Source organism: Stenella coeruleoalba (assembly GCF_951394435.1).
Source record: "Stenella coeruleoalba genome assembly, chromosome: 2".
Taxonomy (NCBI): domain Eukaryota; kingdom Metazoa; phylum Chordata; class Mammalia; order Artiodactyla; family Delphinidae; genus Stenella; species Stenella coeruleoalba.
This window is the reverse complement of record NC_137147.1, coordinates 7,621,730-7,765,908: the sequence shown is the minus strand read 5'-3', so window position 1 is coordinate 7,765,908 and position 144,179 is coordinate 7,621,730. Positions and strand designations below refer to the sequence as shown.

General features: G+C 40.8%; 1 protein-coding gene across 9 annotated transcripts; it reads left to right on the top strand.

The window, feature by feature from the left end:
* The first annotated feature begins 31,208 nt into the window (after positions 1 to 31,208).
* On the top strand, positions 31,209 to 115,627 carry VRK1 (VRK serine/threonine kinase 1). 9 transcript variants are annotated; one of them, XM_079912127.1, is made up of 15 exons: positions 31,259 to 31,297; positions 56,891 to 57,007; positions 58,256 to 58,426; positions 63,885 to 64,049; positions 68,824 to 68,879; positions 76,862 to 76,931; positions 77,860 to 77,947; positions 82,415 to 82,523; positions 82,643 to 82,735; positions 85,147 to 85,279; positions 86,073 to 86,193; positions 86,489 to 86,547; positions 90,318 to 90,496; positions 103,439 to 103,526; positions 108,785 to 109,509. In XM_079912127.1, the coding sequence occupies exons 4-15, from the start codon at positions 63,890 to 63,892 to the stop codon at positions 108,814 to 108,816; spliced, it is 1,188 nt and encodes a 395-aa protein (XP_079768253.1). In that variant the 5' UTR covers positions 31,259 to 31,297; positions 56,891 to 57,007; positions 58,256 to 58,426; positions 63,885 to 63,889; the 3' UTR covers positions 108,817 to 109,509. The 9 variants fall into 9 exon arrangements, with proteins under 9 accessions (XP_079768250.1, XP_079768249.1, XP_079768253.1 ...); XM_079912122.1 differs by having other exon boundaries at positions 103,436 to 103,526; positions 108,785 to 109,508; XM_079912123.1 differs by lacking the exon at positions 56,891 to 57,007 and having other exon boundaries at positions 31,230 to 31,297; positions 103,436 to 103,526; positions 108,785 to 109,508.
* Positions 115,628 to 144,179: the final 28,552 nt, after the last annotated feature.

Genomic DNA, 144,179 nt, shown 5'->3' with positions numbered 1-144,179 from the left:
CACAAGGTGACCTGGGAAATGACTCCGTCTCTTTGCAACTCAGTTTCTTTATCTGTAAAATGGGTTAATTGTAGTACCTGCCTCGGAAGCTTAGAACAGTGCCTGGGACTCAGGAAACCTTTGACTAGTGGTAGCTTTCACTTCAGAGTGATCACCTCCCTTTGGGAAAAGCTCTCCTGCCCCTGACAATAGGAGGAAGTCATGTGACAGATCGCTCGGTACAGGAAGCGTGATGTTTAGCAGCGGATTGTGCATTTTGCCTTCCTACTGCCAATCTGTGTGTTTTCTGTTTGAAAATTGCCTGTCTTTGTTATGCATTTTATCTCACGATTTTAACATTTATTGGTGCAATTATTCAATGTTTACTTTATATTAAGCATATGGATCAAATTTTGATCATTTCTTTTCACAATTAATTCAACTGTGAGACCATTTTTTTGCTGTCGACTTTAATTTAAACAATATCTCTTGAGCCTCCTCTGGGCACCCTGACAAAATGGTACAATTTAAATAATATTCCATGGTCAAACAAGTTTGGGAAATACTGCCTGAGGTTATATTTTAGTTGAGTATGCCCCCTTTGGGCAAGATTATTATGTTGAAACTCAGATGAAGCACTAGCCAACTTGGTCCTTCGAAACAGCACCACTCTTTAGAATGAAAATTTGATTTATATAAGCCATGGCTGTTCTTAACATGTGTAATAGTTCTGCCTACTAACACCAGCTTGAAAACAATGTCTGTGTGTTTATCATGAGTTCATTCATTCAATAGTAATTTATTGAGTCCTTCCTACGTGCCAGGTACCATGCTAAACATTGGCAGCATTGGGTTCTAGGTTCCATGGTCTAGATCTGCGGTATCCAATATAGTAGCCACAAGCCACATGTGGCTGTTGAGTACTTGAATGGTGACTAATCCGAGGCAAGATGTGGGGCACATGTTAAATTCACACCAAATTTCGAAGACAGTATGGAAAGGAAAGCAAAATATCTTTTAAATAATATATATTTATTATGCATTAGAAATATATAAAAGTAGAGTTAAAAGTTAATGTTGGTAATGTGTTGAAATAATCGTGTTTTGGATATATTATTTTAAATAAAATTTATGATTAGAGTGAATTTCACCTGCTTTTTTTCACGTTTTGTTTCAGTGGGGCTATTGGAAACTTTTAGATTACATATGAGGCTCACGTTCTATTTTTGTTGGGCAGCAGGGGTCTAGATGGTTCACAGGTATGTAATTGTTTAATTATGACACAACAGAAGGAGAGTTATAATTTTCCAGATCCCCCTACTCCTGGAGCCTGATTTGGAGAGGACTTCCCAAAGGCAGGATGGAGGGGTCAGCAAAGGCTCTGAAGTTGGGATCAGGAGTCTGGAGTTAGATCCAGGGAACTGAGAGTGAGCACAAACATACTGGGATCAAATGGTGGTTTCAGGGTGTATCTGTCAGCTTTTGCTATGTAACAAACAATCACAAAACCACAGAGACATACAACAATATACATTTTTGACTCACACCTCTGCAGACTGGCTGGGGTGCAGCTGACCTAGGCTGGGCTTGGCTTCTCCCTGAGGATTGGGCTCAGGTCTGCTCCAAGGGCATTCATGCCAGAGCCCAGGCTGAAGGGGCAGCAGCTACCTGGGAAAAACTCTCACATGACAGTATAGGTGCAAGAGGCAAACCCCACTTGTGCAAATGATTCATAACCCTCAACTCAGTCACGTCTGATAACATCCCCTGAGGCAAAACAAGTCACATGGCTAGGACCAAAATTCAGCAGCAGGGAAGTACAGCCTACCTGTTTGTACCATGAGGTTAAGGAGAGTCATAATGACCAAGCCCTACACCTACTGGACAGAGAAAAATACTCCCATGGAGGTGGGGGTGAGGAGGCAGTGAATTTTGTTGAACAGTAATCTAAACTATCAATGGGGTGGGAGACATGATTAGAAGTAGGGTAAGGTTCTGAATGGTTATTATGAAGGGAACAGAAAACTCACGGTCCATGGGCAGGGTGACCATATAATTTGCCATTGAATACTTCTGCCACACTGAATACTTCTGAGAGTGAAGGGGTCCTATTCATCATTACACTGGGACGATAGGGATAAACTAGGATTGTCTCAGGGAAACCAGGACATATGGTCACCCTAGCTACAAACCAAATCCCTAATGCTGATGTGTTTTGTTTTACTGTCATAGCATTTCATTTCAGCTTTCTTTTCTTTTTAAAATTAATTTGAATGTTCTTCAGAGAGACGTATGTTCTCATGCACAACACAAGCCCAGGCACTCTCTTTGGTCTCACATGTAATCAGGCTCCTGGAAATACACATGCAGCTTGCTTTTAGCCGTCAGATCCTTCACAGGTGGGACATTAGATTCCTAGGGCTGCTGTAGCAATTGTAGCCCATTTGGTAGCTTAAAACAACAGAAATTCACTGTCTCCCAGTTCTGGAGGCCAGAAGTTCGAAATCAAAGTGTCAGCACGTTTGGTTGTCGTTGAAGGCCCTGAGTGAGGATCTGTCCCAGGCCTGTCTCCTGGCTTCCAGCGGCTGCCCCCAGTCCTCAGTGTTCCTTGACCTGCAGCTGCATCACTGCAGTCTCTGCCTCCACCTTCACATGGATTTCTCCCTGCGTCTTCCTGTGTCTGGGTGTCAAATCTCCCTCTCCTTTCTCTTGTAAGGACATTAGTCCTAAATCCAGGATGATCTCATCTCGAGATCGACTTATGACCTCTGCAAAGACCCTGTTTCTAAGTACAGTCACATTTGCAGGTCCTGGGGTTAGGACTTGGGCATATCTTTTCTGGGGGCACAGTTCAACCCAGTACAAGTGATTTCCAGGTGGGCAATGGAGAGCAGAGTGAGTGTGGGTGGGTGCAAGGCGTGTGATGGCAGAGGTAGCGGGTTGGTTTCTCTCCTGGGAGTGGGGGCTGGAGAGAGCTCTGCTGGGGAGGAGCCTCTGAGGTGACTCTAAAGGCTGAATGGAGTTTGGGGGAGGGGAGAGAAGGCAGGACAGCAGGTGCGGGCCTGGCCAGGCAGGGGCTCAAGTGGTCCAGAGGAGGTGGTCTTCAGCACCCCTAATCCTGCCTCTCTGGGGTCAGGTGAGATGGCCTGATAAGGTTGAGTCCCCAGCGACTGGCCAGGGCAGGCACCCTTCCTAAGGAGGTATAAAGTAGAAAGAGGAGGGTGGGAATCCCAGCCAGAAGCCCTTAGATGGTGTCCAGTGTCCTCGGGGGTGAGAGCAAAGATTAGGAGCTTAGCGTGGGTCGGGGGCAGGATGGGGTCATGAGAAGGTCGAGCCAGGGCTGAGTATGGAAAGCAGGGCCACGGGAGGTCTCTACTTACTGTCCCCGAGGGTGGGTGTGAGGCAAGAGGGTGTGAGGTGTCCTAACAGCACAGGATTGAAAGCATGTGAAGCACTTCGGGGGCAACAGGTGTCATTCATTCATTCGCCCATTCATTTATTCATCCTGCACGCCTTTCCTCAACACCCTGTGTGCCTGACCCCGACCCAGGGAGAGAGCCTGACACACACGGGCTCTGCCTTTGAGATGGTCCCAACCCAGCCTGGAGGCTCCCAGGCCGGTGTATCTATGTCAAAGCAGAGTGTGCCCACTGCTCCGACAGGGAGGAGATGGGGTAGAGGAGGGTCCCGATGGCATCTTTCCAGAAACCCGAGGCAGGGTGGTTCTGATCAGACCCTGCCGCACCCCAGGATGACTCCCAGGGTGCTCACCAGCTGTAGGACTCTGCTTTTCTCATTTACCAGTGAAAGCCTCTTTTGTCCCCCCTCCTTGGGGAAGGACCATGCCCTGGTCTGGTCCTTTGTGTTCAGGGACCAGCAGACTCTTGGCGGTTGTTAAATGAAATAATACCCACTTACTTTAGCAACCTCTGCTTTGGTGCCCACTGGTAACTCAAGGAGACACGTGCGAGCACACACGCACGCACACACACACACACACACACAGCCCATGGGGTCTGGCAGATGCAATTAGCCTCTGGGTCCCTCAGAATGAGATGCAGGTGGCTAATTGTCCATGCCAGGAGGCAACTGTGGGCACAATTAGTCATGTCTCCTTCCCCACTCGGGGCTAATAATGGGTGGGGGAGTCTGAGGGCGGGGGAGGAAACCGGATGAGGCTTGGCCTCTCCCTGCGCCCTGGGCTGTGACTGGCAGCTTTGGGGACAGTGCTCATCCTTTGGGCCTGGGGAGGGGTGCAGGGTAGGCGAGGAGGAGGTTGGCAGCTCTTGCGAGGATCAGGGCCCTCTTGGGTTCTCGCCCTCCCCTCCCTGCCCCACCAGCACACTAGAGTCTGCGCATCCCAGTCTATTAACGGTGCCAGCCCTTTGCTTTTGTGTAGCTTGTTAGGGTTTTCAAAGCCCTTTTGTACACACGATTGCATCCAACAGCCACAGGACTGGGAGTGTATCTCCCATAGAGATAAGGAAATGGAGGTTTGCCGGGCAATTGGCAGAACCTCTGTTAGAAGCCAGCCCTGGGATGCCAAGCCCAGGGGCTGCCTTTTACGTCCTCAAGTTGCCTTTTGTCCCTCCTTGCCTTCCTTCCTTGGAGGGCGGCAGGAGCAGAGGGGTGGCTCCTCAGGGACCAGACGGCAGATTAAAGCAGAGTCGGCCAGGGACATTCCCGGTGTAAGAGTTGCCTCAGTAAATTTTCAACAATGCTTGTTTAAGCATTGAAGCTCTTCCCTGTCCAAGACCTGTTCAAGGAGCCATGGGACGATGGAGATGGAAGGTGTGGTCTCTGCTTCTAAGGTGTTTGCCATCCAGGAGAGCGAATAAGATGCCTACACAGTATCCATTCTACCAGCACGGGCTCTAAACAGTTCCCTAATCAGCCCCCTAACTTGCGGTGTGACTTTGGTAGCTACTCATGACCTCTCTGGGCCTGTTTCCAGAGCTGCTGAAGCAGGGAGCTGAGACCTAGTGGTGTCTCAGGCTCTGTCCAGTTCCTCCAACTGATTTCCAACCATGCAGTATAACCAAGAGAAGGTAATTACTTCTGATTGGGGAGGAGAAATTGGAGGGGGGGCGGGGGGGTAGAAGTTGGGGGAGGGGCACACCAAGAAGCATGTTGGGTTTGGGCTTATCTGGTAGGATTGCAACAGGCAGAGGAGAGAAGGCCTACATCCTAATCCAGGCTCTGCTTAAACTTGCTTTTGGGGTTGTGGGTGAAGGAAACATCATCTCAGTGCATCTAACTCTAACCTGTCCTGGAGCTCGTCTCTAAGACGGCCTCCTGGTGAATCCTGCCTCCTGGTATCCATGCCTTATTGAGGTGCGTCCCCTTGAGTCTGGGTTGACCCTGAAACTCACCTGTAACCAATAGAAGTGGCAGAAACGATGCTGCCCGACGTCGGAGGCTGAAGCGTTGCAGCTCCACCTTCTCTTGGGACGTTCACCGTAAAGAAAAGCCATATATTATGTAAGAAGTCCAGCTGTCATGAGACCAAGCGAGTCATATGGAGAAGCTGCATGGAAAGAGATGCCCAGCCAGCTCCCAGGTGGTCCAGCTACGCTAACCCAGTCAACAGACACGTTATTGAAGATGCCACCTTACACATCCAGCTTGGTTGACATCTGAATAAAAGTGAGGCCCACCCAACTGAGCCCATCAACCCAGAGGACCAAGAAGATAATAAGAAATGACTGCTTTAGGCCACGGAATTTTGAGATGGTTTTTTGTGCAGCAATAGATAACCAGAACACATACATAATGCAAAAGTCCAGGGAGGACTGTGCTGCTTCTTTTCTAAACCACCTCTTTCCAGTGATATTCCTCAGAACTTCCAGACTTGTATCACCCCTGCTTCCAGCAATACCAGTGGACAGACCCGCTTTTTCTCAGCCCTTACAAAATTCCTGGAAATACATCCCATTGGCCAAGTAACATGATCTTCCTTAAACCTTTCCTGATGCGGCTGGAGGGAAGTGATGCAGAAGGGACATTCTTTACCTCTAGAAGCAGGACTAGGCATCAGCCCTGCCCAAACCATGGCTTGAGCATGGGGAATGTCACTTCCCAAGAGGGTATTTAAGGGACAATTGCCAAAGAAGGGAAAATGGACCCCTAATAGACACAAATAGATGTTCATTCCTGTGATCTTGTGTAAGACACTTAACTTCCCTAAAGCTTTGCTTCCTCTTATTTTAGAAAAACTCAAGATACAATTCTTGTCCTGTCTAATCTACTGTGAGGTTTAGGATGAGGAACGTTGTGGCAGGAAGCCTGGGAGAGCTGTCCCCAGGGTCCGTCTTGAAGAGCTGGCCATCAGCACTGGTAGCAACCTACAGGCAACTTCAAAGCTGAACAAAGCAGGACAAGCTGTGGCTCCCCAAACCCAAATCCTGTCCACGGCGAGGAAAGGAACCGAACACAAGTCTTCCAGATCCGGAAGCAGGAGGTTAGGTCCCCAGACACTCCGCCCACAGAGACCTTTGCCCTGCATTTCCCAGGTCATGTATTTCTGTGCATTTGCAGAGTTTGGGTCAGCTAAGGAGTCCCTGAAATCGAGGTCTCTGCTTGAAGTAAGTGGGAAGAGACTTTCTCAAAGACAGAAACGCACCCTGCTGCTGCAAGGCTGAGGTGCCTTTGCTGGAAGGAGGGTTTTTTCTCCCGAACCCTCTGAGAGATCAGAGACACCGCACAGGGAACCCTAATCCAGGATGATCCCTTTTACTTGGGGGCAGATAGATTGTTTTCTCTCTAGCCATTGCTCTCAAAAGGCCCTGAACACACCTAAAGAAAAGGTATTTTACATTTTAATTATATTGTATTTTACAATATATATTTTTTAAAAGGCAAAATCCTGGAGGTGAGAATGCCAGCACTCTTACCATGATGGGAGCAGCTCAGCTCTGGAGGTTCTACTCCTCAGAAGTCTGGTGTGCAGTCAGAATGGCCATCATTAAAAAGCCTACAAATAACAAACGCTGGAGAGTGTGTGGAGAAAAGGGAGCCCTCCTGCACTGTTGGTGGGAACGTAAGTTGGTACAGCCGCTATGGAAAACAGTATAGAGGTTCCTCAAAACACTAAAAATAGAGCTGCCATATGACCCAGCACTCCCACTCCTGGGCATATATCCAGACAAAACTATAATTCGAAATGATACATGTACCCCTATGCTCATAGTAGCACTATCCACAGTAGCCAAGACATGGAAATAACCTGTGTCCATCGACAGATGAATGGATAAAGAAGATGTGGTACATATATACACAGTGGAATACTACTCAGCCATAAAAAAGAATGAAATAAGCCATTTACAGCAACACGGATGGACGTAGAGATGATCACACTAAGTGAAGTAAGTCAGACAGAGCAAGACAAATACCATGTGATATCACTTATTTGTGGAATGTAAAATATGACACAAATGAACTTATCTACGAAAAAGAAACAGATTCACAGACATAGAGAACAGACTTGTGGTTGTCAAGGGGGAGGAGGGTTGGGGGAGGGATGGAATGGGAATTTGGGATTAGCAGATGCACACTATTACATATAGAATGGATAAACAACAGGGTCTTACTGTATAGCACAGGGAACTAGATTCAATATCCTGTGAGTAGTCATAATGGAAAAGAATATGAAAAAGAATGTAAATATATGTATAACTGAATCACTTTGCTGTACAGCAGAAATTAACACAACATTTCATACTTCAATAATATATATATAATATTTTTAAAAGACTGGTGTGCATTAAAGAGGTATGCATTCATTGATCCACACGATGATGCGTTCTTTGATTCATTCATTCATTCACCTACCTATCTACACATTGCTCTGTTTACTCAGTCAACTATCCATCTAGTTATACCCATATCAGCCTCAGTCAGAGAAAAGCTCCAATGCGTGGCAGAGGCCTAGAGAGAAATCCTCAGATCAGGGAAATGGTTAAAATAAATCAAAAGAAAATCGGAGCTGGCTGTGGTGCTTATTCTCAATGACTCACAGGAAACTATAAACCAGCCATGCTACATAATTGACCACTGAGGATTTTTCCCTCTCAGTCAGTTTGAGATGTACCGAATCCAATATGTATCAGTGATTTGATTTGTTAATAATCAAATTGCAAATACCTTTTCATTTGGCTTCAAAAAGCAAACAGCCATTCGGAATAATTTTTATGGGTCTTGGAATGCAATATAAACTTAAAATATTGTGTTTGCGAGTCCTATTGGCATGACCATATTATAATTTATATTGGTCTATTTTGATGTACAGTAGCATAATGAAACTTTAAAAAATATATTCTGCAGAGCTGCATCTAAAGCCAAGCCGGCAGCACAGATTAATGTAAGAACGTCATGGGGATTCTCTGCATATTTTCTTAAGGAGAATTCTAGAGAGTAACTATCCTACTCATCAGAACTTTAACTTCAGCGGGGATTGCAGAGCTTTGCAGAGTTTCGCCTCCTGTCCCCTTTCTGGGCCCACTGTCTGACGCTCTTCCCCCGGCCCACTCTCCTCCCTACCATGCACCCTTCCCACACCCCACTATTTGCAATCTTCTGAGCATATCGTGTATGTACCTTTCTGTAATCAGTTTTCTGTTCCCTCTGTCTGTAATGTCTTTTCTCTCTTCTTTGCTTAGGAAATATCTCTTAGACATTCTTCAGCTTCTGAATAAAATGCCATCCCTGCTGGGAACTTTCTCTGATACCCCCAGAAGTTATTATTTCCATTCTCCCACAGCAATTTAAAGAGGAGTCTAGGGACTTCCCTGGTGGCACAGCGGTTAAAAATCCGTCTGCCAGTGCAGGGGACACAGGTTCGAGCCCTGTTCCGGGAAGATTCCACATGCCGCGGAGCAACTAAGCCCATGTGCTACAACTACTGAGCCTGCGCTCTACAGCCCGCGAGCCACAACTACTGAGCCCACGTGCTGCAACTACCAAAGCCCGTGCACCTAGAGCCTGTGCTCCACAACAAGAGAAGCCACCACAGTGAGAAGCCCGTGCACCGCAATGAAGAGTAGCCCCCCGCTTGCTGCAACTAGAGAAAGCCCGTGCACAGCATTGAAGACCCAACGCAGCCAAAAATAAATAAATAAATAAAATTGATTCTTTAAAAAAATAATAATAAATAAATAAAGAGGAGTCTATGATAGCACTTGTCACAGTGTGTTAATTGTCATCTGTTTACACACACTAGACTCTTGAGTTCCTTGACAGCCCAACTGTGGTATGTTCAGTTCAAAAGCTCCAGTGTCTACCACCATGCCTGGTCCATAATACTTGCTCAATAAGTGTTTGTGGAATGTACTGTGGATGGATGGACGGATGGATGGATGAGGTGGATGGATGGATGGATAGATGGATGGGTTGGTGGATGGAAGAGCAGATCCTCCTAGAGGATGATGCTTTCTCTGGCATTCGAAGCATTCAAGAGAGACTTCAGGACCTAGATAGGTTGTTGAACAAACTAATCTGTTAGGTTTCTTCCAATCAGAAGGCCCCTATTCCATTATTTTCCTGTAAAGCTTTGCCTCAGCACAGAAATGCAATGTGCCTTATGAAAGAAATCTTTCCTTCTCTTGTAATAGATAGATGCATGAAACTCCCAATTATAGCTGAATGAAGCAGAAGGGAAGAAATGTATTTACTGAATGACAACTATATGCCACGCACGGTGCTATGCATTTTCCAATTATTTTCTTGTTTTATCTTCATGATAATCCCCATTTTGTAAACAAGGAGTTGAAGCTCAGAAAGCCTTAATAAATGGTGGAACAGACACTTAAACTGATGTCTTTGTGGCTCAGATGTCCAAATCCTGTCCACTGAAACATGGTCTCCAGTGAAAGAAGTAACTGCCGATAAAGGGGCCTGTGTTTCAAATGTCAGGTTCAGGAATGTTGCATGGACAGCCTTGAAGATACCCAATAGTTATTTCAAAGAATTCATTTGGTGTACAGAAAATATAACTGGTTGTATTTAGCATCTGATGCTTCTTACCTATCCTATTACAGGTTTTGCAGGAAGGGTGTGGCATCTCACTTAGCTTTTTCATCAACACTGCTGTTCAAGTTGATATTCTGGGGAGGCATTGTGGAACAGGGAAAACTCCTTGGACTAAGAATCCAGGGACCTGGAGTTTTGTCCCAGATCCCACGTGGATTAGCTGTGTAATCACGCGCAAGTGAAGTATTTGTCCAGGGCTGCTAAACTAGCAAGTACAATTTTTAACTCTCCATCCATGCCCTCTCACTACCACTACCCTCCCCAGATAACCATCTGTTCAATTTCCCACTTACCTCTCTGGCCCTTTTTACAATTATTTATAAACATATACAATACACGTGAAAATATTTAACATTTCTAAAAACATAAATGGGACCATATTCGTGTACGATTCTGTGACCCCGTTTTTGCATCTTTCTTGAAAATCTGCTCTGTGAGCAACTCCAGTTTATCTTATTCTTTTCACCCTCTACATACTATTCCAATAGTACAGAGCTACAGTCATTTACCCTCCCATGTTGACAGACAGGCAGGCTGTTTCCAGTGCTACTGTGGACATGCTTATGAGGTATGTTTCTGTGCACATGCGCACCTATTTCTCTAGGATGGAGTGCTAGAAGTGGAACTGCTTAGTTAAAGACTACGTACGTGAGAGTTTTGGTAGATACGTCCACAGGGGTCCTCTATTACTCTTACCACTGATGCTCCAGCTAACAGCAGACAAGAATGCCTCTTCTTGCTCCCTCATCGACACAAAATACACACAAAAAGTTTAATCTTAAAAAAAAGTGTTTAAGCTTTTAGGTGAAAAATGATGTTCCATTGTTGTTTTACTTTTTATTAGTTATATAATAGTAATGTGTATCTTTCATATATTTATGGATCATTTCTATTTCTTTGGTGAATTGCCTTTGACAATTCACATACTTTGTCTATTTTCTGTCAGGGTTTCTTCTTTCTTTTACAGTAAGTATTTTATATATTCATTTACTTGCCAAATATTACTTGAGTAGCTACTATGGTCCAAGACTGCTAGACTCGTAAACAGAAGATGCAAAGTCCTTGCCCTCAAGGAGATTACATTTTATGGGAGGAGGGGCTAGACAGGCAAGGAGCAGATAAATAAGCAAATGATACAGTGTGTCAGAGTGGTAAACGTTATCCTAGAGAAAAATAAAGCAGGAAGCAGAACAAAGCAGAAGGGAAGAGGAGGGGGGGCAGTGTGGGGGGCAGGTGTTGCTATATTTTAAAAAGCGTAGTCAGGAAAGCCCTCATCACTAAGATAACACTTAAACTGAGACCTGAAGGAAGAACATCCCAGACAGAAGGAACAGCCAGTGCTAAGCCCCTGAGGTGGACGCAGCTGGGAGAACCAAGTGGCTGGAGCCCAGGCAGGAAAGGGAGAGGTCACGTCGCATAAAGATTGTACTGGTTCCCTAGGACTGCTGTGGTAACACAGCACTACAGATGGAGAGACTTAAATGACATGCATTCTTCCACAGTTCTAGAGGCTAGAAGTCTGAGGTCAGGGTGTGGGCCCGAGGGGAGGTTTGCCGGCGCCCTGGCCTTGCTGAAAAGGGTTCAAGTCCCAGGGTGGGTGGTCAGTGCTGTGTGAAAATATTCGAGGTCTTCTTGCTTGGGAGCCATACTGCTGACACCCTGAACCTCTGTCCTAGACCCCCAGGATTTGCTTTTAAGCTATTTCACACCCTCTTTGGTTGGTCAAACACACCCAATGTATGTTCTTAAGGAAGGATGCTTCTAATAAAGAGGTCTGAGTGAGAACGCGCTCTCCTAAGACCTGAATGTCCTTCTATTCTCCCATCTTCAGTGCTTTAGCCAAGTGGATCAGGTTCCCTCTCCTGAAGGAACAGAACTCTGTATGCAAAAAAAAAAAAAAAAAAAAAAAAAAAAGTCCTTCTTTTAACAATTTGTCTGCCAATTTGTCCAGAGCTTCTAACACTCATTGTTGGGAATAAAGGCAAGGCTCTACCTTGAAAAGACAAGACCCAAAAGGTGGGTGAGGGGGAAGGTGGTCATATGAGCGAATTACCTGGAAAAGTCACAGGTTCAAAGTTTACAGTTTCCAGTGCTCATGTTTTATCTGTTGAGAGTAATGGATGCGGATAAACTGATCTACAGCAAGGAACTAATAAGTAAAATGAGGCAAATTAACATAAAACAGAGATCCGTAATAGGCCTCCATTTCACAATACCAGACTGTACTGATGCAAAAAGGCCCCTGGTTTGAGCGCTCGTTTGAATTTGTTACTCAATGAGAATCACACGTGTGAGGCTTGAATAACTGAAAATTCCCAATTACAGTTCCGACGAGTGAGGTTTTCTAGCCTCTTGTGAGTGACGAGCTAGACAGGTACGCTCAACCCAGTCCTGACGGCAGAGGGAGATGCTAGCCAGCCTACCTTTCTTCCTCTGAACAAAAGCAGTGATGGCTTTGTCAGGCCCCATTTGGAAACACAATATCAATCTTGCCTTATCCATATTATTGATGGGTTGTGGGTATTCTACTGTAATTATGTTAAAAATGAAAGATTTCAAAATGTGATTGGCAGGCTGATTAAAATAATGCATGTGATTAAACCCAGGGCCTGCTTGGGAAACTAAAGGGAGAATGTCAGTGGCAATTAACTGTATTTTCCTTAAAGTTTGCCAAGATTTCTCTTGGTTTTCGTTGTGTTATTATCAAATAACCCACCAAGGCACCTGGTGGTAGGCATTCTTCGTAGTCTTCCTTAGAGGAGCCAATGGGATTGGAGGTAGAGATAAAAGGAATCCCCATCTCCTGTCTCCTACAGGTGAACTTTGCCAGCCTCAGGGGATAGTACCAAGGACAGAGACCATTTAAATTCTCTCTCCAACTCTCTTTCTCTTTCTGTCTCACTCTCTGTCTCAGGCTCTCTTGGTGTCCACCTGTCTCTCTTTCATCATCTCTTTTCCCCATCTTTCAATTCAAAACCCTTGGAGGGAGGAATTTATTAGCTCACCTTGGGTCAGACGTCCAATCAGATGCCCAATTGGCTGCCGTTTTTTTATGATGCGACTTCCTTCCTTTCACCTCCTACCCATGGCATTGGCCACAGATGCGTGGACTTGATGAGTAGGTCCACTGCCAGATGTGAAGGAGCAGGTGGTCACAGCTGTCAGTGTGACCCCAGGCATGGGCTGGGCTGGGGTATAGTCCCGTCTCCTTTCCATTCAATGAGCACTTTCAGGGAACCTACCAGGTGCCAGGCTCTTATCTGGACCCTGCTGGGTTTGGAGTCCATGAAATTACAACCCTTCCCTGCTCCATGGAATTCATACAGAATTGTGAAGACACAGGAAGTCTTCACTGACTTTCTCCAATGGTTTTAGCTGTTCTTATGCTAACAAGAACCCCTATGTGGAAAAAGGATTCTTATCTTGGCCACATCCAGCCGTTTGGGGTTTTATCTTAAGTGGAGAGAAGGAGTCAAGTGCCCAAATCCTCCGGGTGAGACACAACCGTGGCACTTATCAAATGGGAACCTGGTCCCTCACAGCCCCGGGGATCACCCAAATCTTAGATGCCACTTCTTCTCAGAAGCCTTCCCTGATTCCCTGGACTGGGTTAGGAGCCTCTTCTCCGCACTGTTGCACTCATTGTTTTGAACTTAGCACATTGCTTTGTAACGAGTTTTTCTCTCAAGAAGGCTCTTGAGTGCAAGGAAAGACTGTGTCTTACTCACCTCTGTGCATAAGGCCCAGGATATAGAAGGATCTTGATGGATGCATGTTTGTTAAACAAATGACCTCTTGTCTTACCTTCCTACAGCTGCCGTAGCAAAGTACCACAAACTGGGTGGTTTACAACAGAAAGTTGTTGTCACGGTTCTGGAGGCCAGAAGTCTGGAGTCAAGGTGTCAGAAGGGCCGTGCTCTCTCTGAAGCCTCTAGGGAAGTATAGGTTCCAAGCTTCTCTCCCGGCTGCTGGGTGTTCCTTGGCTGTGGTCACAGAACTCCACTCTTCACATGATGTTCTCCCCATGTGCATGTTTGTGTCCAAATTTCCCCCTGTTTTTTTTTAGCGGTACGCGGGCCTCTCACTGTTATGGCCTCTCCCGTTGCGGAGCACAGGCTCCGGACACGCAGGCTCAGCGGCCATGGCTCACGGGCCCAGCCGCTCCTTGGCATGTGGGATCTTCCCGGACCAGGGCACGAACCCGTGTCCCCTGCATCGGCAGGTGGACTCTCAACCACTGCACCACCAGGGAAGCCCCAAATTTCCCCTTTTTATAAGGACACGAGTCACACTGGAGCAGAGGCCCACCCTGCTCCAGTAGGACCTCATCTTAACTTAAATTCCGTCTACAATGAGCCCATTTCTAAATACGGCCATCTTTCCAGGTACGGGGAGTTAGGACTTAAACATGAATTTTGGGGAGACCAATTCAACCCATAGCAACTGTTTAGAAAGCTGGTCTCAAGGTTCCTTCTCCCAGACCTAACAGACTAGTTTGCAAGGTCACTATGACCCCACACCCACCCTGAGACAGATAGCCACACGTTGCAGAGACTCTTAGATTCAGAACCAGGATCTGAGTGCCAGTCTCCCCTCCCCGAGCAGGGCCCGGGCCTCTCCAGGAGTGGCCTGGTGAGGGTCACACTAGGCCTCCAGGACTCTCTTTCTCCGTCTGGGGAATGGGCTCCCCTCCCCAAGGCCTCTCAGCCCCGGCACATCCAGTCAGAAAGTGAAGGGGAGGCCAAGCTTCACCTTTAGCTGTACCAGGCAGACTCTGAGCCCTGGGAGGAGATGAATGGCTTGAAATTCCCCGAATGCCTTCCTCAAAGGGAGGTTTTTGCTGCCTTTGCCGTGAGGTCTTGGATTTAACTCAGGAACATAAAGACTCGCCACAGAGATGATCTTGCCGTGGGAACGAAAGACCAACTGACATGGCGTTATTGCTTGGCTCCTGGAGTTGCGTGAAGTTCTCATTAATTAACGAAACCCACCTGTTCTTCATATTTATGCTGTGTTCTTCCTCAAATGGGCCACTGTTCCTGTGACTTCAGAATTGTGGCTAAATGAAGTGACACCTGCTGGGGCAGGAGACAGGGTGAGAATGAACTGTGAACCAGGAGACGAGCCTGAAAAGTGTGTGTGTGTGTGTACACGTGTGTGCGCACACACTGCTTCCTATCTTTTCACAGGTTATTTTTTTTACTCCATCTGACGCTCTGAGCTTGTCCAGTGTTCTGTGTATCTCTCGCTGGGCACTAACCCCCCCCAAAATTTAGTGGCATAAGACAACAGCCATTTCATTATATGCACAATTTTGTGAGTTTAGGAAGGGGGGCAGGAACGTGAGACATCTCTGCTGCACGATGCGTTGGCCTCAGCTCAGATGACTTGAACAATCAGAGGTCGCTGAGCCGCTCCACCAAGTCTGCATCTCTGGGGGCTTGGTCCTGGCTGTTGGCTGTGTTCCCTGATGCTTCTCCACCTTGTGTTTGCTAGGACTGTATTATCCAAGAGGGCATTTGCACTCACGTGTCTGATGACTGGGCTGAGATGACTAGAACAGCTGGGGCTGGCTGGCTAGGCATCTTGCTCTCAGTACATACCTCCAAGTGGCTAGCTTGGGCTTCCTTACGGCATGGTGGTCCTAGGTGAACTGAACAGCGGGCCCCCTTCCAGAGTGAATATTCCAGGGCTAGGCGGAAACTCCAAGGGTTCTTATTACCTAGACTTAGAATTCACGGTGTCCCTTCTCCCACACTGTATTGGCCGAGCAAGTCACTAAGGCCAGTCCTGATTCAAGAGGAAGGGAAACAAACTCCACCTCTCTGTCGGAAGATTGACAGAATTTGCAGCCACATTTAAGCTTTAAAACTCATCCTGCCTGTCAGCCGTTGACCAAAGCTCCAGGTGGTTTCTGCAAGCCCTTCTCCTCGGGGTCTCAGAACTACCTTTCTTAACCACAGATCTAACCACGTCATTCTCCTGCCTCTTGCACACACCCACGCACACATGCACACACACGCACACACACACTCACAAGTACGGAGCTCCTCAATCGCCTCTGAAGGATACCTAAGCTCTTGGCACTCATGGCTCTGTAAGTTCTGCATGACCTGGTTTCTACTTACCTTTCTACTCCTCTCCCTCAACCCCTGTTCTCCATCCTGATTTAATTACACTGGTCCTTCCATATCCACAGGGGGAATTGGTCCTAGGCCCCCACGCTCACTGTGAATACCAAATCCTCACGTGCTCAAGGCCCTTTTATATAATGGCCTAGTGCAGTCGGCCCTCCATATCCATGGGTTCTAGATCCACGAATTCAATCATCTTGGAACCTGCAGATACAAAGGGCCAAGTGTACTTGTAATTCCAGAAATCCCCTTGTCTTCCTTCAGGGCCTTTGCATGTGCTGCCTCCGTACCATGCCTGCTCCTCGGTCGATTTCCTCTGGCAGCAACTCATCTTTCAGACGAAGCTTCTCTGACATCCGCCCCACCCCATCCCACCCTACAAGGTGCACCTTTATCTTATGCACCTTGTCACTCTGCATGGTAACCATCTGTTCAGGCGTCCTTCCTCCCTTTTAGACGATGAGCTCCTTGCAATCAGGAGCCGTATTTCTGAGGGGGTTGTCTTTGCCTGGGAGAGGACCTGGAAGCAGTGTGCATTCTGTGAATGTGGAATGGGTGTAGGAATTAATGCTTTGAGAACAGGTGGATGGTGTGGCCTGAGGAATGGCTTCATGTTAGAAGTTCAGAGTGATAGCATATGAAGTATCAGAGCTAAGAAATAGCTGAAAAGTCTGTTTCAGCCTCTGGAATCTTGGAGCCCTGCTTTCCAGGTGTGTTCTGCCTCCCACTAGTGGCGTGGAATGAGGATAGATGCTGCTTGTGGGAAAGATGTTCAGTGGTGGAATAAGTTTGGGAAGCCCAAGATTGAATAAAATGTGCTGATGGGCATTGAAAACCTTCTAACAGAAAGTACAGGATGCCATGTTTCCCAAACTTACTTTACTCTGGAACCCTACTAGGACCATTGGTCCATGGTACACACTCTGGGAAGTTTGTTTTATTATCCCAGCTTCCCATTGATGCTCTGCCACAGCCCTTTTCAGGGGATACTCCTGCATTTAGCTCCTGACCACCCGGCAGGGGACCAAATGTCCCAGGACCCAGCTATTGGCAATTGTCAGTTACCAAGAGGTGCCCATGATATGCTCTTTTCCACGGCAGGTGACTGAGCTGCGAGGTCACATGGAATTGGGGATGGAGACAATCATATGGGTTCAAGCACAACATAAGTGACCGTGACCGTTCTTTTTTTCCCCTGTTTTAAAAAATTGAAGTATAGTGATGAACTATATTATATAAGTTATAGGTGTACAATATAGTGGTTCATAATTTTTAAAGGTTATACTTCATTTATGGTTATTATAAAATATTGGCTATAGTCCCCATGCTGTTCAATATATCCTTGTAGCTTATTTTATACACAATAGTTTGTACTTCTTAATCCCCTACCTCTGTACTCTTCCTCCCCCCTCCCCACTGGTAACCACTGGTTTGTTCTCTGTGTCTGTAAGTCTTCTTCTTTTTTTGTTATGTTCACTAGTTTGTTGTATTTTCTAGATTCCACATATAAGTGATATACAGTATTTGTCTTTCTCTTGTCTGACTTATTTCTCTTAGCATAATACTCTCTAAGTCCATTCATGTTGCTGTAAATGGCAACATTTTCTTCTTTTTATGGCTGAGTAGTATTCCATTATGTATATAGACCACTTCTTCTTTATCCATTCATCTGTTGATGGACACTTAGGTTGCTTACATATCTTGGCAATTGTAAATAATGTTGCTATGAATATTGGGGTGCAGGTATCTCTTCAAATTCGTTTTTTCAGATATATACCCAGGAGTGGGATTGCTGGATCATTTGGTAATTCTATTTTTAGTTTTTTGAGCAACCTCCATACTGTTCTCCATAGTGGCTGCACCAACTTACATTCCCACCAATGGTGTAGGAGGGTTCCTCTTTCTCCACAACCTCACCAATACTCGTTATTTGTGTTCTTTTTGAGGATAGCCATTCTGACAAGTGTGAGGTGATATCTCATTGTGGTTTTGATCTGCATTTCCCTGATGCGTAGCGATGTGGAACATCTTACCATGACAGTTCTGTGACGTATTCAAATGTCCCTTTACAACGAGGAAGTGGAGAGTTCAAGAAGTGAATGGCTTGCCCAGGGTAAAGCCGAGAGATCAGTGGTCTCTGTGCTCTAAGTGTGGGCTTCTTCCACTGCTCCACTGCTCTCAGTGGGACCCAAATCCCTCAGTTATTGAAGAATCTGGTCAACCAGGGACAGGGAACCTGTGTTCACCAAGCACCTCCATGTATCAGGCTTCTTGGTAACTGTAATAAGTCAGCCGCTCCCAAGAACACTGGGAACTAATATTATGGAACTTACGTCACAGATGAAGTACAACCAGGGTTGTACTTTGTTGAAGTACAACCAAGGACACACACTGGGAGTAACAAAGGGAGTTAGAATTAAGCTCCTTGGGCTTAATTCTAAATCTGGATGGCTTGGATGTCTTTGCTTGAGTCACATGCCTGAAGAGGCTTGTTGCAGTCCAACCAGAAATGGTTTCAATATCTGCAAATGGGTGTATGGAAAGTGCAGCCCTCTGAAACATGTCTTACTCACTAGCTGGAGGTCCAGCCCCACCGTGGGATTAGCTGTTGCCTGGGCTGCTTCCAGAGAAGCCTTCTGGGGAAAAGGATCAATGGCAAAATTGGTAGATCCAGCAAGGCTTTCGCAATAAAAGCTTTTTATGCCTCTTGTTCAAAGCATTTAAGTGCCTTTTAGATCACAGATTGAACCATCGACATTATAAAGTGGAACCTTTTAATACCAAAATACACTTCCAGAGTGAAATTCCATTATGGGAAAAAGCATTTCATGGCACCAGGCTAGATAATTATTCTCTCACGTGTAATAGGATGTATGAAATGTTTGATGATAAACAGAGTTTCTCAGCACTGCAATAAGACAACTCACACTGCTCTGTGTGTGTGTGTGTTGTATACACATAAGAAGTTGCATCTCATTTTGGACACCAGTTTCCTTACCCGTAAATAGTAAGAATTGGACTTGATGGGCTCCAAGGTGCTTCCTGCTGTCAGATTACATGGAAAAGCCATTTTCCCACTCTTGGTTTCCATTCCCTCATCATTAAAATGAGGGCTTTTGAATCAATCAGGAAACTTTTAGTTGCAAGTGAGAACTCAAAGTGGCTTAAGCAAAAAAAAAAAAAAAAAAAAGTGACTGTTTTGGCTCACGTCACTACGAATCTCAGGAGTGTTCTAGGTTCAGGCATGGGTGTTTCCAGCAATGTTACCAGGACTTGGTTCCCCTCTGTCTCTTGACATTGGGGTCAGTCATGCTCCCTCCCTTTGCCCCAGGTTCACATTCTGGCGGCTTGGCCAAGTCAGTAGGAGGAGAACTTCTTTCTCCCAGAATTTCCAACCAAAGCCCCTGGATTGAATCTCATTAGGCTAGGATTGGATCACGTGTCTATTCCTGAGCCAATCACAGTTTTCAGGTACAGCTACACTAATTGGCCAGGCCTGGGTTACATGACAACCTAGAGCAGAAGCAAGGAGTGGTGTCAGCGCCTTCCAACTGTGAAGTCAAAGTTATAGAGGATGGTTCCCTTTGGAATTGTGGGAAGCTGCTGATAGAGGAAGGGGGAGAGGATGTCGGGCAGAGGAAACAACAGATATCCATTTGGGGTTAGAACTAGTTCTAGCTGGCCCTGAGGCTTGCTCAAACTCTAGAAGCTTATGAATAATAAATGCTTCGTGCCAGAGGCACTTTTGTGATGATTAAATCCAATGTTTTTCCTTCAAGTTAAAGCGACGGAGGCTCAGAGGGGAGAAGTGACTTACTCAAGGTCTCTCGAGTCTTCAGTAGCAGGCCTACCACAAAAATTCAGGTCTCTTACCCTCAGCTCCATGCTCTTGAACTCTCCTCTTTGAACTATGCAGCTAGGGAGGCCTCCTGGGAAGGGTTGACCCAAGGGAGCCTCTTCTCAATGTCTGGTTAGGGCTTTGCTGTTTATACTTGCTTCCGCTGACAGCAACCCTTTGGCCCAGCCAATTTAGGATATTTCAGGGTGACTGATACCTTCCAAGTTTCCTTATGCAGAGTCAGGAACCTCAGGTGTGATTTCTGATTATGCTACTGATTTGCTGTGTACTCTTGGTCAGATCACTTAACCTCTCTGGGCACTGATTTCTCAATGTGTGAATTTACCCTGATATCAAGTTCCTCCTTATTGCTTCTCTCCCCATAGATACCCCTGGGATCTCTTGTGTTCTAGAAGGTCATCTAATACATTCCTCCAAAATCAGGGTCTCTGTGAAGGCTTGGCTAACCCCCCTCAGGAAGAGTTTGTATTTTAACAAAGGAGTTTAAAGAGTACAGTGGCTCTCTAATAATGGGAGTGTTTCAGGCAGTGTGGGATGGCCACATGTCTGGCTCTGGAGAAGACACACCTGGGTTCAGATCTTGACTCCTCCGTGTGTGTGACCTTGAGCAGCTGGTCTAACGTTTTCAGCCTCTGTTTCCATCTCTGGAGAGTGGGGATCGTTCAGAGTGGTTGTGCTTGGGCCAGAGCAGGCTCCAATTTGGAAGGGCACGTGACAGCAGGGGACATGCCCAGCAACACCTGGGGTCAATGGGAAATTGTCGACACAGCCCCCTCTCTGTATCGTATGAGAGGAAATTACAACAGTGACGTTGCTATCTCTGGTGTTGTGGGCTGAATCCTGTCCCCAACAAGATATGTCCAAGTCCTAACCCCCATACCTGCGAATGTAACATTATTTGGAAATAGGGTCTTTGCAGCTGTAATCAAGTTGAAGATTTTGAGATGAGATCATTTAGGGTGGGGCCTAAATCCAATGACTGGTGTCCTTAAAAGAGAAAGGAGAGGGAAACTTGATGCACACAGAGAAGAAGGCCACGTGAAGACAGAGGCAGAGATTAGAGTGATGCTGCCACAAGCCAAGGAGCACCAAGAAGTGCCTGGAGGGCTTCCCTGGTGGCGCAGTGGTTGAGAGTCCGCCTGCCGATGCAGGGGACGCGGGTTCGTGCCCCGGTCCGGGAAGATCCCACATGCCGCATAGCGGCTGGGCCCATGAGCCATGGCCGCTGAGCCTGCGTGTCCGGAGCCTGTGCTCTGCAACAGGAGAGGCCACAACAGTGAGAGGCCCACGTACCGCAAAACAAAACAAAATAAACAAAAAAAGAAATGCCTGGAGCCACCAGAAGCTGGAAGAGGCAAGGAAAGATTCTCCCCTAGTTTCTGACCCTGCTGACACTTCGATTTTGGACTTCTGGTCTTCAGACCTATGAGCGAATACATTTCTGTTCTTTTAAGTCACAATTTGTGGCAATTTGTTGTGGCAGCCACAGGAAACTAATACAGCTACCAACCAAAGTTTATGAGAAAACAGAAACTTTGTAAGTTCTGTGGTGTTGACTCAAACTGCCTTTCTTTTTTTTTTTTTTTTGCCGTACGTGGACCTCTCACTGTTGTGGCCTCTCCCGTTGCAGAGCACAGGCTCCGGACGCGGAGGCTCAGCAGCCATGGCTCACGGGCCCAGCCGCTCCGCGGCATGTGGGATCTTCCCGGACCGGGGCACGAACCCGCGTCCCCTGCATCGGCAGGTGGACTCTCAACCACTGCACCACCAGGGAAGCCCAAAACTGCCTTTCTGACTACAAGAAAATTCTCATCTCTGTCTTTCTCTCTCTCTGTCTTTCCCCTCCCCTCTATTCATTCTCAGCATGTGCCCTATCTTTATGTTCAGTCTGATTAACCATGGAAATTTCCCCTACTGAGCTGATTAATCAAAATACTGAGTCATTCATATTACACTTAGAAATTCCTGATCGTGCTTAAAAACAGTCAGTAACAGATATGTACAAATAAACCCAACTACAAACTGGAGTGATTACTGGTGATTTAATTCCATCCAGGATCATAACGGGGTGAAGTTATATGGCAGGAATGCATATTTAATGATATACGTTTACTAATAGAAAATATATTAATAAATTATACACGCCTAGGCTTTGGTGAGTCAGCCATCCCAAATGATTCATTTGTTCATTCAACAAATTTTTATTGGACTGTGTACCAGGCACTGTGCAAGCCCTCTGCTCTTAGGAATCTTTCTAGTGCAGGAGACAAACAGCTGAATGTGCAATGACGTTGGTTGTTGACTTTGGTGGTGAGTGCTTTAAACGAAGGATGCAGGGTGCTGAGAGAGGCGAATCTGAATGCGGTGGTTGAGGGCATGGGCTCTGGAGGCAGAGCCCTTGGATTTGAATCCCAGCACTGCCACTCATTACCTGTATGCCTAAAATAAGCTACTGACATTGTTGGGTCTCCCTTTCTTAGTTCCCTAATCCTTAGACATAGCCCTCTTCTTCAGGCCTGGTACATTTTGGGTTTCATTGGACAGCCTGAAATTAACTAGAAATTAACCAACCTCCTCTGACTTGGTAGGGCTCAGACTCCAAACTCCCTTGCAGCCCTTAGCAGCTGAAATCTCCGCCTGCTCTTCTAACCTTCCAATGATTGTTTCCCTTTTGGGCAGCCTTGGAGTTTTGCTCATGCAGGTGCGATCCATTGATCAGCCAAAGATTTTAGGGGTGTTTATATAGAAGCTTTAGGGCTGCCCTGTGGCGCTCTCCATTCTGAGATCCTCGGCCCCTCCCCAATTTCCAGTTTGTTCAGACTCCACCCTCTGACTCTTCAGGCTAAAAGGACTGTGGCTTTCTTTTTGAGTTCTAGCCACCCTGTGGCCTGTGGACTGGGGAGTGTCCTCAGTGGAAAAGTCAGATAAACATGGATCTCCTGCAGGGTGGCTCCCTGTTTTCAAGGGTCAAATCCCCTTCAGTTTCTGCCTGCTGCTGGCTACTGTCCTGTGGGAGGTGAGTATGAATAAGCAATTCCACCATCACCACCAGAATGCTCTGATTTCTTTTTTTAGTCCACACTTGATCCTTGGGTTAGTTCATCTGTCTCTTGGATAATCCATTCTCATTTCTAACAACAAGCTGACTATATGCTGATGATTCCCAAGCTTTTCTCTCCACCCTCTGAAATCTGTGTAGATGTGAACATAAAGGTAGAGAAAAGGGCCTTGAAGACCTAGAAGTTGGAGCCAAAGAAGAAGTGCTGGCAGGAAGCACCGCAAAGGAGCATTCAGAAAAGGAAAGAGAACCTTGGGCAGAATAGTGTTATAGAGGCCAGGAGGAGAAAGTGCATTAAGGAGAGAGAATGGGCAACGGTGGAACAGAAATTTTGTCTTGTTTATCCCTATCCTGAGAACCTAGCGCAGCGCCCAGGCCTTAGTAGGTGTTCAGTAAACCTTTGTTAAACAGTAAATGAATAAACTTCAGTTTAAACTAGCGGATGCCTCGAAGGGCTCTGCACTAGGTCCTGAATCCTCTCAAAGCTGCTTAACAGATTTTTTAAACACCTGAGGCCTTATCTCTATGCTAAGCTAAGACCAATGACAGTCAGGGGAAAGAATGATCAAGTTCACAAATTGTCCTGTGGCTTACATTTTAATTCTCAAAGATAAATGTTACCTCAGGTCATGCTTTCTGCCTCTGCTGCAGGTGTTAGCTTATGAAAATATTGGCTGAGCTCAGCTCCCTGGTGTGAAATGCAAATCCTGGGAAATTACAACCTGGGTTTCTTTTATTAATGGTCACTAATGGCTTGCAATCAAGACACACCTGTTAGAGGCAAAACAATTGACTTATTTGCTTGACGTGCGTATAATTTATCAACAGCCTGATTATTCATTCTCTCTCAAGGTATTCACCAGAGACAAATAGGCAGAAAAAGAGGGTAAAAAACGTCCACTGATCTAGTTTTAGTAGGCAGTGTGGAGTTATCATGGCTTTGGAGTCAGACAGTCCTGGGTATAAAACCGCATTCTGTCACTAACAGTCACAACCACAGTTAAAGCTCCTGTTCTCACCTGTTAGGTAACGATAATCAGACCTGCCTTTCGGGGTTGATAATGAGGATTAAATAAGTCACTGTCCTCTCAAGCCTTCCCATAATAGATTTGCTTTTTCATTCCAGTCCCCTTTTGCTATTTTCTAGGAATTCTGTTAATCTACACTTGAGCTCGACACTTATGTCATGATCAGATCCCAGATTTCTGAAGATCTGGGGCCATATGCATTCTTCATTGTGTAACATCCCACATTCCTTTTGACATCAAGGAAGACCATAATCATTGACTTCATAGAGCTGAGTTCAAATCCTGCCTCCACCACTTACTGGCTATATGATTTTGGGCAAGTTGCCTAAGTTCCCTAAGACTTAATTTCCTCACCTGTAAAATGAGCTAATGATGGTACCTACCTCATAGAGCGGCCGGGAAAACCAAAGGAGATTCTAGATGTAAAGTACTTGGGACCATGTCTGGCCCATGGTAACTGCCAAAATATGTTGGTTGCTATTATTTTAAAATATTTGCCTATAGACTAATTGATAGGCTATGGGTTTAGTTAAAGCAAGGAGTTAGTGACGGTGAGGATGTGTGGAATAAAGGGAAAATGCATCTTCCACACAGTGACTATATTTGGCAACAATTCTCTCCAATTCTCTTGTGATAAAAGGATTCTGTTTTGCTCAGAGCCCCTTTGAGTCTCATAATAATGCTTATATATAGTGTCTTTTGTCCCAGAATCTTGGAGCAGCCCTGAAATCAAAACATAACACGAGTTGGATGGTTGCAAAGATAAAAGCAACAATTTGCTTTTGTTTTTGGAGAAGCTCTCCTTCTTTTCGTAGTTCACAACCTGGCAGCTGGTTGTGAACACGTATGTGTATTTGACCTGGGTCTATGGCAAACCACTGACAATACATGATGACAGCTGCTTGTAGCTTGGCTCCTGGAGACGGAGTGACATGAGAAGTGGACCTCATGGTGTTTGGAAGGAGGAAAATAAGAAAGGGATGAACGGAAGGGGGAGGCAAAACCTTTACTGAGTGCCTACCAGGGGCCAGGAATTTCACACATGAGATACATTCAATCCCAACAACTGCTAGCCTTTACTGATGAGGGCGGAAGCTCAGTGAGGTTAATAATTTATCCAAGGTCACACAGCAATTAAATGGCAGAGGGAGGTTCCAGACTCAGGTCTGTCTCCTCCTCTCACATTACCACACTGCTTCCCTCTTTCTCTAAGGACGTTTGTCTTCACTTTCAAAAAGTGTGGAGTGGGAAAAAGGAGGAAGGCTCCACATCCTTGGGTGTTTGAGAGTGTCAGATCCAGTGTGCAATGTGGAGAGCGGAATGAAGGGGAGAGATGATCCAGAGAGAAGTTCTGAGGAAGCAAGCACCGGGTATCCTAGAATTTAATAAATTCTAAGACTCCATCAGTTGTAAGATGCCCCATTATTTTATGTGCTACTAATAAAGAAAAAATAAAATCACCACCAATTACAACTGGCATTGGTTGTAAGACATACTCTGATTTCAGAGACATTAAAATGTGAAAAAGCTTGCATGTTCGAATTGCTATGTCATTTAGCAAGGCCAGGTCCTCTCCTGTATTAGCTGAAGTTTAATGCAGGACACAATGACCGTTCTAGCTATTTTAAGTACAAAGGGATTTAATATAGGGAGTTAGGTACTTGTAAAGTCACTGAAGGGCTAGACTAGCAGGCACTAGTGAGAGCAACACAGAACTGCCTTACCTAGGAAGCCACTAGCTCTGCCACAATCAAAAGGGGGAAGAAATGAGGAGACTGCCGTTGGGACTAGAGAGGTTAGGAATTCTCGTCACTTGCACAGTTAGAGGGAACACAGACCACCACTCTCACTTCTGACACCAATTGCAGATTTAGTAGAGGGTTCCCCAAACCACCCTCAGTTTTGACAACTTGCTAGAAGAACTCACAGAACTCACTGAAAGCTGTTATACCCATGGATATATTTTATTATGGGGAAAGGATGCAGATTAAAATTGCAAGGGCAGAAGCAGAGGCCAGGAGGGCTTAGAATGTGGAGCTCCTCTGCCCATGGAGTTAGGACAGTGCTACTTTCCCAGCATCAGTCTGTGACAATACATGTGGAGTAATTGCCAACCAGTCACTTAAGCCGCAGTGTCTAGCGTTTTTACTGGGACTCCACTGCAAAAGTATGGTTCATCGCCCACATGCTGATCTCAGTCTCCAGTCCCTGTGGAGTTTGACTTATACTGTGTGGCCCAAAGCACCCATCGTAAATTGCATTGTTGGTCCTTCTAGCACGGCCAGCGTCTACCCTGTGTCATATTGTTGGAAACAAAGACACTCCTATCTGACATTCCAAGGTCTTGGAGATCACCTTGCTGAGAACGAAGACCAGAGCCCTTTTTGGGCAAGGTTAAATTCTTTACTACACAAACTCACAACTGTACGTGCCACCCAGGGATCAGGAAGCTCCTGCTGCCACCAACACAACTGCTTTCTGACACTGATGGCATTAGACAAATGGCACTGGAACACTGCTGCAGAAAAATCCCAAGACTTCATTACTGTGTTGACACCTCACTTTGCCTCCAAATCTTCCTTGAGGAATCTCACTGGTGGAACCTAATTTGCATCCAGAGTCCTAAGCATTAGGGTGCCTGGCAAATGCAGGTTTTAGCTTTGTAGCCTCTGCAGCAGGAAATGACAGTAGAAGGCAGTAGAAATGTGTGTGAGTGTCAGTAGACCGTATCTGCCACTCCTCTCGACAAGTGGGCAGAAAGCAACCCATCCGCTGGCAGCTCACATCGTCCTCAGCTCAGGGAGTTTCACCAGCACACTGTGAAACATTTCAGTCATTCTTGGAGGCTCGCACATTAAATTTTTCTGTACCATTAATCTCTCAAATCTTGGGGAAGACAAATAACCGTGGCATCCTGAAAACATGCTCAGGAGATATAAACACATGAAATGAAGGGTTGGTGCACTGCATGGAGAGTGGTTAAGTGTTTGGTCTTCTGAATTAGCCTAAACCTTGACTTAAAGCCCAAATGTATCACTTAGTAGCTATGTGACTTGGATCAGTTACTTACCTTCTCTGAGCTTCAATTTCCTTATCTCTGTAGTCAGGAGAGGGATAATATCAAATGCCAAGGGTTATTGTGAAGATTTCTTGAAATGTTGTTTGCAAATTATTAGTAAATTCCTGAAAGTGCTTAAAACTTAATAAATGAAAGCTGTCATCATCACCATCGTCATCATCATCATCAGGACAAAGAAAAGGACAAGCAGGAAACATTTGCCTAGGACTTTAAAACCTCTTTCATCCACTTCTGACCTCAGAACAATCTATAATCATTAATTATTGTATCATTAAATCCAAAAGAACCTATCTCTACTATTGTGGAAGCCACTAGATAAGTTCAGCAGAGTAACTAGGTCAGTGTTACCTTGTCTATGAGGCCTGGCAGAACAATTTGTTCTGCTTCCTGCATTCTCACTGCACGGAGTCTAAGTGCTACCGTATTATCTCATTACATTTTCCAAGTCAGCAGCTGTGATTGATATCAGGATGGATTTGCAGTCAGCCAGCTCTATCGGCCACCACTAGCAGTACGACCTTGAGCAAATCATTTCACTTCTCTGGGATTTTGTATCCTCATCTGGACACTGGGGATTATATTACCCACCTCTCAGGGTTACATGAAATGGTTTTCCCAACACATAATAAATAAATGCTCATAAAAATCATAGTTACTAGAATTTGTGAACACGTCTGGCTCTCCCACTGGATGATGAATCCGTAAGGACACTGTGACTAGCACATAATAAGTGCTCAAAAGCCCTTGCTAAAGTGGAAATAGGGGCTCTGGGCCCCTGGAATGAGATGAGACATCAAAAGGGAATGGATGAGTAGGAACCAGGATCAGCGTACTCGGAAGACTTCTGAACATATTCTGTTCCTCATTCCTCTCTCTCTCCCCTCCTCCCAAGAGGTAATAATTCCTTGGGTTGTTGTTAGGATGCGTACACTGAGCAACGACACCCTAGCAGCTTTGTTCCAGGAGGATCAAAGCCCTTCTCAGACACGACCTCATCTACCTCCCATCAGCCTTGGGAGGCGCAGAACTTGTTGGCCCAGGATGACTGCGCCCATTCTACAGATGAAAAGGACAAGGACTCATGAACTGACTCACTGGTAGATCCAGCGTCTGCTGAAGACCGCCTGGGCAGTGTCGCTTCCTAGTGACTATCGTGCTTGTTTGAATTTCCCAGACTGAGTTTCTGCCATGGTCTAGCTACTACCAACCTCCTCTCCCTTTTCCAAAGTGCCCTGTATTACGGTTCCCATTCTGTGCCTTTATACTCGGGTTGGAGAGTTCCTGGAAGTAAAAGAGGACACTCCGGGGCCTATGTGGCAGATCAATACAGATCCCACGCATAGATCCTCAGCTGGTCTGCCCTTGATGGGCAGCAGGAACAATATTTATTAATTGGGCTGAACCCAGTCATGGTCCACACTGCTTTATCCATGATAGTCCTTTGTCACAGAATCCGTTTACCTGACTATGCCAGCCTCTTGCACAAATCTCTATCACAGTATTGACATTATTACGCTCTAAGTATCCTCACGTACTGAGGCTGTGCATAGTGAGCCAGTAAAAACAACATTTGGAAGTAGATTTGAGGGCCTGGAATCATTTAAACTTTTTGAATTTTTTTCCTGTTTAAGAACTGAGATATCGTATGTGAAAAAGCACAGTGTGTAATACATAGCAAGGCCTCTTTAAACATTCGTTAAACCAGAACCCCCAGATTTCCCAGAGGTTAGCCCAATCCCTGGCTCACAGTAAGTGCTCAGTAAACATTTGTTTGGACTGTATAGATATTTTTGAATATATGGCAGGACTATACTCGTGAATATTTCCTCCCAAGTTCAATTCTTAAATTCTAAAGCCCAGCCCCAGCAAGTCCTCACGGGTCAATCTTCTGCAGAATCCTGATGTTGATACCAAGCTATCAACTCATAAACATTCATCGAGGGCCTCCTGTGTCCCAGCGCTGTATCCCCACCTACAGCACCTCAGATACACAGTCTCTGTGACAGCAGCTTGGAATAATGTCCTGCCATGCTCTGCACTGGTAGGACATCTCAGCATGTGTGCATGGTGCCAGAGAAGTTGGCAATTGCCTTGGGACATGGTTGCATTTAAGCATCGTTTAACAGTAAGTCATCTGAGTTAGGATGAGGGAGCCATGAGTTCCAGAATCAATACATTCCATTCTCACCTTGGAAAACTCCAGACACTGTTGCTGATTTAAGTGTCTTTCAAAGCCAGTCAATTGTCAACCCAGTGTGGAGTCAGGGACATTTCTTCTGCACGTGTATGGTGAAGTTAGGGGAACATGGTCACTATGCGACAGATAAGTCTTGTTCCAAGTCTTCTTAGTGTGTGTGTGTGTGTGTGTGTGAAGAATATCTTTCTCTCAATGGATTCTGGCCACAGATTCTTGCTGGGGAATCCACACCTGTGAGATGTGTGAACCTTGAGACCTCTTTGCCGACAATTAATCATCGGGTGCTCACCTTGTGCATGTGTTTCCATCAGGGTCTCAACAAGAAGCAGACGACATGTTTGAAACAGGGTTTATTTGAAGAGAGTTTATTTGTAATGAGAGTATTGCCAAAGTGTGAGGGTGGGAACCACGGGGATGGGGCAGTAACCTTGTCTCAGTAGCAGCTGTGGTGTTATCAGTTGCAGGTCTGAGGCACGAAGGGAGAGAGCTGTCATTGCAAGCTGGAGGGGAGGGCCAGGCAGCAGTGGCCTTCAGCCGAGGGCCCCAGCCAACGGGAGGTGACCTTGCCAACAAGGATCCAGGAAAATCCTTACCTTCAGCAACTACTCTCTTCCCTTCCGCTTCTCTGTGGGGTTCTCTACTGGCCAAATCCACCAGAAGCCAGGGGCACAGGAACCTGGAAGTGGTTTGTACAGCTCAGCCTCCTGGGGTTGAGGGCAGGCTGGAGGAGCATCTGGAGCACGTGGGGGTATCTGGAGGTGCAAATGTGGGTCATCAGGCACAATACTGCACTGTCCAATGGACAGAGTTCACACAATTTTGGGGTCCACTCAAAGAAAATCATACAAAAATATCTTACCTTGGCAAATAAAAAAACCCCAAAGCTATTAACAGAAGGCTTTGGAAGAGACCTGTGCTTAAACTTCATTACTGTAGTTTCATTGTAAATCTCCCTCTGCCTATGGCTTTGGTGATTCTGACCTAGAACAGCATCCCAGCCCTCAATAAGCTTACAGTCTCGTGGGTAATGGAGGCGTGGACAACTGATTAGAATTACAAAGCAAACTGTGACATAAGAGAATTACAGATGGAATACTACAGAAGGTTAGGTAGGCATTGACATAGGCTTTGACAGACAGGTAGGATTTAGACTCATGGCTGTGAATGGACAGAATAATATTAATACTCTACGATTTATTTAGCATCTACTACATACAAAGCACTGTCTCTACGTACAAGGCACTCATTTAATCACGACAGAAACAGGAAAATGAGACTCACAGAGGTTAAGTCATTTAGGTCACAAAGCTACAGAGTGGAAGAGCTAGGATCTGATCGCGAGCTGTTTGCTTCCAGAGCCAGGCCACAGCATACTGAACCAAGCTGCTGTGGGATGAGCTTCAGGGTGTGGACCAGAAGGTGGGAAAACGCAAGCGCCTGTAGGCAGAGGGGACACTCGGCCAAAGGAGAACGTAGGACTTCTTTCACATCCAACTCTTTGTCAACACACTTATTATTATAATTTAATAAATAAAGCTACTGCGAACACTGGCAACAATTATTTCAATTCCTACAGCTTTGCCGGGTACAGCATCTGACCAGAAGGACGGACTCCGAGGCTGTAGACCACATTTCCCAGAAGCCCACGGGGGCAGAGGGACCGGGATCTCGCTTTGCCAGTAAAAGACTCCATTTCCCAGCATGCAGTGGTAGCGCCGGCCCGCGGCTCCAGGCGTTTCTGGGGAGGGGGCGGGGCCATCTCGGGCTCCGCCCCGCTCCGCGCGTTCCCGCTCGCCCCGCCTCTCACGCTCGCCTGAGCCAATGGGAAGGCCGCATACTGCGGGGTGTGAAGGGGCCGGAGCAGCTGAAGAGTTGCGAGTCGGCGAAACCGGCGGGAAGTTCGTATTGAGCGGAAGGCGACGGGTCTGCAGCTCGGGGTAGGGCGGCCATGCGCCGAGCGGTCCGAGAGCGCCAGCGCCGAGAGGGCGCCGTGGAGGGGGAGGCCGGGGACTGGGCCGGCGCGGGGCGGCCGTGACCTTGGGCGGCGCAGTGGGCTGCGGACGGCGCGCCGCTGGCGTCCTCTCCCGCCGGGGCTCCCTCAGGCCCCGCTGCGGCCCTGGGCTGCCTGCACCGGCCAGGCTGGTCCCCCAGGTTCAGTTCCCGGTTCTGGACGGCATGTAGGCTGGTCATACTTGCACCGCCTCCTGGTTGCTCGGGCTGGGTCTGGGAGGTGACCTCTGTAGGCCAGCCTAGACCGCCGGGCTCCCTACGCCGTCTTGGAGCTCACCCTTTTCAGAGGAAACTGAATGGAAGCAAATATGACATTTTGCAGATGCTGAAAAGCTCCCTTAAAATGAGGACAGGCGACTGTGGGCCACAGTGGTGGGGTTGAGGGAGGGCATCTCAGGAGAGGTGACGTTGGTCTTGAGATCCGAGTTGGGGGAAGGAGCCCGCTCCCCGGAGGATAGCGTTCCAGGCCTTTCTAACCTGGCAGAATCCGACTGAGGCCGGGTGAGAGCTTGCACTTAACCGCAGGGTTCGAGGCGGTGGAGCTCCGTGGGGAGTTATACGAGGGATTTTCGCATCCTTCTGACGGTTGTCCTTTGTTGTCTCTCCGTAGCTGCAGGCTGGCTCCCTTTGCTGATGCAGCTGTATTCAAGGGCAGCAAATAGTTTTTCCTTCTGTCGAAATAATTTTTGGCTCCGGTCTTAAAACTCATAGGTGATTTATTTAAATTCGACGAACAGCACCAGCGTCGCTGGGTTGAGAGAGAGAGGAAGGGGAAGCAGCCACTGGGTTCCTACTGAGGCCACCCATTTTTCTAACTTGTTTTCTATCAAGTCACCCATTTTTCCCCCCGATGCTTTGTATTGACTCTTCCTTTACCTCCCCCGTCTCGCCTTCTTGGAACAACTTGGAAATACCAGTTTTGCTCTTGGGAGGGTGGCGGTTTCAGGGAACTGTCAAAGAGTCTCATTAATTATTATTTTTTCTTTTGTTTTTTTTAAACTGCAGTTGCCCATCTGTGGAGTCTGAAATTTGCAAGAGTTTTAAAAAAATGTAGGGCAGCATTTGTTTTTAAGAGTTAAGAATAAAGGCCCCTTATTTTCCATGACATGCTGAGTGTGTTACTTCTGGGGAGAAATTAATCTACAATTTTAAAGTAGTTTCAGAGGGGGGGCAGGGGTTCTTTATATAATCATCTTATTCAAATTATGTTTGTGCTGTTCAAAATGGCCTGTAGCAATTGGAATTAAATTTCTGGGTGGGTAAGGTGATGTTGATCAGCTACCTGTGGAAGGGAATGCAACTTAAGTTGTCACTTAACGCTAGCTTCTGCCGAAGCTGCCACAGGTGCTATTCTCTGTGCATCTCATCATTGCTGATCAGATTCTGAGTTAATATGGTAACACAACTTGAATCCAATGACAGTAAACTTGTGTTAAGCATTATTGTCCGTTTAGTACTAGTATCTAGTGCAAATATCAGGTTTAGAGTGTAATGGCTTCTTAATGTTCAGCGCTGCAAAAAACGCGAGAGGATATTTGTTAAACAAATGAGAAAATGGAGGAATGTGTCAAGCACAGAACCTGGCATATAGTAAGTTAGTTAGTGCCCAGGAAATGGTTATATGGAAAGCTTATGCTAAGTTTTATTCCAGGATGCAAGTGTATATTTTAAAAATAACAGTAGTGCATTCAAAATGTTGACAGATCCTAAAATTAAATTTCTTAAATAAGCCAGCTTTTTTTTTTAAATTTGAGAACTAATGTGAAATAATAATAAATACATAAGTGAATGTCCCAGATGTCTAGGAAAGAAAAACAAGATTTTTATTTTGACAGCTATGTTTTTTTCCCCTTAAAACCATCCCTAAGAAGATATAATGTGCTATGAATAGAATTTTGATTTAAAAAACGAAACTTTGAAAGTATTTTTGATTTGATAAATAAAACTTACTGGAAATGAGGCAAAGCTTAAAAATTTACCTTATATCAAATGAAGAAGAAGGATGACTCCTGAATTTATGCAAGTGTGCAAATGTTGATATCTCCATGTATCAGGCACTGAACCTAATGGAAAGTAAATGCTGCCTCTGTGTGTGAGTGAGGCTTTCATGGAAATTGGTCTTGATGGGTTTTAAGAATGATGGGTAACTGAATAGGCCTGGAGAATATTTTTCAGACTGGTAGGACGTTTTACATGTTTGCCAAGGTTATTTTTCAGAGTAGCAGAGGTGGACTCATTTATTCACCAGATGTCATGTGGCTACTGTATGTCAGGAATTGTGCTGGGTGCAGAGTCTCTTCTTGCTATCGTGTTTTGTCGAAGCAAGTGTTCTTTTAGATTAATAGAGGTCATTCTTTTTGACTTTGGTTGTCTAGCCACCACCACACAAGGAGTCAAATGTGTATGGCACGTTTGGAAAACTATACTCTTAGTGATAAAATGTAGAAAATATGGAATAAGGGTGTAGTATTAATTTAGAAAGGTGATAGAATCCTGACAAAGCATTTAGCTAGGTGGTGTAACCAAGATGTCTTTATACTCTAGGGCATGTTTGGCCCTTTTGACCCGAATTCCTGTGAATATGTTCGTACGTGCCATTATAAAGCTATAAAGAGGGCTGTGCCCTTTAATATCTTGTCCCCTTAGCTTCTGAATGATATTTAAGTACCTAACGTTTTGAGGTGGTTGTTTGGAAATAATTTCATGCACTTGCCCAATTATTCCTGCTCCATCTCTCCCAATGTCATCTTAAATCTTTGCACTCAAACTCAAGCACATTCTGCTCTTCTTTTCTGGATGACATATGGACACTTGATGAAAGAAAAGCTCTCTAGAGAGTCTGGAGGGGTATTAAGTCTGCCCTTCCCCCCATAATTAGAATTTGATTTTTAATATTCACCAGTATACACTAATGACAAGAAACTACTTCTAGTAACATCGGTGAGTAAATTTATTAAGAATTTTAGGGACTTCCCTGGTGGTCCAGTGGTTAAGACTCCATGTTTCCAATGCAGGGGGCACAGGTTCGATCCCTGGTCAGGGAAGTTCTGCATGCTGTGCGGTGAGGCCAAAAAAAAAAAAAAAAAAAAAAAGGGAATTTTATTAGCCACAACATTTTTGTCAGCTTGGTTTGAATTGTATTATTTATTTAGTCTTAGTGTAGGTACATGGATTTTGATGATTCTTTGCAATAATTCCTCTCTCTCCAAGGGATAGAAGCCAGTACTCTCAGATTTGAAAATTCTATAGATGCTGTCCACACTGGCCAATATTTAGGATGAATATTAAACATACTAAAATGTTTATCAATAAGCCACATATATTAAGTGGGAAGATACACTAGATGGAAGTCATGTAATTAAGTTGCAAGGTTATTAATTTGAGATTTGACAACGTTCTGTCATATTGTAAGGACACATTTGTCTTGGAGCTCAATATCCAGAATTACATAGTTGGTCGTGAAAGGGACTGATGAGAACTGGAAAGTCAGTGGGCACAAGGGCAGCACCATCCCACTCTTTTCACGGGTTTTTAGTTTCTTTCTGTGCATTTATTTTGTTTTCTCTGCAGACTGGCAGACTTATTGCTGTTTACATTTGGGATAGATATGTCTGCTTCAGATCTAGCTCCTTGTTTCAGGAATCCCAGAGAGACTCCATTATCGATCTAATTGTCAATTATATCCACAATTTTTAAAAAAGTCATGAAGTTAGGAATCTTATACCTAAGATAACTACAGCTTTATTTCAGATTAGTTGCTTTCCTCAAATTGTCTTACCAAGTAACAGCTGAACAAACTGCCGTTGTTGATACTGCGTATAAATGGATTGTGATCACACTGTGTGTTAGAAAGTGCTGTTAGGCCTTTAGTCTTCATAGACTGCGTCAGGAACACAGAGAAACAAACTTGCTGTTTCTGTTGGCAATGTTGCTTTTGTTCCACTTCTTATTGCAGCTTATTATATAATACAGCAACAGAGCTGTCAACATACAGATTATATCTGATTATACATTCTTCATTCATTAGCGGTAATAAAGAAGAAGTCTTTTTGTGGGAATCAGGAAAAAAGTTTTAAAAATCCATTTAAAAAATACTAAGGTCAGATTATAACATTTAAGAGGCTTAATCTTACTTGTTTTACAGGCTTTTAGAAAGCATTGTAGAAATTGTGACTTTCATGTGTTGCTGCCCATGTGAAATGGTACAGCCACTCTGGGAATTCGTTTGGCAGTGTCTTAAAAAGTTAAATATACGTCAAACACATGACCCAGCAGTTGCACCCCTGGGCCTTTATCCTCGGAAAATAGAACCTTATGTTCATACAAAGACCTGTATGTGAATGTTCCTAGCGGCTTTGTTTATAATAGCCAAAACTCAGAGACAACCCAACGCGTCCTTCGGTGGGTAAATGGTCAGATAAAATGTGGTATAGCCATATAATGGAGCACTACTCCTAACAAAAAGGAGCAAACTATTGACACAAGCAACAATTTGGATAGAGCTTAAGGGCATAGTACTGAGTGAAAAAAGCCAGCCTCAAAAGGTTGTGTGATTCGAATTCCATTATATAGTATTCTCAAAATGATAAAATTATAGAAATGGAGAAGAGATCAGTTTTGTAAGGTGAGGGCTTGGGGTATGGTGTGACTATAGAGGGGGAGCATGAGGCAGTTTCTTTGGGGTGATTGAACAGTTGTATGTCCTGTTTATTGTGACGGTTATAAGAATCTTTATAGGTGATGAAATGTCACAGGACCATACACGTGTGTGTACGTGCACTCACACACACACACACACACACACACACACACACAGTGTAAAAACTAAAATTTGAGTAAGTACTTTTATTACTAACACTATCGATGTCATTTTCCTAGTTTTGATCATTGTATTGTGCTCATCCTTTGTATGGCTTTGCCACATAATATTCATCCATTGAAGGTTGTGGTTTGTCTAGTTTTTGGCTATTACAGATAAAGCTGCTATGAGCACTCATGTACCGGTTTTAGTATGAATATAAGTTTTCACTTTTCTAGGATAAATACTCCAGTGCAACTGTTGGGTTGTAGGGGTAAGTGTGTGTTTAAACTGCAAACTTTCCCAGAGGTGTACCATTTTACAGTCTTATCATCACTACAGGAGAGATCAATTTCTCCACATCTTTACCAGCATTTGGTGTTAGCAGTATTTTTTATGTTAGCCATTTTAATAGGTGTGTATTGGTATTCCATAATGGCTTTAATTTGCATTTTCCTAATGGCTAATGATGTTGAACATCTTTACATGTGCTTATTTGCCATTTGAAGGGTTTCAGAAAAAGCCTCCCCCAAATGTGCCGTTATGGCATGCAGATTACCTTAAGCCAAAGACAGTGGAGACCCAAGACTCAAGAGCTTTTTACCTCCACTTCAACTGCCAAATGAATTTGGATAGGGAGCCTGGCTCAGAGAGAGCTATTACCAGAGCTAACTTTTATCTGAAAGCCCTCTCTGTTTGGCATCTAATAACAAAACATCTGATTTTATTGTCTGAATTACCTTCCTCCCCTTTGAAGTCCCAGGCCCCTGTCCCCTTCCTTAGCTCAGGATGGTATATTAGCCTCAACTGCCCAACTTACCCTTGGGTCCCATATTTTTATGGAGGTAATTAAATTTGTTTTTCTCCTGCTAATCTGTCATATGTCAATTTAATTAATATACCAGCCAAAAGAACCTAGAAGAGTAGTGGAAAAATTTTTTTTCACTCCCACACATTCATATCTCATTTGGTGATTTGTCTGTTGAAATCTTTTGCCCATTTTCTAATTTGTTTTCTTATTGTTGAGGTTAGAGTATCCTTTATATATTCTGAATACAAGTCCTTTGCCAGATATGTGATTTGCATATATAGTCTCTCAGTCTGTGGCTTGTTTTTTCATTCTCTTACAGTGTCTCCTGCAGCACAAAAGTTTTTAATTTTGATGAAGTTCAACTTACCAATGTATGGATCGTTTTTGGTGTCATGCATGTCTCAGAACGCTTTACCAAACCCTAGGTCAAGTAGATGTTCCAAGTTTTCTTCTGTTTTACAATTTTATGTCTTACATTTTGATCAATGAATTCGTTTTGGGTTAATTTTTGCAGAGGGTTTGACGTTTAGGTCTTGGTTCTTTTTTTTTTTTTTTCTTTTGTCTATGGATGTCCAACTGTGACAAACCATTTGTTGAAAAGACTACCCTTTCTCCATTGAATCATTTTTTTTAACCTTTATCAAAAATCAGCTGGCTGTACACTGTAAACTGCATACAAAATGAAGATAGGAGGAAATGAGTAAGCAAGTAAGGATGAAAATTAATACAGATTTATGAAGGTGTATGAAGGTATGGAGACTCATGCCTTAAGTCTTGAAAAAAATTTATGTATAGATTTGAGAGGAAGTGGGAACACATTTTAGAGAATAGCATGAGCAAAGTTAGGTCCTAGAGAAAATAGGTAAGAACTGGCTGTTCTGGGGAGTCATGGGAGTGAAGGGGAGGATAGTTGGTTCATGAGTCTAGAAAACTGCTGGCCAGTTTATAATCAGTTTCATTGGCCACTAGAATGTACTGTGGGTTCTTGAGCAGGAAAAATGATATGGGAGAGATGGTCTTCAAGAGAAGTTGTTTTAGGGGCACCTATAGCAGTACAGTAATATGTTGGTAGGAAGAACAGGTTATAGCCAGGACCCTGAACTTGACTTAGTACTTTGTGTTACAGACGTCTACCACAAAGCCAAAACAGTGGTGTCACTTTATAACAATGTCCTTTGTATTTCCTAGAAGAATAATAGTAGATTTCAGACTTTTGCCACTGTCCTCAGTGATGGATACTGGGAACTCTGCTGGACTTTCAAACTCCTTCATTTTAATGCTTCTTTTAGTAAATTGTACATGTTGGCTCATTGTTGATGTGGGTGACATTTCTTATCAGACCTAAAAAGGGTCCAAGGGGTGAGCAACTGAAATGATAAAAACGTAAAGAGTTGATAAATTGGTCCAGTGAGGAAAAGTTAATGGAATCACTTTTATTTATCATGGCTAAGAGGAGACTTAGGGGTTATTTAATCAGTATGTCCTGATACTTGTATATGAAGAACCACATGGAGAATGATGATGACCAGCTGTTCTTCAAAATCACCGAGGACTGAACAAGGACACACAGCTCAAACTGCAGCATTAGAGTTTTAGTCTGAGGGAAGAATTTCCAAGCAATAAGAATGTTAGATACTTCATGCCAGTGATCCAAAGGATCTTTAGAGATAGAATAGGAACCTAGATGTAGTTTAGGGACATTTTGCTTATAGTCAGGGGGATGTGATACGTGACAGCCCCCGAGTCCTAATTTATTAATTTGTGACCCAAAATACTCAGTTTCTGTTTTAACATCCACTTCCCGTTCTTGATTCTTTCCCCGAAGAAATTATATTTCTTTTTCTGTTCACCTTTGGGAAACTCATTTGGTTTCTGCCTTCTTTTGTGCATTTAAAAGATTATCTTGGATGTGGATTAAACTTCTGTCATTTAAAAAATAGCCACTTAACAAATAGAACTTATTTAATGTCAAACTGCTAAATATCCATATGCATTTCTACTTTTTAATTAGAACATGGGAAGCCATATCATTCCATTTTTATAAAACATCAATGATGACTTGTTGAGCAGAGGATTTTACTGCATAAGAGATTACCGTGACGTGTATTAATGAAAGGTTGGCAATGTGAAAAGCTTTAGTGCAATCACTTATTTGCCTTCAAAGCACTTTTTCTGTTTGATTTAATTTCCTTAGTCTGATTCTTTTCCACAAGTCTGGATCTTTTTTCCACTGAAATGTTCAGATTGACCAAGACTGTTTTACTTGTGATTGCAACCCTTCAGTATTAAAGCGGAGTTTTTTGTTTTTGGTTTTTTTTTTCCCTGCAGAAGAGCAAGCTCTTACAGTGCTATGCAAGCTGCCCATTTAAAACTATCATTGCTTGGCACCTATGCCCTAGTGACAGTTTGACCAACATGTGAGCAGGCACACTGCCATCCTGACAGATGGGCTTGCGTAGAGGCAGCCAAGAAACCATGTATCTGCATCTAGTGTATTTGTTAAGGGCAGGATTCCCAGTCGGGGATGTTCAAACGTCTGTCCATCCTGAGCTTTCACGCCTATGGATAAAGGGATGTCATCATTAATCTCAGCTTCTGACTGAGATTCCATGGGTATATAAGAGCTTCTTGGCTCTTACAAAAGTAGGCAGTTGGGGACAGTCAGTATAATTGATCTCTCCTTCATCACTGGACTACTTCAAATAATCCTTTCCTCTTTCTCCCAGCCAACTAGGTTTGCAGTGAGTACAAACCTGTTCAGACATTGTCCCGATACTTCTAGAATACGTGCTGTTTCATTTGTTTTCTAGAGTACGAAAGCTTTGAAGTCATGAGTATTTATGGTTGGGACAGTGATGTACATAGTTGGAGTCAGGTAGATCTGAATTCCAAGATTGACAGCTGTATGATATCAGGGCAACCTAATTTTACCATCACATCAAGGTGAAATAGTAGCTATTTCATAGGTGGTTTTGAGAATGACCTGTGAAATATGTACAATGAATCACTTGGTATCATGTCTGGTCCACTGTATGTGTTCAGTAAGTGTTTATCATCATCACCATATCATCATCACTGTAACATGCCTGAGGGTATTTTTCTCTGGAGAGTTATCGAAACAGAAAATCTTTATTCCACTCATTTCCCACCATTCTTGAAAGTCATGTATTGGATATCATCACATTGTCTGGTCTATAATGGAATGCCTCCGATGGCAGGGAGCTCACTACTTTTAGAACAGGGTTTTTCAACCATGTGACTGGTGACATTTAGATGGGTCGTTCTTTGTTGTAGGGGATTGTTCTCTGAATTGTTGGGTGTTTAGCATCCCTGGCCAGGGAGGCAAAATTGTCCCTGTTTTTCATAAAGTTTTGACTGTTAGTAAGTTCTTTCTTAGATTGAGTGGAAGTCTACTTTCTTCTTTCTCCCACCCAATTCTGTCTTTTGGAGACATGTAGGACAAGCTGAATTCCTGTTCCACGTAATGGTTTTTCAAATGCTCAAAGACCGTCATCTAGTCTCCTCAGTCTTTTTGAGTTGAAACACCTCCATCTAGTTCATTAACTGTTCCTTGCAAGGCATGATTTCATGTCACTTCACCACATTGGTGACTTTCCTTTGATTTAATCCCCTGTTTAAACTGTACTGCTTAAAATTGAATACAGTACTCCAGGCAGGGCTTGATTAGTAAAAAATTGAGTTGCATCTCTGGTTTTAGACACAACACTTTTCTTCTATTAGGCTAGGAAAAAATATTGCCTTTCTTCTACATACTACATTTTTATTATCAGCTATATCTTTTTGATAACCACATCATGGTTGAACCTAGAGTTGAATTAAACCCCTAGATCTGTTTAAGCCATATCTTCTTCATTCTGTTTTTATGCATTGGTTTTGGTGCTCAAGCATGAGGACTTACGTTTATCCTGTTAAATTTTTCTTTTTTAATTTAGCTAACTGCAATCCCAATTCTTGGTCAACTCTGAAGTTTCTAGTTCAAAAGAACAAGTAGGTGATGATGATGCTGTCAACTGAAATTGAAAATACAGGAGAAAGGTGTGTGCGTTTGTGCGTGTGCACGTCTGTGAAAGGGGAATTGGGGACGGAAGGCTGAGGAATCCCAATATTAAGAGGCAGCTGGACACAAAGGAGGCAACAAAGGAGACCAAGAAGGGGTGGGCAGAAAGGTAGGATAGAAATGAGAAGAGTATCTTGGAAGCCAGAGTGACTGTGTATTGAGTACTGGGGTAGGTACTTGAATACAAAATGAATAGGACATTGTCTCTGCTTTCTGCTTCTGTTTTTATTTGCCCCATGGTTTAACTGTTCAGTTAATGGCATTACCTAGTCAATTATGCCTGAAAACTTAGAGTCATTCTTATTTTGCCTTCATACCCTTAACTGTTAGGTTACCAAGTTCTACTGATTCAAAACAATACATAGTGGGAAGAGTGCATAAATCTTAGCTAGCTCAATGATTTTTTTTCTTTTTTTTTTTAACATAGTGAACACACTATAATTACCACCAAGATCAAGACATTTGCTATTCTAGCACTCCAGAAGTCTCTGTTGTGTCCCTTTCTAGTAATTATTCCCACCCTGGTAACCACTCTTCTGACTTCTATAACTATAGCTTAGTTGCCTGGTTTTGAACTTATATGTACATGGAATTATATTACGTACTCCTTTTAACCAGGCTTCTTTTATTCAACATTGTATCTGAGATTCATCCATGTTGTTGCATATATAGTATGTTGTGTTTTTTTTTTTTAATAGCTCGGTAGTTCTGGTTATCTGTTATTGCATAATACATTAGTTTTGGTTATCGATTACTACATAACACAGCACTCCAAACTTAGTTGGGGTTAAACAACAACCATATTAATTTTTTATTTTTTATAAATTTATTTATTTATTTTTGACTGCGTTGGCTCTTCGTTGCTGCACGGGCTTCTCATTGCGGTGGCTTCTCTTGTGGAGCACGGGCTCTAGGCGAGCAGGCTTCAGTAGTTGCGGCACGTGGGCTCAGTAGTTGTGGCTTGCGGGCTCTAGAGCACAGGCTCAGTAGTTGTGACGCATGGGCTTAGTTGCTCCACAGCATGTGGGATCTTCCCGGACCAGGGCTTGAACCTGTGTCACCTGCATTGGCAGGCGGACTCTTAACCACTGCGCCACCAGAGAAATCCTCATCTGGGATTGTTGATCAGAGCACCTAATTTGTTGTTTTTTTTTTTTTTGAAAGTGGCTATTTTTCCAGCGGTATATCTAAAACAGTTTGAATGGAGTCAGAAACTTCTACTTGAAACTTGCTTTGCTTCTTTGCAACTTTTGAGTCCGTGGTGTACTCTTTGGATAGTGTTCAGATTTTGCTGCTGAAAAGGCTGTAGTGGGGTTGATGATCATATATAACAAGAGGAAGGTCAATGTTTGTTTCCAGAAGCAGAGATTCCTTTGAGAAGGAGAGGAGATTTAGGAAATATCCAGTGAGCACTGTCTCTCTGGTATTGGATAAAATCACAGCAATTTGGAGATGAGCTCCTGCATCCTCATTCTGGGCCCTTGTAATAAGAAACCAAGCTTAAATTGGACATTGCATGTGTAGGGGCTTAGGTTGGTGTTATATTTATTTTCTTCAGTGCATATTCTTCCTCTTCTGTTTTGGGACTAAGTTTTATCACCTTATCACTAGTATGGTGGTTGCTATAAAGGTGGGTGTGCCCTGGTTGCAGATTCTCCACAAGGCTTTGGCTCTTCAAACACGTTGGCTGGGTTCCCAGAGGAAGCTTCCTGAGAGTGACTTATCCTTGGAAGTCACATAACATCACTTCCACTATACTCTGTTGGTTGAAATAGACACAACCCTGCCTGGATTCAAGGGGAGGGAACTTAGACCTCACATCTTTATGGAAGGTGTGTCAGAAAATTTGTGACCATTTTTAAAAACTACCTCAAATTATAGACCACAATTGATCCATTCTGTTGTAGATGGATATTTGAATAGTTTCTACTTTGGAGCAATTGATGAATAATGCTGTTGTAAACATTCTTGTTCATATTTCTTGCTTCATATGTATATTCATTTTAGTTGAGTGTAGATCTAAGAGTAGAGTTGCTAGTCATAGGGCATATGTATCTTTAGCTTTAATAGGTAGTTACTCCCAAACAGTTGTCCAAAATGATTGTACCAATTCATACTCCTACCAGCAAACTGAGAGTTCCCATTGCTCTGCAACTTCACTTCCACTTGGTACTGTCATTTAAACATTAAAAAATTTTTTTTAACCATTCTGTGGTTGTGTTGATTTCATTGTGGTTTAATTGGCATTTCCCTGATAACTAGTGACTTGAGCACCTTTTCATATGCTATTAGCCTTTTAGGTATCCTGTGTTGTAAAGTGCCTGTTCCAAGGCTTTTACCAATTTTTAACAAACTGGGTTGTCTTTTTTCTTATTGAAATGTTGGAGTTTTGTATATTCTGGATATGAATCCTTTGTTGAAAATATGAATTGTAAAAATCCCTTTCCATCTATGACTTGCCATTTCACTCTTGTGTCTTGTTGATGAACTGAAATTCTAAATTTTAATCAATTTCAGTTTACCCATCTTTTCCTTTATGGCTAGTGTTTTCTGTGTCTTGTTTAAAAAGTTTTTGCTACTCTGTGGTCATGAAGATATTTTCCTATGTTATCTTCAAGACGTTTTATCATCTTACCTTTCACATTTAGGTCTCAGTTTTCAGGAGTTGATTTTTGTGTGTTGTGAGGTAAGGGTCAAGGTTCTCTTTTTCCCTATATGCTAATTAATCTATATGAGTAGTAGCAGGTAGCATTGGGTCAGGTGAACACCAGTCTGGGAGTTAGGGTTCCTGTATTCTCAGCCTTAATCTACCTTTAATGCACCTTCTGAATTTGGGCATGTTATTAAACCCTTGTGGCCTCAGCTTCACCTGCAAAATGAAGGATTTGAATGAAATGTTTTCTGATTTTCATCCTGGCTGTAGTTTGCTAGATTATTCTCCCTAGTTTACAGTTTTATTTAGGCCTATCAGAATATTCTTGGAACTCGTTTCTGTTATCTGATGTGTTCTTGATATCTCCCAGCTTTATGTTATCACCAGTTATGATGAGTATGCCATCTAGATTGTCATCTAAGCTACTGAGGAAAGAGCTTTCTTGATCACGGTGGTAAGTCCTCGCCCCCGCACCTGTTCTTCTGATCTTGTTGTTATTCTCTGTCCCTTGCCAGGAGCTCATCATTCTGTTTTAGTAAGCCATGGCTCAGGACGCCAATTCCATTTTTGAATGTCATATACATATACTATTCATTTCGCTTGTCCTTTCCTTCAGTTTCCTACTTGAACTTCTGAGAATCACAGATAACAATGCAGAGTTTCAGGAATCAGCAGAAGTCATTCATGATCAAATGAGTTCTGGTCTCAGTGAATTCTCTCTCTCATGTTGCATGTGTGCTCTGGAAGGTGGCATATCCTCCGAATAGCTGCATACTATACTTGTGCTCTTCAATGGAGTAGTCAGTGAACCACACTGGTGACACAACAAAGTGTACCCTTTGCTGGCTCCTCTGTGTTCTTAGTAGCCTGCGTTGGGGTGATATCTACCCTTCTTTCAGAAGGTATAGTTTCTTTACACAGAATGTCATAACTTCAGGATAGCTATTGTTCCTTCCTTTGTCATTGGTATCACATTTTCCCTCTCATTAATCTTTTTTTAAAAAGTAAGCTTCATTGAGATACAGTTCAGTTATCATACAATTCACTCATTTAAAAGGTATTGTTCAGTGTTTGTATTTTCACAGGACTGTAACCATAATCTAATTTTAGAATATTTTCATCAACCCTAAGAGAACTCCCCTACCAAGTAGCAGTCACTCTCCATTTTCTGCCGTCACCCACTGCCGCCCGGCCCCCAGAGCCCTAAGAAACCACTTATCTGCTTTTGTCTCTATAAATTTACCTATTCTCGAAATTTTACATAATTGGAGTCATACAATATGTGGTCTTTTGTGACTAGCTTCTTTCACTTAGTATGTTTTTAAGGTTCATCCATGTTGTAGCATGAATCAGTGCTTCATTTCTTTTTATTGCTGACTAAAATCCCAGCGTATGGGTATGTCACATTTTATTTATCCATTCATCCTTTGAAGGACATTTGAGTTGTTTCCACTTTTGGACTATTATGAGTAATGCTGCTATCTGTGAACATTTATGCACAAGTTTTTGTGTGGACATATGTTTTCATTTCTCTTGAGTACATACGTACCAGTGGAATTGCTGGGTCATGTGGTAACTCTGTGTTTAACTTTTCTTTAGGAACTGCCAAACTGTTTTCCAAAGTGGCTGCACCATTTTGCATTTTCAGTAGCAATGAAGATCTCTCCAAATCTTCACCAGTACTTGTGATTTTCTGTCTTTTTGTTTATACCCATGGTAGTGTGTGTGAAGTGGTATCTCTTTGCGGTTTTGATCTCTATTTCTCTTAATGACCAGTGAGGTCGAGCATATTTTTGTGTGCTTATCGGCCAGTTGTTTATCTGTTTTGAGAAGTGTCTGTTCAGATCCTTTGTCCGTTTTTAAATTGGGTTGCCTTTTTATTATTGAGTTCATTAACCTTTTAATGTTCACTTTGATTTATTTTCAACTAGAAACATGTTTTTCCTTGGTTTTCCTTCCTTTTTTTTTTTCCGTTTTGTTCAGGGACCATTCATTCTTTCTATAATGAGCAGGAGGGTTGAGAGTGCTCTCAAGCCCTTTTGCATTCTCTTGGCAACAGCCTCCATTGGCAAAATATGTAACTGTGGAATACCTTAGACGGGAAAATGTACATCTGCTCGTTATTGGAATAGATCCTTTTGTAGTCTCATAATGGTACTATTTTTATACATTATTTTCTTAACTATTTTTGCATATATTCTGCAGTAGTTTATCACATCAAGGTTTTTCAACTGAATTTTTGTCAACGTTTTGTATTAGTAAAACAAGAACTAAAAACTTTTTTCTGAAGAGCTTTACATCAGTTATTTATTTCATTATTTTGTCCTCTTGATCACTGGAAGTCATCCTTCTTTTTATTTAATAGTTAGGCTGTGTATTTATAGTAACATTGAATATGTTTCTGTTTTGTCTTTTATACTCTTTTTATGACATTTACATTATTAGTCATTAAGGCAAATATTTTACCACTTTAAGACGTTTCATTTTGCAAATGATTCTGCAGTATGCACGCTCTCAGTACTTCGAAGTTAATTAGCAAAAAAGGCATTTTTGCAAAAATTACACTTGCCATACATATTTTTTGAATCTTGGCCCTGTTAACTTACCTGTCAATGGTTGTGAGGCAAGGAAAATACCCAGCACTATTGGGGTCGAGTAAGAGGGACACGATGGTCAACTTGAAGGGCTTCATTGTCTAGTGCAAAAGAAAAAAGAGAAGAGCGGCCCTGGCACTCAGAAGCTGGCCTGGTGTCACCGCTAGACCACGCTGTTCTCCATTTAAACATAAACAATCTCACAGAATGCCTCAAAGTTTCTCCGAGAGCACGGAAAAATGAGACAGAGCACAAACAAGAGCAAGGTTGCTGCCACCCACAAAATACTTGGCCAGAATGAGTGACCGCAGCTTCTTTACCAATTACTGCTTTATCTTGGTTCTAGTCTCCCCTCAGATAAGATTTATTGAGATACCCGGCATAGAATTACCCCACTTTCTAACCACATCCAAAAGAAACTAGAGAAATTCCTGCTTCCCTAGCCCTCCCCCAAATTACCCAACCAAAGCCCAAATCCTATCATAGATTCTTTACAACATTCTCTTATGAGATGCCCCACTGTTCCTGTGGTGTGTGTTCTCCCAATTTATTTAACTACAGGTTTGTTCCTGGTGGTCTATTGCTGAAAGGCAGACACCAGAGATAGGACACTTTGAGCAACTGCAATAACAAAAAATATAGGAGAAAAGGTTACGTGACAATTTTAAGATAATCAGCAAAATTCAAAGTGTGGGAAATTTTACAGGACAAATGACAAGGGGAAGGAAAAAAAATTAAAGAGAGAGGTGGCACTTGTCTGTTAAAGAGATTCAAAGACACATCAGCCAGTTACAGTGACTAAAAAATCAACTCTAAGACTTTTTAAAAAAAAAAAAAGTTGGGGCGATTTGAACACTTATTAGGTGATATTAAGGAATTGTTAATTTTATTAGGTGTGACAATGATATATGGTGAGTGTATTTTTAAAAAGTCCCTGTTAGAAAAATTTACATATGAAATTATATGATGTTTGAGGTGAGCTTTAAACTAGTCTTGGGAGGGGCTAGTGGATTGTTTATACAGAGGAAACAAACTGGCGATGTGTGGATAATTGTTGAAGCTGGGTGACGTGTACATGGGAGTTCATTATATCACATCTCTACTTTGTATGCATTTGAAAATTCCTCTAATAAGGTTTTTTTTTAGGTCATTTTTATTTCTTTTTCCATGAATTTGCCTCTCTATGTCACTTTCCCATTTTTCTGTTGGGCTTCTGTCTTTTGTTTCTTATAATTTAAAGGATTCTTGAATATGTACTGAGAAAATTAGCCTTTTGTCATAGGTCTTGTAGGTATTTTTTATTTGTCTTTTGAATTTGTTTATGGTATTTTTTAACCTGTGGAGAATTTTTGTCAAATTTATCAGTTTTCTTTAGGCCTTATGTGTTTTATTTTATGTGTTGCTTAGAAAACCCTTCTTGTTTCTGAGATTCTGCAAAGTTCTTTTGTTTTCATGCAGAATTTTTTATGTCTATAGTACTCTTCTGATTTACTTTGATTATTTGGTCATCCTAATTTCCTTTAGAGTATTGAGAAATAGTCTTCCTTTGAGCCCTGCTGCAAGAATATATAAGGAAAGATGTTGTTCAGCAGCTATCTTGCAGAGATTTAATACAGAACACCCGGAGAATTAACCACGAGCAACGTTTGGTAGTTAATTTTGCAACCCGCCCCCCCGCCCCCAAAATAGGAGAACTAATGGGAAAGCTGTCATTTACAGGATTGGCAAAGTGTGCTAAATGTTATAAAAAATATTAGCAATATAGTTCAAAATTTCTAATTTTAGAAAAGTTCCTGTGATTGCTTTACATAAAGAAGTGTTCTGGGACTTCCCTGGTGGTGCAGTGGTTAAGAATCCGCCTGCCAGTGCAGGGGACACGGGTTCGAGCCCTGGTCCAGGAAGATCCCACATGCCGCGGAGCAACTAAGCCTGTGCGCCACAACTAGTGAGCCTGCGCTCTAGAGCCTGCAGGCCACAACTACTGAGCTCGCGTGCCTAGAGCCCATGCTCCGCAACAAGAGAAGCCACTGCAATGAGAAGCCTGTGCACCGCAATGAAGAGTAGCCTCCGCTCATCGCAACTAGAGAAAGCCTGCACGGCAGCAACAAAGACCCAGCGCAGCCAAAAATAAATAAATTTAATTAAAAAAAAAAAAAAGCGTTCCTTTCAGCTCTTTTTGTAGGGCTTATGGGTCAAGGAGCTAGGCACCCACCTCCCTTTGAGGTTGGCATCTTCAAGCTTGTTCTTCTCTTAGATTTGATGCCTTTGCCTGGGCAGAGCAGGAAGTTTTCTAAATATTACTGTAGTGTCTTATTCATGGTTGGTTCGTGGAGACCTGTTAGGACTCCATGGATGGATGTTTTAATCACTGCATCAAAAGTCAGAAGAAGTGCACAGCAAAAACTTCATGACATCGTTCCTTTTTGGGGGCAAGTGGTGGCAGTGAGGTATCTTGGGATTGTGTTTGAAATTGTACCATACTATGTGTTCTCAGTTAAAAATTAATTCTGCAGTTAGTCTTCCTCTTTTAGAACTTTTGGAAATCATTTAAAGGAAATAAAAGTTGAAGAAGTACATTTGATACTGTATTTTAAACATTTTATTCACTATACCAAAACTTTTTATAATCTAATGTTAATCATTTTTTTAATACAAGTTTAAAAAATCTGACTAGGAAGAAATTTTTCTCCTGTGAAGATATCCACTTTATTTTTCCAAGTTAGAAGTTCGAGTCTTCACCTAGTTCTTTCCAGCTTAAGTGTGAAAACATGACTAGTGTGACAATTGCTTCTAAAGATTGTATCACAGTTTGAGTTTAGCTTAATGTTTTTCAGAAATAAATCTATGAATTGATGGGATCATTATCTCTGGAGGTTCACTTCTAAATTCTCATTGTGTTACATTTGACTCTTATTTTGTTAGTGTTACTAAGGGTACCATACAGCTGTGAATGTTTTTCATACTTTTATTGATATGCCTGGTTCTCTGAGTGAAACCAGGGGACTGATTGGGTGTCCCTAACAGAACTGAGTTAACCTTCCTGTGTCTCAGTTGTTTGTGTTAAATGGTATTGGTAGTAACTCTACTTTTATTCCTGTGGTCATCCTTATAGTTCTGTCTCAACTGTAGGATTTGTGGGGACAAAAGTAAATATATGAAGAAGACCCTGTGTATTGTTGTGAAGTGGCTATAAAAACTCAAGATTCTGTATTTTATTTTGCATATGATTTCTTAGCACTAAACCAATGCATTAATCAACTTCTGATTAACTGGCTCATTTGTAAGAGGACTGTCCTTAGATGTATTGCTTTCAAATTGTTCACAATGTAATTTAGCAAAAGAGGTGATGAAGTTCTTTATTGACTGATTATCTCCTATTTGATTTTATTCTTTGACTTACTGTAGATTGGCAGGAAGCCATTTACACCAAAATATGTAATTCTTTTTTTAAAATTTATTTATTTAATTTATTTAATTTTGGCTGCGTTGGGTCTTCGTTGCTGCATGCAGGCTTTTCTCTAGTTGTGACGAGCGGGGGCTACTGTTTGTTGCAGTGTGTGGGCTTCTCATTGCAGTGGCTTCTCTTGTTGCAGAGCACGAGCTCTAGGCACGCGGGCTTCAGTAGTTGTGGCACGTGGGCTCAGTAGTTGTGGCTCGCGGGCTCTAGAGCACAGGCTCAGTGGTTGTGGCGCACAGACTTAGTTGCTCCGCGGCAAGTGGGATCTTCCCGGACCAGGGCTCGAACCCATGTCCCCTGCATTGGCAGGTGGATTCTTAACCACTCTGCCACCAGGGAAGCCCTGTAATTACTTCTTAATTTCAAATAAGTTTGAAATATGGATAAATGTTTTTGGCCTGGGATATGATGGGATGGGAAAAGGGTGTTTTTTGGGGAGGCTCCTTCTGAATCGTTCATTCACTATTTTATATTTTTTACCCAACTTCTAAAATCCTCTAATACAATAGAGTTGTATGTAATAGAGCCCTTACATTGAAAATGAATGACTTAATGAAGAAAGGAAGATGTACCAGAATACAGTTGGCCTCTATATCTGTGGGTTCTGCATCCACAGGTTCAATCAACTGTGAATTCAGCTGACTGCAGATCAGAAATACTTGAGGGCTTCCCTGGTGGCGCAGTGGTTGAGAGTCCGCCTGCCGATGCAGGGGACACGGGTTCGTGCCCCGGTACGGGACGATCCCACATGCCGCGGAGCGGCTGGGCCCGTGAGCCATGGCCACTGAGCCTGCGCGTCTGGAGCCTGTGCTACGCAACGGGAGAGGCCACAACAGTGAGAGGCCCGCGTACGGCAAAAAAAAAAAAAAAAAAATACTTGAGAAAATTTTCCAGAAAATTCCCCAAAGCAAAACTTGTATTTGCCACATGGACAATTATTTACATAGCATTTACATTGTGTTAGGTTATAAGTAATCTAGATAGTATTTAAAGTATATGGAAGGATGTGCGTAGAATATATGCAAATACTATGCCATTTTATATAAGGGACTTGAGTGGATTTTGGTATCCAAGGGGATCTAGGAACCAGTCCCCTGAGGATAATGAGGGATGACTATATCTAGACCAGTGGTCCAGTCTGTGCATCACAACCCCCTGTGCAGGATTAAAATAGAAGATGCTGGGGCTCTTGTGGAGTAGGGCCTTTACTGTTTCAGAGTTCCACTGGTAACCATGATGTATAGCCAGGATTGAGAATTACTGCCTCTGACAATGGATAGTTATGTAATTGAGTTTATACTTTTGCTCTGAACTTCCAGGCACCCACTGAAAAAGGGGAAACAGGAGTTTCATAGCTCTTAATATCTTAAAAAGTTGCATCACTGGAGGAGGCACTTTTTTCCCACCCTGAAACTAATAGAGTTGATGTATACAACTGCTCACTGTCTTTAATAAATAGTTTTATCAAAGGATTCAGAAACATTCTTTACCTGGAGGGCTTTTTATTGATCCTTGTTTGAAGCTGATGGTGTAATATTAAATCATAACTGTGTGATGGTGTTTTTGCATGAAGCTAAGTGCAGCTTCTTGAAGCCAAAGGTTGCATTTTATTTGGTTTTATATTTCCAGTCCCTAGCACAGTTTCCAGCACATATTCTGGAGGTGTTTTATAAATGCCTTTGGAATAAATGAGTTCAAATGTTTAATTTCCTGGTGAACTAAATTGCCATAAAGGTAGAACTTAGAAAATCTAGAATATGAGATGATTAGCATGTTTCCTAGACCATCTGTCACTAATATTGATTGTTTCTACTTGGTACTGTAGACTTGTTTTTCTGGGGGTGGGTAGCTTGTGTAAAGTTAAAAAACCTCTTACATTCTTCTGTACCCCTCTCTTTAGCTGCTTAAAATCAGGTCAGTTTGTAAAAAGTTGACATCCTTACTATTCAGTAAGGATGAATGCAGTCAGCGGTTATTCCAGTAGCAACGCCATTGTAATAACTGGTAGGTGTTCTGCCTTGCCCCCTTCCAGTCTGTTTGACGCATCAACCAGAGTGATCCTTTGAAAACCTAAGTCAGAGCATGCCACTTCTCTGCTCCAGACCTTCCCGTGATTTCCCATCTGACTTAGATTCAAAGTCAGTGTCCTTACAGGGGCCTCCATGTTGGACGTGATGGCCACACCTTGCCCATTTATGTCTCTGACACCAGCTAGTGTTCTCCCTGAGCTCATTCTCTGCAAGATGCACCAGCCACCTTGCTGCTGCTAGGACAGGCTGGGCATGTCCTGGCCTTCGGCCTTTGCACTCGCTGCTCCCTCAGTGTGGGGTGCTCTTCCTCTAGGTCACTGCATGGCTGACTTCACTCACTTTATTTACAGGTCTTTGCTTAAATGTCACTTTCTTGTGACGCTTTACCAGATCATCTTTTCGGTTTCATCTCTGCCCCCCCACCCCCCGCCATGTCCCTGCTTTATTTTTTTCCTTTAGCACTTATTACCATTGGATGTAGCTCATGTTTTAATTTTGAAAAAAATTATCTGTCTCTCCTAAACAAAATATTAGCTCAACGAGGGCAGAGATTTTTGTCTGATTTGTTCACTGCTTTATTCCCATCTTCTAGACAGTTCCTGGCACAGAGTATGTGCTCAATAAATATTTGTTGAGTAAATGAGTTAATGAAGCAGACACTATGACTTGTAATAATATAGAATTCTGTGGGTTTGAGTATTACTATTATTTATTTATTTTTTTTTGCGGTACGCGGGCCTCTCACTGTTGTGGCCTCTCCCGTTGCGGAGCACAGGCTCCAGACGCGCAGGCCCAGCGGCCATGGCTCACGGGCCCAGCCGCTCCGCGGCATGTGGGATCTTCCCGGCCCAGGGCACGAACCCGTGTCCCCAGCATCAGCAGGCGGACTCTCAACCACTGCGCCACCAGGGAAGCCCTTGAGTGTTATTTTTATTTTAAATTTTAAAGGAGGCATAGAATGGTAAAAGTTTTATATTTCTTGTCAAAAAGTTGCAACCATCTACTCAAGTAGCACTACCAAATAACTTAGTTTAAGTTAAAGGGAGAATAGGACCTAGTCCTGTCCCGTACTTTTGAGAAATGGAAGTTGATCCATTATAAAACCATTCCTACCTTGAGGTGACTTTAGTGACAATGGCACTTAAGATTTTGGTAATCATGATATCAAGTTTAGCCTACAGATGAAATGGATTTTGAGGATGGAATAATACATGTTAACCAGAAATACAAAAAAAAAGTAAAAATTTTGGTGAGAAATTGGTCAGTGGGAGAATTCTTCTTGAGTGTTCAGAGTATGATTTTCATTTTGATTCATTTTGACTTCATTTTGACTCATTTGAAGGACTGTGAATTAAAATGCAAGTATAAACCCGTTCCAAATATTATGTTTACCCTTTTGCTAAAGTCAGAGTCCTTACGGTGGCTCCCGGGGCTCCATTCGATCTGTTGCTCCCGTGTTCCCTCTCTGACTTCTCCTTCTTTCCCCTTGCTCAGTCCACATCAGTCACACTGGCATCCTTACTCTTCTCTGGTTGCGGGACAGGCTCCTAACTTAGGGTCTTTGCACCACTCATCCCTCTGCCTAGGATATCTGCCCCAGATACCCACGTGGCCTCCTTCCCATCTTTGCTCGGATCTCACCTCCTCAGTGTGGCTGACCATGACCTCTCCGTTAATACTGCACGCTGCCCCCGGTCACCTTGCACTCCCCGTCCTCTATCCCCTCCCCCCAACCTGCTCTACTTTATTCTTTTTTGAAACATAGCATCTACATTCTCTAAAATATTACCCATTCTCTAAAACTTACCCGTTATGTTAGCTTTTATTATCTGTCTTTTCTAGAATATAAGTGTCAAATGGTAGGACCTTTGTTTTGTTCCTTGAAGTATAACAGGTGCCTAGAACAAGTGCTTGGCCTGTGGCAGATTATCAATAAATGTTTGTTGAGTGAATGTATGAACAAATCATTACTCTTCTTCATAAGTTCACATAATTCACAGTTAACCTTTATTTACTGCTGTGAAAACAAGTAGATTTATGTAATTAGCATGTATAAGAACAGTCTTTGAAATAATACCACTTGTATTTGTACCTCCATGTTATGAGTCAGAATTTCCTTCCTTTTTTAAGGCTGCATAATACTGTGTTGTACATCTGTACCACATTTTGTTTATCCATTTGCCTGTGGGCGGACACCTAGGTTGCTTCCGCATTTTGGTGGTTGTGAATAGTGCTGCTCTGAACATGGGTGTGCAGATATCTCTTCGACACTATCAACTCTTTTCAGATCTGTTAGCTTAAAGAATATTCATATCAATCAATTATATTTTTTGTATATGCCTCCATCTTAATTTTAAAGCTATTAATTTTATTTCCAGAGGTCTTAATTTTATTTAATGGCATGTTTTTATTTTATGTAATTTATTCTTATAGGATTTGTATTTTGATGTATTTGGTGTAAGACCATGTACAGTGGTCTGCTTTTTTAGCATGATACAATCCTGGAAAACTATACATCAAAAAGTGGAACAAAATCCTTGAAAGAATGAGGTGTTACTCACTGTTGTGTCTCCCAAAATACCTAGACTGTGAGTGGCCGGAAACAGTAGAGTGAAAACCAGTAGAGTGTTGTGTTGTGAAAGCAAAAGGAAAGAACGTTTCAAGAAAGAAAGAATTAACAACAGTGTTGAGCACTGCTGGGTAATGAGCGGAACAAATGAGATGATTCCTCAAGTCATCGGGTTCAGTGCCCTGAGCAAGAGTAGTTTGAGTGGGCTTGTGAAGGGAGAGTCCGGATGGAGTGAGTTGTGGGCAGGGTGAGGAGAAAGGACGTGTTCATAAGTACAGGTTTTGTGCTGAAAGGGAGGAGAGAGTTAGGATGATAGTGCAGGGGGGTTAAAAAACATTTTTTTCCCCCCAATGGGCAAGCCATGAGCATATTTAAAAGCTGATGGGAAGGATCTAGTTGAGGGAGATGTTGAACATTTGACAGAGGTGTTAATTAATAGTTTATGTCAGGACGTCGGAGGGGATGGGATGCAGGTGAAGAAGGAGCTGATGTTTGATGGAGGAGGAGGGCTTCCATAAATTGTGATCACAGAAGGAGGATAGGATGGATGTAAAGTTAGGCCTGAAGTGGGTGCAGGTGGTTTGTAGGTTTGAGTCTTGGAAAGATAAAAGGAATTTCCACTTGAAGTTTGTGGCTTTTTTCTCTAAAGCAGCAGATGAGGTCATCTGTTGAGAGTTATGAGGGGGAATTACAGTTTTGAGGAGAATAAATAGGGTTCAACATGGATTTCAATTGCTGGGCTTTTAAAAGGAATGGCATTATATATTAAGGATAAAGTTAGATGTCAGGTACTTGAGGAAAAGAAACTTAACCTTTCTGCTGTATAATTTTACGCATTTATTGAAATCCTACCAAGTGCAGTGTATTGTAAGACAGCTCTCTTACCTAGTGAGTTCATAAACTTAAGGGAACATTTATCAAATGCAGTAAGAGGTAAGAACAGTGCTGAAGCTTCAGAGGTCATATCTGACTGCAGAAGAGCTAGATCTTACGTTTGGTAGTGTATATATGTCCGTGCCACTCTCTCACTTTGTCCCAGCTTACCCTTCCCTCTCCCCGTATCCTCAAGTCCATTCTCTAGTAGGTCTGCATCTTTATTCCCATCTTGCCCCTAGGTTCTTCATGACTATTTTTTTTGGGGAAGCAGCCACATAGCACAGTGAGATCAGCTCGGTGCTTTGTGACAACCTAGAGGGGTGGGATAGGGAGGGTGGGAGGGAGAGAGATGCAAGAGGGAAGAGATAGGAGGACATATGTATATGTATAACTGATTCACTTCGTTATAAAGCAGAAGCTAATACACCATTGTAAAGCAATTATACTCCAATAAAGATGTTAAAAAAAAAAAGAGCTAGATCTTTGCATATGGAAAAGATTTCACCAAGTGTAGATAGGGGAGGGTGAGAAAGTGCTTTATACTACAAAGAGTGGAGCTGAGAATATGCTGGTACCATGTTAATGGCATGGTGAAAATTATCCTTGAATCACTGTGTCTCTATACAGTTTTAAAACATCAGAGAAGCTTATGACTTTAAAGAAAATTTCATAAAAATATATGACCCCCTCAAAGGAACTTACGTGCATACCTGTTTTAGGGAAAATTTATGACTAGTCATCCAGTATGTGACAGGATTTATACAGCATTGTAATTTCCCAGTTTGGGTATGATGAATTCATAGAGCTCATTAAGTGTAATTGGAATTATTTGATTCATTCAAGCTTTTTTCTCTCCTCAGCAGAAGATTAAAAAAAATATTCCAAACTTGAATCCAGGACTTGGAAAATGCCAGTTGTCTAAATACAGTACCATATTGTGATAAATATAGCTATTGGAATTTTAAGACTCTTTTCACAAAACTTTTAATATTCACAGCAGAACTTTTTTTGGAATGTTATCTGAAAAACAGAGGACCATTTTATTACCAGAGCTGACTATTAATTAGGGTATTGTTTCAGATATAAAAGTTGATCTGCCACTGAAATTCTATTTGAATATGTATAGTTCCAAGCTTGCTTTGTGTATTTAATAACTTCAGTACCATAATTACTCTGTTTACAATTAAATTTTGGTGAATATGCTAATATGGGATATACCAGCAAGTGATTTCAGTAAAGGGCAGTGTTGATTTGCATTTTCATGTGCTTTTCACTTGCATCTGAATTTCATTTAATATCAGTGAGAAAAGAAGTGGTCAGTTTATGTAATGGTCAGTGACGGTAAACTTTCTTTTCTTTGAAATCTCTCTGTTGGATTGGCCGTCATAACCTGCTTTGCTCCAGGTGGGCAGAAATTATGCAGAAAGATTTAATTTGGTAGAGATTTGTGCCCTCCGTTTTATTCTTTAATAGAAACCTTAATGTAGGTATTGGTTTCATTATTAGGAGAAACCTATAATGTACTAAAGCAATTGTTTAATTCCAATGAGTATTTTAAGTTCTTTACTGAGGTAAATGTTTATGGTCATGTTATTTATTATAGTTTTTGAGCAAGGACTTCTGGTTTTAAATAATTCTCCTTTCTTCTTTTCAGAAATCCTCTGAAAAGGAACAAGGAGATTTGAGACACATCGATTTCATATTCTCTGAAACTCGGAGACTTCTTTTACTCTGAACCAGAAAATAAGAGGGGCTGCCAAGTGCAGTGAAGGTCAGATGGGGTTGTGGGAGGATGTTGAAAGGTGGCCCTCTCAGGTCTGAGACCCATCTCAGACAAAACTGGCAGAGCAGGGTTCTCCAAAGGAAGTGGCCCACCCCGAGGGGCACAACCACTGGCCTTTGTTGGGAAGAACAGGAATGGGTGTTGGCAGAAAAGGGCCCTAGGACACTTGATGGCATGATGAAATGTTCTGTATCTTGATCAGTGTGGTTGGTTCTCAAGTGTGTATGCATGTGCAAACGTTTGTCAACCTGTGTATACATTTGTGCAGGTTATCAATTTATTGCTTCTCAACTCCAAATACACTTGTTTTTGCTCTGTTGGTGATACTTGAACTAGACCCTGTAAACATGTTTTCTTCTTCAGCACAAGGTTAGGTTAGTCAGTAGAGGGTGAGGGACAGACACTGCCAGGCAGAGTGGGGAAGGGGCTTCTCTTGCTGTTGTAGTGTGCTTTTTTTTTTTTTTTCCTCTCTTAAGGTATGGATGCTAGCATGCTTACTCTGTGACTTTTCTTTAGGACCCTGGTAGGCAGTATCTTGCTTCTACCAGGACCCCAGCGGGTGGATTCCTATGGACCAGCTGGCACCCTAGAGAACTCTGCCACCCGGTGGGCTGTAGCTACAGCCTTTCCAGTGAAGAGTGCATTTCTGTGTTCTCTCCCTTAACCTTGTAGATAGTATCTGCTCCCTCCCTTTTCTATTCCTTAGAGTTCTCCTTTTAGTAGTCAACCACCTTTTAGAAATTAATAGTTTTTTATATTAAGCGTTCTTGTTTAAGTTACTTGTGCATTTTCTTTTTCTCCTGATTGGACCCTGTTACAACACTTAATGTTTGTGTAATTTACCGTGTTAATTTTACATAACTGAAAAAATAGAATGAAATAAATCATAAGTGTATAACTTGATTAATTTTAATGACGTGAACATACAGTTCAGATATCACCCAGACTGGGGTATGGAACATGACCAGATCCCCAGAAACCTTCTTCTTCCAACTCATAGTCATTTCCTCCTCCCAGTGGTTTCTGCTGTTTGACTTCTTTCGTCACAGATTAGTGCAATGGAATCATGAGTGTCTCGTCTTGTGTCTGGCTTCTTTTTTTGAACTTAGCATTGGGAGGTTCATCTATTTTATTATGTCCATTTTCCTGTTGATGGACATGTGGGTTTCCAGTGTGTCGCTATTTTGAGTAAAGGTGCTGTTATCCTTTTGGTGGACATGTTTTCATTTCTCTCAGGTATATACATAGAAGAGGAATTGTTGGGTCAGGTAGCAGCTGCTGCAGAACAGATTTCAGAATGGCTGAAGCACTGGCCCATGTGTGAGAACTCCACTTGCTCCACCCCCTTACCAGCGCTCAGTGCGTCAGCCTCTCGGGCTTGAGATCTTCACAACTTCTAGGGGATAGGTAATTCCAATGCTGTGTAAACTCTTTATATTGTGGTAAGAGAAGAAAAACTTCAAAAGTGTTTTTATGAAGTGAGCATAATGTTGATATCAAAACAAATAAATATGTTAGAAAAAAGCAAACTACAGACCAGTCTTACTTATGAATATCAATTTTGTTCCTAAATAAAATATTAGTAAATAGAATCCAGCAGCACACTCTAAGAATCATAACCTTAATTAGGTAGTATGTTTTTTTAAAGGGTGGTTATCATGTTAAGTTGCCCTGCATAACTGTGTGGTGTTCCAGCTGCATTTGTTTAAGTCTTTTGTGTCTCTCTACATTTTAAAAGATGAGTTATTGACCAAATGCTTATTTATTAATCCACTGCCATTGCCACCCCCTTGCATCCAGCAGAAGCCAGCCTCTGAGCTGTCGGTTGTCTGTGGCCAGCCTAAAATTGTAGGGCTGGCAGAAGGGAGGCCTCTGCATCTTTTTTCCACAAGAAGCCACTTGTGCAAAGGGAGGAAGGGAGTTTCATTTAGGGGCATTTTAAAGAAAATTTTGTGTTGTAGCGGCCCCTTTCTACCAGAGCAGCAGAGTATATTTCAATGACTTCTTCACGTTCATGTGGAGTAGATAGAAGTGTGAGGGAAGTTTTAACCCAAGCATAAAGTTAGTTTCAAGTAGTAATTAGTAAACCAACAGTCCATTCCATTCCATTCCAAAGAAGCGTAATCTAGGACTTACATTGTACAAGTTTATATGAACTTTTTCTGTACTTAGTTTACTTGGGTTGGTTTGATATATTTAAGTTCCTCAAACACTTGTGGATCTCCCTAATGTGTATGGAAGGCTGACTAAAAGGAAAAAAAACTGGATTCCGACCTCGTGTCTTATACCAGTATAAGTGTAGACAGATAAAAAATTTACCAAGAAATTTTATGAAACCGTAAAATAACTAAAGGAAAACATGGAGATGTTTGAAAAAAGAAATTTGACTGGGAGAGGTCTTTTAAGGATGACATAAAACCCAAAAGCTAAAAATAAACAGTATTAAAAGATAAATAAATTGGAAGAAGTATTTGCAAGGTAAAGAGCTAATTTCTTTAATATATATAGAATATATAAGAAGTGCCTATAAATAAAAAAGCAAAAGGCTCTTAATAGTTCACAAGAAATGAAGTACAGATTTTACTTTGGAGACTTTTCTTTCTTTCTTTTTTTTTGGATGTGTGTGATTGGACAAGCTCATGGAGTATGAAAAGATTTCCAGTTTTGATCCTTTGGAGATTGTTAATTATAGGAGCAGTAATTTTTTAATGTTTAAAAACCATAAAATATTTCACAATACAGAAAATCTTATTAAACAAATATAGACCAAATGAATTAGAAGGTACTTTTATAACCACCACCTATGTCAAGGGATATTACTGAGCCCACCATGTGCCCCATCTTAATCACAACTTTCTTATGCTCCCCCAAAGTAAGTTCTAGCTTTTATGGTAATCGTTTTCTTTATAGTTTTAGCACTCAGATATGCATCCCTAAACACTGTGGTTTAGATTTGCCAGATTTTGTTAGATATGTTGTTTTTAAGTCTTTTTTTTTTTGCGGTACGCAGGCCTCTCACTGTCGTGGCCTCTCCCGTTGCGGAGCACAGGCTCCGGCCGTGCAGGCTCAGCAGCCATGGCTCACGGGCCCAGCCGCTCCGTGGCATGTGGGATCCTCCCGGACCGGGGCACGAACCCGTGTCCCCTGCATCGGCAGGCGGACTCTCAACCACTGCGCCACCAGGGAAGCCCTGTTTGAAGTCTTTTTAAATCTAGTTTTCTTCTCCCTCATCTCTTCTTTCCCCCCCTTTATTTGTTGAAGAAATGGTGTTATATGCACTGTAGGGCTTCCCGCAGTTAGGATTTTGCCGATTGCATTCCTGTGTTAGTTTATCATATTCTTCTGTTCCCTTCATATCCAGTGACTTGATAGGCTAAATCATGTTCAGGGTCCGTTTATTTTTTATTTCTTATTTCGCAGGATTACTTTATGGGTAGTGGCGTGTTTTTTTATCAGGAGGCATATAATGTCTGGATATCTCATATTTTGATGTTAGTAGCTGTCGTTGCGCAATGTCTGGATCCATTAATGCATTAGGAGGTGGAATTAGTGTTAAGCTAAAACCATTCTTATTCACTTATTAGCTGAAATTTTTCTGTAAGGAGAAATTTCTCTTCATCTTCTATTTGGTTACCCAGTGGTACAATTCATGTAAGAAAGAAAGGATAGATGCTGGATTCTTTCCCTTTATTTACTGGTTTTCAAAATTGAGTGGTTTCCTGTTATCCTCTAGAGATGACCACTTAAGTTTTCTTACTATTATGAACTCTTGGTTTTACCCATTTTGTGTGTTTCAGTCCATTATGGTTATATTTATTGACTCAAATTGGCTCATCTTTGGTAGTGGGAACATCTTTCAAGTTGACTCCTTAGACATATTTGACATAACTCTAGTAGTTTTTGATAGCTTCCTTGACATCTAGAAATGACGAGGTGTTCCAGGTTTATCTTGTACATTTCCAGCTCCAGACCTGGAATCAGTCATTTCTTCAAGGAACCTGGTTTCTTTCAACAGGAAATGGTATTTCAGGAATACCGTTTGTGTACTAGGGATGCTCATTGCTATTGGGTTGTTTATTGTTTCTAAGCTTTTTTTTGTGAATGGGGCTAGGAAATACAAAGGTGTGTGTGTATATAGTTTCTGTAAAAGATAACGTACCTTCTGAATTAAAAAAATACTTCAAATATAATCCTACCTCTTCTTTCAGCTGCATCCTTTTTCTTCCATATTTGAATCCTGATTTTTAAGGACACAGTGATGATAGAATTAAAACATCACATAATTATTCATTTGCGTTATTCCACATCTGTGACCACAATAGCTGTAGTTAACAAAACTAAGTATCACCACAATATGATTACTGAAAAGTTGATTTTTTTTTGCATGTTTTCCCATTTTTTGCGATTGTACTATGTCCACATTGTCAGAACATATACCCATTATCTATTCTAGCCTCTCCTTTATAACCCTTGTTGAAACTCAGTTCTACAAATAAGTATTTACTGCTCACTGTCAGCTCTTATAGTGGCTTTTCTTTAGTGATTTTAGATATCTGAGGCTTGTTCTCTAGTAGATTCTTATTCCCTTTTCCCATTTCCGTGTTGATAACACTTTGAAGTCTTTAGATTTGAAATTTAACTGAGTATAGACTCTTTGGTTCAGGTTTTCTTTCCTTGAGTCTTAAGTATGTTACTTCCTTTTTTTTTTTTCTGGCATAAAATGTCGCTGTCAAAGTGATGACAATATGATTTTACTTTCCTTATAAACTATCGTTTTTTGGCCTGCATGCACAAAGAATATTTTCTTTTACTATTAAGTTCAGTAATTTTACTAGACTAGGCTGCGTCTTAGTGTTGGTCATTCTGGGTTGATTAGTATGTGGTGTGATCTTTCACTTTGGGGTTTCACTTTTTTTTTTGTAAGTTCAGGAAAGTCTTTTTGAATTAAAGCATTTAAACTGTCTTAATAAGGAAGACAGTTCCTTCTTACAATAAGGAACTCATCAAATAGGACATTACTCTGATGATTTGATAAAGCTGGATAAAATTTAGAAGGCATTCATTTTAGTATTTGGAAGTACTGTGTGGCTTAGTTATTTCTTTTACGCAATCTACTGTAGCTCTAAAAGTCACCTTTTTTGGTGTTTTGAGTCTGGGCTGTCATGGTTACACCTGAAATTCCATTCAGGAAAGTTTTATAATGATTACAAACATATTAAGAGAATTAGTTGATATGAAGAAATAACGGACACACTCATTTTGAAGATTCTTTTGTTAACTTAGAGAAGATTTAGACAATGAAGATGCATCAGTATTCTGTAGGAAAAAGTTAAATTTAAAAATCCCCAATAAATTAATAAAGAGCATTTGCATAAACGGAGTTTGTGTATGTGGAGTGATATGGGTGGATATTTACTAAAACAATTTCCAATCTAATGTAGTACGTATGTATTTAGAATATCTAGGCTCAAAACCAAACTACTTATGTAAATTGTCGGATCTTAACAGACATCTTTCAGCTGAACAGCCATTTCAAATGTTGCAGACTACCTTACAACTCTTATCACCCTCTTTACTGTATCTCTAATACAGTTTTAGGGAACTATAGGATCCTAAAAACTATTTGTTTTAAATCTTTTTCAATTAATAGATTAAAATAGATTAGTCTGAGAGTTTGAAATCACACACACCACACATACACACAGTCTGGTTCGTGCTTTCTTTTCTTCAGTCTTAAGTGTGTTACTTCCTTTTTTTCTGGGCCACTGGGTTCATACCCTTGCCCAAGAACTTGGCCCTTACTCTACAGCTTGCTAGCCTTGCTGGTCACCATTCCTGACCCACCCTTCCTTCACTCAGTGAAGTAAGTTATGTCTAAGGGCACTTAAAGCCCAGAGAGAAGTGACTTGTTCAAGATCACCCAAAACTGGCCTCATACCTACACTCGAATCTAGGTCTTTTCGTTATAGACCTGTGCTCTTTTCGCAGTGAAACACTGCTCTCCATGAATGCTATGCTAAGCTTGTCTGTTAGTAAGTAAAGTAAATAGGAATTCATCTCCAAAAGGATAGTTGCTGAGAAGGGAAACATACAAATGCTGGATATCACCAGCTTTGCCTTTTCTGTGAACCCAAATGACTAAACAGCCGTAATTTCTCCTGGTCACTCCTTCATTATGGTGACTTTTGTAATTGTGGGTCATGTTGGTGAGGCTTTGGAGCCAGGGAATCCTCAGTGCAGATTTCTATTGTTCAGCCACTTAGTAGGTATGTGACCTTGGACAGGTTGCTTAACTTGGCTGAGCCTTAATTTTGTCATCTGTAAAATGGGGGTGATAATGTAATCTTCATGGAGTCGTGAGGATGGATGGAAGCCTATGTGTAAAGCATCTACTGTCTTGCCATAAATACTCTTTCCCTTTCCTCTCATGTTAACTGTCTTGTGTTTTCAGTGTCTATTGTGTTCTTATCCCATCAACATTGACCTTTGTAAACTCCTCATTGCATTTGTATAGAGTATGCATTCTAATTGGATGTACCTTTCCCCCTCAGCTTCATAGAGCAATTCTTTTGTTGTTGCTAAATAGCATTTTTAGTCATAGATGATGTTATACCACTGGAACTTTAAATATTTTCTTGAAAGTAATTGCATGGATCATTTTATTTATTGCTTCCTCTCCTAAGTTAAGAGATAATCAAAAGGATTGAGCACGTATAAATTATAATTAACAGATGTCCTTTATTTAAGTTTTGGAGTAAGTAGGAATTTGAATAGCATCTTTGTTGCACAGAAGCTTTCCTTAGTGAAAAGGTTTTTAGCACTTCTAGGATTATAGTATTGAATGTTGCTTTGTTTTGTATTATAGTGAAAATGCCTCGTGTAAAAGCAGCTCAAGCTGGAAGACAGGGCCCTGCAAAGAGACGTCTTGCAGAACATTTTGCAGCCGGGGAGATAATCACTGACATGAACAAAAAGGAATGGAAACTAGGATCATCCATTGGCCAAGGTGGCTTTGGTTGTATATATCTTGGTAAGTGTATGACTACTTCTAATTGTCAGTCCGAAGATGTATATGCTTTGTTATCAAAATATTGATAGTTTCTTAGTTGCAAACTTTTACAGGATGTTTCTAATAATCTACAGTCAACAAAATATTGTATAATTAGGCAAAAATGCATCTGTGACCTGGGAGTGGAGAAGACAGTTGATTTAATCACAGTAGAAACAGGATAAAATATCTGTAATATTGTCATTAGTGAGCATATGGCTTTAGATTTTTAAGATATTCTATATAATATTAATCTCCTTTGAGACCCAAAGAAAGCCATAGCTTTCTTTCCCCACCTCCACCCAATTAGGATGTATTCCCTTTGTTTTGGTTTAATTTGGAGATTTTCAGATCTTTAATAGGTGTGGATTTACCTTTTCTTTTGATGCAACCCTAATAGTCATCATAGTGGAATTTAGGAGAATGACCTAGAAGTTGCATATTAGGCCTGAAATGTGCTATTTAATTAGCATACTTACCCTGAAATCTGGGGGGACCCATTGTGGAACCCTGGGATTCTGTAAGTTAACTAATTGGTTGATTTAAAAAATATTTTACATGATGACTTCTAAAGCTGTCTGCTTCACCAGGAATGTTAGTAGTGATACAGTGCATTTCATGATTGCTTTTGATATTTCTTTCTAACTTTTCCGTTATATATTCTTACTCCACCTCTAATCTTGATTTAATTGTTTGATTTCTGCCATGCGGTTTATAAAATTTTATTTTTAGCAGTGAACGCTTTTTTATTTTCAAGCAACATCTTAACTCAGAATACTAATATTAATACTAGATTAGCGTCACGTGAAAACTTAGTAGAGCTGTACTTTTTCGGGTCCCACCCCAGACCTACAAATCCCCACCTGTAGGAAATGTGATTGAACAAGCCCTCCAGGGGATTCAAATGCCTGGGAAAGTTTGAGAACCACTGACATAGATGAAAGAGCAGCAGCTCTTACTCAAGAGGTGTCTGACTCAACCGGGACCAATGGGCTGTAGTTGGTTATTGCAGTCTCTAGAGGTATGTTCATGAAACATAGTTTAAAAACCAGCGCTTTACTGTATTTTATAATCTCTCTAGGTTAGTGGCACCTGTCTTTGGGGAAATAGTTGTTGATTCTTTAGTTTTGTTTGGAACCAAACCCATTCCAGTGAACAAGGCTATCTGACTTAAGCCGAAAGCCCTCATAAATCATGAAAGGTTAGGGCTATATTAGCCAGGTATATATTTTTGACCTTGTGATTTAGAGATGGCAGATAATATAAGCTCTCCCTACCACAGAATGTGTGGACTTAGGACATCCTGTATTAGGGATGGGAACTTGTCTTAAAGCAAGCAAATTCTTCATTTTGTATTATTAGTTAGTTTGCTTTTGTAACCTTTGGCAGATTTGCAGCTTGCTTTGCATGTGTGCTAGCTGTTTTATTTGTGTTTGTATTTATCATCAGAAAGTGCCACCTAATAATATTTTTTAAATCTAATGGTTTGACACATTTCTGTGGCAAAACTTTGCTTTTTAAAACCTGGATCGATCAACCTGGAGAAGGGATTTGCTTTAATACTGCTGCCTCCACTTTATCTCTCTGCCCACTGACACCAAAACAGCCGTATTCAAGATCATCAGCAATTTCTAATGATAATTTTCTGCTGAAAGGTTGCTTCTGAATTTTGTTTAGATACTTTCTGCAGCATTTGATACTGTTCATCTTTCTTTCACATAAAAGTTGCTTCCATTGCCTTTCATGATAACAATACTTTCACCTCTGTTTTTCTCCTACCTCTCTGGCTATGCTAAGTCATCTTGGTAAGTACTTCTGTGTTCTCCAGCTTTCCTTCCTTGGCTCACTTTTCCTTCTGTCTAGTCTCTCCGAGTGATCTCATCGAGTCTCTTGGCTTATGTTACTGTCTCTTTACTGCTGATTTCCAGATCTTTTATCTGTGGCTAAGGACGTGATCCCCTGAGTCCAAGCCCATAGCCAGTGAGTGGCCTATAAGGAATCTCTATTTGGATGACCCACAGGCATGTCTAAAATTTATATCATCCTCTTTCATCTCGTGATTCTCTTATGATCAGGAGAGGAGTATCTGAATGAATGACACCTCTCAAGCCAGACTGGGAAGGCATTCTCAAGTATTGCTTCACTCGTGTTCCCAGTACTTCATCTGGTCCTGTTGCTTTAACTGTCTGACTTCTCAGATCCATTGATTTCTCTCTATCTCTGCTGATACTGCCTTAGTGCAGGTCATTTTCATGTCTTGTCTGGATTCTCACTATGGCTGTGAATTTTCTCTGCTCAGCCTTGCCCCCTTGCATCCTATTATTCACACTGTGGCTTGAGTGATCTAGTCTATTTTAAACTTCTTTAATGGCTCCCCAGTGCCCTTAGGATAAAGTATCAAACTTTGAGAATGGCATACCAGACCCTTCACGTAGTTTGGTCCCTATGTAACTTTTCTCTTCATCCCTTTTATTTCCTCAAAAATCTGTTCTTTGACTATCATGCTGCCCTTTGCCTCTTGATCTTTGTGTGTGATTCTTCTTTTGCTTCATTTTTCCAAAGCTGAGCTTAGGGCAGGTGCTATCTGTGTATAATACCCCTCTGTTAACCCTTTCATAGTACTTTCCATGCTGCCCTGAATTACTTTTCTTTCTTCCAGGATAAACATGTCCTCCTTGGCAGTGAGACAGTTCTTCTTTTTATTGTTTTCCTAGTGCCTGGCATATTTTGCAGTATGTGTTGTTTGAATGAACTATTGAACTTCCCTTTTGCCCCTTTTCTCATTCAAATTGTGCAGTATTATTGGGATGCTATACTTATTTTAATATTTTGTGCACTAAATGCTGATTTTAAAAAATTTAACCTTGCTTTATTATTAATTCAGTATCTAAGTGATGTGTTCCTTGGGGCTGTTCCTTAAGGAGCTCAGGCTTATTCATTTGCCCATTTAGCCATTTTTATGACTTGGTGTTCCCTCTGTAGTCTGAAGTATTTTAGCTTCAGCCTTTTCACAATACTGCTGCTTCCCAGCTGATTGGTGGTTTCTTGGTTTCCTTTGCCTGTCCCTCTTCATCTCTTCAGCTTCTAATGTGAGAATGCCTTAGGGCTCAGTCCTAGGATTTCTTCTTTTCTCTGTCTGCACTCATTCCCTAGGGGTTCTTCCATTTTCATGGCTTTAAATGAATAGCATTTCTATCTTGATGACTCTCAAATTTCTTTCTCCAACTTGGACCACTTTTCTGAACTCAAGACTTGTATGTCAGCTGCCTATTTAACACCTGAACTTGGATGTTTAATAAGCATCTCAAACTTAAGGCACCCCAAAGCACCAGCTCCTCCTGCAATTTTCTCTGTCTTAGTAAGTAGCAACTTTTTCTTTCCAGTTGCTCAGGCCAAAAACTTGGAGTCATCCTTATCTCTTTTTTCCCCTCTTATCCTCTATAACTAATTCATGAGCAATTCTTGTTGGCTCTCCTTTAAAAATACATCCACAATCTGACCACTTATCACCGCCTTGTCTGCTACCACTCTGGTTCAAGCCACCACCATTTCTCACCCAGAGTGTTGTAGTAGCCTAACTGATCTCCCTGCTTCTGCCCTTGCCCTCCACCCTCCATTCTCCACAAAGCCGCCTGGAGAATTCTTTAGAAAATCAAAGTCTGAGCTTACCATTTCTCTCTTAAAACCTTCCAGTGACTCGCCATCTCAATCATAGCAACAGCTTTAGGTCACCTATCCATTTCATTGTATTTGTTCTCTGCTGCTTTTCTGATCTCTGACCCCTGTTACTTTCCACCTCACTTACTCTTCTCCAGCTACATCAGGGCCTTTGTGCTGGTCGGCCTGGAATGTTCTCGCAGATATTTACGTGGCTTATTCCCTCACAGTCTTCAGACCAGTGCTTCAATGACACCCTGTCAGTGAGGTTTCTCTTACTAACTTGCAACACTCTCTACCTTCCCTTCCTGCTTAATTTTTCCTCTCTAGCACTTACTCCCATCAAACATACTTTATATTTTAATTGTTGTCTGTATCCTACCACTGAAATGTTAGTTTCATAAGGGTAGAGATTGTTCTTTCCTGTTTACTGCTAAATCCATTTCCTGGAAACGGGCATGTAGTAGGTATCTGGTAAAAAATATGTGTTTAATGAATATGGGCAACCTTATATTCCTAACTCAGCATTTCAGGGCAACTGTGCTCCTTTATTTGCATGAAGTAAAATGATACCACATTAAAATTATTCTGGATGGCAGTTCAAAGTTCTCGTGCCAGTATCCTGAACTGTTGATCTTGATGAATTTTTTTCTCCCAAACAAATGTTTTTTAGAGCTTTAGCTCCCTCTTTTCTTACCTTCCTAATGCTCCTTAAAAGGATTCCCTAGTTTGTTAAATTTAAGAAATTGTATCAGTCATCATCCTTTTGGGAATTCACAGCATACATTAGCATATCAAAGGCCATGAGTACTTTTGAATTAAAGAAGTCTTTAACTCAGTTTTTCATACTTAATTGATCATGTTGAAGATAGCAATTGTAAGATGCCTTCCAATTTCAGACATATTAAATCGTGAAAAATTTTAAAATTGATGAAATATACAGTAATGATATCCTGAGACACACATTTGGGAACTGAAATTTATTCTATTAAGAGGTTATAGATACACAGATCTAAATACTAATAAAGGGTTAGTAACAGGCTATTTATAATAATGCGACTTCTTGTTCTGATATTACATATGTCACTTTTTCAAACAGCTGATGTGAATTCTTCAAAATCGGTGGGCAGCGATGCACCCTGTGTTGTAAAAGTGGTAAGGAAATATTTCAGCTGATTGTTTTCTTTGCTGTTGATTTAGTTGTAGTATTTATTTTGTAAAACATTCTTTTTGATAACTAGAATTAATTAAACCATAAGTTACTACATTTTTAGTAATGTTTCATAAATACTAAATGAGACACAAAAGTAGCTTTATAGTTTTAAATAATTTGAGTTCAAAAATTCTCTCCCCTCTCTTTTGAGTTAGAGTGGCACTAGTATCTGTGGAAAAAAATGAATGAAAGCCTGGAGTTTTGCAGATGTGGAATAAAAATATTCAGCTCATTCTTTTTATTTCAGCTATATTTACAACAGATGAGATGCTTTTTATATTTATATCCTGCAAGACTGTACTACTTTAATGAAATTTTATTGTATTTTATCTTGCATTTGCTTCTGAACTTACATTTGGTCAATTTTTTCTTCTTATTTCCAATTATCTTTCCTCTCCTTTCATTTTAGTAAATGAAATTATTTATTTGTGGCCACTTTGAAACTTCTTTTTGCTATACTGACGTTGAAATTAGTTTGTAATGAGTGAAGGTAGACAGTATCCTGTCTAACGTAGGCATACTCTGAATAGCCAGGTCAATTTATATATTGGTGCACTAAATATTTTAACTACTATTTAAACATTTTAATGTTTTTTAACTACTATTTTTAGTAGTTAATTTAACTACTATTTTTTTGTTAGGATGCAAGGTAGTATGCATCTTCTTGCTTGCCAACATTTGTAAGTCCCCTCTTTCAAAGTTCTTTAATACATGTGAAGAACATGTTTTTGTTAAATAGAAGAGGTAACAGGGTCTGTTATTTGGGCAAATTACCACATAAGTCCCCTCACCCTGCTTTATTTTCCTAAAGGCTACAGATTTTCGAATTAGAATCACCCCAAGGTCTTTTGGTTTGATTTGTTTTATTTTACTCTCTTTTTAAAAAAGAATATATTTGATCTCTTATGAGTTAATAACTCTTTTGGGCCTGAATTGTTTTAGTGATTGTTTTCACCAACTTTTTATTCAGGCATAGTTTTTCCAAGGAAATAAATAAACACAATTTGAATACTTTTGACAAATGCATATACCTGTATACCCCAACCCCTATTAAAATATAGAGCATTTCCATCATCCCCAAAATACTACTTTTGTCTTTTTCTGGTCAAACCCCTAATTTCCCACACCCTTGGAGGAAACGGTTTGTCTGAGGTTTTTTATGTTTTTTTTTGTTTTTGTTTTGCTGTGGGTTAGTTACTCCTGTTCTAGAATGTCATATAAATGGTATTTATACAGTACATTACTGTTTTGTCTCTGATTACTTACATTCAACATAGTGTTTTGAAGGCTCATTTATATTGTTGGCATTTCAATTGCTTGGTCAGTTCTACTGCTCAGTAATATTATATCATAGCCATACTAGAGTTTGTTTTCCATCTCCTGTTGATAGACATATGGATTGTTTCCAGTTTTTGGCTGTTATGAATAGAGCTTCTATAAACATTCTTGTACAAGTATTTTTGTTTTTCTTGGATCAATACCTTATAAATTTATAAGAAGTACCAGACAGATTTCCAAAGTGGTTTTTACCATTTTACATAACGTATGAGAGTTCTGGGTGCTCCGTGTTCCCCTCAACACTTGGAGCTGTCGGGTGTGTTTGTTTTAGCCATGATATCAAAAGTACAGTAGTGTCTCATAGTTTTAGTTTATATTTACTTAATGACTGATTTTGAGCACTTTTTCATCATGCTTATTGGCCATTCATATATTTTCCTTTGTGGAGTGCCTCTTCAGTCTTTTGTGGCCAACCCCCCCCCCCCTTTTTTTTTAATAACTAGGTTGTTTTGCTTTTTATAATTTGGTAGTAAGAGAGTTGTTCTGGATACAAGTTCTTTCTTAGATATATATGTTGTAAATCGTTTCTCCCAGTTTGTAGTTTGCCTGTTTACTTTCTGAATACTTTTTCTGCATCTACTGAGGTGGATCATAGGATGTTCTTCCTTTATTCTGTTAATGTGGCAGTTATATTGATTGATACCTGAGCGGTGAACTAACTTTGTATTCTTAACATACACTCCACTTAGTTATGATGTATTATGCTTTTTACATAATGCTGGAATTGATTTGCTAATATTTTGTTAAGGATTGTTATTTTTTGTTCATGAGGGATATTGGTCTTTAGTTTTTTTCTAATATTCTGAAGATTAAAACATTTCCCATCTCATTGTTTGGTGTTGGTGTCAGGGTTTTTGGTGCACTGGGTTTGGTCTCCCCTTCTGGCCACACAGCATCGTAAGTGTCCTGTCATGGGGCTCACTTTGCTTGTTTCTTGTCTTTAGAAGTCACAGTCCTATACTGCCTATTTTGTCTAATGTATGAGAATAGTGATTTCCTATATTTTGTCCAATTTTTGTATTTGTTTACAGTAGGAGGGCTAATTGGATGCCGGCTATTCCACATGCCTGTAGGTAGAAGTAACGCTGGTAACTTTAGGGGGGCGGGTTATTGGTTTGTTTCTCCTGCTATTTCACTTTTCTTCATGCCTTTTCATGAAGTAGTGAATAACATTCCTTTTGAAATATTTAGTTTGCTGCTATATCAGAGGAACAAAAGTTCTTACTATTAAATTGGGTCATTTGCATGGAATTTGCATGGAATATTATCTGCATTTGTCTTTGATATGACAATATTAAAATATTAAAATCTATGGGTAAGATTAGTTTCTTTTTAGGATCTTTAAATAGTGTCCATTGTGAGGAGAAAGCAAGTCCCCTTATGACTTCTCACCTTCATGAGGTTCAGAAAACACAGCTCCCTCTGACCACACGGCAGCTTCTTCCCCTGCACTGGTCATTTCTGTGTCGTGGAAGGAAAGTGTGCCTGAGCCGTACCTCATAGGTGGGGCTGCTGTGTCACCATGTCTTTTTTCTTCTGTATAACCTGAGCTTCTTTAAATTGTGTTCTATTTAGAATGACAATATTCTTCTTCATTATGAGTAATCCTAAGTGTTTTATTTGTTATTCAATGTATGTAGCTTTACTTCTACGATCTTTTTCACTTACAGAGTTATGAAAGAGAATGGGTAGAAACAAGTATTTCCTAGCTGCTTAAGGTAGCAAATTACTTTACATTTCTAAGTTTAAAACCAGTTGTTACCAACCCTAGTTCAGTACTCTGTGTCTCCCATCTCTTAATTTAGTTCTGTTTCCATTAGCCTATATTACTCCTTCTCTTTGTAATTAGGACAATGATAAATATTCAGTTGATTTCTCTTTTGCATTTAGTATTTCAGTAACATTTTCAAGGTTGTGGTTTGTGATCCTGGAAGAATGCCATAAACAAAACAATGTTGACTTTTTCTTTCCTCTCTAAGGGACCGTTTAGTGACTGCTGTTTGTTTCTTCCCTAATACCTGTCTTTTCTGAATTCCTTTAAACCTCTGTAGCACTCATTCTGTTTCCATTTATTTTACAATTTCACTTGCTAATATCCTTTCAGGCCACTACTTGTTTTAGTTTATGTGTTTATTTTATCTCCCTAACTGGATTTTAAGGTTTTTGTTTTGTTTTGTTTTGTTTTGTTTTTTTGCAGTATGCGGGCCTCTCACTGTTGTGGCCTCTCCCGTTGCGGAGCACAGGCCCCGGACGCGCAGGCTCAGCGGCCATGGCTCACAGGCCCAGCCGCTCCGCGGCATGTGGGGTCGTCCCGGACCGGGGCACGAACCCGTGTCCCCTGCATCAGCAGGCGGACTCTCAACCACTGCGCCACCAGGGGAGCCCTGGATTTTAAGTTTTTGATGATAAGGACCTTGTTTTAAATTTTGTTTTCTTTATGCCACCCTTAATGCCTATGTTATCCTTTTGAAAACTTTTTAAGCATAATTGCTTACCACCTTGCAACTTCCTGATGCCACCTACTTCTGCCTCTTGTCTATGCCTTTTAGTGCAGGCCTGTATGCATGATTTACCTTCGCTTCTGATAGGCATTGCCGTAGCTCTGTCCATTACTATTCTGCAGTTCTTATATTCTCAGAGCTTTGTAGTATTAAAAGTCAAAATGGTTCACCAAATATATAAAATGATTATCACTTCTTTCCAGTATTAAAATCAGAACTATTTACAAACACTTGCCATTTTAACCTCAGAAGCTATTAAATATCATGTTTTCAAAGAACATGTACTACTCTTTGGGGAAATTTCATAATTAATTACCAAAAAAAAGCAAGATACAAAATTATTTATGGTATAGAGGTAATTTTATAAAATAGCTATATATGGAGAAAATATATCAAAATATTTTCATATTTTCTAAAGTGAGCACGTATTTTATCTTTAGAGAAAGAAAAAAGCTCAGCAAATGTTATTTAAGAAATAATCAAAGGCAAATTGATTTTTTTTTTTTTTTTGTGGTACGCGGGCCTCTCACTGTTGTGGCCTCTCCCATTGCGGAGCACAGGCTCCGGATGCGCAGGCTCAGCGGCCATAGCTCACGGGCCCAGCCGCTCCGCGGCGTGTGTGATCCTCCCGGACTGGGGCACGAACCCGCGTCCCCTGCATTGGCAGGCGGACTCTCAACCACTGCACCACCAGGGAAGCCCCGGCAAATTGATTTTTAATGTGAAATTAGACTTAATAGTGTAATAGCATATCAAATCAAACAGTGGTTCTCAGCTCTGGTTCTACAGGATAATTAGAATCTCTTGGTACAGGGCCTGGTTATTGGTATTTTTAGTAAAGTCTCATTAAAGGGATTCTTTTGTGCATCAAGGTTGAGAACCACTGGTAGAGTCTGTTGCACAGAGCACCTTAATTATTTTCAGTGGACTCCTGTGCGCATGCTTATGTTTACCTTTGTGTGGGGATCCTTTTATTCAGTAGCGGCACCAAGTACCCTGTGCTTCTGGTAGGGCTTCCATGTTAATGTGGAAGACTTGTTAGAACATTTGGTTGCTTCTAATACGGATATCTGCTCTGTTAAAGAGCTCCAAATATTAACCCACACATTTCTTACATTTGGTCTTGAAATGAAGTTAAGACTAACATATTTAAGATAGGTGTTTCGGTACATACTAAGTACATTTTCTCTCCTCCCGAATGACTGTGTCTGGTTTTGTTTAGGGCCTTAATCCTTACTGCTTTACGGGAGCAGCCTTGGAGTCGTGGTGCTGGGTCACAAGAGATGGCAAACTTGTATTCTCTGCCTCTGGATAACTGGGAGACACTATCTGTATTTTAGTTCAGGAAAGTAAATGTGCAGAGAGAAATGGTAAATTGATCATTATAATATTGGATAATGCAAGGAGAAAAATTTCCTCTTGTGATTTCTGGTTAATGGATTGTATAATAAATTAGTTCTTTCAATCACCCTTTGCAGTCATGCCAGTGAGCTACTAGCAGAATTGGAGGCCAGGCTTTTGGATCTTATATTCTAACAGTTCTTTATATCATAGTCCTTTTCCAACATGTACTGATAGAAATCTGTGTTCCGAAGTTCTCTGGAAAAAAGTTTGCAGACTGATGTTTAATTTCCCTCATTGATGTTATGAGAAGTGACCTGAATTTTTAATTCATGTCTCATAATTCTTTGGTAGGAAGGAGAAACTTTATACAGCTTCATTTTTAAATGGCAGCCAGTTGCTTTTAGATGGTGCCATTGAAATATATCACGTTTTAATCTTTTTTCTGTTGTCATCTTCATTTTGACACTTAGAAGTCTTAAAGAAACGTTTAGTGATATTCCAGTTAAAATGTCAGTCCCAATTTCTTTTCTAAATCTTGGCTATTACAGAGTTGGCAAAGTATTTTAGATTTGAAATATGTTAATAAAATTTTAGTTATGAGTTAAGGTATTTTCTTTAACAGAAATAGCTAGCTTTGGCTCGAGTGCAATGCCAAGGAAGTAGCTCCTTTATTTTGTTATAATGGAATCTTATTGGATTAGAAAAAGTATGAAATGAGCTCAAAGAGCCTTCATTGTAATGGGGCTTTCAATATAATAGCCTGATTTATATAGGTTGATTCTCATTACTATAAGTTTAATAAATTATTGCCTGAAGGAAAGCTTGAGAATTAAAGTTGATATGACATAGATTGAAACTGAATAAATCAGACTTTTATACTGATGGTAATAAGCCAGGATTAGTCTTAAGAAAACCCCTTTCAGACCTGAATTGTGTTAATGAGCTACTCTAAAAGTTAGCCTTTGGAGAGTAACTTTACCAAAATTCCTTTCCTGAATTTCCATTTCTTTTTTCATTCTTACACTGAGTTTGTTACTCCTGCTGAAGGCCTGTTCTCAGCCATGGGCTCTAAACATTCACAAGTGTCTGTCTAGCTCCCACTGCTGCAAGGAAAGGAACCACAGGTTATGGTGAAACTCCAGGTAATGAGTCCACAAATTCGAGATTTGGCATACCTTAGTAGATTGGTTAGTTTTTACTTCTTAAGGGGTAATGACATGCCAAACCCTTGTATACCATTCTCTTCCAAGGCTGGGCTGTAAAGTATACTTACTTGTAACAGACAAGGCTAGCTTATTTTCAGGTTCTGATCCCAGGGCTATATACGTTGCTCTTTTGCTGTCCAGTATTCTTAACTGGCTGCAGCCTGACTCTTTGCATATTGCCTAATCAATCTTCCTATAAGTACTTTAACTAGGGATTCCTATTTTTCTGAACTGTAAGAAATCTGAGGTATTAGAACTGTGCGTTTAGAGTTAGTTCTGTTTACACCTTAAGGAGCAAAATTCACTTCTATGAGAGTGAGAGTATCTTGAATAAAAAAAGGTGAACATATTTTATGTATTTGCAAAAGGCATCTCCAGTAGCAGAAGCCTACATATTTTCACAAATTTTCTCTCAGTTAAGGTAGTAGACCTCATTTATCACTTCTAATGCATCACTGACCCTGGAACTCCAGTTACACCGATATTCTGTCCAGAATAACTTTCTTCCCGTACTTCCTAAAAGGAAAGCCGCCCCCAAATTAGTTTAGAAATGTTAGCTTCCTTATTTGGAGTTTTTGCTACTTTTCAAAATTTTTCTCAGATTCTCAATAAACAAGATAATATCAGCATAAAATATCAAACAAGTATTAATCAGTTTTAGACAAAGTTTGCTGTATAAAAAGTCCACAAAATTATAAGATCTTTCTCACCACTCCAGATTTATTTAACAAGGCAGAACTCCCAACAGGCTGATATTTCTCACTTGTCAAATAGCTTTTTGTGAATATAAGAGTCTTTGCAAATAATTTTAACTGTTAATATCCCTTAAGAATATGAAACAAGTGTAGTTTAGTAAAGTTGATGGAAAACAATTCTTATTGAGCCTTATTTTCCTCTTGACTTTAAATTATCATGTGGGAAGTAAATTGTAGGGCTCCTTAGTTTGAAAATCATGAGAATCCGTGTCAGGAAAGGATACAGTTACATGGACAGTGCTTGTTTGCTCTGGGAGTTCCAGAACACTCTTCTTTGTGATAAGGTTGGTTTTCTGCCAGTTTTGATAATAGATAAAATTGTAATGAGAAACAGGAAAGGAATGGGATTTTGCCACTAATTGATTAAATCAGGTATTGAAATTTTATTATTCAGTAAATCTCAGAAATATCTTGTAGCCCTTTGGTGAAACAGTTAACATGGTTGCTGATCTTTACTTAAGAGAAAGCTTAATAATGATGAAAATAAGGTTAACAGTTTTTCTTAAACTTCTGCAAAGACTGAGCTGTATATCTGATTTTGTATAGTTTATCACATGTAGAAATGGAACTTGAGAGAAATATAAGACTTACGGACTCTTCTGAGACTATCTGAAATATTTTTGAAGAGTTTTACTTAATCTTAAACGTATTTTATAAACTGAAGTATCAAAATCGTATTGTTTGGAAAGAAAATTGATTTATTAATCTTTTTTGAAGGTTCATTGAAAGTTACTCAGTAATTTTAACTACTGCTTGTGCTAATGAACTCTTTTGTTTTAAGGAACCCAGTGACAATGGACCTCTTTTTACTGAATTAAAGTTCTACCAGCGAGCTGCCAAACCAGAACAAAGTAAGAAATACAATACACATACGTTTGCGCTTTTAAAATGACCACTGGTTTTGTTTTGTTTAAGCCAAGACTAGAACATTGGATCTTATATTATGATGTTTTGTTACTTTTTACTTCACAGATAAATTCTATTTAAATGAGATTTGTATGAAAGAATTTTGATCTCTTAACAGGTGTATTATGATAAGATTTCACTTATATTGATAATATAGAGTTTATAAATAATATATGATTTAGGAAATATTGTTAAAAGTTGAGAATTAACCCTAATCCATGAGTATGCCTCAAGGGTCTCCAAATCTTTTTTTGAGTGTTTTTCTAAATTCTGGAGACCATAACCTGCAGGGATTCCATCACTTATGAACTAGAAGACTATCAAGGGAGAGAGCAGGACCTCTTCTAGCTATCCTTGTCCTCCTGTCCTCCAGTCCCCTTCTCACCTTCCGTCCCCTCTAAAAATCCACGGAATCTCCTGGTAGGATGGTATCAGGCTTGGGAATCTCTCGAGGGGCTTCTCTCTCTCCTCGAACTTGGTTTCCTGGTTGAGGATTTTAGAATGAGGTAAAAAAACATTTAGATAGGTGTAAAAAGTAAGTCTTTCTGTGGAAACAAGTAAACATTTACATAATTGGAGATATTAATTGTAATTGCATGTGGTTTGACTTTTTAAAAAATGTTTTCTGCAGGTTTTTCATTTTAAAGACAATGTTTAGGACAGGATAACACAATTTTGTGGGTTAATAAAAATGATTTGATTGTAAAGTACTGTTCATTTGTTGGGTACAATGTATTGTTCACTTTCTTTTTTTATGAATAAAGGTGAAATCTTATTGCATGTATATCTTAGGCGTTCTCTTCTTGATTTTTCTGAGAAAAATTGCTGATGTATAACAAAATTGAAATCACAAGCATGTGTTTTAATTTGTAGTTCAGAAATGGATTCGTACCCATAAACTGAAGTACCTGGGTGTCCCTAAGTATTGGGGGTCTGGTCTACATGAAAAAAATGGAAAAAGGTAAAAATATGCATGTTTTGTGTTTCTCCTCCCTTTTTGAGCATTCGCAGTTCAGTTGTTTAGTCAACAATTATGTACTGAGCACCTACCTACAGTACTGCTTGGCCTTCACCTGGGTTGTGTAGAATGTATTCAACAGAGACGAACAAGGTGTTCTCTCTCGTCTGGGGGACTTGTACCGAGTGGAAGCAGCTGCCTGGAACCCAGCTGACAAGTAGGAACAAAGCCAACTTGCCTGCATTATTTTTTTCCCTTAAAAATGAATAAGCAAACAAACAGAAAATTCCTTGTTATTTATGTAAAAGGGAGCCCACAGGCTTCAATTTGGCATTTTCTGTTAGATACATAATCTGCCCACCTTTGTGAGGTTTCAGTCTAGCTGAAGAGAAAAAACAAAGCTGTATGAGACAACCAGACGCCAGTTCAGTGCCAACTTGTGTGATTCTGACTCTTAACATGTCTTAGGAGTTCAGAATGGAGAGAATATTGCTGGCAGAGTTGAGTTGGAGAAAACCTCCAATGCTTTTGATGCATAATTGACACTTTAAAAATATTTAAATGAATGAATGGAGCATCATTCAGCAATGCTGGTAGCTGAGATTTGAAGAGTAGATTTAGTTGGAACTGGGGTATATTGGTTAGGATGCTTTCAGCTGCAGGTAAAGATAAAACTGACTCAGCTCTCTTAAGTAATTGTCAAGTGCCCAGCTTCCTTTATCTTGCCCTTTTGCCCTCTTGGCTTTGTTGTCTATTAATTCTCCATTGTATGGTCTCAAGGTGGCTGCCCATTTCTAGGCTTCACCTGCAGACATAGTACCCAACAGCAGAAAATGGGATTGCTTCTTGTGAGTTTCACTTTCCTGGCAGGGAAACCTTTCCCAGGGGTCTCGCGGCAGACTTCCCCCCATGTTTTCTTGGTCAGAGTTTTATCGCTGCTCATTCTTAAACCAGCCACTGGCAAGGGCAGAGTGATCACAGTGGTGAGTGGGGGGAAAGCCTGAACCAGAGTGGTGCTCTGTCAGAGAAGAGGGAGAGCAGAGGAGCTGCTGGGGGGGCAGCCAGCGTTGTTCACCAGGAAGTTCTTATCCTGGAACCCAGGCACCTCTGAGGGAGTGTGGGAACTCGCTGGGATGACGAGAGAACATTTTGTTATATGTGGTTTTGCTGGGACAAGTTTCTACAGTTTTTAGAAATTTTCTGGAGAAATAGTATAGAGCAAGGATTAAGTTAAGAGTAAGGATTCTAGAGGCAGACACTTGGTTTCAAATCTGTGTTTTGCCCCTTAAAATGTGTGTGACTGGGTAAGTTACTTCTTTTTGCCTCAGTTTCCTCATCTGTGAAATAGAGTAACACCTATCCACATAGTAAGGGGTATTAAATGCAAAGCTCTTAGAATATGTGTGTTAGCTTTTACTCTCAAAGGGGTCTTTAATACCTTAAATATTAAGAACTGCTGGTTTAAAAAATCACTGTAGAGAAGGAATAGCATCTCAAGTCGGGAGTAACATGAACATAGGGTCATAATAGGCTTCTGGCCTGCTGGCTGGCCTGTTGGCCATCTTTCTTTTTTTTTTTAATGAATTTTTTTTTCAGACATGACATTATTGTATGCATAATTGGCCATCTTTCTTTAACAAAGAAAGGGGGGACTTGCACACACATGAGAAAGAAGGAAATAACTTGGAGAAAGAGGCTGAGGTAGGTAATGAAGATGGGGAGGAAAGGGCTCTTTGGGGCCTGTGTGCAGTAGGTAGTTGGAAGCTACTGCACGTGGCACGTGTTTGAACAAAGGGACAGACACCCTCGAGGTACAGCTGACTCACCATTGACTTGTGGTGACCTTACAACTCAGCCTGTGTCTTCTGTAACACAGAGTGCCTAGAAGTATTTCCTAAACGGGAACATTGATCACCTATAAGATATTGATTTACTTCTTAGGTTGAAGCTCTTAAAAATAATCATTTTAGTTCTCTTAGTTCTTTTTTTTTTTGGCTGTGCTGCACATCTTGTGGGATCTTAGTTCCCCGACCAGGGATTGAACCTGGGGCCCCATGAGTGAAAGTGCCAAGACCTGACCACTGGACTGCCAGGGAATTCCCTCATTTAAGTTCTTACAAAAGTAAAAAAATAGAAAGTAAGATTGTCCTTCCAGCCCCCCTCCCCTGCCAGAAATCCTTACTTTCCCCTCTAACTCATCTGAAGTGATATGAATATAAGCGCTTAGAACAGTGTTAGGCTCATAAAAATGTTAGCTGCTATCATTATTAAATCATTTATACTGATTTATATATTCCCATTATTTGCATTGTTGTATCCAAGTCCCCAGGAAAGTATACATCGAAGGTTTTACTTCAGAAAAGTTACTTAAAAGTAGCTTTCCTTTTAGTACTCAGTGGTAGACATACCCTTGCAGAAGAATGTGGTGAAAATTTATATGCAGTATTCAGAATCATGCTTCACTTGATGTGTATAATTTAGACGTGGTGAGGCGATTAAGGGATTGTTGAGAGCAGTGGTGGAGTGATCTGTGAATAAAAACAAAGGTCTACTTCATGTAATATATTAATAGATCTCTGGTTGAATTAACCAAGTGTGCTTTAGCTCCCTTTCAGAGTAACAGCAGAGATTGTATTCTTGTTACCTACATATTATTTCATAATAATTACACAACCGCATCACTTATTTGTAAAAACACATGTGTGCATTTGTCCTTGGTCTCATCCCTCAACCTCTCAAAACCTGTTGTACAGAGGAAATCAGGAAGTCAAAATTACTGTTCCCTCTAATATTTTAGAGGTCAGGGTACTGAAAATCATACAAGAATGAAGACATTTTGCCACTGACTAATTCTGTGACTTTGGACAAATCAATTTACCGCTATAGACATTAATTATTTTATTAAAAGATGTTTAGACAGATCTCTAATTCTCTTCTACTTCAAAAATAGGTAGAATCTTGAATTTTCTATTTCGCGTGTTGTCTTTTAAATGTTAGCTCTTCCTTCCTTACTGAACTTTTCATATTGTATTTTTATCTTAGAAACCTAAAATATATAAATGGGGTTTTTGGGTCCTACTTATGTTCATTTATTTCGATGTGTTTGGTGTGGTGGTCAGAAGCATGGATCCACCACTTCCTAGAAGACAAACTACTAATGATCAGTTTTCTTCTGCTGTAAAATGGGGCTCATGGGACCTCCTACCTCATAAGGGTGATGTGAGGTTTAAATGCACTGATACATCTAAAGTGCTTAGAATAGTGCTGTTCTCATACCAAGGCTTCAGCAAATGCCAGCTGTTGTTGTTATGATGGTTATTAATCTTATCCCCATTAGAAGATATTTTGATACATTTTGAGTGTGTTCTTGGCTTTTATTGATTTATTGAATGGTTTAACTAGACAATTCAGAATCTGGAAAACTCTATAAAGATAAAAGTGGTCCACAGAGCAAAAGGTGAACCATGTTACTGCAACTAGGTGATGTTTTTCAGTACACACTGAAATATAACACATGGTTATTGAATCTTAGAATTTGGGTGCTGAAAAAGACCTTAGAAAGCATGAGGCCCTACCTCTCATTTGACACCTATGGAAATTGGGGCCCAAAGAAGAAACGTGACTTGGCCAAGGTGACAGAGTTGGTTTGTGGCAAAACCAAAAATCTTCATGTTGTTCCAGGATATTTAGTGTTCCCCAAATCTTATTTGTTGAGTACTTAGTATACAATTCTTTTATACCATTTAAGCAGTTTTATTGCATTTAGCTACTGTTACAGCATCTCTTGACAGTCCTGATTTTAACAGAATGTTAATACTGCTAAAATGTGCCTTAAAAATAGAGAACAGGGCTTCCCTGGTGGCGCAGTGGTTGAGAGTCCACCTGCCGATGCAGGGGACACGGGTTCATGCCCCGGTCCGGGAAGATCCCACATGCCGCAGAGCGGCTGGGCCCATGAGCCAGGGCCACTGAGCCTTCGCCTCCAGAGCCTGTGCTCCGCAACGGGAGAGGCCACAACAGTGAGAGGCCCACATACCGCAAAAAAAAAAAAAAAAAAAAGAGAACAGTCACAGGCGGGAAGCTAATATACAGAAACATAAATTAACATTAACTATGACAAAAATTAGTGACATCAATCTTACTCAGATTATTTTATCTTTACCTTGAAGTGTCTGTCGTCTTTTCTCTGTGGGTGTTTTCTTACATTGAATATTGTCTCATGTAGCTTGCTGAGACCAGGAGGCCCATAAAGTAAAAGTCAAGACAGGAAAGCTCTCACAGCTCTTGAGATTTCTAGTTGGAAGAACTTGTTTCAAATGTTTGTCTTTCCTTCCTTCTTTCTTTCCTTGTCTTTCTACTTTCTTAGTAAACATTGCCTTGAAAAAAATTACTTTGAAAGGAGAGTACTCAGTGCAAAATAGGTTTTCCTGAGTTACATTTTGTTCATTGACTTTTCTTGTTTGTCTTTAGTTACAGGTTTATGATAATGGATCGCTTTGGGAGTGACCTTCAGAAAATATATGAAGCAAATGCCAAAAGGTTTTCTCGGAAAACTGTCTTGCAGCTAAGCTTAAGAATTGTATGTGAGCTACATTCTTCTCGTTTTTAATCCAGTAAAGGCTAGTTGTGTTGAAGCTCGGTCCTCTGCTGGTTGGTGTTAGGTACTGCATTAATTTATTCTATATGATGCTTTTATAGCTGGATATTCTGGAATATATTCACGAGCATGAGTACGTACACGGAGATATCAAGGCCTCAAATCTTCTTCTCAGCTACAAGAATCCTGACCAGGTAGTTTTGTAACTTTAATTTTTACTGTTTAAAACCTGTTGTTTGAAAACAAATATGGTTGCTATGAACTTTTTTTTTTTTTTTTGGCGGTGCGCGGGCCTCTCACTGTTGTGGCCTCTTCCGTTGCGGAGCACAGTCTCCAGACACGCAGGCCCAGCGGCCATGGCTCATGGGCCCAGCCGCTCCGCGGCATGTGGGATCTTCCCGGACCGGGGCACGAACCCGTGTCCTCTGCATCGGCAGGCGGACTCTCAACCACTGCACCACCAGGGAAGCCCGCTATGAACTTTTGAACCCATGCAGAAGTTTTACTTTTTCAAGTAGATATGGTAATAATAATATTTCTTCTTGACACTTTTATCTAGTTAACATTCTACATTTTTGATGCGATTTGTTGGCACTTTATCAAGTTGGCTACTTTGCCCTAAATAATATTCAGAAGAAGTACTTGTGATACAAAATGAATTTCAAATAGCTATCTGAGGGTGGAAGCTTAAAATTATATAGTGCACCAATGAATTATGTTTGCCTTTCTGCTTTGTCATTTTTTAAATTTCCTTTGTTCAGGAAATCCATCAAATGTAAGTGTTCTGTTACTTGGAGAATTTGGTCTTTAACATGTTGATTATTGAAATCAGTTGATTTACAGAAATGTCCTAGCTGTCTAAATTTTGTAGGGTTTGGAATTCAAATGTGCATTTTTTTTTTTTTCGGTACGTGGGCCCCTCACCGTTGTGGCCTCTCCCGTTGTGGAGCACAGGCTCCAGACGCGCAGGCTCAGCGGCCATGGCTCACGGGCCCAGCTGCTCCGCAGCTTGTGGGATCTTCCCGGACCGGGGCACAAACCCGTGTCCCCTGCATCGGCAGGTGGACTCTCAACCACTGTGCCACCAGGGAAGCCCTCAAATGTGCATTTATTTTCACTTTTTAAGGAAAGGAGAAAAGCTAATGTTATTATACCTTTATTTGGGTCAGTTTAGTTGGAGTAGAGGGATTTGTAATTTTCTTGAAGCTGATTCCATGATTTTGGTAAAAGTAAGGTTTCGTTGGCATAGTTGGGCCACTGTATTTAATCCATTTCATGTGTGTTCTCACTTCTTACTTGATCTTGTATAAGAAAGGAATATGGAAGCATTTTAACTGTGTATGTCGATATGCCGTACTTTATTCTTCTTTGTCTCAGACCTAACTTTGACTTCCTCTTGCTTATTTTCCCTTTTTCCTTTGGCTCCCCTTTGTTTTCCTGTCATCTCTTATATTTGCCTCCCCTTCCCCATCTCTGTTACAGTAGCTCTAAGGAATCTGTATACGCAGAACAGAAAAAAGTTTCTGGTCTAGAGCAGGCTAATGGAGAAATCCTAAAGGCAATCACAGAATTTCCAGGCAACTTGTTGTAGATGTGTTTAGGTTAAAAATAAGCAAGCAAGCAAGCCGACAAACAAAGCATAGCTTAGAGACCTGAATGGGAAGGATGCTGTTAGTTGAAGTAGACGGCACTTGTGTAATAAATACAGATATAATTTATTTCCATTTGCAGTTGACTGAAACATGCTGCCTTTTGTTTAGATGGAAGTATTTTTGCAGCTTGGTTATCCTTTGGGCATATGTTTTGGATGGGATAGTTTTTCTAGTATTAGATGTATGTGTTAGATCCAGCCCCAAATTTTTACTTCAGTTCCCTCCTGTGACCAGATACGTACATCTGTGAGACAGTCACCCAGAATTAGAGATGTAATATGTGGCTCTGGAATAGAGGAAAGCCAAATTTATTAGCTTTGTATGCTAATCAGATATACACATACATTCCCATAGATATGTGTATATATAATACTAAAATTTCTAATTATGAAGACTTTAATATTTAAATGTAGCTAAGAGCCTCATCTGAAAGGTCTTCAGGTCATTATTATAATCTGTGAAATATCTTTATGAAGTGAATTGATATTTGGTTATTTTAGAAGTGAAGACAGAGGGGAATAACTAACATAACATGTGTCAACTAAGTTAGGAGTCTTACAGTCAGCGTGTAGCAGTTGTATTGCAACAAGTATTGATGGTTTACTCTGTGCTCAGTTTTGTTTTAGATACTGTAAGGAAAAGTGTAAGATTTATTATCCTTGCTCAAATTGAGGAGACAAGATTATTTACAGGTGTAACACATACTTGTCTAAAGAAGTCGGGTGATATCTGCACTATAGCTACATGGTCATTTAACGTTTTTCTTTAAAAAGTCTTTCAGAATTAAGTGCTTGCTGTTGTTTGCGTGTTGGATCTAACTTGTCTGGGGTGCTATAGTATGGCCTTGTGGATGAATCTACCTTCAAGTGACAGTATTCTGTTTCTGGGCTTTAAAGGGAGTATATGTGTAGTCATTTTGCCTTTAATTTGTCTTGGTGTTTGGACATTTACAGGTGTACTTGGTAGATTATGGCCTTGCTTATCGGTACTGCCCAGAAGGAATTCATAAAGAATACAAAGAAGACCCCAAAAGATGTCACGATGGCACGATTGAATTCACCAGCATCGATGCGCACAATGGTGTGGGTACGTCAGTGGCACCTGAACAAGAGATACATTGCCAGTGCTTTCAGCTGAATTCCTACACAGTTCTTCTGCAGTAAACACTTAGACAAGTAAATCAGAATTGAAGAGGCAGGATAGGATGGGGGAAGAAGGGAGAGCTTAGGCTCCTACATTTGTGCAATGTGAGGGCACCTGTGTCTCCTCCCTGTCTTCCTCCCACCCGTCAAAGATCACCAGGGTTTCAGTAGAGGAGGTAGTTCAGTCAGCTGCAATAAGGCTTTCTTTTGCTTTTATTTAGCTTAATTGGAATGTTGGGGGTTTTTCCCCCTAAAAGTCTGTAAGGTTCTTATGCAGCTACAACTTTGTAACAGGTGGACTTTTATTTTGTCACCTATTAAGTTGGCCTGTTTCTGCAGCGCTCCGTTTCTTTTTCTTCTGTACCCAACACTGTGGAGGAGCTAAGATCCCCAGTTCTCTGGGCTTCTTGATAGCTTACAGCGTTTTTAATATCTTCACATTTTCCAAGGGCACTGTTTAACGTGTCATTGTTTTATAATTTATTTTCTAGGCTAATAGTCTCAGTGTGAAACTGTAGAGTTTGCCAGTTTGGGTTTTAAAGTAAATTATTAGTTGGAGGTAAATTATTTCTTTTACACTGCCCAGTATTTGGTGCTTTTTTCAAAATGGAGTCAAGATTTGATGATGAAAAACAAGACTGTAGAGTTGACCCTTTTACCTTATTCCTTTAGATATACCTGAAATTCTACCTTAAACATTGTTTCAGTGTGCTGAGTCTGCTTCTTTTGTTTCACAGCCCCATCAAGACGTGGTGACCTGGAAATCCTTGGTTATTGCATGATCCAGTGGCTTAGTGGCCATCTTCCTTGGGAGGATAATCTGAAAGATCCCAACTATGTTAGAGATTCCAAAATTAGGTAAAGGAAAACTGATAATAAATTATTTGGGGCAAAATCATGATAAGGCAGATGTTTAGTCAGAACTTCTTGATGGGGACTATAGTTTTAACTGATACTGGTGTAGAAATAAGAAAGTACTTGTTAAACAGTGAGATTCCTTGGTCTTTCGTTGAATTTATTTTAGAAGAATGTCCGTAAGCGTATTTAGGATGTAGCACAATGCTGCTTAATGTGCTTTTTACTGTTATTAAATATTAATAACTTTCCATGGCATCAAGTTTCAAACAGTGACTCAGCCTTTAATTTTTAACAGATACAGAGAAAATATTGCAGGTTTGATGGACAAATGTTTTCCTGAGAAGAACAAGCCAGGTAAGAAAAGACTTCTTGAATGTTCCTAGGAATCTTGTTTTCTGCAAGAAAAAAAGTCTTGAGGTCTGTGGAATATCCCTTAATGTAGGAGCTTAGGCATTGTTAAGTGTAATCATTCCACTGCAGCCTGCTCTCCTGAAACAGGTACTTACCTTTCCACAGGTGGGCCTTCTTCAGTTATCATTCAGTGCTTTCAGTAATGGAACTGAATTTCATTCAGTAATTCAACTATTTTTTTTATTGAGGCTTTATTGTGTGAGAAGGACCATTCTAGGCACTAGGGATACACCAGTGAACAAATTAAATAAAACTTCCTATCCTCATGAAGCTCTAGTTGGGAAAGGTAGACAGTAAACAAACGAGTGAATTTCACAGTATATTGCATGGTTAGTACTGTGGCAGAAAGAAGAAAGCAGCGAGTAGAGTTAGGGGGTGTGGGGATGGATTGGGGATTGAAGCGAGGAGGTGGACTGGAATTGTAAATAGGGTGGCCAGGGATGGCCTCACTGAGGAGGTGACAATTGAATAGTTGTAGGAAGGAGATAGGGAGCGAGCTCTGGGGAAGTCTGGAGAAGAGCGTTTCCAGGCAGAAGGAACGTGAGTGCCTGGTGTACTTGAGGGATGCCTGCCTTTAAGCCATCATAGGGCTTTGGCTTTTACTTTGAGCAGGAGCATGTGAGGTTTGGAGGAGAGGGACGTGAATTGTCTGTCTTTAAGGGAACTCTCTCCACCTCCTGTTGTGAAGATCGACTGCTAGGGAAGCAAGGCCGGGTATAAACAGGAGCTGGTAGGAGGCTACTGCAATAATCCAAGCAAGGGAAGTAGCAGTGCAGGTAGTGAGGAGTGGTCGGTGTGGATATATTTAGAAGTCTTTTCAAGCCTTTGCTCAGTTATCTCCTTTTCAGGAGGTCCACCCTGACCTTATGCCTTTTAAACTTGCAACCTACCAACCACATCTAGAAATAGAATGTTATAGGCTTTTTCAGAAACACGCCCTGGTGCCTCCTGCCAATCACGAGCCTCTCCCACTGGCCTAATGAATCACTAGCCTAACTTCCAACACTAAGGATTTGTTTTTGAACTATATAGAAATGGAATCATAGCGTGAACAAAATAGATACTTTCATGAGGGCAGGGATTTTTAACGTTCTGGTTTCTATTGGAGTTCTTTGTCTTTCACTCAGTATTGCATTTGTGAAATTAATTCCCACTGTTGCATTTTTTGGATGTTTTTATTTACTTTTTAACTTTATTGAGGAATAACTGAAAATATAATTGTATAACATGATGATTTGATATACAGGCATACCTCGTTTTATAGCTGTTCACTTTATTGCACTTGGTCGATACTGTGTTTTTTACACATTGAAGGTTTGTGACAGCCCTGGGTCGAGCGTCTGTTGGTGCCATTTTTCCAGCAGCATTTGCTCACTTCCTATGTGTGTCACATTTGGGTAATTCTCACAATATTTCGAACTGTTTCATTATTATTCTATTTATTATGGTGATTTGTGATCAGTGATCTTTGATGTTACCATTGCAAAAAAATTATGACTCGCTGAAACTCAGACGATTGTTGGCATTTTTTTAGCAATAAAGTGTTTTTTTAATTAAGGTACCTACATTTTCTTAGACATCATGTTATTTCACACTTAATAGGCTACAGTATAGTGTAAACATAACTTTTATATGCACTGGGGAACAAAAAAAATTAAAGTGACTTGCTTTATTGTGATACTTTATTGCGGTGGTCTGGAACGGAACCTGCAATGTCTCTGAGGTGTGCCTGTCTGTACATACACATTGGAGAATGATTACCAAGATTGACATAATTTAACACATCTATCACCTTGCATAGTTAACAGAGTTAACAGCAGCCTTTCTTGAAAAGACCAGCCTTTCCCTGTGATGCCGCCTCTGTGTTAAATCAGGTGTGGATTTGTGAGTCTGTTTCTGGGCTCTTTCATTGTTCCTTTTTTCTCTTCTTGGGCCCCACTGTCTTAATTACTGTAGCTTTATCTTAAGTCTTGATACATGGTAGTTTAAGTCCTCTAGCACTGTTTCTTCTTTATACTTGACTTTCTGTTTTGCTTGATCATTTGTATATCTGTGTACATTTTAGAATCACCTTGTCGGTTCTGCACACATCCTGTCCCTCTGCAATTTGCTGGAATTCTGAGTGGGATTGCATGGACTCTGGACTAACTGGGGAGCATTGGCATCTTTATACTATTGATACTTTATGTCTTCTGTTTAATTTGGTCTCAGTTTCTGTGTTACCTGTGTTTTATAGTTTTAATCTGGAAAAAATCTTGCCCATCTTTCATTATAATTGTTATTAGGTATTTGATGCTATTGTTAAGTGATATATTTTTATTAAAATTTATTTTTCTAATTGCTTGTTGGTAGTATATAGAAGTAAAATAGATTTCTAAATATTTACCTTATATCCTGTGACCTTGTTAAATTTACATATTGGTTCTAGAAGTTTTCTTATAGATTCCTTAGGATTTTCTGCATCCACTGTCATGTTCATGAATAAACTGTTTTACATCTTCCATTCCACTCGTGATGCCTTCTGTTTCTTTTCTTGCCTTACTGTACTGGCTAAAAACTACAGGACTTTCAGGCAGAATGGGAACTGGGCAAGTGGACTTCCTTGCCATTTCCTTCTCTCATCAGGGAAGTGTTCAGTATTTTACCATACTTGGTAATGTTTGCTTTAGGTTTTCTATAGATCCCCTTTTTCAGATTAAGAAAGTTGAAGGGAGGGATTTTTTTTTTCTTTTTTCTCATGTACCCAGGTATTTAGAAACATGCCTGGCATGTGGTGGGTGCTTAATGAATACCTGAATGAATGAATGTGTATGTACGTGTGTGTGTGTAGCACTGACATGATCTCTTGATTTATTGGATGTGGGGTGTGGGAAGAGGATTCTTGGCTTGAGGTGCTGGAAGGATGGAATTTTCAGTAACCAAGACAGGGAAAACCACAGGGAGAACAGGTTTTAGGGGTTGGTCGGGAGTTTGGATTTGCATTTGTTGGGATTTGATATGAGTCAGTGGAAATCAGTGGATATACAAGTCTGGAGAGCAGTGGAAAGGCTGGGCTGGGGATATAACATGTATGAGTCATTAGCCTAAAGGTGGATTTTTAGATGGATGTTGAAAAGTGTTGATCTTGACTAGTAAGATTTCTTTTTATGGGTTTGGTTCTGCCTCAGTGTACAGTAAACCTTTCATCATTCAGAAGTCGATTTTTCTCTTATGGGAAAACCAGGCCTTGCTTCTTTTTCTTTTTTTCAACCTGTTTTTCATATGTTTTATTTCTTATTTACGCAAAGAATACAGCTGTCTTCTGTAGAACTAATGGCTTCTGTGGCAAAAAAAAATACTGGCTATGATATTTATTGTATACTTAAGCACATTTTACTTTATAATCTTTATTCTAGGTCCTTTTAAAAAAATAGCTTTAAAACTACAGCAATTATTTTTTGTATATATTTAAATGTTAAGCATGTCTTCTGTCTTACTATCTCACGATTAAAAAATGTTTTTTACGTTGTTTCTCAAAATACGTTTTTTATTTGACTTATCTGACAATTCTTGAATTCAAAAGCATACTTTCCTTTGAAGAAGTGATTGAAAAAAACATGTTTAACAAGCTATACATTTGCATTCTAATTTTAGTATAACCATGTATCATTTTCTTAGAAAAGTATGTTGTATTTATGACAAAAAATTACAAAATAATTGTGTTATTCTTTTAGATGAAATTGCTAAGTACATGGAAACAGTGAAATTACTGGATTATGCCGAAAAACCTCTTTATCAAAAGTTACGAGATATTCTTTTGCAAGGGCTGAAAGCTATAGGAAGTAAGGATGACAGCAAGCTGGACCTCAGTGTTGTGGAGAATGGAAGTTTGAAAGCAAAAACAATAACAAAGGTGAGTTTTGTTACTGAATTTTCCTTTGGGCGTCCTGTGACTATAATTGCAACAAGTATTAATTTTAGGTAAGAGAACCAGTAGCTCAGTAAAGAAAATAATAACAGATTGCTATGCAATTAAATATTTTTCATCATTATGTAAAAGCAAACTCTTTATGATATGGAAAAATACGTAGAGGGTGGTAGAAAAATGAATATTTATGTGTTTCTTATGTCCAGTAGCAAGTTAGGAAATTCCTAAAGAGATTCTAACTCAGGATACTAATGTCTGGCAGAGGGATTTGGGCGGGGCACTCAATTCATAGTCTGTGTGTTCTTTTCTCCCACGTCACCCCTTAGGGTTGATCTTGTCTTTCACTTTTCCCTTGTTCATTGGTGTGGTCCAAGTATTTACTATTTGAAAATTGGTTTTGAAAAATTACCATTTGAAAGTTTCCTTGTTTGTTGTCGTGTTGTGTTTCCCATTTGAACATTATTTTGCTCTTTACAGAAATGTCATTATGTAAAGCTGTGTATCTGTATATAAGGGAATTAATTTTTTGGAAAGAAATGTTAAATAATAAACTTTATGGTAGAAATATTGCACAGGCATGTAAATAACTCCTGGTATCACTTTAAAATTTAGATTTTGCAGGTATACATCAGCTTATTGGTTATTTTTAATAATTATTGATCAACTTAATTTCCTTTTTTTTTTTGCGGTACACGGGCCTCTCACTGTTGTGGCCTCTCCCGTTGCGGAGCACAGGCTCCGGACACGCAGGCTCAGCGGCCATGGCTCACGGGCCCAGCCGCTCCGCAACATGTGAGATCTTCCTGGACCGGGGCATGAACCCGCGTCCCCTGCATCGGCAGGCGGACTCTCAACCACTGCGCCACCAGGGAAGCCCTTAATTTCCTTTTCAATCTGAAATTGTTTACTAAAATGTGCTAGTTGCTTTTACATGGGAAAGGAAAACTGCTTTTAGAAGAAAAATATTTTTTTACATTATTGACTGTTTTAATTGTTGTTAACTCTGTAAATTCCAGTAGATTCCTTTGGAAATCTTATATTCCAAACTATGAGATAAAGAGTTAAAAACAGATTTTCTCCCTTTAAAATAAGAAGCAGCATATTAAAAGAACTTACAAAGGAGATAGGAATTTTGACATTGGATCATGAATTTGACTTTTTTGGCTAATAGTAGATGTCTTTGTAATTTCATCACAGAATCTGAAATTATACATATGCATCTATATTTACATCTTTTTGCTTTCATAAGTTTTGTCTTAATTTCATCTGCTCCATTTTTGTGTTTTTGTGGTCAACAACCGTGTGGAAAGCCATATCCAGCTTTAAGTGAAGAGGATAAATGGAAGGCTGAGTGGAATTTTTGAGTAAGGTGGTAAACTTACAGTTTGCATACACGTATAAACATACAGCATGCATCTCCTTGCTCAGGACAGATTTTTGTACGTTAATATTTATAGCTGGCTTCTGTAGTGTTTTTCTCTAAAATTTTGCTGATTGAAAAGTAAAGATCTCTGTTGAGGTAAGAACTTGTCCAGTACCATTCCCCTTTCCTTTGCAAATCACTGTTGTTTGTACCTACATGCTAGAGAAAATTTGGTGTCTGCGGGTTGGCTGACTTTACAGCTGAGTAGGTCAGTCTGCTGCAGAGCTAACATCTGTGACCTTATAATTCTCTTGTGTCCTTGGGTAGTTCAGAAAGCTGGAAATTTCTTGTTAGATCATCCCCTACATGTATAAAGCTTCATTTAGGGGGAGGAAATGAATAAAAAGCTGAACTGTTAGATTTCCTTCATTAGTTTGCTGCTTTTTTTCCCCTCAGAGCTGATATAGGATTGTTTTTGTATTAAAAAGAAACTAATAAAAGTTAAGATTAGGTAAGATCATGAAGCTCCTTGATAACCATGTAACTGTAGGTGAGTTGTTAATTTTGTTGGCCTTTTGTTTTTTGTTTGTAAAGTGAAAGAGTTGGACCAGAGCAGGTTTTTTTTTTTTTTAAGCTTTCTTTCTTTTTCTTTTTAAAGCATCAGAACATTTTCTTCAAATAAATTGTAAATACGCCACAGCTAAAACAGATAAGAGCAGAGCTCCATCCAGCTTTTCAGTCTGGGGGCTCCCACAAGAGAAAGCTCTCTTCTTTGAGAAATTAGTATTCCTTCTCTTTTTTAGGAAGGAGTATGTAGTTGAGATTCTTTTTTGCTCTGGTTACTAGGAAGTTCAGAGCTGAATATAATGCTTCATCATAGAAACTGTATTAATCCTTGTAATTGCATACTTGCTCCTTCTTTTCCTCTGTCTTAATTTTTTAAAACTTTCAAATAAAAGTATATGTTCTTTGTATTTAGGACACTCATATCTCTGAAAGGGATAAGTTTAATCAATTCAATATATATTTCTCTTTATATTCCTAAGAGATACGGTAAAAAACCTATAAGAATTGATTGACAGTGGAATGAAGCAAGCCTTCTATCCATTTTTTTACAGCCGTGCTTGATTATGGTATAGTAAATTGGGAAACTATCCTGAAATATGAATGTATCCACTTTGAACTGGTTTTAGTCTCAATAACCTAAGAGGAGTATTTAAAGCACAGAATTTGGGGATGACATAAATCTGAAGTAGAAAGACACTAAGTATCACCATGCCCTTAAAAATCATTATTAAGTAAATAATAAATAAATTCCTGCTGGCACTCAGCCTGGAACATGGTACAAAGAGTTGAACAAGAGCAGAGAAAGGTCTTCCAATGCACATCAGTGGCCTGCAGCTCCTCTGGTGGACAACTTTCTATCTCTTTGAGATGATCACACCTAATGTAGTATTAAATTTATACCATGTAGCCTATAGTTAAGGTCAGATTGCCCCCAAATATACCATCTAAAGTTGGTGAAGATCTATCTAGCTGTTTTTGTGTTATAGAATGATAGAAACTGTATTTTAATTATGTAAATTTAAATTGTTGCAGTTGATACATTTCTTTCTGTTTTTTAATGGTAGTTTAGCCTTAGTTCTGTATCTAAGTGGACTCAGTGTTTACTAAGAATTTCTTTCCTTAGATACCCCATTATTGAGTTCTTTATTTTGAATCTTGTCTTATTTGGTTGGATTTTGTCAAGTAATTTTTTCCCTAAATTTTTGAGTGAGATTATGACATATGTACAGAAAACTGCACAAATAATTGTGGAATTTGAACTTTACAAAGTGAACGTATGCATTTAGACGTCACCCAAATCAAAATATGGATCATTGCAGAAACCCCAGAAACCTTTCTCATGCCCTACTCCCAGCTATTACCCCTTCAGTAAGAGTAATCAATTTTATGACTTCTAACACCATAAATTAGTTTTGCTATTAAAGAAAAACATAGTAGTAGCACCATACGTTTTGTACACTTTTGTGTCTGTCTTTCATTCATTTGTATTTCTTTTTTTCTTTTTGAATTTTATTTTTTTAAACAGGACGTTCTTATTAGTTATCTATTTTATAAATATTGATGTATACATGTCAATCCCAGTCTCCCAATTCATCACTCCACCACCCCCTCCCCCGCCACTTTCCCCCCTTGGTGTCCATACATTTGTTCTCTACATCTGTGTCTCTATTTCTGCCTTGCATTTCTGAATTTCCTTGCTGTCACAAGTAACAAAAGTCTTTTGTTTTTTTATTCTTGTGTAGTACTCCATTATATGACTATATCATGATTCATTTATCCCTTCTGCTCTTGGTGGATGGATGTTTGCATTGTTTCCAGTTTTTGGTGATTGCAATAATGCTGTTAAGAACACTCTTATAAATTCTTTTGGGAAACATATATAATTATTTCAAGTTTGGTGTATACATAGTAGAATTCCTGGGGCGTAGGGTTTACGTATGCTTAGTAGCTTTAGTAGATACCGCCAAGCAATTTGCCCAGTTTACTCTCCCACAGCAGCTTATGAGAGTTCCAGTTGCTCACTGACACTAGCTATTGCATTATGTTTAACTTTATCTATTTTGGTAGATGTTTACTAGTATTTCTTTATGGTTTTAATTTGATCTCCTTGAGAATATTGATTTTGAACACCTTTTCATAGCCTGTCAGTCTTTTTTTTTTTTTTTTTTTTTTCCTGCGGTACGCGGGCCTCTCACTGTTGTGGCCTCTCCCATTACGGAGCACAGGCTCCGGACACGCAGGCTCCGCGGCCATGGCTCACAGGCCTAGCTGCTCCGCAGCATGTGGGATCTTCCCGGACCGGGGCATGAACCCGTGTCCCCTGCATCTGCAGGCGGACTCTCAACCACTGTGCCACCAGGGAAGCCCGCCTGTCAGTCTTGATTATCCTTTTTTTGTGAGGTGCATTTCAAGTCTTTTGTCCATTAAAAAAAATTGGGGTTGTCTGCTTTCCTTTGATTTGCAGAGTTAAGCACTTTGTATATATATGCAATATATGTATTGCACATATTTTTTTTACAGCTTGTGGTTTATCTTTTCACTCTCTTAGTATGGTATCTTTTGATGAACAGAAGTTCTTCGCTTTAATTAATCATAATTTATTAGGTTTTTGTTTGTTTATGGCTAGTGCTTTGTTTATTCTATTTTAGGAACATTTTGTCTACCTCAAGATCATGAAGACAATCTTTTGTCAAGAAATTTTATCTTTTTCATTTAGGTCTACAGTTTAACAGAAATTGATTTTGCGCATGGTGTGAGTCGGTGTTTATTTACCCCCTGTGGATATCTAGTTGATCTGAACTATTTATTGAAAAGATTATAATGTCCCCACAGCATGTGACTGGTTTTCAGGTAACCATATGTGTTCGGGTCTGTTTCTGGACACTCTGTTCTGTGCCATTGGCCTGCTCATCTGTATTTGGGTCAGTGCCACACTGTTTGAACTACTGGCTTCATAATGATATTTGATAGTATAAGTTCTCCAACTTTATTCTTCTTTAAGATTGTCTTTGCTGTTTTTGGCTCTTTGACTTGACATATAAATTTTAGAATCAGCTTATTAATTTCCACAAAAATTCTTCTGGGATTTTGATTGAGATTGTACTGACTGTCGTTTTGGGAAAAACTGACATCTTCACAGTATTCTTTTCTGTTCCATGAATATGGTATACCCCTATATTTATATAGGTTCTTTCATTTATCTCAGTGATGTTTGTAGTTGTCTCTGACTATATAGAGATCATATACATCTTCCATGTCTAACTGCTTAATTCTTAGTCAATTTCTTTTTATCATCTGTAATCATCCCACACGTTTCCTTCATGTCATTTAGTTGTCAGCTCAGTCTGCTCTTTTTCAGTGTTTCTAGTATACTTGTAAGTTCTATAATGATTATTTTTCTATTTATTAGCTCTGCATTTCCTTGTTTATTCTGGGTTTTTAAAAATTATCATTTCTCATTTCCTCAATTTTTTAAATCTTTTTTTTAAGCCTCCAATGCATTTTATAAAATTTTCTTTTTGAGGGGAGGACTGTGTTTTCTTTCAGAGTGGAGTCTTCAGCTATTTTTTGCATGTTATGATCTGGGAGGGCACCATACCACAAGTGCCTCAGGTGATTCTAATGTAGATGAAAGGCAGGGGCGGCATCCTTGGCTGCACATTAAAATCACCTGGGAGCTTTTATAAATCCCATTGTCTGGATTGCACCCCAGACCAATTAAATCAAAAACTTTGGGGGTGGACCTGAGCCTCAGGATTTTTAGGTGATTACGTTGTACAGACATCGTTGAGAACCACTGCAAACCAAAATTTGAGTTACCTTGGAATTCTAGCTTCTATGTAGAAAACAACCCTTTTGCAAATAGGCAAAGCAGATATTGGGCATTTAAGTCTAAAAGACTTTAAATAATAGTACTTATCAGCCACATGACCAATGTATGTATGTAGGCAATTATTCACACATGCCATGTTGCGATCTTTATTGTAAGAGATATAGAAGGAAATTTGGCGTCATATAAATGCCTTGAATGGTACCCAGGGGAATTTATTTTTGACATAACAAAAAGATATGCTTATAAGATATGTTCAAAACTTAGATCACAAAGGACAGTATTAGAGCAGGATTCCCTTTTTCTTTGATATCATGACTAGTTTTTAGGAATTATGTTAAACATTTGTGTGAGTTTCTGTTTAATAAGGGATACATTTTTTTAAAGCTGTCTTTCTGTGGAAATAATGTTATCTGTCTTGCTCATAAGATTGTTGTGTGGGTTAAATGAGATTTAGAAAGTGCTTAGAACAGTGCTGAACACATAATAAGTAATCAGTAAATGTTAACTGCAATATTATTGTTAATGCTGTTGTTTCACTGACTTTACATTTTCTCAAGTCTTTCTGGTTTCTTGATGTCAAGAAAATAGCAGAACATTTTCATTTGAATCTTTTGAACTAAGATCATACATCCTTAAAAATTCAGTTTATGAAATAGAGTATATTGGGCAGATGTGAATGAAGACTGGCTTACATTCACTTGGTGAGTATGTGTGTTCAAATTGATTGTTTTGAATAGTAAATGATGGGGAATTGGTAAAAGTTGATTTTGCAACAAAGACAAGATGGTAATTACTGTGAAATAAAGGTTCCAAAATGCAACTCCATAACTTACTCATATTAAAAATGGATAAATCACATTAATGAGTTTGAAGTTAACTTTTTTCATTGAAGCTGTTGATTGATACTAAAGGACCATAGGTAGTTGACATTAAGCAGAGGACTTCTGAGTGCCAGAGAATTCTGTGTTCGCTGTTTTCTCCCTATGAGTTTAGGAAGTATGTATTTTGTGGACATAGCCTTATTGGGGGGAGGTCAGGCAGTCTGTTTTTAATAGGAACTCTAATGTAGCTTGGTTTACTTTGTAAGAAACTTGCTCAAGTGTGGCTTGAGAGCATTTAATTCCCCACTAGTACATACATAGGGTTTCGTTTTCATTGAAATATGTAGTTTTATAAATATTGGCCTCTTCATTTTGCAGTGTTATAGCTTCAGAGTCTTGTGCTTTTAATTCTTAAGTTTGAAAATTCTCCAGGGGACTTGATGGTGCTCAGTGCTGGTAATAGAATATCAACCCTTTAAACTTTAGGTTATCATTGAACATTTATGTATTGATAGTATTTTGTAATCTGTCAATATTAAATTATTTTACATATACTTTACAGCACTGAATGAGATACATCTGCTTACAAATGATGAAAGTGAAATTCAGAAGAGGTTAGATGACTTGTCCAGGGCCATGCAACCATTAATTATTATTACGCATTTACATAGCTTTTTTCCTCAGAGGAGCTCAAGGCACTTAAAAATCTCCTAGTGATTTTAGGTATAAAATATTAAAGACAAATAAACCATAACTAGCTACCCATTTGCCTCTCCCCATAAGTTGCCCTTGAAATACCTTAACTTTGCTAAAAAGTTTGATATTAATGGTGCAGGTCATGGAACCTTCAGAGGAAAATAAGCATGAAGAAGTGTCATATTAATTCCAACATAGAAGAGAATGCAGTGACCCATTAGTCTTTAGACCTTTGTTTATTGAATCTCTGGAAACATCTCTCAGTTGTTAAGTGACTATAGGTTTGATCGTATTGGAAGTTTCGTGGTCCTTGTGATATGAATGATATTAGAGTCACGAAAGGCCATTGTTGCCAACTTTGGAAGGTGGATTTACTGTTTTCAGAAGTGCTGTTGGGAGACCGTTCCAGTTTGTGATTGCCATTATTACATGAAAATTCGATGAGAGTCAGTTCTCAGTCATGTAGTGCTCCGGAAGATCATGTGACCAGGTTCAACTTTCCTTTCAGCTCATTATCTCCTCAGTGGCTGTGTTTTTTCTAGGAGGATGGGTGACGGTAGGGCTGTGAAGCAGCTTGTTTCTAGATCCTCAGTAGGCCCAACTTCAGAAGGGACACACATTCGCTCCAGATAAGCAAGTAGACAAATACGCGTACTTTGTGAAAGCAGTGCTTTTGCTAAAAGTGTGCTGCCCATGGAGCAAGCAGTCAATTCTGCTTGCCACCTAGGTGCAGTGTTTTCATTTGTTTATTTATTCTGACAGAGTATACAAATGCATCGGTATCATTTGCTAACTCATGAGTTAGCAATAATCTTTGGTGCACCATTTTCAGATAATTACAGCAAATTCTTCATTCTTCATGGCATAAGAGTGGGAAAGCTTGAACTAGTGAAGGACACAGGTATTCCACATTTTGTTAGTCATGCTTTTTTTTTGCTAAACCCCCAGACCTGCTAATAAATGATAAAATTGCTCGAGTAATATGTTAATTATTAACTACCTTCAGAATAGATAATTAAATATGTGGACAGGAGAGATATCTAAATTTAAACAAAAAACAAAATCAGGGTTTGGCCATGCACTCATGCCTGTGTTACATTTACAGATGGATTGATATTTCACAGAGTGAAATCCCATGTGTGTGGGATTACATTGGTCACTTACTCAAAAAGACTCATTTATGGAACTCTGAAATGACTTCTTATAGGGCTTACATAAATGCAAATAGTTTTAGAAATGTAACTTGTGTGTGCTTAATGTTTTTATAAAAGCTAAAATTACTCTTTTGCTTTAACGATTTGTTAGTGTCTGTTTTTCTCCATGAGAATGAAGCCTGAATCAGTGCCCAGCACACAGTAGGTGCTTAGAAAATACATGATGGGATTCCTACCTCTGTTCCGATAGAATCAGGGTTACTGTGGAAGGAAATTGTAGTGTGCGTTATTCTTATCGCAGCCCTTACCATGGAAACTTGTTTAAAATAATAAATCACTTCAGTGTATCATAACAGTTTTTTAGACCATTCTTCAAATTCATCTCTCATTTAAGTCACTTACTCACTTTCTGACCCACTTCCCATCTTTTCATCTGTTCTCTTTTCAGTTGTGTCTGACCTTTTCCTGCTTTTTCTCAAAACATTTCTGTAATTACTTAATGTCCATTTAAACATTACACAGTTTTTGAGGGGCTTTTGGTAAAACACGTAGTCAGCTCTTTATTACTACAATAGTAGTGGACTAGTTGCTCAGCAGGTGCAGACCCCTAGATATTTGTGTATGTGTAAGGTACATAATAGCGTGTGGGGAAAACCCCAGTCGTTGCCCTCCAGGAGTGTCCAGGGTGGGAGAGACGAAAAGTAGAGTGTGACCCTGGGCTTGCCAGTACACACGTATGTATGTTTGCGCTAGCTCTCTAGGAAGGGATCTGTTACAACGAAAGCACCACGGCTGGAAACTGCCACTTCACACCGAAAAGTCCCGTGGGGGGCAGCGTGGTTCTGTGGAAAGAAGTTCTAATAAGAACCAAGAACCCTTAGCTCTTGTCTTCTCACCACCACCAGCTAGAAACACTGAGCAGCTTCTCCCAGCTTTCTTTTGTCCCCAGCCTCAGTTTTTTCTGTCTACATAGGGCAGTTTAACGAAAATCCACTGGTTTTGTAAATATTGTGGTGTAGCACATACGTTTCTTTACCTTCATAGAAGATATGTCCTTTTTCTTTTTAGTTAACACTGAGTAACATACTCTATTTTTGCTTACTATTAAGGAATGTAATAGTGATTTTTAAAGGGTATACATTTGCATGATGATTTCAGTGGCCTTAATCAAATGAGTCCAATAAGATTAACTGCGTATTGCAGTCTCATGTTTGTGTTTAGAGTTCTTTGTTCTTTGACACACACACGTGCAGTACCATTTAAACATTTTAGGCTGTACCTTCTAAGTTTCTATAATGAACATTCATGACTTTTGTAATAAGGGGGAAAAAACCAACAACAGTTCTTCAGTACCCATCTCCTTTGATGCAAGCATGAATCTGATTGGCTTCTCTCAGATGCTGTTGAAAGCATTTAGAGGGTATCTTTGGATGTTTGAGTTGGGATGTGAAGAATTGTGTTTGGTTTTTGTCTCTGAAGACTTTTATTCTCTTTTCCATTAAAACAGCTTTAAGTCTATAACTAATCTCCAGTCAGTGTTTAGATGGTTAGTAAATTATCAGTCCGATGCATCTCGCTGATTTGTCTTCCTGTTTCTAAATTGGAAGTGAGAAGCTGCTAATTTAACTAAGTTTTAGCCTAGCAGTCTGAGCACTGCAAAAATACAATGTGTAATATATACACTAATGCCCTTTAAAATAAACCTAGTTTTTAAGGATATTTTAGCCATGCTGAATTAAAAGAAAATTCTGTCCTAACTTTATGAATTATTCTTGTGTGTCATGCAATATTTTGATTTCATTTATAAATGTAAATAAAGGCACCTGTGAGACCTGGTATGGCATATGACAAAATCAGAGATTAATGCACTTTGTGAAGCCATTTTCTGTTTAAAGAGAACCAAACTATGTACTATTTGAAGCCTAAAAAGTTGTCAAATAACAAAATGAAGCATTTGGTGATATCAGTAGAAAGAAGCTGGCAGCAAATTGTTTGGAATTTTACTCATCGCCTTATGCAATGAATAACAGACTTAGATATTTAACTTGAAGGTTGTTGTTAATTGATCTTAGTCTGTAGACTGTTGGTCCTTTCTATCCACACTATTGATATATACATTGTCAGAAAAGTTGGGCAAGAGATACCCAGTTGAAGTGTGGATTAATGAAATTCAGTGCTTTCCCCAGTACATACTGCTGAAATACAGGTGTTTCTTTTGTTGGTTGAATACTGTCTGATTTTCATTCCTATGTAATTTACCTGCACGGAGATTAAGAAAGCTCTTTTTTATTAAATAAGCTTGAAAACAAGATGAATGCACTAGGCTCTTAGGTAGAACATATTGGATCGCTCCCTTTATAATGAGCATTTAAAAATCTGCCCTCCTAAAGCTGGAAAATGCATTCTCTCCTGTATGGAAAGCAATATAGTACTGAAATATTCCTCCTTAATTTTGGTCCGAACGAACAAAAGTGTCTGTGTTTATTCCTGCCTAATGCATCACAAATCTGCTGACATGCTAACCTTGGAGTCTTGGCTGGCGTTAATCAGGCCTGTGCACCGGCAGGAAAGATGTACCTAATGCACTCCATCAGTGCAGTTTGCATATGGAAGTTCTCACAGGGGAGCTGCCCTGTGCCAGCTGAGGGTTACCTGCCCACTGCAGTTATTGTATGTAATTATCGAACCAATCTGTTCAGCCCAGCAGGGTTTAGATAGTAATCATGAAGCAACACTTTGGAAAAGAAAGATGTAAGGCACTCTCCCCTTCTCTCATCAGTTATATGAAGTTACAGCCACTCTTCCAGCTATTTTTGAGAAGTAATACCTCCATGTACAAATCCGCTAAATGAAAGCCTTTGAAAGTTTTTTAAGGTTTAGTCAAGATGTTATGTTTATATATGTGAAGCATTTTCTTCAGGACCATGATGGGAATCTCTGAGGTTTAATCTTTCCACAGCCACCATTAAGAATATTTTGAAACAGTGGGATTAACTGTAATACATAGATAATAACAGTTCTGACCATTCGGAGGTTTTAACATAACGCGGCTTGAGTAGAGTTGTGCTTTCCCATGTAGTTCTCTTTGGAACAGAACCCATGGTTGCCATTAGGCAAAAGAACAATGTCCTGTCAGCAGACATTATACCCTTTTATAGCTGTACACAAAATGGCCTGAAGTGAGGAAAATTCTTAGGCAAAGTTTAACTTAATATTGTTAGGAAAATACATAAGAGGACATTCTGATGTGTCGTGAATCTGTGAAATTTGGGAAGTATCAGATGATTTCCTGAATGCTACAGACTTATTTTAGGCAACCTAGAGAAGTAATGAATTCTGATGTAGATTTTAACACATTTAAATTTGAGATTACATGGGACAAAGTTGCATGAAAAGTGCAAAGTTTTCAATTCCTTACTAATGTCCTTCTATAGTTATACCTACGTATAGAGATGTTAAGTATTTTAAAACTTTACACAGGACTGAGCTAGTTAGGAAATGTAGTGATAGAAAGTAAGAAAAAGAAATTGTATGAACATTTGGGAAGAATGAATGGTGACAGAACGTAGGCATTAACTCCTAAGTAACACTCAACTAGAAAAATATGTAGAAAATAGGAAAGGCCTGAGAGAGTGGTGGAAAATCCAACCTGTTTTTGAGATTTTAGGAGCGCTTTGTACTTTTAAGACTCTTCTTTTACAGTAAGGTTTATGGCCCTCTTAAACTTTAAATTATAAAACATTTATTGGAAGTTTGCCATTATTGATCCACAGAATTTCCCCATCAGTTTAGAGGGCATAACCACTGATGCGATACATGGGCCAGGCACATATTTTCCTATTTATCAAGTACATTTACCCCACCCCACACATGCAGCGTAAAATGGGGAAAATAAGTATCATTGGCCTGAGCAAGTATCAGCTTTCAAAGAGAATTTCTGTATGATCAGTCCTGATGGTTATAACATGGCTTTCAATAATAAATTATATGAGGCATAAAAAGTTAGAGGTGGATATAAGAAATATACCCACTTCCAGACTAACTGTATAGTTGAAGGTTTCCTTAATCCCCTTTTCTTTCACCCCCCACCCCTTTCCTTAGGTGACCCCCACCAGGAAGTTGTGTGTATTCTTCCTGTATGTTTTGACATACCCACACCTGTATAGATTCATATATATATGCTAATATCTGATAAGTTTGTATATTTTCTTTTTTTTTTTTTTTGCGGTACATGGGCCTCTCACTGTTGTGGCCTCTCCCGTTGCGGAGCACAGGCTCCGGATGTGCAGGCTCGGTGGCCATGGCTCACGGGTCCAGGCGCTCTGCGGCACGTGGGATCTTCCCGGACCGGGACACGAACCCATGTCCCCTACATCGGCAGGTGGACTCTCAACCACTGCGCCACCTGGGAAGCCCTGTATATTTTCTTAATTGACCATCATGCCACATCTTTTTCTTTTTTTTTTTTTTGTTTAATTTTTTATACGTAAGAAGAGAAAGAAAGAAATAGAGCAGAGCACACAACCTGGCGTTGAAGATATGGAATGCTCAGATACACAGACAGAAGAGGCCACACAAACCCGTAAGTTGAACAGTCTTGCCTCTTAGCTCTTTTCTTATATATAATAAACACAAATTTCATTTCCTCCCACTGAATAAGGGGTTAACTATTTGGGTCATAACATTCTCATTTTATAATTTAAAAAGTGTAGGAGAAGATCTAATATTTATACAGTATGTATCACAATGTCCTTTGTTCACATTGTGTTATTTACTATAATCATGTCTATAATAATCATGAAGTTGAGACCAGGAGTTACTCTCATTTTGCAGATATGGAGCCCAAGACACAGAGCATTTAAATGACAGAACTGTTGTGAAAGAGTTAGACGTAGAGACCAGAACTCTTACCTCTCAGGCTACTATCTCTCCGGTTCTCCACACTTACCGCCGAACTCTGGGCGTGAGAGGGAATGTCAGGAGTCAGGTGGTTAGTACGTGGCTTACTGCAGAGTCTGCCAACTCTTCTTTTCTCTCAGCAAGTTGGGATGCAAGGAATTAAAGCCTCGAATCATCACTTCCCAAAGGTCTTGAAGCAAAAAGCAAGGTATAAAGTCATTTCTTCAATGGCTTATGTACTGGTGCTGAAGGCACTTTTAGTATGGAGTAGTTCCAGAAGTGACATTAGCAAAGGCAGCATCTGCAAAGGGCAAGACTAGGTTGGACTTTGGTCTGGTTAATAAATGGCCAGTCTGTGGTGTGTAGGCACACCTGTGGGGCTCAGAAGATGGGAAAATGTGTTCCAGGTTTCGTGAGAGATGGTTTACTTGCCTCAGTGAGGAGAGATTCAGAGCTGGCTACAGTACCACTTCCACCCCCCGCCAGATATCTCTTCTATCTGTCTGCCTTTTATTTATTTATTAGTTTATTGGTCCTGAAATATTTCTGATTTCTAATAGAAGAGGCTTATTTTTGGTAAAAATTTCATCAAAGTGTAAGTGCCCAGTAGAGTTAGGCCAGTGATGTATTTTTACCTTCCCTTTGACAGTGATAGCCATGCATGTTTGTGGAAGGCAAAAATTGACTTTCAAAGAGAATCATCTTCACCCTGCTTTTATTAACATTTTCTTCATTATATATTATGGATAGTACGTCCTTAGGTTTATCTGAATTTACCCAAGAGAATCCTTGGGATAATTGAAGAGCGAGTGTATAACGTCACTCTGGAAGCTAAAGGTTTTGAAATAGTCCCTCTTACTTTTCTGCTGCCATCTTCCATTCCCTCCTGTTTTTGTTTTTTTTCCCCTTTCTCCCCTGTCTTGTTCATTCTGTTACTAGGAGGTGGGGAGTCCCAAGGAGCAGCACATCAAAGCATGTCTCAGCCAGAGGCAGCAGCAGCGGCTGTGGCAGTGAGTGGGAGCAAAGTTAAGGAGCGTTTATGAAGATAGAGTAATATTCTTACTCAAATCCCTTACATTTTAAAACAGGAGATTTTAGTTTAGGAAAGGGCTTACGTTGTTATAGTAAGGTTGATACCCATTTAGACCAAAGCCAGTTCCTAGCTGTGCATAGGGAAGACTCATGCGTCTCCTCATGCCTAGAGGTCATTTGTTATCCGAACTTTGCTTAGTGAGCATCAGAGGTATTTTGATACATACGTGATTTTAAATTTGACTGTAATTACGAAAAATGTTTCTTATACCTAAAATTTTAATTTAAGGTCCTTATACTGATGGTTTTTACTGTGAGAAAATATATTAGTACTTTTGTTTTATTTATTAATGACAAAAGAAGAGAGTAGACCCCATCACTAATTTAAGGAGAATAATCCAGATTTCTTTTTGATATTAAAAAATGAAGATAAAAATAATCAAATTCTTTTATTCATATAAACTCTAAATTGCTTTAATTAAATACTGTTCCAATTGTAATTCTTTTTCCCCCCCTAAAGTATAAGGCTAGTTAAGGTATTTTACTATCTAAATATTCATAAATGAGAGAAATATTACCTGAGATAGTAAAATGTTATTGCTTTTAGCAAAGAAAACTAAAGCAATCCAAGGGTTCATGAAAATGTATGTTTATGTATTCATCAGTTTAAAGTAACCTGAATGAGAAGGCACATTATTACATTTGAAGTTTTTTAAAGAAATATATAATTCAGTGAATTCTGTGTTTTAGAGCTTTAAGATTTTGCATCAGAAACATGTTTCAAGAATGGTCACCTCTAACAGCTGCTTTAGAAATGTCAGTTTCTTCATTAACAATTTTATTTTCAAACACGATTTATGGTTTACATATGGTAAGAGATTTTTCTCACGGTGTGATCTCTCAGAATGCTGTGCCTAGCAAAATGGGGACAACTTTCCTTTAATATCTATTTAGACCATTTAAAAAACGTGTAGGGCTTCTCTGGTGGCGCGGTGGTTGAGAGTCCGCCTGCCGATGCAGGGGACGCGGGTTCGTGCCCCGGTCTGGGAAGATCCCACATGCCGCGGAGCGGCTGGGCCTGTGAGCCATGGCCGCTTGAGCCTGCGCGTCTGGAGCCTGTGCTCCGCAACGGGAGAGGCCACAACAGTGAGAGGCCCCCGTACCGCAAAAAAAAAAAAAAAAAAAAGTGTATAATTTTCTCGATACACCTAAACTCATTTTGACTAGCTGGGCGTCTATTGTGTAAGAACACATTCTGAAAGCTTTCTAATGTGTCTTGTGTAGGTTTTCTCAAAGAAAGAGAGGGGTGACGGGGTCATTTTCAAGAAGAACAGAGGCCTCTAATCCTTGTAGTTTTATGCAAGGCATGATTTTTACCAATTGAGAAAATTTGGTAATTTGCTCCAAGTAATTTTTTTCCCCACAAAATGATAAACGTTTAAAAACTACACATATTCTGGCATTTCAAAACCAGACCAATATTTCAGAGCTGTACTAAAAATTAGTTAATACAGCCGTGATATTTATGGCCAGTATACTTTGTCCCTACCGTTCATACAACAGACAGAACTCAACAGCCTGCTCTTGGTGGTGTTTTTGAAGTACCTTGGATTTTGGACCATTCTTGAGGATTCTTTGAGGAAAGCATGACTTATGTTTACCCCTTGAATAGTTGCGGTCTAGTCAAGAAAGAGATATTTTTAAGGTACCCTACAAAGAAATTTCCCACTTGTTTTTTTCCTTCTGCATTATAAAATCATAGAAGAGTATCCCAACCTTGTATATTTTATTTTTCAAGTATTAAGTTTTACACATGAGTCTTATGATTGGGCCTTTTACCACTAGTAAAGTATTATGAAAATGAGTATATATGGGATGGGAGGAGAAATAGATTTTTTTCTGCAACAGTCAGAATTGATTATTAGGAAAAATACTGAACTGATAAAGTCTCTAAGTTGCATAATATGATTATATAATAAGTTGCAGGTGGTGATGGCATTCTTAGTTGCAGTGAAAAACTTTAAATCTAGATTGAATGGGGATAAGCAGTAACGGAATTTAATCTAAGAGTAAAATGTCAAATTAGGACATTAATGAGAATATAGCAATAATCGTTGACTTTAGTGTCCTTTTTTTTTTTCGCGGTACGCGGGCCTCTCACTGTTGTGGCCTCTCCCGTTGCGGAGCACAGGCTCCGGACGCGCAGGCTCAGCGGCCATGGCTCACGGGCCCAGCCGCTCCGCGGCATGTGGGATCTTCCCGGACCGGGGCACGAACCTGCGTCCCCTGCATCGGCAGAAGGACTCTCAACCACTGCGCCACCAGGGAAGCCCTAGTGTCCTTTTTAATGTGACTATAGATTCGAATTTTATTGAAAGGGAGATGTACTATAGTATTGATTATGGACCTTGATCTTGCGATATCCTGTTATTCCAATTTCAGACAATCACAGCATTCTCAGTTTTCTATGGAAAATTAGTTTCAAAATTGTTGAAGTAAAAACCTAAAAATCTACCATGGGATATTTTTAAAAGAAGGCTATATCACAAAAATTGAAGAAAAAACTCAAAGAGTTTAAACCCACCATAGTGTAGGCCATGCAGAGAAAAGAAGATACTCGTATAACTTTGAAGTTTGCATGAATTGAAATGTATGGCAGTTGAATAAAAACTAGAACTTGGAAAAATAACAAACTGATCTTCCAGTTAAGTACCTAAATAAACCTGTAGTCAGAAAGCCTTTAGAAACTGTTTATGATTAGACATGTGTGGTAGATATTTTGTCCTAGATTCAAAGAATGTTTTGCATGTTTCAGAAGAGAAGTACTGATCTCTTTGCTGTTCAGTGTGTTTATTGATTGATCGTGGGCCCCACGCTGCCCTCACGCTGGTACCATCGCTCTCTCCTGGCAGAGGGAAGCCTGAGGCCATGGAAGGCACACTCCTCTTGCCAGCACAGGCCGTTGTGATCGGGCCTAAGCTTGCCCTTCTGACTCTGCTGTGCTCGCGGTGGAGGTGGCCTGGGGTGGGGTGGGAGACAAAGTCTCCTTGGGGAGGCGGATCCACATGCTCCCGGTAGAGAAGCACTGCATTCTTCCAGTGCAGGAATAGTTGGAGAGGAACTGTCATAAGGCACTTAGGCCAGTATCAGATGTGATACTTTTCTAGAAGGCGACTTAGCTGGGGTCTGTTTAATCCCTCGTGGACAAGACTTTGCATTTGGATTAGCCCAGTGCTCTTCTGCCTAAAGAGTAGAGGGAGCAGGCTTTAAAAAGCAACACAGTTAGAAAAATGCCTTGCTTTCCATAATATGCATATCCTCAGTGCTTCCCCCCAAGGAATACCTATCTTTTTTTGTTTTAACTTTTTATTTTATATTGGAGTGTAATTGATTAACAACGTTGTGTTAGTTTCAGGTGTACAGAAAAGTGATCTGTATATATACATATACAGATATCTATTCTTTTTCAAATATTTTTCCCATAATATTGAGCAGACTTCCCTGTGCTATACAGTAGGTCCTTGTTGCTTATGGAGTACCTATCTTGTTGCTATAGTTTACATTAGGAGATAATGTTTTTAATTGTACAATAAAAATTTGGGGGAGAAATAGTTCAGGACCAGTGTAAATGGGGTATGTTTTTACCAGTGGATGCATTCTGTATAACTTCAAACTAGAAGGTCGGCTTTGTTAGCATATTTTTTGACACACTAAAAAATTAACACAATTTCCTAAGATTTTTAGGGTATTAACAGTTATAACTTGTGTATCAGTTTCGTCTCCACAAATCGTCGTAGTCAATTAGATTTTTAAATATTAATAACCATATATGGAAATACTTATATTTCTGTTCTTTTGCTTTTGTAAGTTAATGACTAGTGATTTAAATCTCTTTGTTTTCTCTTCAAGGTTCGAGAACCAGGAAGAGAGTCCAGAAGTAAATCAAATACTGTGAACCAGTTTTTCTTTTCTTCCTTTCATTTGACTCTTTCCTTCTTTCATTTGACTTTTCCTCTTTTTCTGTATTAAGTGTTTTATTTTCATGTGAGTCTTGTGGAGTGGGGGAAACAATGAAGTACCTATGTCTTTGAAAAGCAGACTTTTTTTTATTAAATACTTTGTAGAATTTACTAAAGCCTAATTTATAAAATTTCACAGTATTAAGGTTATACCCTTGAAGCTGTCCCATGCTGTGTGTTTGAGGTTCTGGGGTACATATAAGAAATATTACTATGACATGCACTTTTCTAATCGTTGTATATTTCCTACAGTGTATAAAATGTTTGGCAAAATCCTTACTTTTAAGGAAATACACAACTTAAAATAAAGGTCTCTTTTTGCTTGATACAAATTTGTTGTGGGCATAAGATTTGTTTTGTATTGATTTTGCTCAGTTCCACAAGCATTTGTTAAGCACTGCTCTAGGAAATGAGAGGTACAAAGAAGAGAAAAGATTATGAAAGAAGAAATGGAGTAGTAAGTTTATCTGTGAGAGATGAAATACATGTATTTGAAAGATTACTTGAGAATTACGTAAGTATGCAAGCTGTACGGTAAGAAAACAGGCAATTATCAAGTGGTGGCCAGATCAAAGATTGTTTTAGACTGGCTTCCTTTAAGGAAATACTGTCAAATATATATATGGCTTATTCATTCACAAGAGATTATTTTTCTTCCAAGTTTATTTTTTGGTATGGTATAATATTTGTACAGTAAACCAAGCACTTTAGAGTTTTAGTGATTAGAAATTTTAAGATATAGAATATATAGTTGCCTTGGGAACAAAAGCTTGGAATTTCAACATGAACAATTTCAAGATTTACTTTGTTAGAGAAATTGGGATTGGATTGGATTTTCTAGGGGTGGTACACCTTACCACTTGTAGCCTGTACAATGTTTTTAGATGGTGTATAGGTACACTTTTATTTAAATATGTAAGCATTTATTTAATATGTATTTAGAATATAAATAGCACATTAAACTGGTGATTTCTCTATTGCTTAGGACAAGCCTAAAGTAGGTATTTCAGTTTTTAGAAAAGCAAGTTGATTTGAAGAAAATACTAAGTAAATAATAGTACAGGTGGATGTAGACATGTCAGAAACTGTCAGGGTTGTACCAATTCTGAGCAACTCTGAACCAACACACTTTACCTTTTGGCTCTCTGATGTGGTATTTAGTTGTCACACGAAGCATTTATCACTGCAGTGGTCGGATACTGAAAAACGCAAAGCAGATCTGCCGACTTTTCTTTGAAGGTTAATCTTTTAAATGCCTCCTGAAGTTCTAGGGCTCTGTGACTTTACAGAATAGAGAACTAGATTTTGGGCAGAGCCTCCTCCTGTTTTCTGTAGAATGTTGGATTTTAGTCCTCATCAGTGTTATGGTCCCAAGTTTATTTGTAACATCTAAATCAACTCTCAAGTTCTGTTTCAAACACATTGATGCTTAAAATAGGATAAAATGTGTGTGGTGTGTTTTTGTGTATGTGCCTTAGCCTTTTTTATTTTTCAAAACACAAAAACATAGCAAAACCTGTTGGTTAAATACTAAGAAAACAAACATTTCCTCACATATTGTTTTTAATAAGTGCTGGCATTTTCTCAAATGTTGCTCTATTGGCAGGGCTGCAGAAATGAAAAACTAATAGCCATAGTAGCCAGTTTGATTCATCGGCTGCATCCCCTTATCCCCTTGTTCTGCTGTTCTGTTCCCTACCTTACTCTGGTTTTTCTTACCCCCCCTTATTTCAAAGAAGTGGTTTAATAACCTCCTTGTCCGCCAGAGTTATGCTTTTTCCCTTGCCTTTTTCAGTTCCATACTTACTGTTTTTTATCTTGTGTTGTTTTTGTTTTCTTTCCAATCCCTGCATCCAGTGGGTTTGCCTTTCTTTATTCTCCCTTCACAATCCAACATCCTTATGGACGTGTTCCTGGCCCCATGTGTCCTGCCTTCTCTGCCATTTTCTTATGTCCTTAGTGAGCTGAGGGTTTCTAGTCTGTTGAGGACCCACCCCTGTGCAGGCTCCTGTCCTTCAGACAATGGGAGCTACATGTGTGCTATATTTTCTAGACAGCAGCTGGTAAATCTTTGATAACCATCTAAGCCCTGATGTAAAATATCTTCTGGGTGTTCTTCAATAGTGATCTTTTAAGACAAATCAAACCTAATAGGCCAGGGCAACAAAACCCCAATTATTTCTTTGAATTACTAACTTAAATGTGCATATCAAGAGCTAAGTTGCATAGCAATGAATTAGTGGTGGAAATATAAATACATTATATGTATTTGTGTGCGTGTGTGTATGTGCTTGTTTATCCTTTAAAACTATATTCATCTGGTCATCAAAGTGTATTAATAGTACTTGATCACTGTAGAAAATTTAGAATATACAGAAAAGTGTCAAAAGACACACTAGCCATATTACTACCACCCACAGACAACCACTGTTAACATTTTGACACGTTTTTTTCCAGCCTTCTCTATGCATTTTTATCTTTAAATATCATACTTTATAAAAGCTTTATATTCTGCTCTTTAAAGTGAACATTAAATACTTTCCATCTTATTACAAATACTTCATAAATATAGTTTTTATGTTTCTATAATATTTTTTCTTATGGATTCGTGATAATTTCATGACCATTTCCCTAATGTTGGAGGTTTAAGTTGTTTTCAGTATTGGGATATTATAAACAATATTCTTGAATAAAATTGGGCATAAGTCTTTGTCTACATGTACAAATATTTCCTTAGATTTTCAAAAGGGAACCATTGGGTGAAAGACTATGAAAATGGAAGGTTATTGGTGCACATTATCAACTTGCTTTGTAAAACTCCGTCAGTTAACACTTTACCCAGAAATCAGTGCTCAACTTACATTTTTGTCAACCTTGAGTGCTACTAATTTTTATAATTTGATAAGGTAAATTTGTTTTAATTGCTAGTGAACCTGAGCAATTTTTTATTTTTAAACAAATCATTCTATTTGCTTTTTGATGTGTGTGTTTGTACTGTTTATATAGTAATGATCTTAACCTCTGTCATGTTTGTTGCTGACTTCTTCCAGTTTATTTTTTGTTGACGATTTAATTCTTATCGCTTTAATCTGTTGATCTCTTTCACTGTCATTTCTGCTACTGTTTTAAAATATTTCCCATCCTGATATCAGAAATATTTACCAGGGTTTTTTCTAGGATTTGTGTTTTAATGCTTCTGAATTTTTAATCCATGTGAAATTTAATGTGGTGTATGTATGCCATGAAGTAAGGATCACAGTGGACTTTTCTCCAAATAGCTAACCAGTAGCTCCATTACCATTCGTTAAATAAATTCTCTTCCTCACCCCCTTTCCATCCTGGTTTGTGTTGCCTGTTTTATTACAGATTAAGTTCTTATACCAGGGTCTGTTTCTGTCAGTTCAATTTCATTGATCTGTCTGTCTGTTCTTATGCCAGCACCACACTGATGTAATTAGTGCCATTTAACTTATTAATTCTTATTTACTGCCCAAACCACATTAACAGAAATCAAAATGAAAGAGAAAATTCATTTATGATCTCACCACCACCACAAAAATCAAACGCTTGTCCTTTGGCTGTGTTATTTTTCAGTCCTGTTTCATGCTTACATAATTTTTCCTAGTTGTAATAGTTGCATTGGTGAACTTTTGTGTGTGTGTGTCTTTTAAAGTTCCACAGTTTATTCTGTATATACCCCTGATTCATTAACCTCTACTGGTATAAAGAATACAAGACACACTGAAGAAGTGATTCTGTGCAGTATACTGCTGACCAGATGGTTTAGGCAGCTCTCTTTATCACTTGGGTGTTACTTTACAAATAAAATGCTTACTATTTTCATTGTACTAAGAATGTGTTATTCATATGTTGGTGAGTTTTATTATAGCAGTAGTATTTTGCAACTTATGAGTAGTGTTCCTGAATTTTTGTAATTTTGACTCGTCATGAAGTTACCTGTAAAATTTCTCCGTTAAGCAAGTACAGTTTTATTTATGAACCACTGCAGAGGATCTTCAAAACACTCTTTCCTCTTTTTGGCTTGGTTAAGTCAACCGTTTTTTAAGGGTCTGAGTTATCAGTGGAGTTGGTCTATAAGATAATCTTTGTGCCTGGAGTACAGAGGCAGGAAGGAATATTAAAGGCACGGATCCCGCCTTGGGTGGGGGGCTGGGGAGGAAGTGGGACAGTAGTCTGAAATCTGTTTCCATTTTTCTGTAGGTTGTCTTTCTGCTTCTGGTATCTTTTAGAAGCAAGTGAAAAGTGATCACAGTTATGTAAATGAAGACCTTATAACACCTGGACTACAGATTGTTTAATAACTAAAAAATTGCTGTATTTAATATTTTTTCTGACCTTGACATAAAAAGCACAGTACAGAAGTTCATGGTGCGCCTTCTCGGTATAATTCTCAGATGTGAGAGATACCTCACACTTTCCTTATAAGGGTCGGATATGAACTTAAAAGAGTTCTGAACGACTGAAGGGTCTGCTAAGCCTGAACGCTGGAGAGTTCTAGGGCAGTATGTATCCAGGGAAGGTTACAATTGGAAGTACATGTTGATTCTGTTAGATTGCCTGGCCAAGAGAGTCATGGTTTCCGTCTTGAACTTTTCTAGATAGAGGAATGTGCCTTTAAGATCCTTAAGAAAACTTTCATGTTCTAAACATTTTAGTTCTCCCCCCCCAACCCGCCAAAAAAGAGCTTTTGTTTTTTTGTCTTCCTTTATTTCATTAACTCTTGTAGAACATTTTGGGGCTGACGCATGAGTCAGTCCAGCCGGAGAAGTATTGTGCACATCCTAACCTGCTTAACACTGGTTGCAAAGGTGTGTGATGTGGTCTCTGTGTAACACCCCATCACCTCCTACCAGCCCCCTGAAGTTTTTTTTTTTCCAGTTTTATTGAGAAATAATTGACAAACATCACTGTATAGGTTTAATAAGGTGACTAGCACCCCTCAAATTTCTCCTGTAAAAGTCCTTGGCAGATGTTTAAGAGCTTAAGACAAATATGTAACTTACCCTATAATTTATAATTTAAAGAAGGATCATTTAGGGCTTCCCTGGTGGCGCAGTGGTTGAGAGTCCACCTGCCGATGCAGGGGACGCGGGTTCGTGCCCTGGTCCGGGAGGATCCCGCGTGCTGCGGAGCGGCTGGGCCCGTGAGCCATGGCCGCTGAGCCTGTGCTCCGCAACGGGAGAGGCCACAGCAGTGAGAGGCCCGCGTACCGCAAAAAAAAGAAAAAAAAAAATAGGAAGGATCATTTAGACATTTCTTAAGATACACATGCAGTCACAGTGGGCTTCCCACCGACACACCTTTTGTTAAACTTCCTAACTATGCTTTTGAAAAAGAAGTCGTCTGTATTCCAGGTGCTACAGGCCCAAAATAAGTCTTTGATTTGTCATGCAAAGTGTTCAGAAAGCAGAGGTGGCTGAAATTATATCAAAATGGTTCCCAAGGCCCCGTCTGTTCCTGTGGAGGTCAGAGGAGCCACAGCCTGCAGAATCACAATTTGAGGTCAGGAATCCGGAACCCCTGCTGTTCCCAATGAACTGTGTGATGTACACAGAAGAGCTAAGTGAACAGTCATGAGAATACCTGGTTGGTCTTTTAGCAGCAAAATTGGAGGTGGGGGGAGGAATATGAAACTTTTTAAAACCGCGGGGTTTTTTTTTGGTGGTATTGTTGTTGATATCCCTATTTGAATGTATAGTCCCTAACAAAAGAAGCAAGATGCCTTTAGACTGCATTTACTGCTCTTGATGACTCCAGTTGTGTGTAAATATTAGAAAACAGCAGGGTCCTGCATTCCAAGAATCACTTGAGCAGTGCCACGAAGACAAGTGTCCTGACTGGTGTAGTCATACTCCCCAGCTCTCCTGCTGTTTCTAATCTGTGCGCACAGCCGTGAAAAAACTGGACTGACATTTACAGGCACAGCAGGGAGACACTTGACTAGGGAATGTTAAAGACTCCGGCACCTCCAATTCAAAGTGGCCACCACACATGATAAATCTTCACAGGAGAGCTAGCCTGCACTTCCACTGATGCCATAATGAGGGTATCTGTAATGAAGCAAAGAAGTAAAACATTTTCCCCCCACAAGCTCAACTTTTTAGCAGTCTGATATTTATTGTTGTCTTTTTCAGACCTAAATATCTAACAGGAGAATCTCATCCTGTGTCGGTGAAGGATCTTTTCCTTTTGAACTGCTTTTTGGAGTCTGTTTCCTGTCGTCCTCACTCTTCCTAGGGTTTTACAGGGAGTTTCCTCAGGAAAGAACACTTCCCCATCAACTGTGAATAAAAATAAAATTTCCCGGAACCTGCTGTAACTGATATGGAAAAGAGGGTCAGTTGCTTTCTGCCTCGAGCCTGACAGACTTCCCTCTCTGTTTTGTCCCAGCGAGCTGCCGGGTTTGTATCCCATAATACCAATAATGCAATTAGGTTGGCTGCACAGTGTCTGGTTGACTTCAGTTAAGAGTTTCTTTCCCTATGGGAATAAGACCAGACAGACTGTCATTTGCTATTACTAATTCTGCTTAGCATTATCACTGGAGCTTTTTTGTAATTAGCTATCTTAGTTGGCTCTTAAATTTTAATAGCCAGTTGAAGCTACGTTTTAGCCAAGTTCCATATCTAAATTGCACTCAGTCCATTAACAAAGTTGGTTAAAAGGCTATTAAAACAAAAGCCAATATATGGTGGTTCGCACTTGCATCTTTGCAGCAGGAGCAATGCCAGCCTCCCCCCTAGTTCTCTAAAGGAACTTTCTCTCCCCAAAGTTACACATAAGCTGAACTCAACTTCCTGAGGGGCAAGAAATTAACATCAACAAGATTTTTAGTACATGAACATATCCAAAACTGTCACTGCCAACTGCCTTTTCCTCTCCGTGAGGGTTCTTTGGGGTTTGGTTTTATTTGGTTGATGGCGGTACAGGGAGGAAGAGGGGCATTTAATATTCCAACTTAAAGTTGACGGGTTTGAAAAGTGAATAATTGAAATGATGTTTTTCTCCATTTCAGCTGATCAAAATTATTAGCAAAACCATCTGAGGCACCTTCTGGTGGAATTGTAGTCTTGCTGGGTTTAAGTCTGTAAAACATTCTGCCAGACGTTAAAAAAAAAAAAATTTGTAGACGAGCCAGCACATAGGCTCAGACCTCGTGCCTAACTGATAGTCCCCATTGTTCGTGGTTTTTAATTCAGATCATTTCTAACTCTGACACACACACCCACCCCAACCCTTTGCAAATTGGTTTGCCAAGACTTTACTTTCTTCATTGAGTGCCCACTCCCTCCATATTGGGACAGTGGGTCTGTTTTCCATTTTCAAAGATCCTTGATTTCAAAATTTTTTAGAATTTGTGAAGCAGGCTGTCAAAAGAAATTAGACTGGTGCAGGCACGTTCAGTTGAGGTTTTTTCTCTGAATCATCAGGACCCTGGGAATGAAGATGTGGAGAGAAACTACTAGGCAAATAGGTCCTGTCACCCTGACTCAGCTGAGTGCCTCTGAAGAACGTCTCCACCCCCAGTCTGTTGAATTTGCCGATGTCCTCTTTTAAAATGAAGAGTTTATCTGCCTCAAAAATATACAGGCTTTTTTTTTTTTCTTAAACTCCAAATGGTGGCTTTTTCTATTTCCCCATTCAGAAGATATTAGGAATTGTAGTTTAATCTTAATTTTTAAAGCAGTAAGCGGCAGGTTGGAATACTTTCCACGCCCCAGTGTCTGGCCATTCTTCTGGTTAGCTTTTCTCTTACTCAGAACTGCTGTCAAGCTGTAAGCTTTGGTGGTGCTATCCTCCCTACCGAAGGCCACCTGGCAGACAAATTCTAGTGAAACCCAAGGGTTCGTTATAATTATATTTCCATTTTAAATATGTTTAGTAGCTCACATTTACATATGATCTTTTGTCTGGATTTGCTTCTCTAGCCTTTGGCTAAATGGCTGGGTTGCCGTCAGTGAGAGTGTGGCCTCCTTGACAGAGATGAAGAGCTTCACCTGTCTTAACAAAGGACCAGAAATGCTGGAGGGCCTCTCTGGTGGTTTTTGTCCTCTGTCAGAAGCTGATGGAAGAGGTCAAGATCATTTTATCCAGTGTTAGATGATATGCAGTGAAATTAATATACTATTAAAAATGTATAGGTAACGAGTTGGCCTTTGATAAAGATAGAACTGGCTGTGAAAATCGGGTCACAGACTCTCTTAAGAGGTCAGGGTTGGTGGTTTCTCCCATGAAGACTGAAGGCAGGAACAGCCCTACCGTGGTTTTTCAGGGGACCCTCTAGCTGTTGATGGATGGCCTTTGTGGGCTTTAAGTGATAATGTCTACAATATATGTTAGACCTCACCTACCCATACTTTATTTTAAACTAATTTTTAGGAGATACTCATAGGTAATACATGTATGGTACATGATACAAAAATCAGTAGGAACAAAGGTAAATAGTGATTATATTGTACACCTGTAACATATAGTATTTTACATCAACTGCAAAAAAAAACTAGAGAGGATGATGGGAAAAAAGAAAGTAATTGGCAGAAATTTTAAAATAGCATACCATATCACATATGGGAACCTATTATGTATATTAAATATATATGCTAAAAATTAACTTCCAGCATCAAGAATATATAAAAGTACTTTCATTCAAAAAAGGTAAATGGTGAAGTCTTAAATTTAAGATTATGGACCACCAAGGAATCTGGATAGAAGATAATCCTGTTTTTGTTTCATGAAAAACTGAAAGAATCCATGACAAAAAAATTAAGAACCTTTCCTTTTCCGTAGCCCTAGGTTCCCGCCCCAGAAATAAAAACTGTTACAGGTTTGGATAGCCTTCCAAAGCCACAATCTGCATATCCATTAATGGAGGGGGGCGGGATGGGGAAGGGGAAAGAAAGAATGCAAACTCTTATTTTTTCTATATTGCAATTTATTGGGATAAAGGCTCTAGCCAAGCTATGAGGTCAAACACCTATTTTAATGTAACTGCTCACAATGGGCGTATATCATCTCATTATTCAGTCGGTTTTATATTATCCTTTTTGAAGATCTCTTAGTGATTCCATCAGTAGAAGAGACTGCAGCTTTGCCTGTCTATGCTGAAGGCAAGTGGCTGGCTCTAGAACCCAGTGCAGGCCTGGGGCCCAGGTTTTCAAAGCTTCACCCACCTGCGCAGCAGTCTTCCTGGGTCGCTTCTTCCCTGCTGACCCTGGGGTTTCCTCTTTGCATTTCTTTCGTTTGGATCACCTGTTACCTGGCCCAGTGTGTTTCTCCTTGGTTTACCCCTCTTATCAGGAGGAGCACATCCTCCATTAGTTCCCTGAGAAAAAGGTGTGTGGGAGGTAAGTTTTTTGAATTCTTGCATGTCTGAGGATGTCTTTTTTCTACCTTTCCTCTTGGCTGATAGTTTGACTTGTACAGAATTATGGATTGGAAATAATTTTTCTTCAACGTTTCGAAGGCATTACTCTGATAACCTTCTAGTTCCAGAGTTGCTGTTGAGCGCACTTGAAGCTACCCTGTTCTCTCTTTCTGGAGCTTCTGTTCAGATATTGGGAATCATAGGCTGATCTTCTAAGCTTTCTTCCTTCTCCCCCCACTTACTTTCTGTCTCTTTTGTCTTTTTCCCTCTACTTCCTGGGAGGTTTCCTCAATATTTTCTTCTAACTCTTAGGATTTTTAAAAATTTCTGCTGTCATATTTTTAATTTCCAAGAGCTTTTTGTTCTCCAAGTGTCCTTTCTCGTGCGTGCAGGATCTCCTTATATGGCTGAGGATTTTCATTAGAGTATTTGGAAGCTTTTTTGTTCCTACATAGTCTCTGTTTCTACAAATTGCATTCCCACTCCCCCATCTTGTTTGGATCTTTGTCCTTTATTTTATTTTTATCTATTTAATTAATTTATGGCTACATTGGGTCTTTGTTGTTGGGTCTTTGTTGCTGCGCAAGGACTTTCTCTAGTTGCGGTGAGTGCAGCTTACTCTTCCTTGTGGTGTGTGGGTTTCTCATTGCGGTGGCTTCTCGTTGCAGAGCTCAGGCTCTAGGCATGCGGGCTTCAGTAGCTGTGGCACTCAGGCTCAGTAGTTGTGACTCATGGGCTCTAGAGCACAGGCTCAGTAGTTGTGGCACATGGGCTTAGTTGCTCAACAGCATGTAGGATCTTCCTGGACCAGGGCTCGAACCCGTGTGCCCTGCATTTGCAGGCGGATTCTCAACCACTGCACCACCAGGGAAGTTCCTGTACTTTATTTTAGATGGTTTCTTCGAATGTCTGGCACTTCCTTGGCTGTCTATTTATATATAAGTGCAAGCCATTAAAAGGTGAATGGGAGTTCCGAGTCTGTGTGTGTGAGGGGGAGGGGCTTAGAGCTGGCATTTTGGGGCTTCCATGGAGAGCGACTTGAATCGGCCATTTTTAGAAGAACCCCATCCTTACCCTGAGACCTTCAGAAAACTGCACCTGAGATGAAGGCTTATGTGAAGGTAATTTATTTGTGAATGTGGTCCCAGGGAGCAGAGGTGAGGGACAAGGGAATGGAAACAGGGAAGGAGGGAGCACAGTTACAGGGATGCATCATCAAGTTGGCTACGCCTGAGAGTGACTGACACTCACATCCTGCAGAACCTTCCAAAGAGCCCATTGCAATGCATCTCACAATCTCCAACCCATCTCTCTTCCTTTGGGTGTGAAGCTTCCCACACTTCTGAGTTGCACATGTGGAAGGTCCGCTCTTCCTGGCAGGCATCTCATACAAATCCCAAAGAAGGAAATATAAGAGAGGCCATCAGGTTACACTCACGAGCTGGTGGAAGCCTGTGTGGAGTCTGTCACTGCAGCTTGGGCTGGAATGAGAGAGGATTTGAAGCAATGCACTACCATGTGATTATCCTAAGGTTTTTTCTGCTTGGACTAGTCCATTTCCATAGAGAAGTTTCTTTTGCCCAGAGAGTTGAATTATGAATGCTAAACTTAAGAGATCTCCATTGTCTTAGCTTGGGCTGCTTATAATAAAGATACCATAGACTGGGTGGCTTATTTCTCAGAGTTCTGGAGAAATAGATTAGAAGTCTGAGGTCAGAGTGCCAGCATGGTCTGGTTCTGATGAAGGCCCTCTTCTGGGTTGCAGACTACCAGCTGCTTCTGTCCTCACATTGAGGAGAGCAGAGAGGGGAAGTGAGTTTCCTTGGACTCTTATAGGGGCACTAATCCTATTTATGAGGGCTCCATCCTCATGACTTCATCTAACCCTAACTACCTTCCCAAGGTCCCACCTCCTAATGCCATCATATTGAGGGTATGAATTGAACATAATGAATTTGGGGGAATGCAAGCATTCTATAACACCCATCCACTGTGGATTTTGCCTTGTATGGATTGTGCTTTTGGTATCAAGTCTAAGAACTCAGCCTAGCCCTAGATTTTCTACTTTTCCCTAAAGTTTTATTTTTGTGTTTCACATTTGTCTGTTATCCATTCTGAGTTAATTTTTGTGTAAAGTCTGAGTTTTAAGTCAAGATTCAGTTTTTTTGCCTATAGATATCCAGTTGTTCCAGAACCATTTCTTGAAAAGACTGCCTCTCCTCTGTTGAATTGCTTTTGCACCTTTGTCAAAAATTAGTTGGACATATTTTAAGTGGGTGTATCTGTGGATTTTCTTTTCTGTTCCATTGATCTCTGTGTTCATCCTTCTGTCAATACAATGTGCTGTTTTGATTATTGTAAGATATAGTAAGCCTTAATGTTAGGTAGAATGATTCCTCCCACTTTGTGCATTTTTAAGATTTTTTTTTTTTTTTTTTTTTTTTTTTTGTGGTACACGGGCCTCTCACTGTTGTGGCCTCTCCCGCCATGGAGCACAGGCTCTGGACATGCAGGCCCAGCGGCCACGGCTCACAGGCCCAGCCGCTCCGCAGCATGTGGGATCCTCCTGGACCGGGGCACAAACCCGTGTCCCCTGCACCGGCAGGCGGACTCTCAACCACTGCGCCACCAGGGAAGCCCAAGGTTGTTTTAATTATTCTAGAACCTTTGCCTTTCTATAATAAATTTTAGAATAAACTCATGTCTATGAAAAAAATTTGCTGGAATTTTAATAGAAGTGACATTAAAACTTTGATTAATTTTGGGAGGATCAACATCTTTACTATGTTGAGTCGTCCTACCTGTGAACACAGTATGTCTCTCCATTTATTTAGGTCTTTGATTTCTTTCATCAGTATTTAAGTTTCAGTATGCAGATCCTCTACATATTTTGTTAAGTGTATACCTAAGTATTTTATTTCCTCTGGAGCAATTGTAAATGGTGTTGTGTTTTTAATTTTGGTTTCCACAGGTTCATTGTTAGTATAAAGAAATGTAATTAAGTTTTTTGTGTTGATCTTGAATCTTGTGACATCAATGAACTTACTAGTTATCAATTTTAAAACTCAAGTATTGTGTTCTTGTTATGGTTAAAAAAATGAGAGATCTTTGCTTTCTTCTACTCTTTCCTATCATCTCAATAAAATTATATGTTTTTAGATAAATTGGTAGTCAGTGTTTATATTATTTCAATTAGGTAGGTATTGTTTATTTCAATCATATCAAAAAAATCTATCAAATTCTTTCTTTTTCTAATTAGAGGCCTGCCTCCTGGAGCCTTCCTTCTCGCTCCGTTGAATACTAGTTAGTCCCCGAGTTCCTGCAGAGCTCTTCACCTAGGGCTCCCCCTCATTGTAATACTGAACTTCTCTACCACTTTGTTGTATTGAATCTCTTGTTCCTGGTTTCTATAGTTTCTTTCTTGATTTTCTCTCTTTGCACTAGTACATCCTCCAGAAGCTTCTTTAAAAACATGTGATGGAGGTTATTATTAATTTTTTTAATCCTTGCATGTCTGAAAATAGATACCTTTAATGTCTCTTCACATCTGATAGTTTGGCTAGGTATAGAAGCCTAGGTTGAAAAGTCTTTTCCTTCCATATTTTAAAATGTTGCACTACTGTCTCCTGGCATTTAGTGTTGCTTAGGGGAATTCCAATGAATTCTGATTCCCTTTTCTCTTTCAGACTCTTAGGATCTTCTCTTTACCCCCCTTGCCGTTATAATATTTCATACCTTGGCGAGGCTTCTTGTCATTTGCTGTACTGGGAACTCAATTATTTGTCAAATATTGAACATTCAGTTTGTTCCAGGCACTGTTCAAAACTCTGAAGGTTCTGCGTGAATAAGACAGATGAGGTTTTCCAGAGTTTATAATCTTGTAGGGAAAAAAAAGATAAGAAATATACCAATAACTACAATAATTTCAGATTATGACAGTACAGTGAAGAATATACAAGAGAAAAATGAATTTGGAGAAAGTCTGTTGGACAGCGGGTGCTATGTTAGTCAGGGTGACCAGGGAAGATCCCTCTGACGAGATGATGTCAGAGCTGAGACATGGAGGGCAAGAAGGAGGGGGCCACCTGGAGAAGACGGTTCTAGATAGAGGCAAATGGAAGAGTAAAGGTCCTGAGCTCAGTGCGTCTGAGGTGCAGGGGGTAGAGTGTGGCTGGAGTGGTGGACAAAAGACGCAAAAATGAAGTTGGACAGTTCAGCAGAAGCCATACCACATCACACAGGGCTATGGAAAGGAGTCGGGATTTTATTCTACTTGAAATGAGAAGCATTTGGAAAGTTACACACAGAGGAGTGATAGGCTCCACTTTCCCCTTTTAAAAGACCACCTGAGCTGTTCTGGGAGAACAGGCTGCAGAGGAACAAGAGTAGAAACCAGCGGTGACCACTGAGGAAGCTGTTTCAGATTTTCACATGATGTGGCTTGGGCTCTGTGCCCCTTTCCTACCAGAAGACATTGTTTCTCAGTTCTGAGAAGTATTCTTTGATTATGTCCTTCCCTCCAATTTCTCTGTTTTATGTTTTTGGACCTCTTAGCAGTTACTTGTTGGACCTCTCCTGTTTTTTCTTTATGTATTTCATCCCAGTTTTGGGGATGTTTCCTTCATTTTATCCTTAAACATTTTTAGAGATGATTTTAAATGATTTAGGCCATGCTGAGTGGGGAAGGAAGGCTAGGGTCCAAGTGGGCTACCTTGTTTTCAGCCCCTGCAGCTCTCTCTCCAGTTCCCCGAGGAACCTGGAGCCCTGTGCTGCTCAGGGAAGCCCTTCAGGGGCTTCCTCTGCTCTGCTAGGTCAGTGGGTACCCACTGTCTGCCAGGCACTGTGTAAGTGTTGGCAGATGAAAGGACAAGCAGAACTATTAAAGGAAAAATACTTCTCTAAGGGATGCTCAAAGCTCAAGAGAAGTGTGGAGTTGGGAGGAATAGTTGTACACGGCATATGAATCCAGGTGTCCAAGCACTGACCTCCTGCACCCTAGGGGACACCAGAATGTGCTGGCATGGGTAGTGGAAATGATTTTTGAGTAATCATGAAAAAAGTAAAAAATGCCAGTGACCGGGAATGGGCAAATCTTCAAATGTCATATTTGTCACCATATTCTGGATTTAGTTATTTAAACAAATGATGCTAACCTAAACCTTTTTTTTTTAAATTTTTGAGTTTTCCTTCCTCCTCCTTCCTCCCTTCCCTCCCTCCCTTCCTTCCTTCTTTCCCCCTCCCTCCCTCCCTCCCTTGTATATTTACTTTGCCAATAGTTAGAAGGAATAAAAAGAGTGAAACTTTATTTTAAGGCAAAGGGTCCTGGAGAATGTGCAGAAATGTGGGCATTCAAGAAGCACATGAAAAGCTGCTCAACATCACTAATTATTAGAGAAATGCAAATCAAAACTACAATGAGGTATCACCTCACACCAATTAGAATGGGCATCATCAGAAAACCTACAAACAACAAATGCTGGAGAGGGTGTGGAGAAAAGGGAACCCTCTTGCATTGTTGGTGGGAATGTAAATTGATATAGCCACTATGGAGAACAGTATGGAGGTTCCTTAAAAAACTAAAAATAGAATTACCATACGACCCAGCAATCCCACTACTGGGCATATACCCTGAGAAAACCATAATTCAAAAAGACACATGCACCCTGATGTTCATTGTAGCACTATTTACAATAGCCAGGTCATGGAAGCAACCTAAATGTCCATTGACAGACGAATGGATAAAGAAGTTGTGGTACATATGTACAATGGAATATTACTCAGCCATAAAATGGAACAAAATTGGGTCATTTGTTGAGACGTGGATGGATCTAGAGACTCATACAGAGTGACGTAAGTCAGAAAGAGAAAAACAAATATTGTATATTAACGCATATATGTGGAACCTAGAAAAATGGTACAGATGAACCGGTTTGCAGGGTAGAAGTTGAGACACAGATGTAGAGAACAAACGTATGTATACCAAGGGGGGTAAGCCGTTGGGGGGTGGGGATGGTGGTGTGATGAATTGGGCAATTGGGATTGACATGTATACACTGATGTGTATAAAATGGATGACTAAGAAGAACCTGCTGTATAAAAAATAAATAAAATTAAAAAATATATATATACAATTTAGGTCTAAGATTATGAATATGTTTAGTTATTCATAAAAATATATACGTGCCATATATAAGAAAAAGAAATGTGTTACCTATTCACACTCCCAAAAGAAAAGGGTACATTTGAAGTAAATATTTGTATATATGGGTATCCTAAAAAGCTCTGTAGTATATATATGATTAAATGTTTATGTTCCTGTTAAAAAAAAAAAAAGAAAGGTGGGCATTGTATAATCAGGTGGAGTCATAGCTGGCTGGCAGAGGTGCCCCAGAGGAGTCCCTTCTGTCCTGCTGTCATGCTCAGTCCTTCTGTCCACATTTCCATTGTCTTTTATATAAAGACATAGAAACCTGCTTATCATGTCTACAGATGAAATAATTTACTAGCCGTAGCAGCTTATACTTTGGATGATAGCAAGAGTCAGGAGAGTCTGGTCATCTTTCTGATCATCAGTCTCCCTCAGCAGCCTGTGAACCTCTTGTCTTGGTCTTTGAGCCTCAGTAATAAGCGCAGCATCTGGCACGTGGTTGATGTGGGATAAATATTTGCTGAATGAATGAATGACTGGCTAGAGGATGAGGAAAACTGGGAAATGAAATTAATCCGCCAAGTGTTAATATTCGGGAAAAAAAATCAGTTACCCAAGAATAGGATGAAGACATGGCCCAGCAGCAGGTCATGGGGAAAGGAAGGAGGCTTGAGCTGATGACCATCTTCTGGGCCAGGAAGGTGATGTCCACACCGAGGCTGCTCGGCTGATTCACTCTGCACACAACAGACCACATCTTGGTGCCCCATTTGCATGGACCTGGACAACGTGAGGTGCTTCCAAAGAGGGTGGGAAGGGTGGAGAATGCTTAAGAAACCATGTCACACCAGGAAACACTGAAAAAACTGGGATGATTTATTTTGGAGAAGAGTGTGGGGAGTGTGGTGGAGAAGGTTGGTGTCTAAAATATTTGAAAATCTGTCGTGTGGAAGAAGAATAAGAGTCACTGCAGTCCCTGGAGAAGACAGAACCAGGCCAGATGAGGTGGAAGTTAAAGGGAGACGGCACCACACAGAGAAGCGACTGATAGCTCTCAGATCCAAAGGGAGCCAGCAGCCCTAGTGAGGCAGTAAACGCCTCGCCTCTGGAAGCTTCAAGAGAGATTGCTAAATATGGGACTTCCCTAGCGGTCCAGTGGTTAGGACTTGGCCCTTTCACTTCAGGGGGCCTGGGTTAGATCCCTCTTCAGGGAACTAAGATCCCACAAGCTGTGTGTTGCAGCCAAAAAGAGAGAGAGAGAGAGATTGTTAAATAATATCGTTGTGGGGTTCCTATCCTAGAGCCTCCATCTTGTAATAATAAATATAAAATTTTACTATTAATTTATTGAGTGCTTACTATGTTCTAGGCATGGTGCTCTTTTATATGTATTATCTCATTTCATCTTCATAGTGACCTTGTGACAAGTGACCATAGTGAAAATCAGGCTGCTCTGATTTTCCAGGAATCTGATGCTTAGAGGTCAAATGACTTGCCTAAAGTCACACAGTTAATGAGTTATACAACATGATATGAGCCCAAACTTGTCTGCCTCCCGAGCCACCCTTTTTGCCACTGTACCCTGTGGCCACAATCTCTGAGGGTAACTCGGTGCTGTGCTCAGCCATTGCAACCTGGCCCTCACACCTCCAAAATATTTTCAACCCTGATTGTATCAGTTAGTGTGGGCCAGGTAACAAACAACTCTAAACAGTTCTAAAATCTCAGTGGCTTAAAAACCACAGTTTTGTTGTTGTTGTTCTTTTCCAGGTTCCATGACCCAGGTTGCAATGGGAAGAAGAACTGGGAATACTTGGTGAGGAACATGAATGGCTTTCATACCTAAGCAGGAGGAAGTTGAAAATAACAAATTATTGGTGTCAGATCATGGCCTAAATGGTAACAATGTTAAGTAATGAGACTTGAATTTCCCTGTAGCTTATGGAAAGTGATTTTGTTATTTTATAATTACCAATGGGCTGCAAGAACGGCCTCAGTCATTAACTCCCTTGGGTGCAAGCCTTGGTGGCAGAAGTGAGCCACGATAGCACTGCTTCTGTAGTCAACAGAAGTATAGAAGCTTTTGGATGCCCCCCCGCCATCTCTTCTGGTGGTTGGTCCAGGAATACAGGTGGGAATCCATCAAGCATCTTCTGTCCATAGCTGAGGGCAAGTCCTGTGCTACACACAGTTTCAGATCTCTCTCTGCACTCCCCCCTCTGTCTCTCTTTCCCTCTCCATCTCTCTAGCTCTGGCTCTCACTCTCCTCTACCCCTTCCTCCCACCCCCTACCCCACTGCTGACTTCTCAGGTATAACGTGGTACACTGTCCTTGTTTGGAAATCAAGCACCAAATCCAGAAATAAACCAACTTAGAAAAGGGCAGAGGTTCTTAACTCATAGCTCCCCTCTGTTTCCGGAAGAACATGGCAATGATGGACAGAGTGGCGGGAATTGCTCACAGGGCAGTAATTAAAATCACTTAGAAGACACTCCATATGGCCAAAGCCATGTTCAACGTGTGTGGAGTCTGGAGTACTCTTTCCTCTGCTTTCTCCCTACTACTCCAGCAATACCTCTAAAGTTCATGATGTTTCTAAGTTAGGAGGTTCTCATTTCAGGTCATGAGAATGTTGCCATGCTCCACCTTCTCTTATAGATGGCCCTCCTCTAGCTACTGCATACAAGGAGTTAGCGTTGGCCAGGGGAGACAATGGACATGAAGCACATCTTCCATAACCTGGAATCAGAAAACTGGCTGCAGCTGTGTCAAGTTGAACCTCACGGATTTCTCTTACTCTTTTTGATTTCTGAAAGTTCCCTAACATGAGGATTTCCAGATAAAATACAAGATGCCCAGTTATATTTGAATTTCAGATAACACATAACTTCTTAGTGTAAATATCTCCCCAGTACTGCCTGGGACGTGCTTCTCCAAAAAACATGATTCATTATTTATCTGAAGTTCCAATGAAACTGGGTGTCTTGTGTTTCTGCTACACCCCACCTGAAATGCAACTGCTGCTAATTTTCAAATTATGTGAGACAGAGCTTGGGAAGGCACACTGCCAAACAGCCACATGGAAGCAACGTCTCAGACCATCTTCCCAAACACATCATTTGGGAATCAGGTGCACAACGGAATGCCAAAGACAAATGGCTTTCATCTGCTTCCAAGGAAGGCCTGATACTGCGTCTTGGGTTACTAGAAATCCTCTTGATTACCCTCCACAGGAAGAGAACCACAGCAGCAAACACGCTGCAAGGTAACAGTGAACCCTCAACTGTAGCTGGATGCGTATAAATGGGGTAAAACGCATCCCCTCTCCGAAGTAAGAGTGTGATGCCAAAGCCCAAGACAGGCCTTTCCACTGCACTAGCCAGTAGCCTGACAGTGAGAAGCAAACCAGAGTGTTTCTAAAGGGATGGTTTTATTGACCTCTTTGGCCATTAAAAGCCTCTCCTAGAATTCTGTCTTCTGTTTACAGTGGCAACAGAGAAGAAAAAGTTGGGAGTGAAAGTCTTGCGTTTGGACTGGTTGGTTACCGTTTCTCTCTGTGCTGTGGGCTGCATTGCAGAGAAGGGGCCTCGGCTATTTCATCTCACTTGGCATGTTTTTGAGCCACTGGGTTCTGGGAGAATAACGAATTCCATCCTCATGGGAGCACTGTCCGGGAGCCTTTCATTCCTGTGCAGGGAGACGCTCCTGGGCTGGGCGCTGGTCTTCCCATTTGTTGTAACAACCCGAGGGCCTCGTCCCCATTTACTAGATGGGGACGCTGGGGCTTAGGGGTAGGCCTCGCTGGGATTAGGTGTCCTTTCCACCGCCTTGCAGACACACTGGGCATCCCGTGCTCCATGTAACACAGCCTAAAACGCACCCATCTAGGCCGAGCCTCTCATTGGAGAAGCAGAAAGAAGGCTCAGCGTGATTAGGTGAAATGCCTGAAGTCCCTGTGTTGAGTCAGGTTTGGGTTGCACAGCTGCCCCACCTAAGGTCACCTGGTGACTTAAGCCGGGTCTCTGGGGAAGGGATCCTGAGCTGAACTGGGGTCTTGCTGCAGGAAGTTCACTGAGTGGGGGCTGACAGTCGGGCACATGTGCAGGTACAAGTTTAACCACAACTTTCTGGTGGGAAGGGATCGTGATCTGCAGCTTGCTAATTCCCATGGTGTAAATTTACCCCCATGGCCGATTTCCAGCTGTCGCCCTGATGTGACTGGATGCAGACTTGGGAAGAGGTGCCCAGGATCAGCCCCAGCACATCAGCGCCCGTGGGGAGTGAAGGAACCAGGCGAGGCGGAGGGTAAGGTTAGACAATGCTGCGGTCACACAAAGGTCCCAGCAGCTCCGGGAAGCTGGCCTACCCTGCAGGGTAGTCCCAAAGGGGCTGAGGCCCAAACCTTTGTGCTCCCCTGTATGCCCTTCCCCGTGTCACCCTGTCATTAGACGTGGGTTGCCTGGGGTGCGGGCGGGCTGGTGCTCTCCTTCCTCTAAGTTTCCACAGCATGGGGGGTGCAGCTGTCCTAAGCCCCCATCCTGCGGGGTGGGCAAGTCTTCTCACTTGTTGCCCCTCATCAGCAAGAAGCAGTTCACTCTGCTTCACCCTTGCATCCCCCATGGTTCTTGGCACCTGGAAGATGCTTGGCAAACATCAGATAATGGAGAGTTGAATGAACCAGTGATCAAGTGAACTTTCAGTAAAGGTCTGATGACCACGGCTCCAGTTCAGCACACATCTCAGGCTCTTGTCTGCATTGTGTTGTGTGTTGCTGTTTCCTATGTGAAAGCCCATTTCCCCACCCGGGATGATGAGTTCATTTGCACCAGACCCAGGCCCTCTGTTTCTCCTGTGATCCACACAGCAGGCAGCATCGCCAGCACTCATCACTGAGAGAGATGGTTTGAGTGGGGTGTAGGCATAATTGATAACATTTGATAAGGAATTTCCCTTGGCTAGATTGACCTTTCAGAAGAGTTCTGGTTGTGATACTTCCCTTTGCTTTGGGTAAATGGGAATATTAGAAATTAAGAAAACAGTTCAGGGCTTCCCTGGTGGCGCAGTGGTTAAGAATCCGTCTGCCAATGCAGGGGACACGGGTTCGAGCCCTAGTCCGGGAAGATCCCACATGCCGCGGAGCAACTAAGCCCCTGCGCCACAACTACTGAGCCTGCGCTCTAGAGCCCCTGCTCTGCAACAAGAGAAGCCACCGCAATGAGAAGCCTGCGCATTGCAACGAAGAGTAGCTTGCCGCACCTAGAGAAAGCTCATGCGCAGCAACAAAGACCCAACACAGCCAAAAATAAATAAAAATAAAATAAATAAATTTATTTTAAAAAAAAAGAAAACAGCTCAAAGTCACCACCAGGTTAAGAAGTTCCAGTGAATGGAAAGCCTTGGATGGTATTTGCAAGACATGGTCTGTGGGTGGGCATCACATAGAGTCAACATTTCCAGAAGTCCTCAAGAGGTCAAGTTGTCCCCTTCACCCATAGCCACGACACTTTCATTCCTGAGTGGACAGATAGGATCTTGGGGATACCCTTGATACTGTGACTAGGATCCTGGTGAGTCCTGACATGTATACAACTCAGTCTCTGCTCTGCAAGTGTTCCTTTCTGACAGAGTAGCCCTCATTTCTGGGGTTCCTTCCCCAAGCACACAATCACTTTTGCTGGTCTAATCAACCCTCTACCTGAACAAATGACCCAAGAGCCATCCCAGGTGACCCCTAGATGTGTGTGTGTGTGTGTGTGTGTGTGTGTGTGTTCACACACGTTGGGGAGATGGGATTGCAGAACCCAGCTCCTTTTCATGGTGGATTTTGCATCTGCCATTTTTCCTGTGATGGTCAGGGGGTCGCTTCCTGTGGCCTCTGGATTCTCATTTCACCAGCCCTTCTTCCAAGAGCTTCCCATTTCCCTTTGTCCTCTAAATCCCATCCATCTCCCTAGAAATCTCTGTTACCCTGGCTTATGTATTCTCTCTAATAGTGGCTATTTCCTAAAAAATGGTATAGACTTTTGACACTGATTCATCATCACACCCTGAGGGGAAGAAGAAAAAAGACTCAGGAAGGAGCTCTATTTATTGCACAGGAAAAACTAACCAGAAAGGGCTTCCCACTCATAGTTCATGGTGATGTCATGCATTTTAAATGGCTAGCAGTTCTTCAAATGAGCTGCTCCATCTAACCTCCGTGTCTTTTTAAAAATTTTTTTAACTTTATTTTTTTATACAACAGGTTCTTATTAGTCATCAGTTTTATACACATCAGTGTATACATGTCAATCCCAATCGCCCAATTCATCATACCACCATCCCCATGCCCCCGCGGCTTTCCCCGCTTGGTGTACATACGTTTGTTCTCTACATCTGTGTCTCAACTTCTGCCCTGCAAACCGGTTCATCTGTAACATTTTTCTAGGTTCCACATACATGCGTTAATATACGATATTTGTTTTTCTCTTTCTGACTCACTTCACTTTGTATGACAGTCTCTAAATCCATCCACGTCTCAACAAGTGACCCAATTTTGTTCCTTTTTATGGCTGGGTAATATTCCATTGTATATATGTACCACAACTTCTTTATCCATTCGTCTGTCAATGGACATTTAGGTTGCTTCCATGACCTGGCTATTGTAAATAGTGCTGCAATGAACATTGGGGTGCATGTGTCCTTTTGAATTATGGTTTTCTCTGGGTATATGCCCAGTAGTGGGATTGCTGGATTATATAGTAATTATATTTTTAGTTTTGTTTTTTGTTTTTTGTTTTTTTTTTGCAGTACGCGGGCCTCTCACTGTTGTGGCCTCTCCCGTTGCAGAGCACAGGCTCCAGACGTGCAGGCTCAGCGGCCATGGGTCACGGGCCTAGCCGCTCCACGGCACGTGGGATCTTCCCGGACCGGGGCACGAACCCGTGTCCCCTGCATCGGCAGGCAAACTCTCAACCACTGCGCCACCAGGGAAACCCATTCTATTTTTAGTTTTTTAAGGAACCTCCATACTGTTCTCCATAGTGACTGTATCAATTTACATTCCCACCAACGGTGCAAGAGGGTTCCCTTTTCTCCACACCCTCTCCAGCATTTGTTGTTTGTAGATTTTCTGGTGATTCCCATTCTAACTTGTGTGAGGTGATACCTCATTGTAGTTTTGATTTGCATTTCTCTAATAATTAGTGATGTTGAGCAGCTTTTCATGTGCTTCTTGGCCATCTGTATGTCTTCTTTGAGGAAATGTCTATTTAGGTCTTCTACCAATTTTTGGATTGGGTTGTTTGTTTCTTTAATATTGAGCTGCATGAGCTGTTTATATATTTTGGAGATTAATCCTTTGTCCGTTGACTCATTTGCAAATATTTTCTCCCATTTTGAGGGTTGTCTTTTCGTCTTGTTTATGGTTTCCTTTGCTGTGCAAAAGCTTTTAAGTTTCATTAGGTCCCATTTGTTTATTTTTATTTCCATTACTCTAGGAGGCGGATCAAAAAAGATCTTGCTGTGATTTATGTCAAAGAGTGTTCTTCATATGTTTTCCTCTAAGAGTTTTACAGTGTCCAGTCTTAAATTTAGGTCTCGAATCCATTTTGAGTTTATTTTTGTGTATGGTGTTAGGGAGTGTTCTAATTTCATTCTTTTACATGTAGCTGTCCAGTTTCCCCAGCACCACTTATTGAAGAGACTATCTTTTCTACATTGTATATCCTTGCCTCCTTTGTCATAGATTAGTTCACCATAGATGCATGGGTTTATCTCTGGGCTTTCTATCTTGTTCCATTGATCTATGTTTCTGTTTTTGTGCCAGTACCATATTGTCTTAATTACTGTAGCTTTGTAGTATAGTCTGAAGTCAGGGAGTCTGATTCCTCCCACTCTGTTTTTTCCCCTCAAGACTGCTTTGGCTATTCGGGGTCTTTTGTGTCTCCATATAAATTTTAAGATTTTTTGTTCTAGTTCTGTAAAAAATGCCATTGGTAATTTGATAGGGATTGCATTGAATCTGTAGATTGCTTTGGGTAGTATAGTCATTTTCACAATATTGATTCTTCCAATCCAAGAACATGGTATATCTCTCCATCTGTTGGTATCATCTTTAATTTCTTTCATCAGTGTCTTATAGTTTTCTGCATACAGGTCTTTTGTCTCCCTAGGTAGGTTTATTCCTAGGTATTTTATTCTTTCTGTTGCAGGGGTAAATGGGAGTGTTTCCTTAATTTCTCTTTCAGATTTTTCATCCTTAGTGTATAGGAATGAAGAGATTTCTGTGCATTAATTTTGTATCCTGATACTTTACTATTCATTGATTAGCTCTAGTAGTTTTCTGGTGGCATCCTTAGGATTCTCTATGTATAGTACCATGTCATCTGCAAACGGTTACAGTTTTACTTCTTCTTTTCCAATTTGTATTCCTTTTATTTCTTTTTCTTCTCTGATTGCTGTGGCTAGGACTTCCAAAACTATGTTGAATAATAGTGGCGAGAGTGGACATCCTTGTCTTGTTCCTGATATTAGAGGAAATGCTTTCAGTTTTTCACCATTGAGAATGATGTTTGCTGTGGGTTTGTAGTATATGGCCTTTATTATGTTGAGGTAGTTTCCCTCTATGCCCACTTTCTGGAGAGTTTTTATCATAAATGGTGGTGAATTTTGTCAAAAGCTTTTCCTGCATCTATTGAGATGATCATATGGCTTTTATTCTTCAATTTGTTAATATGGTGTATCACATTGATTGATTTGCATATATTGAAGAATCCTTGCATCTCTGGGATAAATCCCACTTGATCATGGTGTATGATCCTTTTAATGTGTTGTTGGATTCTGTTTGCTAGTATTTTGTTCAGGATTTTTGCATTTATATTCATCAGTGATATTGGTCTGTAATTTTCCTTTTTTGTAGTATCTTTGTCTGGTTTTGGTATCAGGGTATGGTGGCCTCATAGGATGAGTTTGGGAGTGTTCCTTCCTCTGAAATTTTTTGCAAGAGTTTGAGAAGGATGGGTGTTAGCGCTTCTCTAAATGTTTGATAGAATTCACCTGTGAATTCTGGTCCTGGACTTTAGTTTGTTGGAAGAATTTTAATCACAGTTTCAATTTCATTACTTGTGATTGGTCTGTTCATATCTTCTATTTCTTCCTGGTTCAATCTTGGAAGCTTATGCCTTTCTAAGAATTTGTCCATTTCTTCCAGGTTGTCCATTTTAGTGGCATAGAGTTGCTTGTAGTAGTCTCTTAGGATGCTTTGTATTTCTGCAGTGTCTGTTGTAACTACTCCTTTTTCATTTCTAATTTTATTGATCTGAGTCCTCTCCCTCTTTTTCTTGATGAGTCTGGCTAATGGTTTATCAATTTTGTTTATCTTCTCAAAGCACCAGCTTTTAGTTTTATTGATCTTTGCTATTGTTTTCTTTGTTTCTATTTCATTTATTTCTGCTCTGATCTTTATGATTTCTTTCCTTCTGCTAACGTTGGGTTTTGTTTGTTCTTCTTTCTCTAGTTCCTTTAGGTGTAAGGTTAGATTGTTTATTTGAGATTTTTCTTGTTTCTTGAGGTAGGCTTGTATAGCTATAAACTTCCCTCTTAGAACTGCTTTTGCCGCATCCCATAGGTTTTGGATCGTCGTGTTTTCATTGTCATTTGTCTGTAGGTATTTTTTGATTTCCTCTTTGATTTCTTCAGTGATCTCTTGGTTATTTAGCAACGTGTTGTTTAGCCTTCATGTGTTTGTGTTTTTTACGTTTTTTTCCCTGTAATTCATTTTTAATCTCATATCATTGTGGTCAGAAAAGATGCTTGATATGATTTTAATTTTCTTAAATTTACTGAGGCTTGAGTTGTGACCCAAGATGTGATCTATTCTGGAGAATGTTCCGTGCACACTTGAGAAGAAAGTGTAATCTGCTGTTGTTGGATGGAATGTCCTATAAATATCAATTAAATCTATCTGGTCTATTTTGTCATTTAAAACTTGTGTTTTCCTATTTGTTTTCATTTTGGATGATCTGTCCATTGGTGTAATTGAGGTGTTAAATTCCCCCACTATTATTGTGTTACTATCGATTTCCTCTTTTATAGCTGTTAGTAGTTGCCTTATGTATTGAGGTGCTCCTATGTTGGGTGCATATATATTTATAATTGTTATATCTTTTTCTTGGATTGATCCCTTGATCATTATGTAGTGTCCTTCTTTGTCTCTTGTAACATTCTTTATTTTAAAGTCTATTTTATCTGATGTGAATATTGCTACTCCAGGTTTCTTTTGATTTCCATTTGCATGGAATATCTTTTTCCATCCCCTCACTTTCAGTCTGTATGTGTCCCTAGGTCTGAAGTGGGTCTCTTGTAGACAGGCATATATATGGGTCTTGTTTTTGTATCCATTCAGCAAGCCTGTGTCTTTTGGTTGGAGCATTTAATCCATTCACGTTTAAGGTAATTATTGATATGTATGTTCCTATGACCATTTTCTTAATTGTTTTGGGTTTGTTTTTGTAGGTCCTTTTCTTCTCTTGTGTTTCCCACTTAGAGAAATTCCTTTAGCATTTGTTGTAGAGCTGGTTTGGTGGTGCTGAATTCTCTTAGCTTTTGCTTGTCTGTAAAGCTTTTGATTTCTCCATCAAATCTGAATGAGATCCTTGCCGGGTAGAGTAATCTTGGTTGTAGGTTCTTCCCTTTCATCACTTTAAGTATATCATGCCACTCCCTTCTGGCTTGTAGAGTTTCTGCTGAGAAATCAGCTGTTAACCTTATGGGAGTTCCCTTGTATGTTATTTGTCGTTTTTCCCTTGCTGCTTTCAATAATTTTTCTTTGTCTTTAATTTTTGCCAGTTTGATTACTATGTGTCTCAGCGTGTTTCTCCTAGGGTTTATCCTGTATGGGACTCGCTGTGCTTCCTGGACTTGGGTGGCTATTTCCTTTCCCATGTTAGGGAAGTTTTCAACTATAATCTCTACAAATATTTGTTTGGGTCCTTTCTCTCTCTCTTCTCCTTTGGGACCCCTATAATGTGACTGTTGTTGCGTTTAAGGTCTCTTAGGCTGTCCTCATTTCTTTTCATTCTTTTTTCTTTAGTCTGTTCCGCAGCAGTGAATTCCACCTTTCTGTCTTCCAGGTCACTTATGCATTCTTCTGCCTCAGTTATTCTCCTATTGATTCCTTCTAGTGTAGTTTTCATTTCAGTTATTGTATTGTTCATCTCTGTTTGTTCTTTAATTCTTCTAGGTGTTTGGTAAACATTACTTGCATCTTCTCGATCTTTGCCTCCATTCTTTTTCCAAGGTCCTGGATCATCTTTACTATCATTATTCTGAATTATTTTTCTGGAAGGTTTCCTATCTCCACTTCATTTAGTTGTTTTTCTGGGGTTTTATCTTGTTCCTTCATCTGGTACATAGCCCTCTGCCTTTTCATCTTGTCTGTCTTTCTGTGAATGTGGTTTTTGTTCCACAGGCTGCAGGATTGTAGTTCTTCTTGCTTCTGCTGTCTGCCCTCTTGTGGATGAGGCTATCTAAGAGGCTTGATGGGAGGTACTGGTGGTGGGTAGAACTGACTGTTGCTCTGGTGGGCAGAGCTCAGTAAAACTTTAATCCGCTTGACTGCTGATGGGTGGGTCTGGGTTCCCTCCCTGTTGGTTGTTTGGCCTGAGGTGACCCAACACTGGAGCCTACCTGGGCTCTTTGGTGGGGCTAATGACAGACTCTGGGAGGGCTCATGCCAAGGAGCACTTCCCAGAACTTCTGCTGCCAGTGTCCTTGTTCCCACAGTGAGCCACAGCCACCTCTTGCCTCTGCAGGAGACCCTCCAACAGGTAGGTCTGGTTCAGTCTCCCCTGGGGTCACTGCTCCTTCCCCTGGGTCCCGATGCACACACTACTTCGTGTGTGCCCTCCAAGAGTGGAGTCTCTGTTTCCCCCAATCCCGTCAAAGTCCTGCAATCAAATCCCACTAGGCTTCAAAGTCTGATTCTCTAGGAATTCCTCCTCCCATTGCCAGACCCCTAAGTTGGGAAGTCTGACGTGGGGCTGAGAACCTTCACTCCAGTGGGTGGACTTCTGTGGTATAATTGATCTCCAGTCTGTGAGTCACCCACCAAGCAGTTATGGGATTTGATTTTACTGTGATTGTGCCCCTCCTACCCTCTCATTGTGGCTTCTCCTTTGTCTTTGGATGTGGGGTATCTTTTTTGGTGAGTTCCAGTGTCTTCCTGTTGATGATTGTCCAGCAGCTAGTTGTGATTCTGGTGTTCTCACAAGAGGCAGTGAGAGCACGTCCTTCTACTCTGCCATTAACCTCCGTGTCTTTGCATGGGACACTCCTGCTGCCCCCAAAGCCCTTTCTCGTCTTTTGCAATTAACTGATTCCTATTAATTCTTTAAGAGTCTGGCTTCACTTCCTCCAGGGAGCCTTCCCTGATCCCATCAACCTGGCTTAGATGTCCCTACTATTTGCTCCCTGCTTTACATTTATAAACAACTGTTTTTATAATTACGTATCTATATGTTGTCTTTTTCCAAAAAGTTCACAGAAATACTGGAACGATGCCCAATGTCTAGAACATAAGAGACACTTAATAAATGATTTTTTGGTGGGATAAATGAATTATGAAGTTATTTTTAAAAGAAGAATTGTATTGCTTCAGAAGGGATTTGATCATTGAATGGTAAAGAACCCATATTTGCTGAGTTGGGTCACAGAGAGATTGGGTACCCAGCAAAATAAAAGGAGATGGGGAACACTGTGTTCACCCATTTTATTTCAAAATCTGATTGAAATAGACAGAAGTCAACAAAATGTAATTCATCCAAGTATCATGCTATACATGCTTCCAAAACCTAATATATGAAATTTATACCTTTTGAATCTTCATAATGAAAATCCAAGAGCAAAGAGTAAGAAGCAATGATTAGTCACATCACTTAAGTATGAAATGAATACAAAAGATTCAAATATACATGACGTTTCCCTGCTATTTGTACAGAGGTTGCTCTATATGTAATAATGTGGGAGTGGGGTGGGGGCATAAAGAATTTTGGCATCTTCTCTGCGGCTGGAGGAAGTCTAAAGTTCTCAACATCCCAAGATGCTCTCCCCTCCTGCACAGCCCCGAAGCTTTGCTGTTCAGAGTAGTATGTGCTCTTCCGTATCTTCCCAGTAATTAGGCAATTTTTATGTACGAGATGGTTTATAACATGCACACCTACATCACTCTGACCTTTCTTCTGTTTACCTGCAGCGTGTGGTATTTTGGGAAGTGAACTTTTCCTGGTGAATGACGGCGTCATCCTGCTCGTCAGCCCCCGTGGAAAGCAGGGCAGCCAGCCGCCCCGGTTGCCCTCGGGAGCGGGGACCACAGACCCCACCCAGGCGCCTCGATCTGGAATTCCCAGCCTGGAAATGCCAGTCCTTCTTTCCGATGCTCTGTGTGGTCCCAGGGTTTTATTTTCAATAGTTCACAGCATGTAATTCCGAGAGCCTAGGTGGGCGTCCTACAACTGCAGTATGCTCCTGGGGTGGTGGTTCTGGGCTGGGGGCTCACACACCAGCCTGGTGTGGGGAGGCGCCCCCATGCATGACAACAGGAGGGGAATCTTGCAACTCTCACGTTGGTCTAGAAACGGCTCTGGGTTCATGCATCTGGGTTCAGGACTGTGTGCCCTTGAAACAGATTTTGCTAGCGTTTTTAATGGAAAATGCTTTGCTACCCTCCCCAGCATTGTCTGCATACGAGGTGTAGATTTTAATTACTCATCAGACTTTTGGAAACAAACATTCTGTATTATTTGTATCTTAATAGGTATGTTCTCTCCTAAAGTAAGCATAACCTCTTATAGCTCTTTAACCCTCAATCCATATCTTGGGGTCTTTGGTTCCTCTGGCTGACCTTGAGCTACAAGAATCGGAAGTGAAAGTGGGTGTGTTTAGATAAGGGTGAATAAGTTGGGAGTGGGGACAGGGCCAGCTTAATAATCCCACAGAACGATGTAGACACTTATGGACACCCATAATCATCAGCCTTTGGGCACCAGGTCCCCTGCCCATTTCTTTGAGCATGCACAGTTCAGAGGCCATGCTCAACTCTTGAGGCTGGATTTCATGTTTGGAGATAGTTCCAAATTCTTTGGAGCCAAATCTAGCAAAAAATGGATAGTTGAGCTGAGGAATATAGCACTTGGGATCAAAAACATTGTATTGCTATATAAACAAAATCGTTATATGGCTTACAAATGGACTCCAGTGGCAATTCTAAAATAAGACTCCAAATGAGGTTGGAGTGATGACAGCCCCAATGAAATGAGTAGGTGGCTTCCCAAGAGGGTGTCATGAAAGGTTCCATGTAAACACGGAAGTGGGTGACATAGTTGCAGAACAGTTGGGTAGCAGACGCCCACAAAAACTGAGGATGTTGTCAAGGCCAGGGACTTGAGATCAGTCCACTCTGCCATGCTCGTGGCACGTGCATCCTGGGGAATTTCTTCCCTTCCCTGAAATAGGCAGCACATTTGTTTGCTGCTCTAACTGGGGTGCCTTAACTCCCTCTCCACCAGCTTGATTCCTAGGTATCCTTCAAGACTTAACTTGACTTTTACCTCCCCACTGCCCGTGGAGAGTTACTCTCCTCTCTGCCCCATCTTGCATTTCTATAAATCCCTGTCATGTAGACTTTCCCGATGCATGACTACAATTTGTTTGCTTGTTCTCTCTCCCCACCCCACCCCCATGCTGTGAACACCTTTCCTTATTCGTGGCTGTATTTCCTGCTTGACATGGAGTAGGTGTGCAAGAAAGTGCATTGGGAAGGACTGATCCAACTTTGAAACTGAGTCTCAGTTTCCTCACTTATCTCTTGTCCTTCTAAGCTCACCGGATCTTGTAAAGTGAGAGAAAAGACGTGGGGATTCTGTGATCATGTGCATGGTTGCTATACGCACAGGTGGATCATGCCATGGTTTCTGTCCACTGATAATTGTGTGAACGTATCTGGTGGCTCGTGTTGTTTGAGCACTGGCGTGTGGCGGGCACTGTTGGGGGTGGCCAGATCTGCAGAGCTGACTCACCTAATGAAATTCACTTCTAGATCCATCATGCAGCTCAGCCCTGCCAGAAACACTCCCATTTAAGTGCAATACATAACCAGTAGTATATGAAAGTCAATTACCAAAAGGATCCAACTGCAGAATGAAAAAGAACTAACTGTAGAAAATTAGAAAGCAACACAGAACAGTCTTTAGCCTCAATTACCAACATTTCCCCATCTCCCAGCAGCTGAGCTCAGGGTGTCATTTGAGCGGGAGCTTGGGCCTGGCAGCTTGCAGCCCTCTGTTGCCTTTGATGTCCCCAATTATGCAATAATGGTAATCACGGACCGAGGGCTCAGTGGAGAAATGTCTGTTTCCCCATGTCTAGAGCTCAGTAATCATGGGGGAGGAGTACGTTAGAGCAGAATTCATTGATTTCAAATTATTGTTTGAGAAGGCACTGAGATTGGGCTTTTACAGCCTGGATCGTGCAGACTGAGGATGAGAGTGCCGCCCTCAGAAGGATGGCTCAGGCAGAGGCGGACCACCCCTGAAAGAGGGTCTGCTCTGAGCCTGCACTCCATCCCCATCCCCATTCCCATCTCCATCCCCCAAAGTTTAAGGACCATTTGAGACAGAGCAGAAATCAATTTCTGGCATTAGCTCACTTACCACTAAAAATAACTGGTTTTTATGACGGAGGACTGGGAGGTAAGTTTAAGGAGTAGGACAGGCTGCTTTCCCATTTCTCACACCCCTGAGGGCTCCCAGTCTTCTATCAAATCTGGCCGTTGGCAGAGGTTTTCTGAGTTCCCTTTCCATGCCTTTGGCCTTTCTGAACAAGTAAGGGCAGCGGTGGATTTCAAGAACAGCCACAAATCCCTGCCCTCCCATCAAGAGGTACAGTCTCTTCCTCTACTTGAAATGGGGGTGACTATACTTCGGCCAATAAGATATTAGCAAAATGATGCAAACAGGAGCTTGGAAACACCACGGCCGCCACCACATGAAAAAGCCTGAGACACCACGTGAAAAAGCCTGCCAGAAGGTGAGACACACACCAAGGTCACCCTTTACACAACATGTGAGTGAGGTCACTGATTGCCAGCACACACACCAGTGAGCCCAGTCAGACCAGCAGAAGGACCTTGCAGTTGAGGAACATCCAAATTGCCAAAGGACAGAATTGTGCGTTAAATAAATGATTGCTGTTTTAAGTCACTACTTTGGGTAGTTTGTTACACAGCAAACACTAACTGATACATAGCTAACACTTCTATAACATTTACTAAGTGCCAGGCACTGTTGTGAACATCACGTGTATTAACTCATTTCTTGCTCACAAAACACCCTGAAGGACATATTATTTTCATCCCCATTTTGCACATGAGGAAGCTAAGATTCAGTGACCTGCACAAAATTACAAGGCTGGCCTGTTGCAGGGGTAAGAGTCACACCCTGGCAGCCTGGCTGCTAACCATTGCCCACTCCTGCAGATCTGAGCATGCCCCAGCCCTGCTCAGACCCTCCACTGGCCACTCTGGGGCCTCGGGAAAGGAGCTACTACGTAATACCTTAGCATGTGTGTAAGACGGGCATGATTTCATTCATTCAATAAAGCTTTTACTGAGGCTGCCTATATGCAAACGTTGTTCTAGATCCAGGAGATGTGGCAAAGAAGAGAGCAGACCCAAATCCCTTCTCCTGCGAGAGAAACAGTACAAGTAAATAAGTAAACTAGCTAGTACGTTGGAAGGAAAGAAAGGCCAGGGGCCAGTGAAGCTGCCTGACTGGAATGTGATTGCATGGTGTGAGCTGGGATTTGTCTCCCTCCCTGGCTGGAAATGGAATGAGGATGCTGGGATGGGGATGGGGGCTGCATTTTATGTGCGGGGGTCGGGGAGGACTTGTCAGAGCTTTGAACAAAGCCTCCTGCCACCCCCCCAACCCATCTCATGACCACTGTCTCCATTGGAGCCTTCAGCTCCACTTACAGGCAGCTGTTTGAGGTCCCCCCAGCTTGCTTCCCTTTTGATGGGCACCTGTGCCCCAGTGGTTATTTTACCTCGACTATCTGCAGGGCGTTGGGATACAGCAGGAAGGGCGCAGGGTTTAGAGGTACACAGAGTGAGTCCTTGTGTGTCTCTGAGACTCAAATCTCTCACCAGTGCGATGCAGGCAGCACCTTCCCTGTGGCACAGGGCGGCTGTGCAAGGACAGTGCTGGCACAGCCCTTTGGGTTTGGTGTTCACTCTCCGTCAACATCCCTTGGCAAGCTGCTGTCACTCTTCTTTCACACCATCTCAAAGATTGCTTCTTCCAAGAAGCCCCCCTGACTTTCAACTTGCACATAATTTAATACTAACCCCGTTGTATCGGAACTGTCCCTTGGGTGCCAGTCTCCCCACCTGCCTCCAAGACTGGGCGCAAAAGTGTGTGTAAGGCGGCTGGAAGCAAGGATGCATGGGGCTCAGATACTCTGAGACTTGCCTGGAGTTCCGGGCAGAGGGTGGATGTGGCAGAGACGCCCACGGTGGTCTGTCCACCAAGCCTGCTCTGTGGCTACAGCCACACGTATGTGTCTGCATATTAACCCCCTGTGAGTGAAGCCATCTGACCTCGTAGTCTCACAGTGTGATGTGCGGTTGGTCTCCTCCGCTGGCTGGAGCTCCCCATCCCCGTCCTCTTCCAATGTGCAGAGCTCTTCTACTCTCTGCAGACGTGGCCTTGGGCTCCAATTCCTCAGAATTTTTTCTGCCTCCCTCTCCTGCCCTGAGCCTTTAATGGGCATGCAGTGAAATAGGCAACTTGAGGAGAGACATAAGTTTTGGAGTCTCATCTCCAGGCTCAAATCTCAGCCTGGTCCCTATGAGCTGTATGTCCCCAAGCAAGAAAGCTTCCCTCTCTGAACCTCGGTTTCTGCATCTATAGAGTGTGGACATTCATGCCTACCTGGGCAGATGGTTAGGAGACTAAATGAGCACCTGGCATACAATAAGTGCCCAATAAATGGGAGTTTTCCCTCTTCCTGGACCTGTTTCTCCATCCCACTCTCTGAGAACCTCAGTTTCACCAACTGGAGGTGGTCAGAGTTGTGAGGATTAAATGAACAGCACATGTGATATTTGATATTTTCTTTGATATTTTCAAGACCCCTCTCTTGTTTTTGTCACTGTTGTTCCTGTTGTTAATTACTTAGTTACTTCCTCCACTTTCTCCCCATGCCCCTCTTTCTTTATCTTTCCCTCCAGTAGACAACCATCCCAATAGGTTTAGTGAGAATTATTGTTTTGATTTACACAAGCAGTCATGTGTGTGCATCCTGCCCGGTGCTTCTAGCCGCTGCCTAGTCTCCACCTCATCTCTCCCATCATTCCCAGATGACTGCCAAGTCCACAGATACCAAGTTTCAGGGATTCTCAGATGCACGTTTTTAGTTAAAGTCTCTGAAATCGGGTGGTCTCTTGCACTCGCTATTGGCAAGTGTGATGTAGTTGCCACTGCTCGCCCCTCACAAACATCCTCAGGACCAGAGCTGGAGCTCGTGCAAGGGTGACTGAAGCCTGAAGAGAGTCTGGAGAAAATAGCAGAGCACTCATTTAAGAAACGCTTGGTGATCAGTTCTCTGAAAGCAATGCAGTTTGGAAAGAGACAGGTACTGAGAACTCTGAGTCATAGGTGAGCTCTGGACAGGAAGGAGGCTAGGAAGACTTCATTCAATTAGTTTCATGTATGTTTTCCTTTTTACGTGTGCCTAAGAGTGAAAAATAATTTTTAAGAAGAGTTATGTCTAAACAAGTCTAAAAAGAGCCCTTTTCATGAGTATAAAAATTCTAAGTGATGAGAAAGCATTTTGTCCTTGTTTAACTGGCAGATCTTTTTCCCTTTCTTGGACATACATAAAACACTGGTCCTTCTCAAGGTTCAGTGAGCCTTTGTTTCAGTGAAACATTGTAATAACATTGTAATGCTGCAGTGAACGCCCTCAAGGTCCCCTCTGGGTCAGGGTAAGAATTCCTTGGGGCTGTAAACCCAGAAGTGGGATTGTTTGAGTCTCAGAAATCTAAATTGAATAATTGTTGCCATTGCCCACATCATTGCCAACACTTGGCATAACTCGGCTTTCTGGCTGTTTCCAGTCTACTGTGTGTGCGGTGCGAGATTCGTTTTAAGCAGCATCTCCCTGAAACTCACGTGCCTGGGCACCTCTTCACCTACTTGTTGGTTCTTTCGTTTTCTTCCTCTGTATGTTGCAGTTTCGTTTCTTTTGTCCGTTTTGCTATTAGGTCTGCTCTCCTTTTCTTACTGATTTGCAGGAGTTTCGTGCCCATTCTAGATACTAACCCAATGCTAGCACAAGCATTTCAAATGTATTTTTCCTTCCTGTCCCCCAGAGCTCTTTGTAAATGGCCTTCCAGGTGCCTTCCAGGAGCTGGTTAATTACAGACTCTCCATGTGATGCGGAAATGATGGGATTCAGCTTTCCAAATGACCACTTGGCCATGACCTGGCCCTTGATGTGCCTTGCCTTCCTCTAAATCACTAAATCAGTTCTTCAAGGAGCTGTGTATTGAAGGAGCCCTCACCAGACCCACTTGCTGCTGCCAAGGCCAGCGCTGTTGAACTTTACGTTTTACCTGTGTCTGCGTCCCTGGCTGTCTCAATCAAGTCAGCTAGTATTTTCTGAGCATTGGGTAGAAATTAGGCTCTGGGCTTTCACTGATGAATGAGAAAAGC

Excerpts from the sequence above, each read along its gene's own strand:
- VRK1 (XM_079912124.1), top strand. The coding sequence starts at position 63,890 with ATGCCTCGTGTAAAAGCAGCTCAAGCTGGAAGACAGGGCCCTGCAAAG. Across the intron at positions 77,948-82,414 it reads CATGAAAAAAATGGAAAAAG|TTACAGGTTTATGATAATGG; the intron begins GTAAAAATATGC and ends GTTTGTCTTTAG. Across the intron at positions 86,548-90,317 it reads TCCTGAGAAGAACAAGCCAG|ATGAAATTGCTAAGTACATG; the intron begins GTAAGAAAAGAC and ends TTATTCTTTTAG.